Here is a 144,179-nt window from a genome sequence, read left to right as displayed (position 1 = left end):
AGGATACTTCTCTTCTCCAGGAAGCAAGTAAGTGACAGAAATATTGAATTTATTATCCATATAGTTAAGACTTTAATTCTTGCTTAGGTTAATGCATAAACATGCCCATTACTTTTTAGCACTTTTCCCTTATAACATACTGTCCATCCACAATGGATTTACTAAAAAGTAATGGGGCCAATTTTTGGTGGATTTAAAAGCATTCTTACAGCCGTTTTAGGCTTTCATGGCATTATGTTGCAAAGTTTTCTTTACATTAAAATATTGTTTATGTCTTGTGGCTATACAGTATATTGAAACAGATTTGCCTCATTCAAGTGAAAATTAATTTTTTTGTAATCAACATTATGCCACAAGTGCTGTCGATTAAGTTTAACTTGTACTGAAGCCGGTGTATTCCTTTAATAATATTTGTATTTATCAACCTTTCTAAAAGCAATAAGGCACTCAAAGCTGTGCTATATTGTGAATATTAAAAAATAAACCTCAGCTGTTCATAACTAGGCCTATATTCATAATACAGCCAGTGTTGCCAAGTCCAGCTACTTTAACATTGTTGCCGCGGGTTGTTTTTCATGTCCGCTGTTTGAAGCAACCCCAAATAACATGATATTTAGCCCCTAGAATGCGAATTTTACCAGGAGAACCCTGCAAAAAATGCAGATTTTACCCGCAGAAGGCAATTTTTATTAGGGGGACCCCCTCCCCCCCCAAGAAAACCAAACAAACAAACAAAACAAAAAAAAAGCTGTTGGCCTAGTTTTGAATAGCAATTGAGCGGGTTTGGTTGTGAAAACCTGGCAACCCTGAATACAGCACAATCACATTTATATAGCTTAAATATGCGAGTACAGATGAGGACAAGACCACCTTTTTAAATGTGCATTTGTCTTATCTCTGAAGTTCGGCCAAAAATAAAAAGTCATCATTCTCAACAGTCGTTCCAAACATACGTATGACTTTCTTGCTTCTGTGGAACACAAAAAGAGATATTCTGAAATTTAATGAATGACATAAGGGTGACTTTTTATTTTTGACTGAACCGTCTCTTTAACAAAAGCTATGCTATCTGTGAATATGGATCTCATATTGCCACATGAATTGTGTTAGCTGAAATTCCTGCCACCACTTATATTTAATGTTAGACATCCAGCCAGGTTGTTACTTTTAACCAATGAGACGTGGCTTAAAATCTCATAACACCCCCTCTTAAGATTCCCAGACAATTCAATTGGATTTGTACATTTTTCGAATGGTACGATCTAAATGATCAAGTGTTGCTGATCAACAGCACACAGATGTGTGTGTCATCTCTCAGCTCGTCTTCCATTAGTTAGTGAGGCCGGCGATACTTCATTTCATTATCTGTTTAGGCTAGCGGAGGAGCACGCTGATAAACCGGGGGATTGTGAGGGTGATTACTTTATCATTGTGCTGCCTCTATTCATGTGCGAGTCAGCTGGCTGCTCGGATTTCTGCGCTGCCTTGTCTCTCGGACCCTCATGAGTTTCCCTCTCTGTGTTTTAAACAAGGCGAGGACAGAAGAGCGGCCATTCTCTTCACAGGCCTGCATGAATAGCTGGCACTGTTCAGTGCTCTTAAATGGCTCTCCTCAGTGTCAGGTTTAGGGATCTCTCTTCAGTGTGACACTGAGAAGGAGTATTTTCCTTTTGCAGACCTAGAGATTCCAGCTGATAATATGGCATTGTCAGGGCTCATCCCTGCTCTTTGAATAACTCCAGTGTCCTGAAGGAGTCAGATGCAGTGGAGAAGAGAGGAGAGCAGGGCAGAGCGGCCGTCACTTCTTAAGACAGTTAGAGGGAACAGGAAGCCCACATCTGAGTCACTGAGCATTGGAAAAAAAATCACAGATGAAATCTCGCTACGGTCTGAGGTGTTTCTCAAGTAAAGCAAAGAGAATCAAACCTCTGTAGAGTTTCAGAAGAAAACGCCAAAAGGCAGAGATCTGAAATTCTTGCCAAAGATTTGGGATTTGCTATTCTAACTTTCAAGATTCTGCAGAGGTCTGCAAGTGTGTGATTTTTAACCAGACGTTTGTGGTTATTATATTTCAGAGTTATGAATGCGACCAGGAGAATCCTGCAAAAAATGCAGATTTTACCTGCAGAAGGCAATTTTTATTAGGGGGACCCCCTCCCCCCCCAAGAAAACCAAACAAACAAACAAACAAAAAAAAAAGCTGTTGGCCTAGTTTTGAATAGCAATTGAGCGGGTTTGGTTGTGAAAACCTGGCAACCGTGAATACAGCACAATCACATTTATATAGCTTAAATATGCGAGTACAGATGAGGACAAGACCACCTTTTTGAATGTGCATTTGTCTTATCTCTGAAGTTCGGCCAAAAATAAAAAGTCATCATTCTCAACAGTCGTTCCAAACATACGTATGACTTTCTTGCTTCTGTGGAACACAAAAAGAGATATTTTCTCCATATAGTGGACTTCACTGGGGTTCAGCGGGTTGAAATGTCAGTTTCAGTGCAGCTTCAAAGAGCTCTACATGATCCCAGACGAGGAATAAGGGTCTTATCTAGAGAAGCAATTGGTCATTTTCTAAAAAAAAAAAAAAAATACAATTTATATACGTTTTAACCACAAATACTCGTCTTGCACTGCTATGTGATGTGCCACGCATTACGTAATCAAGTTGAAAAGGTCACGTATAACGTAGGCAGATGTACTGATCTAGTGTTTACAAAGTGAACATGCAAAGACTAAACGCACTTTACAAAAAAAAAGTAAAACAACGATATCGAACAATTTTGGAGCTGGAGGAGAAAATGAGATGGAGTTTTTCGCCCTGCTGTGGTACTTCCGCTTACGTCACGCGTGATCTTTCCAACATGAGCTTCACGGAGCAGTGCAAGACAAGCATTTGAGGTTAAAAAGTATACATTTTTTTAATTTTTTTTAGAAAATGACCAATCGTTTCACTAGATAAGACCCTTATTCCTCGTCTGGGATCGTGTAGAGCTCTTTGAAGCTGCACTGAAACTGACATTTGGACCTTCAACCCGTTGAACCCCAGTGAAGTCCACTATATGGAGAAAAATCCTGGAATGTTTTCCTCAAAAACCTTCATTTCTTTTCCACTGAAGAAAGAAAGACATGAACATCTTGGATGACATGGGGGTGAGGAAATTATCAGGAAATTTTAATTCTGAAGTGAACTAATCCTTTAATTACTCACCCTCATGTCATTCCAAACCTGTAAGACTTTCGTTCATCTTCGGAACACAAATGAAGATCTTTTTGATGAAATCTGAGAGATTTTTGTCCCTCCATTGACTGCCTTTGCAACTACCACTTTGACACTTCAAAAAGATCATAACGGGATCGGAAAACTAATCCATATGAATCAAGCTGAGCTTCCAGAAGAGGTTTGTTCTTGTGCATCATTCAGCTTCGGTTGAGCTTCTGTTCATGTTCACTGATCAAGTTTTACATGTGAGTAAACGCCTAAATTAAATCTATTTAAATCTACAGAAATCTCTCAGATTTCATCGGAAAGATCTTCATTTGTGTTCCAAAGATGAACGAAAGTCTTACGAGTTTGGAATCAGTAAATGATGACAGAATTTTCATTTTGGGGTGAACTAACCCCACCAACCTCTTGTTTTGATGTCTATCAGGGGTTTGAAGCTGTAATTTGGCTGGTCAGACCCCTGAAACCCCCCAGTAAATAACACCCTGGTTATAACTTTAGCTGAAGAAGAAATGTTTAATATATTCTGCACTATATTTATATCTCTGATCAAGTAATTGATCACGTGACTCGTGTACAGACGATCAGATGTTCTTGTTTCCACTGAAGCTCAAGATGCTCTTTGGATCATTCTGAAAATTATGCTGGAGAACATGTTCATTAAAATAAAATAAAACTTCCAATTCAGTATCTCACAAATGATCATATTGATAATATAATTTGCAATGAAAAGAAATTGCGTTAATGTAGGAAAAAACATAAAAATAGCAAAACAGAAGCATTTACATTTGTGAAGTGATGATGTGACAGTAACATTTTGAGTTGATGTGATTATTTTGTTGTTGTTGTTTGTTATTAACAATCCTAGAGTACCGCCCTCTTTTTGCTGTGCAAAATATAGATGACAAAAAACAGTGTTGATAAGATGTAATCAATCCAGGCGGGCTGAAGCACTTGCCAAGCTTGTGTTTATCAGGAATTCTTTGCGCTCGTGGCAGATTTCAGTAGCGCTTCAGGCATGGGACGAGGGCAGGAGAAGTGTGAGTGTATGCGTGTGAGCGCTCATAAAATTAGAGAGTCTCATACTCTCTCTCTACCAGTGTTGGGTTACCATAGACCAAACACGTTGCAGTATTTTAGAGTGTCTACTTTCACCACCCTAGTAATGATGGATGTCCCCAGGTCCTGGGGTGCTGCGCATGTGTGTGTGTGTGTGTGTGTGTGTGTGTGTGTGTGTTATAGGAGAGGCCTGACCTCTCTCACACTGAACACAATTGAAAGTGGCACTGTAATGTGAGCAGAAGGGCCTGTGGGTGATCTTGGCCCACTGGCCATATCTGAGTGAGAAAGCCCCCTTTATAACTTTCAGAGACCTTAAAGTTCAACACTCAAATACTAGAGCTGTTTTCATATGTACATGTTTGTTGTAGTAGCATCTATCATTTGAAGATATTTCAAAGGCCTGTTCTGAGACCAGCTGCTTGCTTGATAATAGAATGTGTTTCATTCAACTAAATCAAACTAAAAGTGAAAAAAGACACTTTAAAGCAACGCAGATCACAAAATGAGAAAATTTTAGTGTTTTACAACAAAAGCATGTAGTGAAAAGGTTATAGTCCTCATTTTCTGTGAGGAACAGTCCATTGTATGGGGAAAAAGCAGAAAAAATCTCCAAAATATCTCCTTTTATGTTCCTCCTAAGAAATAAGGTCAAGGGTCAATGTCATGTGGTGCAACTCTCACCCAAAAAATGAAATAATATTTATGAATGAATAATTTATTATATGTGTAATATATGATTACTTGATGTTACACCACATTAAATTTTTAGAGTAATTAAATTTTAGCTTAGGCTGAAAAGTTTTTCAAAACCATATGAAGCCAACAAGTACAAGGATTACATTTCTTAGCACGTATTTTATAACCCGTACACTTTAGCATACTTTTATAAAGTGTACTTAAGTGAGAATATAAGAATATAAGTGCAAACTGAATGTAATGTTTTCAGACATTGTATTTACAATTAAATGAAAATGTATTATAGTTTAAATTCATATTAAATGCAATTAGTTCTGTTCACCATAAAAGTACTTTTTGAACCACTTGAGTTATGTAATTTCAAAATTTCTTCTATTGTCTTTGAAATATGGTGAAAGTGAAATACAGCTATTGTTGAAGCATTTATGGTCAACTAAAATAGTGTATGGTGATCTTGAATTTAGTACATTTAAAATATATTAACTTTAAATGTAATATCGAATTGCACACTACAGTTAAAATTACTATCAAATGCTTTACATGTGCTTTATTCTGTTAGTCAACACATCAAAATAAGTGTACTTTAAAGCATGACAAAAGATGATTAAAACAATATGTACTTCAAACCTTTTAATTTGGCATTACAAAGTGCCCTTTTTGAAAGCCAACTTAAGTGTGTAAAGAAACAGACATGAAAGTTCACCTAAGTGGCGTTTTATTTCAGCAATATTATCTGCAAGTGCAGTTTTTAAAAAAGTACTTTTAAGATTTGAAGTACAAGTGCACATTAAGCACACTTCGTTTTCACAAGTAAAACTACACTGTAAGAAATAAATCCGTAAAATACTGGCAGCTCATTACACAGTACGGTTTACGAACATTTCCGTTAACTCTAAAACACAACGCAATAAATACAGGTAAAACACCTGTAAAAAATAAATACGGAAAATTCCTTCAAATTAATACAGTAGCCTACATTGTGCCCTATTTTTATGGATTTTTTTAGGGTGTAGAACATTTGTCCTTCTTTTTCTTTATCATGGACACTCTTATACGTTATTATCCTCATAACGCTCCGAAGCTTCCTGAAGCAGTGTTTTGAAAATCGGCCATCACTATATAAGTCGATATTTTGGTTTTTTTTGGTGCACCAAAAATATTCTCGTCGCTTTATAATATTAATATTGAACCACTGTACTCACATGAACTGATTTAAATATGTTTTTAGTACCTTTATGGATCTTAAGAGAGGAAATGTCATTGCTGGCTATGGAGGCCTCACTGAGCCATCGGATTTAAACAAAAATATCTCAATTTGTGTTCCGAAGATTAACGAAGGTCTTACGGGTGTGGAACGACATGAGGGTAAGTAAAAAATGACAGAATTTTCATTTTTGGGTGAACTAACCCTTTAAATGAACGGCAAAGCATTTTGTTCATGTACGTCAGTTTGAGAACCACTGCTGGATATCAGCCTACACTTTGGTCGCAGATTTAGTCAGCAAACGAGCAGCGCAATATAGACTGACTGAATGACACTTTAATTTAAGTAGAAAATCTCAAATGAAGATCGCTGAACTGCAGCTTACTTGTCTGTGTTTACAGATCATCCGCGCTTCTTCAGTGTAGAGAGAGCGCGTGTGCGTGGTTGACAGATTGCACAGATTTAGTAAAACGTGTTCTTTTAACAGAAAAACTCAGATTGGGGGTTTAAGTTCTGGAAATCTGGCAACCATAAGCATGAACGCTCGTAAAAACAGTCTGTAATGTTTTGTCTCCTTTATTCAACAAAAACAAAAAGTGATTTCAAAAAAGTGATTTTTTTTCAAGTTTTTAGTCGTTTAGCCACATTTCAGTCGCGTCTTTTTTCGTCAATGATATTGCATGTGTTGATTTAGTCACAGTTATTGTTTAATGACATTGGTGTCGTCTCTCTTTGTCTAGTCTTAGTCATGGAAAAAAAGGTCGTCAACGAACATTTTTCGTCATAGTTTTCGTTAGCGAAATTAACACTGGTGTAAACAGGGCCTAAATGTTAAAAGAATACTCTTCCTTTAACACAAAATGCTGTATGTTACATTGCTTTTAATTTTCACATCACTTTAAACAGAGCACACAAGTTCACAGTCATCGATATATGCTTGAATTGATCCTGAATGATCTATAAAGAGCTCTGTGCATGGTGACAAATGTTTCTTAAATATCTGCCCTTCAGCAATCTCCAAACTCTTTGGCCACTTTGTAAAAGCACATTGCATTAAATTAAATAAAATTAAGTTAATATATATGAAGCTTCACGTATGCAAGAAACCTGTGGGAAAATCATATTTTGCTTGGCATGTTGTGCATTCATTTTAATGGCAGTTTGATTAAATTGGGCCCATTGTCATGCCAGCGGAGAAGAGCAGCTACAGCCCCTTTGTTCTGCGTCCACACTGAGAGGTTTGTCCACGGCTCTTATCAATGAGACTGATTTGATTATGAGCTCATAAGAGCGAGAGCAGTTCTCATGTTTATGGTGTGCTCAGCAACCCACAGCACAATGTCAGCCTGTCTGCGGGTGAATTCATGAAGAGGCTTCATTCTCTGAACTGCAGTCATGCCTGCACAACCTATTTCCTTTATCTGTGATTTAATTGTGTTTGCTGGGGCTCGTGTGTGTATGTCTAGACCTTTGTCCTGCCTACGACGGAACTGAGCCATAGGAAACACACAAGAGCTGCACGATTAATCGTTAGAAGATCACAGTCTCGATTTGAACTTTATTCCTCAATGAAAACGATTCAGTCATGTCCATTAAACCTTTGACAAGTACGATCAGAGTGATTTAGATCAGCGTCTGAGTTGTCAGTTGTCATGTTTAGGTTATAAAGCGGCTTCTCAACCACACAGAATCATTATCGTACAGTAATTCAAATAATCACACAAGTACTGGGATAAATGTTTATAGTTCAGATATAAACACTGACGTAGCGATAAATCACCTTTTGAAAGTAACTTGACACTTCAAATAAAGATTGCATCAGTTACATCTTTGCACCAGTAGGTGGCGACAAGTGACTGTTAAAAACGTATTTGTCATTGAAACATTCAATAGATTAATTCAAAAAAGCTGATTCATCAAATAATGAAACATGTTAAGTCTTTGAGTGACTCATTGAATCCATTCAATCCTATTTTTAAAAAAAATTAAAAAATTAATAGACTGCAGTAGAGCTGCGCGATTCTGGATAAAATGGGAATCACGATTTTTTGGTTTCAAATAGAGATCACGATTCTCCCACGATTCTGAATATACAACCAAACAAAATAACATGTAATCTACTAGAGGTTCTGACAAAATATAAATTGCTGACTCTAATTGCTGAAAAATGTTTGAATGAATTATTTAAAAAATGGTTTTGAATGAATTCAATGACTCATTAATAAATACTTGTTTCATTGCTGGATGAATCAGTGTTTTTGAACGAATCTTTTGAATGAACGATTCAATAACAAATACATTTTTTTGACAGTCAGTTTTCGCCACCTAGTGGAATTAGATGTAATTGATACAACCATTATTTGACGTACCATATCGCTATCGTAGACATTGGTGTTTAAATACTAATCAGAGTGATTTAGATCAGCGTCTGAGTTGTCAGTTGTCATGTTTAGGTTATAAAGCGGCTTCAAAAACAGTCTTTTCAACCACACAGAATCATTATCGTACAGTAATTCAAATAATCACACAAGTACTGGGATAAATGTTTATAGTTCAGATATAAACACTGACGTAGCGATAAATCACCTTTTGAAAGTAACTTGACACTTCAAATAAAGATTGCATCAGTTACATCTTTGCACCAGTAGGTGGCGACAAGTGACTGTTAAAAACGTATTTGTCATTGAAACATTCAATAGATTCATTCAAAAAAGCTGATTCATCAAATAATGAAACATGTTAAGTCTTTGAGTGACTCATTGAATCCATTCAATCCTATTTTTAAAAAAATTAAAAAATTAATAGACTGCAGTAGAGCTGCGCGATTCTGGATAAAATGGGAATCACGATTTTTTGGTTTCAAATAGAGATCACGATTCTCCCACGATTCTGAATATACAACCAAACAAAATAACATGTAATTACCTAGAGGTTCTGACAAAATATAAATTTCTGACTCTAATTGCTGGAAAATGTTTGAATGAATTATTTAAAAAATGGTTTTGAATGAATTCAATGACTCATTAATAAATACTTGTTTCATTGCTGGATGAATCAGTGCTATTGAACAAATCTTTTGAATGAACGATTCAATGACAAATACATTTTTTAACAGTCAGTTGTCGACCACCTAGTGGAATTAGATGTAATTGAAGTTCGTTTCAAAAGGTAGTTTGCTCTATTTTGATCGCTATCGTAGACGTCGATGTTTAAATACTAACTTAAAACTTATATCTCAGTACTTATATCTCAGTACATCTCAGTGATAATGTGAATATTTGTAACACAGAAATAACTAATGTGTGATTCAAAATGGCTCTCTCTAGCTCTGGCAGCACAAACACAGATTTGAACGTTCCAGTATGATTTTGTCAAAGGTTTAATAGACGCGGGAGAATCGTTGTCATTAATAAAGTAGGATCGCGTGGGTGCTTGAATCAAGATCGCAATCTTTTTACGATTAATCTTGCAGCTCTAGACTGCAGCAATTAACATTTTGTCAGAACCTCTAGTAAATTACGTTATTTTGTTTAGTTGTCTATTCAGAATTGTGACCTTTAACAATTTTTTTGTTTAAAGTATTCTCAATTTATCCAGAATTGTGTATCTCTAAAACACTCAAGCAAAGGGGATAGTTGACCTAAAAGAAGATTCCTTCATATATGGAAGACAAATGTAAAAGTTTTGAAGAATGTCCACGCTGTATGTTTCCAGGGGTTGTCAAGATATTAGGGGTGTAACGGTACATGTATTCGGCCCGAACCGTTCTATACGGACGTCACGATTCGGTGCATACAGTCAGACGACAAATATAGTCAGTCACAGGCGATACACGCTCCTACATTCCAGAAGGGGGCGCAAAACTGTTTGCTAACCGCCACAACAGGAAAAAGAGCAGAAGAAGAACAGTGCATAACAAAAAAACAAAAACAAAGTCTGCACACGTCAAATGTGTCTCTTCGCTCATGGACAAAGGAGAATACTTTGAAAGGCTTGCTTTTAAATTATTGAAACTCAACTGCGTGAAACAGAGCAGAACGCAGAAAATGTAGTATAGGAGGGTTGGGCTTAAGCTTTGAATGTTTAAATATAGTTTAAATGGTTAGTTCACCCAAAAATGAAAATTCTGTCATTAATTACTCACCCTCATGCCGTTTTTACACTCGTAAGACCTTCGTTCATCTTCGGAGCACAAATTAAGATATTTTTGATGAAATCCGAGAGGTACTTAACACATTGTTAAAATAATCGACGTGACTGAAGTGGTTCAACCTTAATGTTATGAAGCGACGAGAACACTTCTTGTGCACAAAAACAAAACAAAAATAACGACTTTATTCAACAATCTCTTCTCTTCTGTGTCATTCTCATACGTTGTTTACGTCCAGCGCTTCCAGGGTCTACATCACAACGCCGACTCATTATTGGCCGGCTTCTGCATCAGAATCACATGCATGCCTCGTGCTGATCACGTGATCAGCTTTGGCCAACACTGAGCTGGCATTCGGACGTAAACACGGAAGCCTTCACTGTGCTTACTGCGTCACATAACCTTTTAAGCGGAGAAAATTGTAACAATCCTAATGCACAAGTTTTATTTTTCATTATTCTATTCATTTTATACTTTTATAACACGAAATGCTTTTCAGTTTTGTAGCTGATTGTGACAAAATACCTTTTGTTTTTTATCAGCCCTGCAAAAAAATATGACCTATGCAAGAGTGCGTTCTGTTTACTGCTTAGTGCTTACTACACTATAGGAGGCTGTACTGTACCAACTAGTGGACTGAATGGTGCTAGGTGGAACAAACTGTGATTTGCACTAGGGGTGCAACGGTTCAGATTACTCACGGTTCGGTTTGTATCACGGTTTTAGGCTCACGGCTTCGGTACGGTTCGGTATGTGCTATGTTCAGGGAAAAAATTACTACTGTCAAATAAAAATAAAGAAAATATGAACAAATAATCAGACAGCACAAATAAATACAGTAAAGCAAAGATATAAATAAATAAAGCTTTTCAGGTTTTTCATCCAGTTTTCAGGTACAGAAATTGAATAAAGTAGCTGATAAAATGTAAAACAACATTGCACGTAATCTTCACTGTATAAATAAAATAAAGATCAATCATTATTAATTATTAAGTTACTATTCAGTCATGAGTAATGAGTGATTTCCTTGTCTTTTGTTGTTTGATTAACTTTAAAAACACATTCAGACAGCAGGAATGCAAGGGCTGCTGTCTCTTTAAGACAATACACGGATCAGTACACTGACTTAAGACATATCCTACTATGCTTGCTAGGATACTCGCCAATGTTGACATAATTTTGTGTGAATTTGTCCGTTCAAGCACAAGATTTGAAAGAGACCTCAATATTTGCACACTGTACAGGCGCTTCTGCGTGCGCGCTTCGGATGAGTGCACAAATCTTCTCACAGCGCGTGTGAGTTCTCTTTCTCGACTTGCACTCGAATGTTTAAATTGGCAAGGCTTAAATGAGTTTAGTTTAAACACAGATAGCAATGTGTGCTGTTCATCTCTCACCTGCGCTCATGCGCTATCAACACCCGGGTGATGACGGCGTAAATGACTGGTCAGATAGAGCATGTGGCACTCGCACTGAACAAAGTTTAAGGGAAGCCAGAATGCATATCCATCGACAGAAACATACATTAGCCTAACTCTGTCTGTTAGATTTATTTTCTACAGACCATATTATAGATGCGTATGCGTCGTCAGATATGAGATGAACCGCGGTGCAAGTGCGTGCCGAACCGAGTGTGCAGAACGGTACGGTTCGATTTTTTTCACCCCTAATTTGCACTACTGTCTGTTCAAAATAAGAGAAACCTAGCATTGTGGATTTGTTTCATTGTCTGGTAACACTTTAGTTTAGGGTCCAATTCTCACTATTAACTAGTTGCTTATTACTAGGATATTGGCTGTTTATTAGTACTTATAAAGCACATATTAATGCCTTATTCTGCATGATCATATTCTACATCTCTTAATCCTACCCAATACCTAAACTCAACAACTACCTTACTAACTATTAATAAGAAGTAATTAGGAGTTTATTGAGGGGAAAATCATAGTTAATAGTTAGTTAATAGTGAGAATTGGACCCTAAACTAAAGTGTGACCATTTTTCCTACTGTACTGAAATACGGACCGAACCGTGACTTCTGTGTACCATTACACCCCTAAAAGATACATAAAGACAAGCATATGTTGTTAAATTTGTCATGACGTACCTTGTTCATCAAGTTTAAATAGTCGCCTCACGGGTGAGATTTCATAAGAAGATTACTGACAGCGCCGAGCACTATATATTTGCATTGTTTTGGAAAGGACAGTGTGAACATTTTATGTGTTCTATCAAAGAAAAATATTCATAGTTTAGAACCATTTTTGGTGAACTATTAAACCAGTATCTATTTATTGTATTTGCTACAAATTGTGAGGCTTATATTGTGCTTCATAATCAGTAGAAACATCAGTATCAGTGAAAACAATCCCTGTAGATGGGCAGTATCAAATAACCAGGAAACACAGTCAAACAAAAGCCAAACCAACCTGAACATCTCAATTTTTTAAAGTTCTTTACCTCAGATATTAGGGTTGACATTGTCTGGATCTGTTAATTCATTTTAAAAAAATACACTGTATATGCAATTCATAGCTACGGTGACTTGAATGAATTTTAATTTTGATATTTTTAGGGCATAAAATAATGGCTTAATTTATTAAATAATAATAAAAGATTATAAGAACTATTTAATTTTTTTCTCAAGAATTTCATTTTTTTCTTAATTATATTACAAGGAGTAAATAATCTTTCATTATTATTTCTTAGAGGAAAAATAAGCAGATTTGTTAAAATAATTCCAGCTATTTTGTGTGTAATTAAATAAATAAATAAATACTACTATTGAAACATCTAAAGTCAATAAGATATGTTTTTTAAAGAAGCTCTTATGCTGCATTTATTTGATAAAAAACAATATAAACACTAATATTGTGAAATAATATTAAAATGTAGTTTATTCCTGTGATGTTAAAGTTAACACACACAAATTAAAAAAAAACAGAACACAAAATAAAGTTACCAACATAACTTTCGCCTTGTCTTATACATATAACCTGATAGAGTAGATTAAACTTCTGCTCCACTTATTTTTCTCCTCCACTGAGAGTGGTACTGCCCTGAGGCATGCTGGGAACTGTAGTCCTGTAGTGCATTAGCTCCAGCGGCCCCCTCACAGCATGCAGATGAGTCAAGCCAATTAAACACACGCAGCCTGCCCACTTAAACAACAACGTTCAGCTTTAACAACCAGCAGAACCAATTCCACCCTGCGCCTAATTGTCTTAAGTGGTTCATCGCTGAGAGAGGGAGCTGATTTACTGGCGGGGGGTCGTTGCTTAATAACTCCTCATTTCCTTCATTTTACACAATTAGCATGAGTTATGTGCTCTATAAGGAGGCGACGGAGATGGCCGGACTTTCATGAATGTCAGCACTATGCCGGAGAGCCTCGGCCAAGAATTTGACCCTTGTGTTTAATATATGACTTAGTGACTGCTAATGATAATTGCGAACTACTTGATTATGCGTCAGTTTCCGACGTGCATGTGATTTAACGTACAGTAAAGCAGCTTCTTTGTGCTTAATAAAGGATGTATTGTTACAGATGACTAGCCATCAGTAACCCTCATTAAAGTGGCTAAGATTGTTTGAGAGCGATTGTTATTGTGTTCTGATGGGAAACCTGCAACAGCTGGAATTTCTGAATCACAGCGCAGGCAAAATAAACAGGGAATAATTAAGCATCTTTTAACACGCACCGTTGTTGATGTGAGTAAGCCATGTAAACCTTTGAATATAATGTGCAGAGATCTACCCAAAACAGTTTTGGTGACTTGCAGGTCTGTTGTAGTAGAGTTGCACAGAAAAACAAATGCTGAATATAATACAATGCAACTAACCATGAAGTTATAGCAAAAGGAGCCCTTGTGAAAAAGAAGTGCGCTTAATCGTGTTGAGTGTACACTTGTAGTGTACTTCAAACCTCATTAGAACTGTATTTACAGATAATATTACAAATGAAATAAAAGGCCACTTAAGTGCAAAGAGATTACATTTTCATGACTAAGGTTCTTAAGTGCAGGTACAATTTAGGAAAATGTGTTTTACTTTCAAACATGACATTCTGTTCATACCTAAGTGTATTCTTTATTTCCATAATATACTATTTTTAAAAGTACGATAAAGTGCTTCTTTTTAACAAGGAAGGAAATGTTTCCATTATTAGCATTAAAGGCCTCTCAAACTGCGGTATTTTGGTGAAAATCAATCTGTCACTGTGACTTATAGTAGAAACTTGAAACCTCATCCGTAAAAAATCTAAACTTAGCAAGGGAAATTTATGACACAAATTATATTAAATATATACACCGATCAGGCATAACATTATGAGCACTGACAGGTGAAGTGAATAACACTGATTATCTCTTCATCACGGCACCTGTTAGTGGATATATTAGGCAGCAAGTGAACATTTTGTCCTCAAAGTTGATGTGTTAGAAGCAGGAAAAATGGGCAAGTGTAAGGATTTGAGCGAGTTTGACAAGGGCCAAATTGTGATGGCTAGACGACTGGGTCAGAGCATCTCCAAAACTGCAGCTCTTGTGGGGTGTTCCCGGTCTGCAGTGGTCAGTATCTATCAAAAGTGCTCCAAGGAAGGAACAGTGGTGAACCGGCGACAGGGTCATGGGCGGCCAAGGCTCATTGATGCTCGTGGGGAGCGAAGGCTGACCCGTGTGGTCCGATCCAATAGACGAGCTACTGTAGCTCAAATTGCTCAAGAAGTTAATGCTGGTTCTGATAGAAAGGTGTCAGAATACACAGTGCATCACAGTTTGTTGCGTATGGGGCTGCATAGCCGCAGACCAGTCAGGGTGCCCATGCTGACCCCTGTCCACCGCCGAAAGAGCCAACAGTGGACACGTGAGCATCAGAACTGGACCACGGAGCAATGGAAGAAGGTGGCCTGGTCTGATGAATCACGTTTTCTTTTACATCACGTGGATGGCCGGGTGCGTGTGCGTCGCTTACCTGGGGAACACATGGCACCAGGATGCACTATGGGAAGAAGGCAAGCCGGCGGAGGCAGTGTGATGCTTTGGGCAATGTTCTGCTGGGAAACCTTGGGTCCTGCCGTCCATGTGGATGTTACGTTGACACGTACCACCTACCTAAGCATTGTTGCAGACCATGTACAAACTTTCATGGAAACAATATTCCCTGGTGGCTGTGGCCTCTTTCAGCAGGATAATGTGTCCTGCCACAAAGCAAAAATGGTTCAGGAATGGTTTGAGGAGCACAACAACGAGTTTGAGGTGTTGACTTGGCCTCCAAATTCCCCAGATCTCAATCCAATCGAGCATCTGTGGGATGTGCTGAACAAACAAGTCCGATCCATGGAGGCTCCACCTCGCAACTTAAAGGACTTAAAGGATCTGCTGCTAACATCTTGGTGTCAGATACCACAGCACACCTTCAGGGGTCTAGTGGAGTCCATGCCTCGACGGGTCAGGGCTGTTTTGGCATCAAAAGGGGGGCCAACACAAAATTAGGAAGGTGGTCATAATGTTATGCCTGGTCAGTGTAAAGTCACAATCGTGAGATATAAAGTCAGTTATAAGAAATAAAGATGCAGTTGCACAATATAAAGTCAAATTGTGAGATATGAAGTCATTTTTTAGGGTATAATTTAGGACACGTTTTTACACGACAACGATTTTTTCCTTTGCATTTTTGCATGGAACGTTGTTAAAATGATTCCCATTCACACAGATCTATAAAGACGACTAAAAATGCTGTATTATGATGACAGGCCAGTAGTTGGCGATGTCACTTTGTAAAGAAACACTACGCATATGCGCATGACGTCACCGTTTTCACAAATTCACGTTTTTGTTGTTTACACGGAGACAATAACACTATCGTTTTCAAAAACTTGCACTTTTAGGGTAGGTTTACACAACAACAATGTACTAAAAATGGAAAAGTTTTTTCTTTGTACAGATGACAACGTTATCAAAACTATCCCCGTTCACACGGATCCGCAAAAATGACTAAAAACGCTGTATTACGCATGCTAGACAAGTAGTTGGCGGTGTCACTTTGTAAAGAAAGAATACGCTCCTGCGCACATGCATTCTTTTACAGAGCACTTGCGCCAAATGCGCATATCCACCTTATTTTTATAGTTTAATTTTACACTTTGATATTCTTCTCATTATTTCCCTATAGCGGCTAATGAATCGGAAGTCAAAATAAGGTGGATAGACTAAACATGTAATATGCATGTGCATGCCGTCACCGTTTTCACAGATTAGTGTTTTTGCAGTTTACACTGAGATAACATTATTGTTTTCAAAAACTTGCACTGTGAAACCCTTTTTCAAAAGTTTGCGTTTTCAGGCCACGAAAACGCCACTGTTGTGTAAATGAATGGCCAAAACGCATAAAATGTTTTCCGTTTTTAGTTGAAAACCGTGTCGTGTAAACGGCCTCTCAAACCTGTTTTCAAAAGTTTGCGTTTTCAGGCCACGAAAACGCCACTGTTGTGTAAATGAATGGCCAAAATGTATAAAAAGTTTTCCATTTTTAGCTGAAAACTGTGTTGTGTAAACAGCCCCTTAAACTCACATTCTAGCAAAAGCACTTGAGGACCTGTGCAACTCCAGGAATGAGTGAAGGGGGGGAGGGAATTTCAAGACGGAAAATGGGATGGTAGTGTTGTAGTCAAGACCACCTAAACCAAGACTGAGACAAATGGTCTTGAGACCAAGACTGGGTGGTTGTAGCCTCCAACATTCATTAAAGGGTTAGTTCACCCAAATATGAAAATTCTGTCATTAATTATTCACCCTCATGTCGTTCCACACCTGTAAGACCTTCGTTCATCTTCAGAACACAAATTAAGATATTTTTTGATAAAATCCGATGGTTCAGTGAGGCCTGCATTGCCAGCAATAACACTCCCTTTTTCAATGCCCAGAAAGCTACTAAAGACATATTTAAAACAGTTCATGTGACTACAGTGGTTCAACCTTAATGTTATAAAGCGATAAGAATACTTTTTGTGCACCAAAAATAACAAAATAGTGACTTTATTCAACAATATCTAGTGATGGGCGATTTCAAAACACTTAAAGCTTAACGAATCATTTGTTTCGAATCAGTGGTTCGGAGCACATATCAAACTGCCAGAGTCACGTGAACTATTGAAGTTTCAAAACACTTATGACGTAATGAAGCCTCATTTACTGAAATCATGTGATTTTGGCGCTCTGAACCACTGATTCGAAACAAATGATTCATAAGCTTCGAAGTTTCATGAAGCAGTGTTTTGAAATCGCCCATCACTAGATATTGTGGAATAAAGTCGCTATTTTGTTATTTTTGGCGCACAACTAACCCTTTAAGATTCAATGCGATATAATCAGCTACTATATGACCTTCTGTAGCACTGCTCCTTTTGTGTTCTGTCTTCCGGTTTGTATTTCCACAGCATGAAGGTAAGATCTTACAGATTTATGAATGAACCGCTCATTTTGAAATCTTCCCAGTCATTTGTAATGACATCTGCTTCTAACATTACAATGCTCATGATAACGTTCGTTAACTGTACAATAAGTGAATCCACTTCACCGGCTAATTACTCTTCGACAGTGATGCCACAGAAATATTCAGAGCTACCGCAAAAACGGAAGTTCAAACACAAAATTTTAAAGATGGCTCTTCGGGCTTGTTTGATTTATGTTTGATAAGAATTTTCAGATACAATTTAGCATTTTGGACTGAATAAACGCATATTTTAGTGTGGCGCCAGAGGCAACTGTAAAAAAGATGGAAGTTTATTGTGAAGGCCAGCCCAAACAGCGCTATAGGGAAAACTTTTAACACCTTACAGACTCATACAGAGCCCTATTGTCTTACACTCAGTTACATAATCATTGACATCATCAAGAAGAAACTATAATAGCTGTCTGAACCTTTTCTTGCACACGTTCTCACTCATCCAGTCACTCGTTAATTTGTTCACTCCCTCGTTTACTCAGCGACACATGAACTGTGTGACTCACTCTTTCTCAGAGAAGATGACTATTGCGGCTTTGGCTCTGGCTGAAGAGCAGGTATGAACATGTGAAAAAAGGAAATGCAACACCCTCTAACATAAGCTTTATTACGGCTCCTCTCCAAATCCATAATGACATGTGTGGTAAACGTTGCAAACCAGAGTAAATTATCATAGCAGACATAATTAGAAAGGGTGTGATTGTTTTTTTTTAGCTATTAGTTTGTTTGATTATGTGACAATTAGTTTGAGCTCCTGTACACTCCTGTTCAAACTGATCATGTCATTTCTGTCAGATCGCCTATAGAGTTATTGTTACTGCTGTAAATCATAATAAGCTAATATTGTTTCTCCTTCAATTTGTGTAAAAAGCTTTCAGAATCTATTATTTGTTTCTTTGAGGACACCATGTTTCCACAGTTATACTAGCGGAAATGGTTGATTTTATAATGTACCATTTACAGTATATGTATTTTAACTTTTTTTATTGTAATATATTTTAAAATGTAATTTATTCCTGTGATCAAAGCTGAATTTTCAGCATCATTACTCCAGTCTTCAGTGTCACATGATCCTTCAGAAATCATTCTAATATGATCATTTGATGCTCAAGAAACATTTCTGATTATTATCAACGTTGGAAACGGTTGCATAATGTTTTTGTGGAAACCGTGATTCTTTGATGAATAGAAAGGTGAATGGAACAGCATTTATTTGAAATCTTTTGTAACATTATAAAAAGTCTTGGTGATCAATTTAATGCATCCTTACTTGTCTAATTCAATCCCACACTGAGCAATGGCCAGCTTTAGCTCTTTATTTCAGTCCTGTTAGGTTCCAGCCTGATCCATTTTCTTTCAAGTTAATAAAATATAATCAATTAATAAAATTAATATAATTAAATTACATACTATAACTGAATTCTAATATAATGAATGTCTTGTATATTTGTCTATAAAAATGCATACGTCATTCACACACAGAAACAGGAGCACAGTCAACTCTTGACTTTTATTAAAGGTGTGGTATTAATGTTGCTGTTTGAGCATAAACAACGTGCAAAGTTACGATGCTCAAAGTTCAATGCAAAGGGAGATATTTTCTTTTACAGAATTCTCTGTTTAAGGACTACAACAAATGGCTGGTAGGGACTACAATGACTACATCACTGACCCTAAAATTTAATAAACCTCGCCCCCGAGAACACTCAACAAAGGGGGTGAGGCCATATTGGGCTGCTTTAGAGAAGAGGAAGAGTTGTTGTAGTAGAGTGTTGTTGACATGCCGTCATTTTACGCCGGACTGCTTCACAAACGAGGGTCAATTCAACACTGGATTTGAACAAAAGATTAACATGACGGCATATGCTAGTCGATGAGTTGAATCAACTCCACAGCAACTACATAAATTTATCCACTAACCATTCAGAAACGTCCAGTTTCATTCTAAAAGTTGTAACTTCTTCCTGAGTCTCTCCATCAGTGTCGACTCCGGTTTGAACAATGTAAGGCTGAACACCGTTACTGACAATCCTAATTATGTCTGCGTGAGATTCTCCAGCTTTGTTGTTGTTGAGCAACCGAAGTGCGAGCTGTTAAAGCTCCGCCCTCTTCTGGAAAGGGGGTGGGAGCAGCAGCTCATTTGCATTTAAAGGGACACACACACAAACTGCATGTTTTTGATCACACCCAAATAGGGGCAAATTTGACAAGCTATAATAAATGATCTGTGGGGTATTTTGAGCTGAAACTTGGGGACACCAGAGACGTATATTACATCTCTTATCTTATCTTGTAAAAGGGGCATTATAGGTCCCATTTAATACATTAAGTTCGCTACTGAATCACTACATTGTTACTCAGCAAGAAGGTTGTAACGTCACTGTTTTTGAAGTAATTAAACTCACAGCTTCATTGCTAGCCTATTAGAGAGACACATCTCTCTCATTTAATTCTCTCATTCTCTAATTCATTCAAATAAATGTAAGTAAACTTACTGCAGAATTATCAACATTCTGTCCGCTGATTTAACTAACGAGTGGTAACTAATGAAAAAAACTATAATTTTAACCCTTACATACAGCGGCCAGGTTCGTCACTTGCTGGGCTCCCCTTGAAATATTTTCATGCTATTTGCAGCGCGTTTCTGTATTTGGTTGCATTGTGAGCATTTGCAGCACAATTGTTGTCAAACTGATGATGTTTTTTTAATTTGCTGGTGTTTTTTCTATTTTTGCATGTGTTTTCTTCAGTTGCAGCGTGTTGAGCTCCCACAGCCACCGTACTTCCAGTCAGATTTAGCGCTGGAAACGTCAATGACAGATTTAACTTGCCAATGCTGGCAAATGACCATGGTAAAACGGGAAAATCCACAGCTAGCTGTGCATTAAACAATTTGAATGCTTTGCGTCCGGTGGTTTAAAAATGTTTAATGCACAGGTACCCGTGGATTATCCCGTTTTACCATGGTCATTTGCCAGCACTGGCAAGTTCAAACTGTCATTGATGTTTGCATGTGCTTATATGTGCTTTAGTATGTTAGTCAACACATCAAAATAAGTGTACGACAAAAGATTTGTTATTAAAACAATGATTTAAAATGTAGCAGGAAAACTTTTAATTTGACATTATTACAGTGCACTTTTAAAAGAAACATAGTCATGATAGTGGACTCTATTTTTTTTTAAAAATTGACTTATAAGTGCACACTCAATACAATTAAGCACACTTCTTTTTCACAAGGGTTCTTAATGCTGTTACTTATTTCTGACAAACACTAGCATTAGCATTTCTGCCGCTCAGCTCTTTGAGTGACAGGTCATCCAGAGAGCTTGTACAGTCCATGAGCTTCCTCAAGAAACAAAAGAGGGAAATCCTCCTCCGCACACAAACATTGATGCAACCACACACACACACGTTTGTTTCACTATATTAGTGAGGACATTGCATAGACTTCCATTGATTTTATATCAGGTTAATGATATTTTCTATGGCCTAACTAACCTGGCCTCTACCCCTAAAAACCTACCATCATAGAAACATGTACAAAACACTAATCTCTTTCTCTTACACACACACATACACACACTCACACACACAGGCCGAAGCATAAAACAAAACAGACTCATTCATTACAGTAACACAATTACACATGATCAAACAGTTGCAGTGTGGTCACCTTCATATTTGGAGAAGACGAACAGATTATGAGTGTGACGTTGAATGAACCGAACCTCTCTAATGTAATGAACTCAACCGGCCCGGCGCTCTGAACGAGCCCTCAAACTGTACTTCAGTGAAAGGCAGCGTTTATGTGGCACTCTGTATTCTGAAAGGGTTCTGCACTGTTCCTTTCATCAGAGGGAAGAGGGGCTCTGTACAAAAACAAGCTTTATGTGTGGATAAAAGACATGACTGCCCTTTTGACTGTGCCCTTGAAATCCAGAACGGATGGAGAGAGACTTTTTGTGCTTTATTAGATATAGTCAACAAAAGAGAAAGATAGAGAGAGAGAAAGATTTTACTCATTAAATCAACCACCAACAAAAGAGCAGAATTATAAGGCAACAAGAAAGCCAAATTCCTTTCCTTAAAGTCACAATGCATTATTGTAATAAATAGGGTGAATTGGCTCTGAGATGACTGGGAAAAAGTGTCCCATCAACCTGAATTTACTCTCTCTCTCTCTCTCTCTCTCTATACCTTAAAGGTTATGTTGCATGAGAATCAACCAGAGATCTGTGTGCATAATATGCAAATATTTTACACATTGCATACTATGCAACTGCATTCCATTGCACTGCTTTTCTGTTGTTTTTTAATGTAAACGTTCTAGATGGACATGTCATCACTTGCATAACACAGCAATTTTAAAAACATGACACTCAAGTTAAAAGAAGTTAAAGGGGACCTATTATGCCCCTTTTCACAAGATGTAATATAAGTCTCTGGTGTCTCCAGAATGTGTCTGTGAAGTTTCAGCTCAAAATACCCCACAGATCATTTATTATAGCTTGTCAAATTTGCCCCTATTTAGGTGTGAGCAAAAACACGCTGTTTTTGCGTGTGTCCCTTTAAATGCAAATGAGCTGCTGCTCCTTTTCCAGAAGAGGGCGGAGCTTTAACAGCTCACGCTTCGGTTGCTCAACAACAACAAAGCTGGAGAATCTCACGCAGCCAAAATGAGGATTGTCAGTAACGGTGTTACAGAGCCATACACACCAGGCTAATGTTTATGATTGCTATCAAATGCTGTGAAAGGTCTAATATTTTTACGTTCCTTTTTTAGCAATCGAGCTTGCCAGAGTCAACGTTATCCAAGCTAACGAGACTCTAAATAGTGTTCTGTGCTCGTCTGTGCAGCCAGTGACAGAACAGTTAGCATGCTCTGCTTGTGCTTTTGCCATGGCCTTAGAACTGGTACAGCGCTGTCGCTTTCTAAAACAAAATGGCGGCGGCATGGGTGGAAACGTGCAGATTAAGGGGTGGGAAAAATTATAATAAGATCCCCTTCCTATGTCACAAGGGGAGCGAAATCTGAGCAGCTCGTTTTTTCTGGGTTGTCCTTTTTCACACTTTCTGGGTTGGTAGATGCACTGGGGACCCGATTATAGCACTTAAACATGGAAAAAGTCTAAATTTTCAGGATATGTCCCCTTTAAACTTTAAACTTTGCCCTGCCGTTTGTATTTTTTAACGTAAAAGCGTGTTCTTTGTGAATGGCCCATTCGCTTAGCTAATAGGGTTTAGCCATTATATATTAGCCGTTTTGTATCAAACATAATATATGCTACTGCTTTGCTGTTTTGCAACGTTTTTTTATTAGCCATTATGTATTAGCTGTTTTTATCAGCCATAATGTTAGCCATTAAATATTAGCCATTTTGTATTAACTGTTCTGTAGCTGTTTTTTATTAGCCATTATATATTAGCCCTTTGTATTAGACATTATATGTTATTTGTTTTGTATTAGCTGCTTTGTAGCAGTTTGTTATTATCCATCTTAGCCATTTATATTAACTGTTTTGCGGTACAACGGTCACGTGGCACAAGTTGGAAGATGTGAGCGCTTTTTACAAGTCGGAAAGATGTAACTATGTTAATTTCGACTTGGCGTATATATTCGCCGTTTCGTATTAGCCCTTATATATTAGCTACTTTGTTTTAGCTGTTCTATAGCTGTTTTTTATTAGCCATTATGTTTTAGCCACTATATTTTTTAGCTGTTTTGTACTAGCCATTATATATCAGTTGTTTTGTAGCTTGATATTAGCTGTTTTGTTTGTGAATGTGTATTTTGATGTGTGTGTGTGTGTGTGTGTGTGTGTGTGTAAGAGAGAGGTCTTCTCTTCTCATCCTGTCTCACAGTAAACAGTTGCTTTCCCATGAGCACCCTCATGTTCCTGTTGTTGGCCAGGTTTGCGCACACTGGGAAACATCCCGGTCCCTATTGTCCTAAAGGCCAAAGGTCAGAGAGTTTTTCTAAAGCGTTCAATGAGTGAGGTGAGAGGTGGATGCAAGTCATGATAAAGAGGCCTGTCCAGCCCCTCATGGAAAAAAAAACACATTAAATGTATTCTTTTTCCCTCACTCCAGTCTTTCCCTCTTTTCTTTCTCCTTCATTGATTATCAGATTCTGCTCTTTCAAGAGGATGCTAGGGTGGGGTCCTGGAGGAGGACAAAAACATGGGGTGCTCTGACACAATAGCACAACTCACCAATTCACCATAAACTTCCTGACTGGCCACAGTCATTCCTGAGTTTGTATTGAATGTTTTCCCTATCCTCGCATTCTGGTTGGATGTCTTTATTATAAAACATAGGATGGACATCAGCTTTCCCACTGGGGAACATGAAGAGTAGTTTGACCTGTACTTTAGGAGTATCAGAAGTTCAACTAAAACATCTCCACCCCTCACTGATGTTCTGTCAGAGGACACCACCAACAATTAAGCACTTTATTTGAATATATGCATATGAATTTGTAAATAATGCCCCAAAATGAATCCAGTCTCTTTCATGTAAATGAGCTTTGTCTTAACCAGCCGCGATTATGACAAGCAATGAGTGACAGCACATTTTGTTGGTTGATTGCATTTATATCAACAAACTTTCATGGCAATTCAAAACTATTTTATGTTTTGGCAAATTCGTACAATCTTATTTATTCGTTTCCGTACGATCTACTTGCGTCCAACTGAGGGTTAGGTTTACAGGTGACCTTCATGCTTACTTTTTTAAAGATGTTAAAAATTGTATGTTTTTTGTCAACTGTCAATCTGTTAAATCTGTCAACTCAGACGGCCCAAAATCTGCAGACTGGCGCAGACTTTCGGCAACTCGTAAGACATTAACGTTGTTCTGAATGCGAGCTTGCCGTTTTAAATGAACTGAGTGATTGTAGAAATCCGGTGTGGTGAGAAATCGAGTCCCCCTGAGGAATCGCGTCTCCTTTAGGACCCCGAGTGATCCTATTGGTTCAATGGATTTTTAATGTGTAGTATTTTTAGCCCCTGATTATAATTCCTGCAAAATCACGTTATGATTTATATTGTTTAAAATGCATTATAATGACCATTAATGTCTTTTAAATTACATGTTTCATAACTGAAGCTATAGGTTGTGAAATCAAGTATTTCTCATTCTTACTGGGTTTTTTTAGTTAGCTTATGTATTAGCATAGCATACATCTACTCGATTAGCCTGCTAGCTTAGCTGATATTATATTAGATTTGTTTTTTGCTTCCAATATCTGTTTCCAGTTTGTTTTAATATGCAATACATAGGCATTCATTTTATATTTCAAGCATGTTGTTTGTGCACTTGATGTAATAAACATCATACAATAGTGAAATAGGTTATAATTAGTCAAGACATCACAATAACAACTTTTAATCAGGCATTACCACATGGGTCCTAAAGGAGACCCGATTCCTGGGGGGGGACTCGATTTCTCATGACACCGGCAAACATTATGTTTGAATATTTATTTGGTTTAATTTTCATTTTCATGTCTACCAGGCTTTTTGGGAAGTTACTACACAATGTAATCCTATAGAAAAATAATAGAAACTAATATAGACGAAACGAGGAAATGTGGCAAACTAACAGATATATGAATCAAACTTAAGGAATGGGATTCTTCTTTCCTGGCCTCAGTGTTGAAGGCAATGTGGTTTCTCTATTGGCCTTTTAAAAGCGTCTTCCATCATAGTCATGAACAGACCAGATCATCATTTATTACCGTTGCCATGAATGTTGTCAATGTTGAAATTTACTGCTGGAGTGTGTTCATCAATCTGTCTTAAGCTTAAACACACACACACACACACACACAGCTGGTTATGATAAAACGCATACACCAGAACAAATGCTATGAAACGGGACTATATGACAAATTGCTCTATGTGAACTTTACTAATTTTAAAGTAAATAAATATTTGAATTATTAAATAGAATGATTCACATAGTATGTACAGTGGCACTGATTGACAGGCAAATAATTCTCCAGCATGGCTGTAAACGGGAGACTGCTGGGACCTTTTGCTCTAGTTCTGACACTAGTCAAAGCCATTGTGTGTGTGTGTGTGTGTGTGTGTGTGTGTGTGTGTGGGCCTCTCTGCTACTGTAGAGTGTTAGTAGATGCCTGTGGAGTTTCACAGAGCTGCACAATGCAGTGCCACATTTACTACAGAGAGAGAGAGAGAGACAGGTAGAGAGACAACCGCAACTCAACATGTGTCTAACCCTCGGCACTGGGAGCATTTTAAGAGCTATGTTTATTCCCTGTTATTGCAAAACACTTTTTCTTGCAGTCTGTACCTGTTTTCGTTCTTTCTGTTGCTCAGAGGTTGATCTTTCATTGCTTTGGAGAGTTTTAGGCCAAGGTTATTATAGTTAACTGAAACTAAAGCCATAAAAAAACATTAAAGTAAAACTACAGTAAATAAAATTAAAGAGTTAGTTCACCCAAAAATGAAATTTCTGTCATTTAGTACTCACCCTCAAGTCGTCCCAAACCTGTAAGACCTTCGTTCATCTTCAGAACACAAATTAAGGTATTTTTGATGAAATCCGAGAGTTTTTTTTTATCCCATTGAAAGAAATGTAATTTCCGTCATTCAAGGCCCAGAAAGGCATTAAAGACATGGTTAAAATAGTCGGATGTCGGATACTGAAGTGGTTCAACCTTAATGTTATGAAGCGAAAAGAATACTTTTTGTGTGCAAAAACAAAACAAAAATAACGACTTTATTCAACAATTTGAACTGTTGTCATGCACAGTTGACGCTGTGAACGCATTGCAGAGCTTCCGTGTTTACATCCAAACGCCGGCTCATTATTAGTCGGCTCCTGTGTCAGCACCACACACACGTGTCCTGCTGCTCACGTGACCAGCGTCGGCCAAAACTGAGCCGGCGTTCTGACATAAACACGGAAGCTCTGCACTGTGTTCAGTACGTCAACTGCGTATGACAACAGTTCAAATGGTTGAATAAAGTCTTTTTTTTTTTTTTTTTTTTTGCACACAAAAAGTATTCTCGTCGCTTCATAAAATTGAGGTTGAACCACTGCAGTCACGTTGACTGTTTTAACAATGTCTTTAGTACCTTTCTGGACCTTGAATGTGGTAATTCCATTGCTTTCAATGGGATAAAAAAACCTCTCGGATTTCATCAAAAATATCTTAATTTGTGTTCTGAAGATGAACGAAGGTCTTACGGGTGTGGAACGTCATGAGGGTGAGTAATTAATGACAGAAACTTCATTTTTGTGTGAACTAACCCTTTAAACTTATTTTATTTCAGCTACTTGCCAAGGCAACATTTCTCATTTTCATTTAGTTTAATTTGATGTACTAAAATAACTAAAACTAAAACTGAAATACAAATTAATAAAAACTATATAGACTTTTTAAAATAAAATCACAAAAACACACAACAAAATTACTAAAACCAACATTAAAAGGGAAAATATACAAATAAAAAAGTCAAAAATATGAATAAAAACAATTATAGTATTTGAATGACACTAAAAAAACACTATTTTAGGTCAAACTATCAACTTTGACTCAGAGCTTTATTATTATCTGCTTGGTCAGCAGATAATTTGGTCTTTGAAAGAATTTGATTAGAAATGTTAGTATATTGTAAACAACAAAAAAAATCATGTCCAAGTGCATGAATGACATCATCAGAAGCTTTACGCCAAGTTTGGATACCAATGTTGTCCTCTGGAAATCTTAAAAATACTCATTTTTTTCTCATAAACAATCTTACAAAATGAATCACAAAATAACATAATTAGATGCCTTTAGCACCATAAGTAGAATCATCTCACATCTGTATGGTGAACTGTTTAGTATTTTAATTGGACTTTATTTATGTTCGTGACCGTGAACAGACATACATGGTTTAGTTAGTGGAGCATATTCAGTTGACTCAAACTGTTTGTGTTCCCAGTTGGTGTAGGTTATCGATTGCTAGAAAAGTTATTTTTGACAATAATCTGAGATTTCACTTACTATTTTAGTTCATTTGTGGAGCGGGCAGTTCAGTTTTGCAATGCATTTTCTAGGTCGAATGCGTAAAATGCGAGAATTATCTTTTGCTCACGATTTTGTGAAGATGTTTTTCAGAAGATAAGAGCTGAGACAGCCTGGGATTTGAAGACACTTCTCAAGGCCAATGGAGATACTTTAAAGAGATAAACATCTTTTCACTGCTCATTTTGATGCACACTTTAAAGACTAGGAAGAGGTACATTCGGCACATTGCATCTATGGCAAATAGTCCAAATTGGCAAAACTTGAAATACATGTTTGTCATCATAAAGTGAAGATATGTAGAAGTGTGAATGAGCTTTGAGTGCTGATGACATCATTTTTATTTTTGGTTTAGGTAAGTCTCGGTTTGCAGTTTAGGTGGATTTTAAAGTTTACGAAGGTACAAAGCATTCAATCCCAGAAGAAAACTCTCAAGCAGCTGAACCTTCAGAATCAGCATGAACCAAACCAAACCTCCTATAGACATGTTGGAGTTTCATGATCCCTGAGGACGGTGAGCTCAGCGCCTCGCTCTGTCTGCTCGCTTCAATATGGACATTCTCAAAGCCTCATTTATCTTTTTTATGGCAGAGGGCTGTTTGATTTCCAGATGGGCCATTTTTTAACAGGGGAGATTGGAAGCTTCCTGTAAGGCGGACCCTTGGACTGGATGTTCGACGGCTGACGCAACACACGCCCTGATTTGTTAAGTTGTATTTCATAGGGTGGGAGTCTTTTCATTTTCATTACTTGAAGTAAAATAAAATATTAAAAAACGTAAACGTATTTTATTTCAGCTAGTTACGCAACATTTCACATTCAAACAATTCGCTAATGTTGCTGTTGCCTATAACTCGACCAGTGGTGTTCTGAAATGAGGAGGCAAAGTCCTCACCTTATTTTTTTTTATTTTTTTTATAAACCAAATGTAAATTCATGTCCCAGTTGCCTCCTCTAAAACATAAGAATGCACCATAGACTGTAAAAAAATATGGACGACGCACTTCCACTCTCTTCCATTATAGAAAAGTGAAGCCACTGTAGTGACAAAATTCCCGAAATCGGACCCCAAGCGATCATATTGGTTCAGATTGCTTTAAATAGGTACTCTCTTTAGCGCCTGATTACAATTCCTAAAAATCATGTTACGACAAATGCTGTTTGAGCTGCGTTATAATGTCCATTTATGCCTGTATTAGTTAGCTTATGTACTAGAATAGCATACAGATACCCGATTAGCCTGATAGCTTAGTTTATACATGCGTTTGCACTTACCCTACATGTATTCATAATCATCCTTAATGTAATTATGTATTAAATTAAGTGTTAAATGTCTGAATATTTCAGTTATAAATAAAGAAAATAATGATGTTCAATTATTCACTTAATAGCCTATTATTATTTATTAATTAACAGTTAATTAAGTGTAAGAAATTGCATTCAGTTGGTTTTATTATGCACTAATTTGTTTTCTTATGCATTATATAGTAAGCTATGCGTATTTTAAATTAATATCCTTAGTATATACTTAGGATAATCATTAACTGACAGTTTGTGGAGTCCTGATTTCGAGGGGGGGGGGACTCGATTTGTCATGACTCCGCCAGTGTCCCAATATGGCGGTGACATCTTGTGCTGATTTAGGACCTGAGTCTGCGTAGTAGTGAACTCGGGACCCAATTTTGCACAGTAGTGAGCATGAAGTGGAGTCGCGCGCTATCAAAGTCCCGCCCACACTCCTGCAGAATCGGCTAGTACGGTTTACTGCAGAACAACTTATTATATCGTTGTTAAATAAACAGTTCTGGAAATGTAGAAATTAAAGTTAAAGCTCCAATCTCCTCCTGAAAATCCCGAAAAAGTCTGTTGGTGCCTCAGTGACTACTTCGCTCAGAGAAGCTGTCAATATCAGCTGTCAATCATGACGTCACACCCCCATTTTTATAGCATCAAATAGCTAACTAAAACCAAACTTATTTAAAAAAAAACAACAACACTTGAACTTACATCAGTGTGATTAAAAACTACATAAAATTACAGAAACCATCTCTAAAAAAAAAATGATTTGAAGTATAATTTAATTGTTTAGTTTGTCTCACATCCCATTGAATTACATGGAGAGAGCGGGGTTTATGACCTATACTGGGACCAACCATCTGGGGGCGATCGAGTCTGAGGACATAAACAGCTCCAGTTAGAACGTCACAGGTTGCCATCTCTTAATTACGGTAGTTATGGCATGAGCGCAACATAAGCTCGTTGTTTTTATTCAGTAGGAACTGTAAAAGTTGGCTGCTGTTTGTTTGTGGTGCTCCGTGACTGATGTCTGTCTACATAAACGCTGCATAGCATGAAACGTGCGTGAACAGGGTGCGCAAGGGTATGTAAAACCATATGCTGACAGGCAGGTAGGACACCGTATTATTTCATTCAGACCGAATATAAAGATTAGTTTAACATTTTATAGTCCTATGCCTTCCACAGATGATATATATTTGTGAAAATACATTTAGATCGTTTAACATAGTGATTGCTATCAAGATATGAGGAGACTTTCAACCAGTACAACAAAAAATGTTTCTGTAGAGAATCTCCTATTGCACCTTTAATGTTGTCACATTTTCCTGGTTAAATATTAAAATGCATCAAAAAAGGCTATATATTGCATTATAATTGTATTAAACTAAACTTGATTTAAACTTAAATTGTGGTAACTTGCAATTGTTACTTTAAAAAGATATTTTCACCTCATCTAACGCATAAAAATTAGTTTTGTTGGTACAAATGAATATATTTAAGTGGATTCAGTGATGTTAAATAATATTTTTGACTTGAATAAAACCAGTTAATTTAGATGTTACAATTTTTAGGTTAGAGGTTTTTTTTAGTGTACACCATAAATCTTTTAACATTGTTGTTTCATTCTTTTTTTTTTTGTTTTTGACTCTAACAGTTTTTCCCAACAAAATAAACAAATAAATATTTATATTAACAAATATTTTTTTCAGTGCTGCGCTCATTCGCCATCATGGAAATGCCAACAAATGCCGGTTCTCACTATATCTGGTGTTGGTTAGTCTTCCCCAGTGCTGGACTTTTCTGTTCCACTGCTCATTTTCAAGAAGGAGGCAGGAGTTAATGCAGAATAAACCCATGCAGTACAAATACAAGTCACCTTCATCATCAGACCATCACAAATCACAAACACAGACCTTATAGGAGACGCGTGCATGAGGTGATTTGTATTGTGAGGCCACAGAGACATGAAATGCGATGTGTTTTGTAGTGTGTGTGCTGGTTTCATATGGCTGAATGTGACACGGGCGCTGCAGCACAATGAGAGCCACTAAAGTTTCGGCTCCAAAATCACGCCGGAGGCTTAACTTATCACCTAATCTTGCACCGCTGGCATCAGATGGTAATTACGCTGCGTGTTTGTGTGGGTTCGAGGACAGCTGGAAGTGGTTTGGTGTGCGGCACAGAGTTTGTTTTCAGATCAGCGCTGAGGAAAAAGATCTGGCTGTTATGCAAGTATTGGTTTTACTCGTTTCTGACAGTGATGGATATTTCATAAGTCACCAAGACAGAACGTGTCTGTTTGTGTGAGTCTTTAGCTCAGCTTACACTCAATTATCACTCCATTAAGTCGTCTGAGCGCCGACTCCAAAATCACGGCGTCTTCAGAGTCGAATCACAGTCATCCGAGTTTATGGGAGGCACGTGTGCGTTTAAAAGACCTTCCTGCGACGTCTGTTGTGCTCCTCTAAAAAATACAAATTGTGGTGAGGGGTCAATTCCTCCAGCACCCCGTCTCCGTCACCTCTCCTTCGCTGCGGATGGAGTGGGTGATTTTCTCCTGGTTTTATGAGCACATAAATCTGACTGGTGCCAAAGAACAGAAAAACAGTGGATTAAAATTCCCCTTTCGCCATGTTCAGGCGTCCAGCTGCACTAGGCTGTTTGTTTAACACAGCTGCATGGAGAGACAGACAGAAAGAGAGATAAAGACAGACACGTTTGCCAACCAAAATGCCTTGTTTTCATTGGCAGGTACTCAGGTTTTCTCAGAATTATGATTGCGCTGCAGCGCACTACAATGCAGACTGACTAAACCTCCAAAATAAAGATGAAGCGCTGATGGAAAAATCCTTCCAAAGGCACCTGATGGAACACAGAAATCACACTGTTAGGTGCAAAAAGTTCAAGAATACTCTCATTAGAATCAAATATTTGGAAATGTTAATGTTTTGATTCGTTTTTTCTCTGTTAAAGGGGCTTTATGTAAGAATCTTAAGTCTATTAATCCAGCACTTTTCATATATCACAAATATGCAGTGTTTTCAACCACATAAAGTTTATTTTAGGTTTCAGACATTTAAATAAACATAAGTACTAACAAAACAATACATTTAGAGTTTGTAAAATACACACTGATGTCTATAGAAGCGGCGATAACAATCCTTTACATTATAATTACGCAACACGTTTTATTCATATTAGACACACATTGTGTAAGTAACTTTAAAGTTTACTCTGTTCTTCTCCCAGTTCACCGGCTCACTTACTTTCATGTATTTCGGGAGAAGTGGATGAATTTGCATGTTGTAAATCCAACAGATCCGATTCTCTGTGCTGTGGCACAAACTAACATGGCATATAACTGAACTAATGTGATCGTTATAAAGGTGTGTAAACAGCAAAACACATCCACTTGCACATATTTGACAATCGGAATATCAGACAGTTCATGCTATAGTTAACAAAATTGTGAGTATTTTGAATAAAAAAGGCAAAATGAATAAAAGCAGATCACCAGTCATAGAGTGGCTGTGGTGTGTCACGTGACAAGCAATGACACATCACCATGAAAACAATAAAGTGATACGTTCTAAATAACGGTCGACAATTTTTTTGCCAATATATGAACAGCTTAACTTAAACTTAAAAAAACAACATCTTCCCTGTCTTCCTAGGTTGTCTATGAAAGCCTGTAGGCTGATATTTATTTAAAGGACGTTTTTGCGGGAAAAATCATCACTATGATCTGATGCTTTCCTAACTGCTGTTTTCTCACTGCTGTCATTTTTGTTGTTTATTTTGTTACTGAGAGGAAAGCGCAGAAGCACATATTCACATATTCATCTAACCATCGCTCTCAGCAGCGTGGCTGGCGTCGGGATGTTCGCTAACAGCATCACTGCAAAGATATTTCCAACTTCCTCTTTACTTACTTTTAAAGGTGACCTATTATGCCCCTTTTGACAAGACGTAATATAATTGACTATATGCACGGAGCGTTCTTTAGAACTTCCGCATTAATATAAGCCAGCTCGAAAACTTCCGGTGAGATGTCATTTGCTGGTGTGTTGAGCATCAGTAGTGTAATACTTAGTTTATAATCAGAATATAGTCACTTAAATAGTCAGGCATAGCATTAATTAAGACGACATAAAAAATAAATAAATAAAGACGTACCTCAGTGTTCCTCCTCGGCTAAATTCAATTCGACCATCAGTTTTCACACTTTTATGTGAAAAAAAAGTTCCAAAAATTAAATAGTTATTGTGCACTTTAGTTAGATTAATTGAATAAAATGTGTGTTTTTACAAGTGTGCTGAAATCATGATCTTGCGCTGCAATGACTGAGAGCTGCTGTAATTATGAAGGGAAAGCCGGTGCTCGCTTTCTGTCATGAATCACAAGAAAATATATTGTTTTTATTAAGATTTTTTGAGTATTTCATACTTCACATTGACAAAATGTATTTTTAAACCTAGTTATTTTATAATGTTTAATATTTAGTCAAAAACGAAGTAAAAAATGATTAGAGGAAATGGCTGATATATGCGCAAATAAATGCTACTTTGCCGCCACCTGCTGGTTAAAGTGGTAATTATTGTCTTTTTTTATTTTTAAATACGTGTTTTCTATCAAATGTTGAATTTCCTACATTTTGAAACGTTCAGTTTTACGATGGGGACAATCTCAGAAGGATGAACAAGTAATGTTTGTGGTCATCACATTAAAAATAACATTTGAAGTGCTGAAGGGAAAAAATGCGTGTGCGTGTCTAATTACAGACACAGCGTTTTTTAAACGGTCCCAATAGCTTCGTCTTTATTGCAATCAATAAAACGGGTTTATTAGCAAATTAGGTAAATGTGATAAGTGCATTAAAATATGAATATGAACATTAAAAAGTCAACCATTGATGGTTTTGTGTTGATGTACAGCGAGTACAGAATGAACAACTAACAGTTCACCGGAAATGTGATTGAGTCGACAACCAGGAAGTAACCGTGCATATAGCCCATTCTCTGGTGTCCCCAGAATGTGTCTGTGAAGTTTCAACTCAAAATACCCCACAGATCATTTATTATAGGTTGTCAAATTTGCCCCGATTTGCATACCTGCAAACTAGTCACTTTTCAGCGAAATTCGCCGTTTTGAATCAAAATATATCATTTTTGTGAATCGTGTAGATCCAAAGAGTTTTTTTTTTTCTGGGGGTGGGGGGTGTCAGGGTGAGTTTTCAGGCACAATAAATCGAAAATGGGCTACTTTCCCATAGACTGGATTAGTTGAGAGATATTTTTCTTTGATGAAATTTGCCATGTACTGTACCTGATAGGCCCCAAATTAATCAATAGTGAATTGAAGGTGATCCAATTGAAATCAAATCGCAAGCTTCTGAATCAAAATCGAATTCAATTGTGAAATTTGTGTCAATGCCCAGCCCTAGGTCAATAAATGTTCTTTTTTATTTTTTATTTTTTACTTGAAGCAAATGTTGTTTTTTCCATTTATTTTCTTGTGGGAGTGCACCAGAATGCTTAGTTTACATGTTAAAATCACGAAAATTTTCTCTTGGGGGAGGATGCCCCCAGACCCCCCCTACTACTATTTACTTTGTAAACATGTCACCTTTTTCACCACTTTGGAGTTTGCAGGTATGGATTTGGGTGTGACCAAAATCAAGCCGTTTTTGTGGGTGTGTTGCTTTAAATGCAAATGAGCTCGTGCTCCCCGCCCCAAAGCTCGCTGGTCATTCCCATACACTGAGGCATACATAATACAGAAGCTAACAGCAAATATAACTCGCAAAATGGGTCATTAAACTGTTCTTGATGCAGCATATAACATAGGTATGGCATGTATTTTGTGGATGTTTGCTAAAATTCGATTCTGAATGATTTTGATAGCGTGCTGCACGGCTAACGTGGCTAAAGCTACACACTGTTGGAGAGACTCAATCAGAATGAAGATGCGTTTATGAATTACACAGACTACATGCGTTTTTGGTTTAAAAATGAAAATAATGACATGGCTCTGGTCTCCGTGAATACAGTAAGAAACAATGGTGACTTTAGCCACATTTAACAGTACATTAGCAAAGTACTAACTAAACACATTCAGGAAGACAATTTGCAAACATCACAAAATAGATATATATATAAAATTGGATGAGTTAGTATCGATCCATCTTTGAGAATCAATTTCTGTGCAAATCCTGTGTTTTACTGACGATTGTGTGAAGATTCTAGTGTTAATGACACATACTGCTATATGAATTTATCTGGACACATTCCCTTGGACACCACTGCGTCCTTAGTGGCTCAGATGCCAGGAGTTTATGGAGACTCGTATGTTTGCTATTATAACCGTTAACAGATCAGTGATAATGTTTACATAGCTGAGACATATCTCAGCTCAGGGACGGTCGTTCTCGAGTGCTGCTGTCCTGCAGAGTTTTGCTGTGACACAACACACCTTGCTTCACGTAGCTTCAGTAATCTTGAAGACATTCAAGTGTGTTTGATCAGGGTTGTAGCTAAACTGTGCAGGACAGCTGCTACCGCTGCACACCAGGACCAGCGTTACTCATCGCTTGCAAAAACAATGGCGGCGCCGTGGGTGGAAACATACAGATTCAGGGGGTGGTAATATTATAATAAGATCCCCTTCCTACTTCACAAGGGGAGCGAAATCAGAACGGCTCGATTTTTCACATGCTTGTAGAAAAAGGCTTACCAAAACAAAGTTACTGGGTTGTCCTTTTTCACATTTTCTATGCTGGTAGATGCACCAGAGACCCAATTAAAGCACTTAAACGCAGGAAAAGTCAGATTTCATAGTATGACCCCTTTAAGTGAAGAGAAGTTCAGTCTCTTGTACGTTACGTGTGTAAAAACGAGCAGTAAGTTGCTGGATGCAGTTCATTTAACGGCCACCGGTGTCGCTAATAACAAGGGTTTCTCAATTCTACATATTGCCCCTTTAAATGGCAAAATTTCTGTTTTGCTGCCCTGCATGACGCTGTGTGCATATTTGCATACCATCCTTTATAAATAATATAGAAGATAATAATTAGACCCAAAATAGTATTCCAAAGGTGCCAGGATGACATCTGTGCATGTTCTTTTGGTTAATATTGCCTGTAATCCTCTGTACATCAGAATATGATTTTTTTCTGATGACATAAACACGATGTAAAAATGATTTTAACGGTAAAAGACTGTAAAAATGCTATGATGAAAAACAGTTAATTGGTTAACAGAAAGTTTCCATACTATATAAGGGAATAACTGTAACATCTAATTTTACGTACATTTAATGTAATTTTACAGTAAAATACCTTTAAATTTACAGTTTTTGGAAGTGAAAAAGAATAAGTGATTGTATAATTTACAGTGAAAAACCGTAAACTGACATTCCCACAATTCCCTGCGTGACACTTCACATTTGATGTATTTTCATTGAAATAACTATATTTCTTCTTAGTTTTTTCCTAATCAGTTATGCAAATTACACTGTAAAAAAATCCTCGTAAAATTTACAGTAAAAAAAAACGGCAGCTGTGGTTGCCAGAACTTTACCGTAAAAATACGGTAGCAACATTTTAGGTTTTACGGGACAGCACTATTTTACAGTTCAAAACCGTATAATTTAAAGGTTTATATTGTAGTAATTACGGTTAATAACTGTTTATTTTACATAATAATGAAATATAACTTTTGATACTTGGGTATGGTAATGTTTACATATAAACGCATTCTCCAACTAAAGTGTCTGTGGTGTTCAGATGCAATATATGGTGCTGTGCACTTTTTAAAAAAAATTTTTTAATTTGTATTTTTGGCTTGTTTTGTATTACAAATTATTTTATTTTATTTTTAAAAAGAATTTTAATTAAATCTTAAATTTACAAGTATATTTTATATTATAAATCTTATAATTAGGCCTATATTTCATTTATACTTTACATTTTCGATATATATATATATATATATATATATATATATATTTTTTTTTTTTTTTTTTTTTTTTTCTGATGAAATATGACTCAGATATGTCTTTGTGAAATTCACTTGAAATGTAAAAAAAAAAAAAAAAAAAATCCAGTTATTTCTTTCAACTCTTGAAGTGGAGGTTTGGTGAAACCTACTTGGCAGTTAAAGTGTAATTCACACCCATGTCTACCACTCCTACTTCACCTTTACTAAACACACAGACACACACACACACACACACCGCCCTCATGAACGCTAACTGACCGATGCCACAGTGATAGACGAGCATGCTGGGCCTGTTCATCTGCATTCTTGCATGCAGATTTTTAGCTGCAGTATCTTGCTTTTATAGGTTTGGCTCAGGGATCGTCAGACAGAGCAGCTCGTCTTCAGGTGCCTGATTTTGTGTTAATTTGTCTCACTTTTATTTATGGTTGGGTGTTGGGTTTCACCAAACAGATTCTTCATAGAGAGCATCTCCAGTGTTGCAATAACAACCAGTCGTACAAGATTTAAAAAGGCTAACATTAGGGCAGCATCCCAGTTTACATGATTATACTATGCAAGTTAAGATAGTAACATACACATTAATAAAAGTTAAAGGGTTAGTTCACCCAAAAATGAAAATTTTTCCGTTCCACACCCGTAAGACCTGTGTTTATCTTCGGAAAACAAATTAAGATATTTTTGTTGAAATCCGATGGCTCAGTGAGGCCTCCATAGCCAGCAATGACATTTCCTCTCTCAAGATCCATTAATGTACTAAAAACATATTTAAATCAGTTCATGTGAGTACAGTGGTTCAATATTAATATTATAAAGCGACGAGAATGTTTTTGGTGCACCAAAAAAAAACAAAATAACGACTTATATAGTGATGGCCGATTTCAAAACACTGCTTCAGGAAGCTTCGGAGCATAAATGAATCAGCGTGTCGAATCATCGATTCGGATCGCGTGTCAAACCGCCAAACTGCTGAAATCACGTGACTTTGGCGCACCGAACCGCTGATCCGACACAAAAGATTTATTACGATCCGAAGCTTCCTGAAGCAGTGTTTGAAATCGGCCATCACTATATAAGTCGTTATTTTGTTTTTTTGGCGCACCAAAAATATTCTCGTCGCTTTATAATATTAATATTGAACCACTGTACTCACATGAACTGATTTAAATATGTTTTTAGTACATTAATGGATCTTGAGAGAGGAAATGTCATTGCTCCCTATGTAGGCCTCACGGAGCCATCGGATTTAAACAAAAATATCTTAATTTGTGTTCTGAAGATCAACGAAGGTCTTACGGGTGTGGAACGGCATGAGGGTGAGTAATTAATGACAGAATTTTTTATTTTTGGGTGAACTAACCCTTTAAGTTAAACTGCAAAACATAATTTCTATTTTTTTTAAATGTCAGTATTTATTATTTAGATATTTTTAAATAATAATAATAATATGATAGTAAATTATTATTTATTATCATTTACTGTATTATTATTATTTAACAATTTATATATATATATTTTATATTTTTATAATTTGTTGTTATAAATATAACATTTGTTATATCATTATAAATCATGTATAATTATATTATTACATGTATTATATAATCAATATTTATTAAATATCTAAACATCCAAACAAGATAAATTTAGTTTATTAATTATTATTTTTAAATCTCAGAATTTATTATTATATTTATTATTAAATTATATAATCAGCATCTGTTTTAGTTGTTTATTAAATATCTAAACATTCTTTAAACAAAATAAATTTATTTGTAAATATTTTTCTAAGCCTCAGAATTTATTATATTAATTATAATTTATTATTATATATTCAGAATTTATTTTAGTTATTTAACTATCTAATCATTATTTAAACAAAATAAATTTACTTGCAAATGTTTTTCTAAACCTCAGAATTTATTATATTATATTATCAGTATTTATTTATTAAACATTCTTTAAATAATATAAATTAATTTGAGAGGCAGAACTGAATAGATATTCCCAGCATTACTGATTGATATAGTTCATATAGGAAAAGATATTAAGTGAAGTCTTATAATGCTATCAAATGTGCTATTATAAAACTTACATATAATATTATTCATTTTAATTGTCCACAAATAGACATCCTTTTCTTTAAACTAGACTAATTTCTTTGTTGTGATTTTGGGAGGTGAAATATGACCCCGACATGTTCTTGAAAGGTTTTGTAAGATTCACCCATGAGGAAAACAAGTGACATGTTTCTTGCACAAAGCGTTTTATTCTGCCGTGTCAAAAATAGCCGTACTGATATAATCAGAACAGTGCCCAGCGAGAATGTTTGTTTCCTGTTCTGTCCCCATTAGTGTTTTCCAGAACGATGACTCGGAGAACACAGAAAGCCGGAGAGCAACAGGTTAGTGCTGTTTTTCCCAGCTCTAAACAGAAAGTGCTCCACAGGCCTCAATCTACCCAATGCCTGAAAATGGTTGTGTTGTAATCGTGTAATTTTATGGTCTTGACTTTTAACACAGCAACACATAAAAATGATGGTTTCCAGACACGCTGCTTTATAGGGCAGGTCTGCGTGCATGTTGGGAATGATATGCTGCGAAACCTGAGCCAGAGAGAGAGAGAGAGACGGCATGGGAACAGGCATCGGGGTTGTGGTGGTAGCTCAGCGTTTCCCAAGGCCAGTGGTAGGAAACAGAATAACTGGATCTCCCTGACCTCCTCAACTGCCCCCCTGACATCCCCTCAACTGCCCCCTGGGGGGTTCCTGTCTCAATGTTTAAAACAGACCGTCCAAACGCATCCTGGAAAGGCTAAACCCAGTGTCGGAGCAAGCAGAAGAATAGAGGGCTGAAGGGAAGTTAAGCCGGGTCTAATCTGAGGACCACACAGATGAGGAGCAGAGTTCATTGTGTCTGAAGAGGCCAGCTGGGAGGTGGACGCTCTTCAGTCCCATGGCTGACCTAAAGGGCAGGTGCGAGACCCTGAAGTGCTACACATATACCTTCATTTGCCCCTTACACAAACTATTTCGCAAGAACCATTCACAAAAGGTACAATGGCCCTTTCCAGGAATGAGGATGCATGGGTTTTTATCAGTCTGCTGGAAAACCAGGCTGCGACAAACTCACAGCTCTGCAATTCACTGCAGTCAATTTATATAGTCTCTTTAAACAATCAGTCCCTCCAGGATTTTGCGATTCTGCGATCGCATAATTTAACGCAAAATCAAGCAAACTCTGCATTATTTGTGGCAGCTTGCATTTTAAATTAACCTGAGAGGGGTAAAGCAATATTAGATAATAAAAATCCATAATCCAGACAAATTAATTGTTCAATTGTCACTTTGCAGTGAATTCCACTGTGAGCAGGGATGGACCGACCATACGGAGCAACGGGAGATGGTTATAAGTGTTTGAAAATGTACGATATGAAGCCTATTTGAGGAAATTTTCAGGTAATTGTACTCTTACTGTCACCAATATTAAAGGGATAGTTCACCCTAAAATGAAAATTAAGTCATCATTTACTCAACCTGGTGTTGTTCTAATGCCATATTCTTTATTTTTCAGACCACAAAAGGAGAATTTTTTTTTTTTTTTAAATGTCCTGCTCGTGCTTATCCATATAATATAACCGACTATATGGAATACAGGACTTCATCATATAATATAATAATATAATTCATCATATAATATAATATAATATAACATATAACCGACTGCGTTCATGAGACTCTATTAGCACCACAGTTCACTCCGTCATACCTAGAAAAACACACAAGTTGTGAGAAATCAAGATTAATAAATACGCTACGTGAAATACAATCCATCTTCTCTGAGGTGAATATATCTGTTGCCGGTTCAGAGATATTTAACTCAGTGAAGAAAGTACACAGATATTTCTTTGGGATTTCTAGGCGATGTAATTCGTGTTGTTTTTGTTAATCATGACATCATGATAGGTTTTTACATTTAGATGTATGCATTTGGTTGATGCTTTTATTCAAAGCGTATTACTTTGCATGCAAGGTACACATTTACATTTTTATGACTGGAAAACAACACAAAAAAAATACAGCAATTATTGCTGCACTTTTTTAGAAAAGCCAAAAAAAGTATTTTAGAGTGTAAGATACAATTATACTGGGTTAAAAACAACCCAAGTTGGATTGAAAATGGACAAACCCTGCAATTGGGTTGTTTTAACCCAGCGGTTGGGTTAAATGTTTGCCCAACCTGCTGGGTAGTTTTATTTAACTCAACTATTGATTAAAAATGACTGTATTGCCTGCTTAAAATGAAGCCAAAGTATGTTGGAAATGAACATTAATAAGTTTAATGAATAATAATTAAACAATAAACATGTATTAAATTGCTTATAAATGTTCACCTTTTGATTATTATTGTTGCCTCTAGTAATTATGTGTGTGATTTTTATTTTTTTTTATTTTTTTTTTTAATTTCCAACATATTTTGTGTTCATTTTAAGCCAGCCATATAGTCATTTTTAAACAATAGTTGAGTTAAATAAAACTGCCCAGCATGTTGGACAAACATTTAACCCAACTAATGGGTTAAAACAACCCAATTGCAGGGTTTGTCCATTTTTAACCCAACTTGGGTTGTTTTTAACCCAGCATTTTTTAGAGTGTAGTTTTAAACAAGAAAAAACTGTCAATTTCTTTTTCAATTATAATTAAAACTTCAGTTTCTACTATAAAGCAGCTCTCCAGCATGTTTTTACTCTCATCTGGCCTCGACAGAAATTAACCAGAGAAGATTTCCACGTCAAAGAAGGCGGGGCCTCAGAGCCACACCCACCTATTACATCATCACCTTGGACTAGGGTGACCAACTGGCTATTGCTCTGTTGCATTTTTTGGGACAATCCTTAAGAAGTGACTAGTTTATTTTCCTTTATTAGACTATGCAAAAATTAGATGCATTTTATCGGATTCAGTGCATCAGCATATTGAACGTTTTTGTTGGATCTGGCAGGTTCGATCAGGATGTGCTTATGCAGTATGTGTCTAGATGAAGTCCTGTATTTAATGAGTTTTTGATGAGGTCCACACTGGTTCCTGTGCTCCTTCCAGTCATCATCAGTGGAAAAATCCCTCTCTATGAATACGTTGGTTGGTTATTTTCCCCGCCCTAGCTAGAACATGATAGCTGAGCAAATAGATTTTTATATATAATACAGACATAATTGAAATGTGGGACACTGCCTACATCTTGCAGAATGCGGGACAAATGGTAGTTTAATGATGTTTACCAACCAGAGCGAACTTTTCCATTAAGTTTGTTTTTGGCAAGCTCCAAACGAACTTAGTTTTAGCCTGATTTTGTTTGAAATTATGTCACACCAATTCAGTATGTCAGTGAAACGGATTACTGTCAAAGTAAAATTTTTAGGGCGGGGACTTTGTTCAATGCATTGATTACTGATTGGATGTTGAGATGTGGGCGTAGCACTCAAAAGTGGAGCAGATGAACGTGAGATTTTATGGGCGGAGCTTAAGCTCAGTGATTGGTGATGTCCTGCATATGTCACCAGAGAGAAGTCCGGAAGATCCAGTCATGACATTTTAAAAAAATGAAACAGATGCATGACTGAATTGTTCACAATAAAATCTTTAACATGCATTTTACAAAATAAATAGGGTGAATTTTCATTTTTAAGGATTATGCAAACTGAATGAGCTCATTTTGGCTTTGACGTTGATGAAAGAATCTGTTACAAGTCAACTAACAAACATCTTGTTACCATTTCAGGGTTATCAGAGTATCTCACCGGGAGGAAGATCAGATGATCTAATCACCCATATTCTGGATCTATCTGCATAGCCATTAAAGTCGGAGACAAAGGGTGAATTCATAAGTGCGGCGATGGGAAATAAGAGAGAGTGGCAGAGCAGAGGAATGAGAGATAGAGAGAGAAGTATAGAGTTACTTCCAGCTGTCCTCCGTCATCCATGCTTTCACTCGAACGTATGGCCACTAGTTAATGCCAAACATCCTGTGTATGTCAGACCCATGAGGTTCTGCACAGGACTCAAATAAGGTCGACGACCTCTTGCACAAGCGGCCGGTCCATCATCCTATGGCAAGTTTCAGATAGAATGAGCTCAGCTGAGAAAACACAGATGTAGCTGACGCTGTAATAGACAAGAATATTTACATCAGCTCTGTCTGTGGTGACAGGAACTATGTGCCAACTCAAGACATAAGACAAACTCAAAGGCATATTAAAAGTCCCTCCTGCAAATTATAATTTGTTTTAAATTAAATTAAATTTTGCATAGAACACAAAGAGATAATTTTTGAAGAATGTTCACGCTGCTCTTTTCCACTTTTACAATGAAAGGATACAATGACCAAGAGTTGTCAAAAACACTAAAAGCACCATAACATTCAGTCTTGGTGTGTCAAAACATATTGCACCAGGTTTGACGTCAGTGATACTAGCTATATTATTTTTATGTGCATTTTAGGATATCGCATAAAAAAACGCTGGATGGAAATGGCAATATGCACATAAATTCTAAAAATACCCATAAAAAGCTTATGCGCTCAATTGAGATGGATTTTTTTTTTTTTTTCCCAATAAGAAGACATGCATAAACTATGATGGAAACACATTTACTGAATAAATCCCTCAAAACCTCATGTGACAACCTCAGTAGAGGCTGTGATTGGATAGCTGGACTAACCAGCGAACCAATGGCATTGCAGCATCTCAAATGTTGTTTTGGTGGTTCTGAAATGCCTGAGTCAAAGTCTGTCATCAGATTGATTTGGTTTAATTCCCTCTCATGATTGCATTCCCACACACCAGCATCCGAATGCAAGAGAACATGACGGCGTTTATTGCATTTCATCTGCCGCTATGAGATGCAGGTGGAGGAAAAAAAGAGCGACAGTTTCTTTCCCGATTACAGCAACTTCCATTTTTATTACAGATATTTTGCGTCAGTTTCCCAAGAAGTGACAATTTTGTTCTCTGGAACGTATGGGATGGAAATGCTGCTTTATTCACAAATGTTTTATGCGATATTCAAATTCCATAAGTTAAATTCACAACTTTGGATGGAGACACACTATATTGCCAAAAGTTTTGGGACACCTGCCTTTACGTGCACATGAACTTTAATGACATCCCTTTCTTAATCCGTAGGGTTTAATATGGAGTTGACCCACCCTTTGCAGCTATAACAGCCTCAACTCTTCTGGGAAGGCTTTCCACAAGGTTTAGGAGTGTGTTTATGGTAATTTTTGACCATTCTTCTAGAAGCGCATTTGTGAGGTCAGGCAGTGATGTTGGCGAGAAGGCTTGGCTCACAGTCTCCGCTCTAATTCATCCCAAAGGTGTTCTATCGGGTTGAGGTCAGGACTCTGTGCAGGACAGTCAAGTTCCTCCACACCAAACTCGCTCATCCATGTCTTTATGGACCTTGCTTTGTGCACTGGTGCGCAGTCATGTTGAAACAGGAAGGGGCCATCCCCAAACTGTTCCCACAAAGTTTGGAGCATGAAATTGTCCAAAATGTCTTGGTATGCTGAAGCATTAAGAGTTCCTTTCACTGGAACTAAGGGGCCAAGCCCAACCTCTGAAAAACAACCCCACACCATAATCCCCCCTCCACCAAACTTTACACTTGGCAAGTACCGTTCTCCTGGCAACCGCCAAACCCAGACTCGTCCATCGGATTGCCAGACAGAGAAGCGTGATTCGTCACTCCAGAGAACACGTCTCCACTGCTCTAGAGTCCAGTGGCGGCGTGCTTTACACCACTGCATCCGACGCAGCTGCTCGGCCATGAAAACCCATTCCATGAAGCTCTCTACACACTGTTCTTGAGCTAATCTGAAGGCCACACAAGATTTGGAGGTCTGTAGCTATTGACTCTGCAGAAAGTTGGCGACTTCTGTGCACTGTGCGCCTCAGCATGCGCTGATCCCGCTCTGTGATTTTACGTGGCCTACCACTTCGTGGCTGAGTTGCTGTTGCTCCCAATTGCGTCCACTTTGTTAAGATACCACTAACAGTTGACCGTGGAATATTTAGTAGTAAGGAAATTTCACAAATGGACTTATTGCACAGGTGGCAACCTATCACGGTACCACACTTGAATTCACTGAGCTCCTGAGAGCGACCCATTTTTCACAAATGTTTGTAGAATCAGTCTGCATGCCTAGGTGCTTGATTTTATACACCTGTGGCCATGGAAGTGATTAGAACACCTGAATTCAATGATTTGGAGGGGTGTCCCAATACTTTTGACAATATAGTGTAGCTATTGTTCCTATGTGTCTTATAACGCACCAAATTTTAATATGCAAAAGCATGAAAACAAGAGCAAAGTGCAAAAATTCAGCGAACAATACTAAGTATCGTATTGGCTTCAGAAGACTTTTGACACAAGTCGTATGAACAACTTTTTGGAGCTTTACAGCCCCAAGTCACCATCCATTTTCATTGTTTGGAACACAGCAAAATTGCTTCTTTCCACAGAAGCCATAAAGGATTTGGAACGACATGACGGTGAGTAAATGACAGAATTTTCATTTCCTGGTGAACTATCCCATTAAGGTTCTTTATTTTGTTTTCAAGGAATCTTAAGTGTATTCTATTTATTTAATATGTATTTATGTCGTATTTCAAAGAGCACAATCTACTCTGGCTTACTAGGAAGAAGATATTAATAGATGAACTGGGCAAAAGAACGTATGGCAAGGTGCAAGTCTACAATGTTATGAGGGAAAACAAGCTGCGGGAGCGCATTAGCAAAACTGCAGGTACGGCAGCCAAACCTCTTTGCGTCCATTTGGAGAACAGAAGAATGTTTTCAAGTGTCCTTGCATTCGCACACAGCCTGCATTTGGCAAGCTTTGAAGCCCCAGAATATAATGTATCTTAAAAGCAGCCCATGGCCTTTGAGGAGCACAGGCTGGTGTTTCAATCAAACAGACCCTGAAAGACTGCTGACAAACATACATTACTTTATTTTCCTTTTTCTTCTTCTTCCTGTCTTTCTTTCTCTACATGGCTTCAGTACATTTGGCCCAAAGTTGTTCTTCTTTTCTTTTGTGGTTGTAGGATGTTTTTTTCAGTCAAATGAAAAGCTTCAAGATAACTTCAGAAACATCTCTTTTCGCCATCAAACTGCTTTTTGTTATTTTTTTAACACTTTTACATGTCAACAGCATGTTGGACCAAAGCATCTCACTTCCATGAGACACGTCAGCCACTAACAGAATACAGCTTCTCATATCTTAAAACACTCAACACAAGAATAAAACTAGTCAAAGCTGAGGATAAAACTTGTCTTTTTATCTTCTTTAATCAGTTTTCTCTTATACCCTTTAGATTGTAAGAGCTGTCATCTAATATGACACTCGTAACGTTAAAAACCCCACAGGTCTGGCTTGCCGAGAGTGAAACGGATGTGAAGTTGTTTAATAAAACACATGATTGCAGTTCAGTTTGCCTCTCAGGATGGCTGTCAGCCTGTGGAAGAGACAGGAAGGAAAAGCCTTCATGAGCTCAGATGAAAGAGATACTGATGTACAGGTGCACAGCGAGGAAATGTTTTATTGGCTGATTTGGGTTTTGGGCTTCATTTAATGTTTAAACAAAGTGTGATGGTATTGGCACTGAATTAGCTACCAAAACTATAACTGACTAACATAAATATTTATTTAATTTCATTTTTTTTAATATTCATTTCTAGGTTTCACCAGTACCCCTGCTGTTTTATATATAAAGGCTAAAGTAAAATCTGGTTTATTTGGTAACTGTAAGATAATTTCCCATATACGGTAAAAAACTGTAAATGGTTTAACATTACATTGGACCAAAATATACATTATATGTAATTTTACTGTAAAATAATGTCAGATGCATGACACATCACATCCGATTGTATTTTATATAGGTTGTTTGTTATCAATAATGTTCATTAATGTGTTGTGTGTTACATTTTATGTTATTTAGTTAATGTTTATTGCATTATTTTAGTGCCATGTGTGTTTTTATGACCCTGTGCAGTGTACACAAGTATTGGCTATGTTTATGGATAGGCCACTTACAATTAACTCTGATTCATCATGTGGCTTTCTATTGTACTACTTGTATTATCATGTTGGAACTTTTTAAGGTACAAAGCAGATTTTGGTAGTTCAATTAGCAAACTAAACTGAATGCTAACTGCAAACACAAAGAAAGGAAAATGTTTAATTTGACTAATTATAGCTTCAGTAACATAATGTGATATGTGATATGCAATTTAAAAGACACAATTTTCATTGTTAAAGCAAAATGCACTGTATCATTTCTAATCAGGGGTAAAAGAGGCCAGTTAGTTAGAGCTTTCCAGGTAAACCTCACTCTGTTGGCCTCAAGAGGCACACTAATGTTCTTGTTAGCGCGCACACCTCCCATGCAGGTTGATGTTGGTTTAGAGCTCATTTGGAGCTGTGCAAATTGGACCAGTTGCATTGGTGCCGTGACCCAGATGAGAGTGAGATTTAGGGGGATGAGTGTAATGGAGGCCAGCTAGCATCTAACATTAGGGGCTATATTCTTTAGCCTCATTGTTAGGGTGCTTGCCCTCCATGTCAGTTGATGCTGGTTCAAATCCCGCTCAGAGTGGTGCAAGTAGGACCAGTTACATTGGTGCCGTGACCCGGATAAAAGTAAGGTTTGGGGGTTGAGTGTAATGGAGGCCAGCCAAGAATTAACACTACAGACTGCATTCTTTAAAGTCCTTGTTAGGGTGCTTGCCTTCCATGTCGGTTGATGCTGGTTTGAATCCGTCTCGGAACGGTGCAAGTAGGACTACTTACATTGGTGCCATGACTCAGATGGGAGTGAGTTTTAGGTGGGTGAGTGTAACGGAGGCCAGCTAGAGGCTGTGGTCTTTAATGTTGTTATTAACACGCACACCTGTTGATGCTGGTTCGAATCCCTTTTGGAGCCAGATGAGAGTGAAGTTAGGGGGGTGAGTGTAACAGAGGCCAGCTAGCAACCAACACTAGAGGCTGCAGTCTTTAGCGTCCTTGTTAAAGCACCTGCCTTCCATGCTGGTTGACGCTGGTTTGAATCCCGTTTGGAGTGGTGAGAGTAGGGCTAGTTACATTGGTGCAGTGACCTGGATGAGAGTGAGGTTTAGGGGGTGAATGTAACGGAGACCAGCTAACATCTAATGTTAGGGGTTACAGTCCTTGTTAGGGTGTATGCCTCCCACATCGGTTGATGCTGGTTCGAATCCCACTTGGAGTGGCATGAGAAGGACCAGTTATATTGGTGCCATGACCCGGATGGGAGTGAGGTTTAGGGGGGTGAGTGTAACGGAGGCCAGTTAGAGGCTGTGGTCTTTAACGTCCTTACTAACATGCACATCTCCCATGCCAGTTGACGCTGGTTCAAATCCCGCTCGGAGCAATGCAAATAGGACCAGTTACAATGGTGCCATGACCCAGATTAGAGTGAAGTTTAGAGGGTTGAGTGTAATGGTGGCCAGCCAGCAAATAACACTAGAGGCTGCAGTCTTTAACGTCCTTGTTAGGATGCTTGCCTCCCACGTCGGGTGATGCTAGTTCGAATCCAGGACCAGTCACACAGGCACTAAATACAGTAAACCCATAAAAATGTCTCAGCTAATGAAATAGCTTAAGGGGTCCAAAGGGGGATATGACCTTAGTTTAAGTTCAAATTTAGCTTGCAACATCATGTCATCTCTATACTGTGCTTTTAAGGTCCAAAACAAACATGCTAAAAACAGTGTCCAGTAAGATGCAGTTTTGGCTCTTGTTCTGTATTGATATGCGCATACATACACATAAGCGTGAGATAACAGAGCAGAGATATTAACGTGGGTGCTGTGGAGGTTGCTGAGACAGTAAGCAGAGGGGCAGGGACAGGAACCCCTCATTAGCACTGAATTAAACAGAGCTTTGATGGGGAGACCTACATCAGTTCAGTCTGGCAACACATGAAAGAGCAGCCGTGAGAGACAGGGACCTGCACTCGTTGTCACTCTCTCCAGCGCACACTTGCGCACATTTCATCCCTGACACACACACACACATACACTGAAAAACACATCACTGCCACATACAAACAAAAGCAGTGTTTAGTAATCTGTGCACACTATATGCAAATGTCCTTTATGCAGAGAATCCCCAGATGACCTAATAAATTTACCAAACATTTCTGTGCAGAATACCCCAAAATTCAGTGTACTCGATTTAACCTTCCATTTTCAGTGTGACCGTAGAGCATGCAGGAAGTCATAATGATTAATATTTATTACTTGACTTTGTATTTGATCTGACTGATCAAGAGAACACATTTTTGCACAAATCTGGAAAAACATACAAAATCACCCCTACTGTTTCCCCAAAAAAATGGACGCTTTCTTAGGTCATGTGACAAATGTAGTGAGGTCATGTGATAACAAATACTGTGTTACAGTTTGAATTGTGGAAATTTCTTTGTGGAAAAACAGCTACCATTTCTCTTATATTAAAGGGTTAGTTCACCCAAAAAGTAAATTCTGTCATTAATTACTCACCCTCATGCCGTTTTATACCCGTAAGACCTTCGTTGATCTTCGGAATACAAATTGAGATATTTTTGATGAAATCCGATGGCTCCGTGAGGCCTACATAGGGAGCAATGACATTTCCTCTCTCAAGATCCATAAAGGTACTAAAAACATATTTAAATCAGTTCATGTGAGTACAGTGGTTCAATATTAATATAAAGCGACGAGAATATTTTTGGTGCGCCAAAAAAAAAAAAAAAACGACTTATTTAGTGATGGCCGATTTTAAAACACTGCTTCAGGAAGATTCGGAGCGTTATGAATCAGCGTGTCGAAATCGGCCATCACTAAATCGTTATTTTGGTTTTTTTTGGCGCACCAAAAATATTCTCGTCGCTTTATATTAATATTGAACCACTGTACTCACATGAACTGATTTAAATATGTTTTTAGTGCCTTTATGGATCTTGAGAGAGGAAATGTCATTGCTCCCTATGTAGGCCTCACGGAGCCATCGGATTTCATCAAAAATATCTCATATATATTCTCTTGTATGAATTTGTACAAGTTTTGTATGGAAATGTATGATTTTTAGAAAAAGGGTAAGCATGAGGGTCCACCATTAACCCCACCCCTAAACCAAACCTTCACTGGGAGGGGAAAGAAAATTGTAAGAAAATGTACGAAGGAGATTTCATACAATTTCACCAGCAATTCGCCAAAACGTAAAATAGTTGCAAATTGTCCTTGTTTTATGTAGTGTAAGCATACTGTGTGCTATTCTGTAAATGGTAATATATAGCATTTCTTTCTGAACATAACCCCAGTCTATGTCACCAGAAGGATAATGTACATGTACATGATTTGCACAAAGAAACTTCCAAGCAGATCAATGGCCAGCTGAAGGAACTGAGTAAATAAATTTTGTGTCAGCTTTCGGCGTCTCCTCTGGTCTCTTACACCCACACAACAAAAGAGAATAAGGACATAAATATTCAAGCACAGACACAAATGTTTGACTAATTTTTTACAAGCATGCTGTCCCATTGTACATTGCACACAGCTCCAACATCAAACCAAATTATTATAATGGTAGTTAACTATAAACTTATTCAGAGTCCACATTTAGTGACTTGATGAGTTTAGATTTATGTCATGAAACAAAAAGGTAGTTGTGGGCCATAGAGAAGGGCTTGTCCCTTTTGTTTAAATGGCCAGTAGCCAATAGCTTCTTACAGCCACGACCCATGATTTGTTAGATGCCGGAAAGTGATATTAGGGACGGGGCATTTTCATTCTAGAGACCATTTGACTGGAATAAAATCCATGTGCCGTGAGTCATAAATATTTTTGTGTTTTTTATGAAAGAAAGGACTGTAAATTTTAAATGTATATCTGCTAAAACACACTGTTGGCATTCTACATTACACTAATTCATTTAGCAAACACTTTTATCCAAAGCTATTTAAAAATGAGTAATCTGTCACAGAACAATGTTTGTAGTATACAATGCCAGAAAACTACATTAGGAAACAAGCTAGAGCAAGTGAAATACAGAAAAGAGAATTTTTTTGTTGCATATAGATTCTAACAAACATGAACAAAAAGTGACAGCTCAAATTTTGATTTCATGGGGTCTTTAGCTCACTTGCTCAGCCATGTTTTCTTCAAATTGTTCTTCTGCCACAGGAATAATAATTCACTGAAAGTAGAAACACAGGTCATGCTAATGTCTGCTATAGCGCCTCTAGTGGCAATGTGGAGAATGGAATGCATGCTTGCTTTGCACTGTGAGTTTCACATTTCAGAGTGCAGTGATGCACAAAACAAGCTTGTACAGGAAGAAACATCTATGTTCTTGTACTTGTGTAGGAGACCACAGTATATGCAGATGCTTGTATTTTGTCATCTTAAAGTCGGCATGAAACAGAAGTTGCGATAGTCTTTTTTTTCCCCCTTTTTATGATGTAGTGAAACGACTTCTCGAACAAGAAAAAATGTAGGGCGGGATTTGATTTTGTCCATGTGGTTTGCTATTGGTGGATCTCATGTGAGTGACAGGTTGCCCCATCCTCGTCATCAGAGAAGAGATGTCGCTGCAGGAGGGAGAAGTTATTTTAATTAAAGGGGTGGTTGATTATGATTTCACTTTTTTAACTTTAGTTAGTGTGTAATGTTGCTGTTTGAGCATTAACAACATCTGCAAAGTTACGACGCTCAAAGTTCAATGCAAAGGGAGATATTTTCTTTCGCTTTTTAAGGACTACAACAAATGGCTGGTAGGGACTACAATGAGCTTCTTCCCAGGTTGGTGACATCACAAACCCCAAAATTTACATAAACCCCGCCCCCAAGAACACACAACAAAGGTGGTGAGGCCATGTTGGGCTGCTTTAGAGAAGAGGAAGAGTTGTTGTAGTAGAGTGTTGGTGCCATGCTGTCATTTTACGCCGGACTGCTTCACAAACGAGGGTCAATTCAACACTGGTAGGGCTGTGAATCTTTGGGTATACAGCAAATCGATTCGATTCACGATTCATGGGTGTTCGATTCGATTCAAGAACGATTTTTGCAAATTCAGAACGATTTGATTCGAGATGATTCACATTAAAATTTGATGCGATTTGATTAATTCGATTTGATTCTCCATTTTAATATGCATTCATAGGGTTATTGAAATGAATTACACAGTGACCTTCAGGCGGTTTGAGTGGGTACAAAAAACAAAAAAAACTTTTGTCCATTATTAATGTTAATTCATGTTAGTTCTTAATGATGCTACAAAACTTTATTTTAATAGCCTATAAAAATTGCCATTTTAGGCCTAGTTCATGTTGACTATAGTGGAGGATAGTGTTAATGGCTACACAACCTTATTAAAGTGTTCCAGGTACATTAAACATACTAATGCTTACATGGAGAGACTACTTTAGAATATCATGCACTTTTCCAACTAATCCTAAACTAACTTTTCCTCACGGAATAGTTATAAAGCCCTCTTTGTTCTCTTTATACTGATAATTTTCCTTATGATGATTCTGAAAGAAAACGCGCTGGTTGTTTACCGTTGCTATAGTAACGAACGCGACTTTAATGCGCATCTGATTGATAGATAAACCGCGCACTCTTATTTCAGTGTTGTTAATGTTGTAGTTACTTCAGCAGTTTCCGTCGTGCATTCAGTTTAACAACATTAAGTTCATAATTTCATTTATCATTCATTGGAACTGTGCATATGCATTTAGACACTTACATTATGGCCACGTACACACTGCAGCTAAATTCGGTTGTCAGTTCACCTTTTAGTGCTTAATCGTGTTCTGTTCACACACAGTTCAGTAAAATACGGGAGTGACAACCGCATTCTACAACCGAATTAACTCCCGAAAAATACAGGTAGTGACAACCGCATTTACAGAAATTCCACGCAGTGTGTACAGAACCGAACTGAACAACTAGTTAATGACGATTAATGTTCATCGGAGATGCGTCTCTCTTCTGTTTGCGCGGTGAATCACAGGGAAAGCACGATCCCTGACTCATTCGAGTTGCCAGATCTTGCTAGAAAAATCAGCGAACAAGAATAAGCCCATAATAAACCGAAATAAATCCAAATGCTTTACGCTGAAAATAACACAGAAATATCACGATTCATGTCTGCACACTTTAATAACTCCATAAACCTGTTAGCTTTATGAGACTAGCTTAAACAACAAGCCCGAAAACGATTATAATGAATATCATGGCAACACACAAAGAGCGCTCTGTGTGAAACAGGCTGTACAAGCATAAACAAAACACGACGCCTCCGTCGACTGTGTTAGTGTGTTTAGTTAAATTGCTGAAAATAACGAGTGTTTTGTCACTGTAATATTACTTTGGTCACAATAATGGATACCAAACACGAGAGACGCCAGAACGTCGCTATGGTTTCCAAGCTGTCAATCATCGCATTTTCGAGAGTGAGTCATGTTCCGTACACACATGTAACGATCATTTAGGGGATTCACTCCCGCATTTAAATGCGGTTGTCACTCCTGAAACTTACAGTGTGTACGTGGCCTAATTGTTTGGTCCGTCCATACAATAAATGCGCATCCTTAAATAAGTAGGGTTTTAACTAGAGATGCACTGATACTAAATTAAATAAACAGTAAATAAGCTCCTCTCTAGTGTTTTTTTTTTATTATATGTAGATAGCTAAGGAACTGTGAACATTGGAAAACATTCCTGAGGTAAATGAGACATGATGTGACATATTGTTCACAAGCTGTTTTATTGACGTCTTTCCGCGGTTGAAGCACAAATAAAGTGATTACATGATAAATTCTGGCAAGTTGTACAATATATTTCAACATACCTTTGATGTTCATTCATGTTTTTCGAGATATAGGCCTAACTTGTATTGAAGAGGAAGAAAAGACTCGCGCTCCGAGCTGCCGCCTGAACTGAGGCCTGAACTGAAACTTTAATTCTTATCAGAAGTAATAAAGCACAAATCTTTTTGCGATTATTGGATGGGAGGTGCTACAAATAATTTGATGTAGGAAAAAAAAACGCAGACCTGGCAACCTGGCTTGAAATTCAACACAAGTGATTTTCTTCACACACAGTAAGTATGAGTTGCAGTCTGAACACGTCTTTCCGCACCCTTTTGATTGACAGGATATAATCGGCCCTGACCATCTGCAGTTTTTAAACAATCAGCCGATGGCCGATAGTGATAATAATAGCTTTTAGCGGCCGATACCGATTGTTAGCCGATACATCGGTGCACCTCTAGTTTTAACATTACTTCAACTGCTCAGGTAATGTCAATGGTACGACCCATTTCCGTAAAATCGGAGTATTTTATCTTATAGAAAATAACGGTGACGTTTCCACACAATAAAAGCGTTTTATTGCAACAATAGTGACCATGCAATGACCTGGCAGCTTTATCAATGGCTTGAGCAGTGTGACTCAGGACTATTGCTGTTATAATCGAGAGCTGTCATCTGCTCATGTGAACAACAGTGGTCGTCCTGAGGAGAGCTCAATCGTGGGCTGCTCAAAAATGTGCCAATGAGATCTACGGACGGAGCGCGAGCGCAATCCAGTGAAAGGCGGTAAAGAGTGCAGCACATGTCTGTGAAGGAGAGCTGTGAGGGCGCGAATGACGGCGCACAACGTCTCCATCAATTCGCGCATGGAATAATTTAATGTTTATATATTTTAAAGCACTGAATCGCTATAGAATCGCGATTAATCCGGTTCTTAACATTTTACATCGATTATTGACCGAAATTAACGATTCACGATTCAAAAAACATGTTTCAAGATGGATGCATATGCATAGTCAGCATTTGTAAATGATGCATTGAGAAAACGAGTGAATCATTACACCCCTAAACACTGGATTTGCACAAAAGATTCACATGACGGCACATGCTAGTGGATGAGTTGAATCAACTCCACAGCAACTACATAAATTTATCCACTAACCGTTCAGAAACGTCCAGTTTCATTCTAAAAGTTGTAACTTTTTCCTGAGTCTCTCCATCAGTGTCGACTCCGGTTTGAACAATGTAAAGCTGAACACCGTTACTGACAATCCTCATTTTGGCTGCGTGAGATTCTCCAGCTTTGTTGTTGTTGAGCAACTGAAGTGCGAGCTGTTAAAGCTCGTCCCTCTTCTGGAAAGGGGGCCGGGAGCAGCAGCTCATTTGCATTTAAAGGGACACACACTAAAATGTATGTGTTCTTGCTCACACCCAAATAGAGGCAAATTTGACAAGCTATAATGAATGATCTGTGGGGTATTTTGAGCTGAAACTTCACAGACACATTCTGGAGACTCCAGAGACTTATATTACATCTTGTGAAAGGGGCATTATAGGTCCACTTTAAAAATTACGAGGCACATAAATTAAAACAAAAATCATAATGATGTGCACCGATAAATCATTTATAATAAATACTGCAATATTCCACAAAAAAATAAGAATTGTCTATTTTAATTTCATGGCGACTTCAAGAATACAACATTTAGCATGTAGCTGCAGTACAGCTTCGCATTGTTTGCTTTATTCACACTGCAGGACCAATTAGATTTTTTTTGTAAATAAGGTTTTTGGATTTCATTGTATTCTCCTTTAGGAAAAACTAAAAAATGCAACAGATTTAAGTCAGACAGACAAAAAATTCATATTGTATTTTTGCTGCCTCTCTGAACAAGGCTGTACTGACATTAAGGCAATGTTTGAATATAGCCTAGTGTATTCTTGTTAGGGGTAAAACCCAGCAGTTCACACAGCAGTGGGTACGTGGTATCCACCTTAACACACTACTGTCACTTCTCACCATCGCATTATTTATTCTCTATGAGCACGTCTCTGGAAATGACGCAGGTGTGTATTCTTGCCAGTGTGTGTGTAAAAGAGACAAACCAGACATTCATAATTTAAGAGCAATGTCTGTTGAGTGAGTGACTACCTGAGGGGAAATGAAACATTGGATTTGTTGAATAAAATATAAGTTGCAGGAGCCCTCGTGTGGGTTGTGTGTGTGTGCAGGTAATGATGTCAGTAGGGACCGAATATGTAATGATCATGCAAATATACATGGTTATTTAAACATACACACATAAAGTACAAGCCCAAATAGCTACATTTTCACATGCAGACGATTTGATTTCAGACCTATATTAAAGGCTGGTTTTGCTGAGTGTGGTTTAATGTAAATGATATTGTCTAGTTGTATGATCAACAACGGTTGGAGGGAGTGCCAAAAACGCAAGGATGATCGATTACGCGTGCAGAATACGAGAGCATGCAGGTTTGACGTTTTGAATACAATAAAAGGTATTATATTTTCAGCAGTAAATGTAGCACTGTGAACAGATATTGGAAACTGTCCCTACAGGCTAGTTTTCACATGCCTGCAACTTAAGCTGGAGCTGACTTGTATTGTTCAGGCAAACGATCCACCTTGGGCAGAGAGGTGTGAGTGTACGCACCTGCCAGATTGCATCAAGACTCTCACACACATGCACAAATGTATGTATACACATAATAAGAAAATCACACACACACATACACGCGCGCGGGTGGCGAATGGTGTCCTAATGAGGCCCTGCGAGGCCCTGCTGGTCTGTCAGTCAGACTGCTCCATGCTGACACATGGCTGACAACAGCATTGAGCTACTTCTGTCTCTTCCGCTCGGTTTAATTCAGCAAAACTACTGACAGGTTTATAGAGACACTCAAATTAATTCAATTAATAATGCGCTCTGTCACTCCCTCCTGAGGAGGACAATAATAAACTGTGATTTGTGAAGGAAGAATGCATGACATGCGAGAGGAAACATGCCTGAGAGGAACAAACACTGCGGGTACTTCTTTACAGAATATTTACAGCAGCGGTTCTCACCCGCCGCTGATACTATCAATGCAAAACTAAGATAATATGCTAATGGGGTAATGTAACTAAACACATGATTGGTCGTAAAATAAACAGGGAGGGGAAAATGTCTTTTGTTGTGGATGTATAAGGCTTGAAAATACAAAATGTGCAAAATCTTAAATAACTCTAGTTTATGTATGTGCAAAGATCTTATAAATGTATACTCTTTGTAGCAAGTTTTAAACTAATTTGTTGGCTTTGACACATTTCTATACCATTTCAACAAATAAATATAAAGTTAATGACTCTAAAGATTTCATATTTTCTTAACACTTTGAATATGTTTGTGTATCTTATCATTATTTTAAAATTTTGTTTTACATGTAATTATCAAGGTAAACTTATTTTTAAGAATTCATAAATATCATTACTTTTTTTGTCAGGGGAGTCGCACCACATTTTACAACCTGAAATTTTATCTGACACTTATTGACATTGACACAGTTGTTATTGATTCATCACAATTTTTCTGACAAAAGTCTTTACATTAATAGATTAACAGATTTTTTTCCCCCCTAAGAAACAATAAACAAACATTTTGCCAAACTACTTAAGGTTTTCTTTTTCTTCGTTATCTTTATGCCCCCCAAAAATGACTAAATTATTTGTAATTCAGAAAGAATAAACATGTAAATCATAGATATTGTGTATGAAAGTCATTATACACTACACTGTAATAAATGATATGATCAGTAAGTCATTGCAACTTATGTTCTTACAGTTTAAAATAATTTAAGTTATATGAGATTCAACTTGATTTTTAAAAGGTTAGTTCACACAAAAAAATGAAATTTCTGTCATTTATTACTCAGCCTCATGTCGTTCCACACCCGTAAGACCTTCGTTCATCTTCAGAACACAAATTAAGATATTTTTGATGAAATCCAAGAGGTTTTTATCCTTCATTGAAAGCAATGAAATGACCACATTCAAGGTCCAGAAAGGTACTAAAGACATCATTAAAACAGTCGAACGTGACTGCAGTGGTTCAACCTTAATGTTATGAAGCGACGAGAATACTTTTTGTGCGCAAAAAACAAAACAAAAATAATGACTTTATTTAACAAATTCGTCTCTCCACTGTCAGTCTGCTATGCTATTTACGTCCAGAACTCCCAGGTTTTACGTCAGAACGCTGACTCATTATTGGCCGGCTTCTGCGTCAGTATCACACGCATGTGTCGTGCTGATCACGTGATCAGCTTTGGCCAATAGTGAGCCAGCATTTAGAGGTAAACACGGAAGCGCTGGATGTAAACAGCATAGCAGAATTACAGTGGAGAGACGAATTTGTTGAATAAAGATTATTTTTGTTTTGTTTTTGCGCACAAAAAGTATTCTTGTCGCTTCATAACATTAAGGTTGAACCACTGCAGTCACGTCAACTATTTTAATGATGTCTTTACTACTTTTCTGGACCTTGAATGTGGTAATTTCGTTGCTTTCTATGGAGGATAAAAAACTCTCAGATTTCATCAAAAATATCTTAATTTGAATGAAGGTCTTACAGGTGTGGAACGACATGAGGGTGAGTAATTAATGACAGAAATTTCATTTTTGGGTGAACTAACCGTTTCAGTCAGTTGAATATAATTTAATATAATTCAAATTCACTTTTATATAGTTTTTGAACATGTGTATCCACAGTGTGCTACACAACCACGCTATTGTGGTAAAAATCCATCCACTCCATTTGTTATTTAACCATAAATCTGAAACAGTCGCTGCGTCTGAAATCGCGTACTGTCTGAGTAGGCACTACATTTGAATTTACTTTGCGACCGTTAAAAAAATAACGTTCTATGTAGTGTGAATGTAATCCAGATGTACTACATCCGCCATGATGTATCATGTAACTTACCAGTGTCAGTTGTGTCGCTTCACTGCCATTCATAAATCCTCTCCTGTGGCCTCATGGGATAGTAAAGTGTCCATCAGATGCGCACTTCAGAATCTCGCTGGAAGTAGTAGCTCATCCGGGTACTTTTTTTTCCTAATACTTTGTATTCAGACATACTACTCTTTTGGTGTACTGTTTTTCGCATACTATATAGTAGGGAAGTGTCTCAAAATGAGCTATTCAGGAATGTACTCCAATGTGACGTCACTTTGCACAGACCCCGCCCACGACTGGCGACAGACTCTGCCCTATTAGCTCTGCTCCTCCCCTGAGTGAGCTGTTCACACTCCGGTATGTTTATCTCCAAAGCTTTTTACAGCAGCATTCAAGTCAGAAATGTATTCTTATTAAAGCTACTAAAGTTATTCAGTCAAGAGCAGTGAGTGATTTTCTGTTTTTCTTTTGTTGTTTGATTCATAATAACAGCAAATACAGCAGTAGGTACTGTATATTACGCCACTGTCACTTTAATGCACAGATCTAATATACACATGCGATTTCTTTCCCTGCTGTTTACATTCACAGACATAACCGACTGTGTTTATGTGAACTTTGTGAGTTTTCGACATAACTTTGTGTGTATTTGACAGTTTAAGCGCAATAAGAGGCGAAAAATGAATTAGTTTAATACTCACATATTAAACAGCCAGCTTTCTGTGCGTGTGCTTCAAGTGTGTGCGCTCAGAAAATCATATATCAGAAGTTTAGACTGATACGGCTTTAAAACACATGCAGATAATAAACTTTCCTTATGACGAAAAACTGTACTGTCACGTGAGCGTGACCGCGATAGAGATGATAATCAAATCCAAACAGATGTTTTGTTAGTTTTTGGCAGAGTATCCGAGGCACCAGCTGTACAGGCTCCACCCTCTTCTGGAAAGCGGGGCGGGGAGCAGCAGCTCATTTGCATTTAAAGACACATGCACAGAAACAGCATGTTTTATTTCACTCAAAAATGGACATTTTCAAAATGATATAATAAATGATCTGTGGGGTATTTTGAGCTGAAACTTCACAGACACATGCTGGGGACACCAGAGACTTATATTACATCTTGTGAAAGGGGCATTATAGGTCCCCTTTAAGTTGAAATTACTTGTACAACCAAGTTGTATACTTAAAAATTTAAGGCAGCAACTGAACTTAAGGTTTACATTGAAATAGGTGGAATTTTCTTCAGAAGTTTGGGGTCTCTTCTGCTCACCAAAGCTGCATTTATTTGATCAAAAATACAGTAAAAAGTAAAATTGTGAAATATTATTGTAATATAAAATAAGTGTTTTCTATAAATATATTCCTGGGATGGTATATTATTATTATCAATATTGAAAACAGTCATTAATATTTTTGCTGAAACATATTTTTTCAGGAATCTTTGATGAATAGAAAGTTCAAAAGAACAGCATTTATTTGAAACAGAATCATTTGTAACATTATAAATGTCTTTACTGTCACTTTTGATCAAGTTAATGCATCCTTGATGAATAAAAGTATTAATTTCTTTTTCAAAAGAGAAAAGTAACCCTAAACTTTTGAACAGTAGCTTATGAATTGCGTTTTAATGTTCATATTTTGTTTTGATAGATCTGGACCAAAAAAAAAAAAAAAAAAAAGCATCATGCCATTGATCTGGGTACTTGAAAAGACTTGAATTTTGCTTTGTTAAATCTACTAACTAGCAGAAAAACAAAACCGCCTCGTGTGGAATCAAACAACATGAATCATTCAGAGGCCTCCTTTCATTCTCTCAGTCTAATCAGTGAACCTGGTGGGCCAAAGCGTCGTCTTCCAGCAGCGGCTGAGTTAAGCAGTCCCGTGATGAGCAGCGGACACACAGAATACTCTGGATTTGCTAAAGAAGCACTACGCTCCAAAAACTAATGACCCGTACGGAGTAATCACCTCAACAAACACCTCATCAGCAGAGAGAGAGACATAAACCTGAAGCAGAGATTTGCAAGGTACAGTGACATAAACACTGGAAGGCACAAATACAACAAGAACACAATAAAACACACAACCACTGACACGTGTTTGTGCTCTTGCACTCAGACGCACCCTCCAGTGCTCATTTACAGCAGTTAGTCCAAACGAAGTGGCGTCGTTGCATTCTTTGAGAAGGCGGATTCTTATATGCCAGCTTATTCTCCGTTTTTAGCCTCTCGAAACCACACGGGAGAGTTCCCATCATGATTCTTAAGCAGATTTACTTTCATAAAAAGCAGCTCAGAGGAGGAGCCTGTAACTGAGAATGTGCTTAACTTCACACACGATTGTGACATATCATCTTTGTTTTTGTATTACGGATCTGAATGTACAATGAGTCACAATAGGTGTGCTTGCATAAGAGTAAGTTCTTTAATTACCTAAATTAACTTTCATTATCGCCTCTTTCTATTTTGATACGCTTATGGCCAGCAGATCCCACAAAACCGAACAAAACTTGTGCTCCTTAAACGTGTAAAAAAAAGCTCACACCATATTAACAAATATGCACATTTTAATGAAATATACAAAAGATATACGGAAAAAGAAGCTAATTCATTTGTCTTTAATCTCTTTATGTATAATTATATTACTTTGAAAAGTGTCCTCTGAGCACTTTAACTTATTTTTGTAATCTTTGTAAGGACTGATCTTAAAATATCAACCCTGTTACTGTGATTTTATGTGGTAAAACTGATAATTGAAAAGTGGATATTTGTAAAATTAATATGAACCAACATTAAATAATCTAAGAGGCATGTTGTATTTTCAATAACTTTTATCACGAGACTTAAAATATTAAAACTATCAACCTTGTTGCCATAATATATAGTAGACAACTATAGTAATTATCAGTTTCATTCTCTTTGTAATAACATTGTAATGTTAAAGGGGTCTTTGATTATGATTTCACTTTTTTAACTTTAGTTAGTGTTGCTGTTTGAGCATAAACAACATCTGCAAAGTTACGACACTCAAAATTTACATAAACCCCGCCTTGTAACTTCTTCCCGAGTCTCTCCATCAGTGTCGACTCCGGTTTGAACAATGTAAGGCTGAACACCGTTACTGACAATCCTCATTTTGGCTGTGTGAGATTCTCCAGCTTTGTTGTTGTTGAGCAACCGAAGTGCAAGCTGTTGAAGCTCCGCCCTCTTCTGGAAAGGGGGCCGGGAGCAGCAGCTCATTTGCATTTAAAGGGACACACACTAAAATGGTGTGTTTTTGCTCACACCCAAATAGGAGCAAATTTGACAAGCTATAATAAATGATCTGTGGGGTATTTTGAGCTGAAACTTCACAGACACATTCTGGAGACTCAGAGACTTATATTACATCTTGTGAAAGGGGCATTATAGGTCCCCTTTAAAATTTAACTTTGAACCATGTTGCCTTTATGAATATAGTTATATCCCAGCATATTATGTTGGGAGATGAGGACAGTTGCAATAACGGTGAGGTGCCAAAATGCAAATTATTAAAAATAAAACTTTTAATTTTACTGAAAATTCATTCATTCATTCATTGTTCATTTAATTTTCTTTTCAAATTTACCTAAAAAAAATCACCCTGAAAAAATGTCAAAGAATGAACTTAGTGTAACTGTGTGTGTGTGTGTGTGACTGGCCCTCGGGCTCTCTCTCAGTGGGAGGTTTGGTGATCACTCTGTTCTGAGAGAGGATTTTATCACCGATGAGGGTAAAGCCTTCACTAACAGACCTACTTATCCCTACAACAAGCCCTACCTTACTATTCCACACTCTCACATGTACACACTGCCCCACACAGCAGTAACCAGCAATTATGAGAACACCATGTCATTAGAGACTTACACAGACTCCTATTATCACACCCTCACAGACAGGGAGCATTAAAGTGAACTATGAATAAGAAACGCAATTCTAAAGAAAAACAAACAAATAAAACCATAAATAGTGCTGCATACGGACCTGTCTGTGGAGCTTTTTTTTATCAATCAAATCAGCATGACTTTACAGGTCACTAAAATGTGTTTAAATATGTTAAACTGAGCTGAGAGTATGACACTCATATTGGTAGCTGAAAGCATAATCAACAAAGTATTTAAAATTAGGCACACCTGCAAGAGATGTTTAGGATCTTGTAAATGATAAGCGTTCCTGTTCTGTGGAAATATGTGGATCTTTCTGGAGAATTCTGCGGGTGCAGATTCTGCGATTCCACTTTTGACTGTTGAAGCTCCGTTAAGTATTTGGATGGGGGTGAACGTTGGTGTCTGGCTCCTTCATTACTGGTTATGCCCTAGTTGTTCTTTTGTGATCTGTGGTGATGGGGGCGACCAGTGACACATGAACTGACAGTCTGGGAAAGCTTGACATCATTGATTTTTACTCACATATCAGTGGACCATGACATGTGAACAAAAACCTCACTTTTATTGTAACAGGGCCTATAATCTAAAAAAACATCCCTCTTTCAATGTAAGTAGAATTTTTTTCTTAGTAAAGTAATAATACTCCTCAAAAAGCCGCATGAGTCGGAACTGATAGACTTTTTTGGCAGAGCTCTGACATGTAGCGACCCATTCGGGTCAAGTCTCAACTTGTGGTCCGTTCCCAATTCCGTCCCGTTCTCTTTCCCACTTTGCTTCCTGTCAATCCTCTGTATACTTTCTTGTCCTAATAAAGGCAAAAATGGCAATATATATATATATATATATATATATATAAATACAAGCTGCATGATTTGAGGCATCACTCATGTCAGTAGCAGAAATGGTGCAAACTTTTAATACTTTTTGTTAAATCCCTTACCTTAAACTTTGACGATTTTCAACCCGCTTTGTATTGTTACAGTGTCGGTAGTAGCCTATATGTAAATGAACAATGTTTACTTGTTCTCTGTGTTACCTGGACCGAGAAATTTGTCAGACTTTTGACAGCTCCAGCAAAAGTGCTATACAAGTTGACACCATTATGACAAAGTTTGCTAAGAAGTATTTCTTACTAAAGCAAGGTGGTATTTGATTCTGGTAAGCGTATTCATAGCACAATGGGAGTGGTCTTGGATGGCAACATGCCCAGTGCATTATGGGTGTTGAAGTTTTCCTACCTATTTGGCAAAAGGGAAACAACAGCCTTTTTTGGTTTTCTCTAGTGAGATAGCACTGATTTAAAAAAAATTGCCGCCTTTCTACTTTCTAGGCAGACAAGTTTTATTGAAAGCCCATTTTGTCAGTGGTGAATTACACCTTTAAGTATGAGCAATAATGATACAGTACTAACTAAGTACATGTATGCAATTTTAACTGTAACATATCACTGCTAAAACCACCAAGCCATATTATAGGTTTCACTCTATAACATAACTCCAGAGACAACTTAAGTAGTATATTAACATAAATATCATTATAACAGTTCAAATAGGTTTTTGAATGCCAGCATTTTGTTGTTTTCTCTGGCATCACAAGTTGAAAAAAAAAGTTCAAATAAATATGTAAGGAATAATTGACTACGGGCAGTTGAATTCGTGAAATTAATACACACCCGAGGTGGTAATGCGGCCACGACGCGAAGCGGAGAAACCCAGCGGTTGGGTTAAATGTTTGTCCAACCTTCTGGGCAGTTTTATTTAACCCAACTATTGTTTAAAAATTACTATATGGCTGGCTTAAAATGAACCCAAAATAGGTTGGAAATTAGAAATCAGACACATAATTACTAGAGGCGACAATAATAATCAAAAGGTGAACATTTATAAGCAATTTAATAAATGTTTATTGTTTAATTATTATTCATTAAACGTATTAATAAATGTTAATTTCCAACATGCTTTGGGTTCATTTTAAGCAAGCAATACAGTAACTTTTAAACAATAACCGAGTTAAATAACTACCCAGCAGGTTGGGCAATATTTAACCAACCACTGGGTTAAAACAACCCATTCCCTGGGTTTTCCATTTAACCCAACTTGAATTATTTTTAACCCAGCATTTTTTTTAGAGTGTACAATGGACACTTTACTATCCCATGAGGCCACGGGAGAGGATTTGTGAATGGCAGTGAAGCGACGCAACTGAAGCTGGTAAGCCACATGATAATGACAACATGGCGGCTGTAGTAGCTACATCCGGATTACATTCATACATACTCATACTATATAGAACATACTTTTTTTTAGCAGTTGTGAAGTAATTACTTATTCAAAATACGTACCTACTCAAGAGAGTATGCGATTTCGGACGCAGCCAACTTTTCGAATAAGAAAACATGGCGGGACTTTATTTTGTCCATAAGGGAATTGATTGGATGGTTTGCTATTGGTCGATCTCATGTGAGTGACAGGTTGTCCTGTCCTCGCGTCAGAAAACATCTTCAGAGATATGTCGATGCAAGAGGGAAAGTTATTTTGTTTAAAGATTACGAGGTTACACGAATTTAATATATATATATATATATATATATATATATATATATATATATATATATATATATATATATGTGCACGGTTAAATCATTTATAATAACAATATTCCGCAAAAAAAACATGGAGTTTTGATTTCATAGCGACTTAGAGGCATTAGCCTCAGAGCGGGTTTCTCTCAGGATAGCGGGAAATGGAAAACGGGGAGTGGAGTTGGAGTGGAGCGATTTCAGAACGCTTTGAGTGGAGAGAGGGAATCTCTGCGGATCCGGTCCAGTCATATACGCTGTTCCACTCTGCTTGGTGAGTCAACGTCGCTTTAGCTTCATTTGGAAGTTTTAGCTCATGAAGAAGAAATATACAAACTTGACAATTTTGTCAGAAATGTAAGCTACTTATATAAATAACTTGTTTACTGAGCTATTTACAAAAACAATCCTGCTGTTATTGAATACGGCCATGCTGAAATTCTGAAGAACAGCGCTTATGCTCTTATAATATTGCTTAAATAACACAATCCCAAGCCCTGGTGTCATTGAACTATTTCAAGAATCAAGTCCTGAACAAACTGTTCCTTTAAACTTCTCTGAGTGTGTGTGTGTGTGCTGAATGGAGTGTCGTTTTTCAGCGCTTAACTCCTCCTCTGCATTCTGCTCGTCCAGCGCGCGCGCGCACACACACACACACACACTCACGCGCTGCTGCTTGCGCATTCCCCATCAGCAGCTCAACGTACAGGGAGCCTCTTCACGTCCAACACCGTTTTCAGTGTCCGTGCTTTAGTTGATCAAACATGACGGTTGTGATTCGAAACGTGGAAGAAACGAGCAGCTGATCTGAGGAGGAATCTGTGTTTTACGTGACTAAAACACGTCTTTGGGATAGAGACTACGGAGGCGCCGCGACCGTTGCAACTTTTGTTGCAATCAGCACGCGCGTTTACTGACGGTTGCGTTTTTTAAAGAAAAAGTCGCTTAACTTTTTGCACTCGATTTGTTCGGTCATTGTGGAATGTAGAATCGGGTGAAAACACGCCTGTTTCGAGTTCTTTTATTCGTGTTTGGTAAGTTTGTCAGGACGACAAGCAGCAGAGGACACGGCGCTTCACTGGAGTTTGCAGAGTTTGTTGCAGGGATACCGATGAAACTGTCGAGCTTTGTGTGATCACAAGTAATCATGGACAAATTGGATTTAAATTCATGTGTCAAGGATTATTTCTGAAATATCTCGTGTGTTTTTTTCCCTGCACTGAGTGGACTGCACCGTTCTCGTCAACACAAACTCTAGATTTTGTTACCGTTGCAAGACGCTCGTAAACATGCCACAGCTTAACGGAGGTGGAGGGGATGAGTTGGGGGCGAACGATGAAATGATCTCATTCAAAGATGAGGGCGAACAAGAGGACAAAATCTCCGAAAACGTGTCTGCCGAAAGAGATCTGGACGATGTGAAGTCCTCTCTAGTGAACGAGTCGGAAAATAACAGCAGTTCATCCGATTCTGAGGTAAGTCAGACACAACCGCATGTTGACAGACACATGGATGTGGTTGTTGCCGACGGAAAAATAACTTTCTGCTTTGTTATTCTCCGTTCCTCGTCTTTCCTTCAGCAAACCGAGAGGCGACCTCAACCAAGACCTGATCATGAAAGTTATGAGAAAGCCCGAGAGTATTTCGCTGAAGGTAAGGAAGAGCTGGTGCTATGGCATTCCGATTTAACAATTATTCTTTGAAAAGTAGTTTCGGTTACTAGTACTTAATCTTAAATGACTTGGAAGTAATCTAACTGTAAATAAATTTCACACAGTACTTTTTGTCCCAAACAGTAACTATTCAGATAGTTTAGTATCTTATTTCAGTATTTCTATTACCTATTTTTAGTGTGCATAACAATTCCTAGCAAAAGTATAAATAGGTTTTCTAATCTTTTTTTTTTTTTTTGTAAAAATGTAATTTAAACTTTAAGGTAGCCATTTAAACTAATCAACATATATTATAAGTAAAAAACAACCAAAAGTAGTGAGAAAATAGGGATAGAAATTAGATACTAATACATATCTTTATGACACCAAGTGCAAATCTAGTTATTAGTCATAAAAAATAAGTGCTACTGTCTAAAGAACAATTGCTTGTAGAGCTGGACTAGATAGCAGAAACCATTACAATACATACTAGTTGGAAGTGAATAGGTGACATCTAAGTGAATAGGTGATATCTGAACCGCAGTACACAGAATTTAACGTTAAAAATGTGAAGTTTGTTACCAGTAACAATGGAATAGTTACTTGTCACTAATGAATACTAGTGTTAAATGAATAGTTACTAGTGATATTAAAAAATATACAAGATGAGTTACAAAAATGAGTACTAGTAGAATTATCAATAATAGGAATAAATGTTAAAACAGCTTGCCATACTTGTTCTCTACTTAAATAGTATAGTAACTATTCAGATAGTTTAGTATCTTATTTCGGTATTTACTTTTTTTAGTGTGCATACCAATTCCTCTATTTAAAATTTCTAATCTATAATAGATTAGTTTTATAATAATTTTAATAATTTTAAGACAGCCATTTAAACTAATCATTATACATTACAATAAAGAAACAACTAAAACTAGTGAGAGAACAAGTGTTAGTTAAAAATGACGATAGAAATGAGATAATAATACCTATCTTTATGATACCAAGTGTAAATCTGGAATAGCTGCTGTTATTTGGATAGTTACTAGTAGTAAAAAATAAGTACTGTCTAATGAATAATTGCTTGTAGAGCTGTACTAGGTAGCAGAAATCATTACAATACATACTATTTGGAAGTGAATAGGTGACATCTGAACCACAATCTAGTGGTAAAAATGTGAAGTTTGTTACCAGTAACAATGAAATGGTTACTTGTCACTAATGAGTACTAGTGTTAAATGAATAGTTACTAATGATATTTAAAAAGATGCTATATTAGTTACAAAAATAAGTACTAGTAGCATTATCAATAATGAGAATAAATGTTAAAACAGCTTGCCATACTTTACTTAAATTTTTGTTCACACATGGATGCCTAATCATTCCTCTCTCCACTGTCAAGCTTTGAGAAGACAGCAAGATGGAGGATTTTTTAAGAGCCCCCATTATCCAGGCTACCCATTTCTAATGATCCCAGATCTTACCAATCCTTACTTGTCCAACGGCGCCCTGTCTCCAAGCGCAAGAACGGTGAGTGCCATTAAACACGCTGTCTGTCTCAGTGCATCTCTGGAGTTCTTTGAGAGTTTATAATGGCCCTCGTATGGATAGAAACCAACATGCTTCCTTATAAAGGATCCCTTTTTGAAAATCTATACAGGGTCATCCACTATTTTGAATATTGTAAGGTTGTCTCCTTCACTGTCTACACTTATTTTCCTACCATTTTCCACAGCCACCTAGTTGAAAGCATAAAAAATGGAAATTGAGTTTTAGCCCTTTCAATGACTGTATTTTTGTAATTTCATGTTATTTAAGGAATATGCATGTGGAAGTGGATTGCGGGGACTTGATGTCACTTTAGCGTTAGTTCATGTGTGAGTCTATTAAACTGTTTAATTGGTTTTAATTGTGTACTCTAGCTGTTTGACTTGCATTTGACAGATTTGTATTAATTTATTTGTGGTCCAAGGGATCATGCCACCGTTGACTTGATCAGATTTGCAAAATTTTGCGTCTAAAGTGTTTTATGGTGTTTGGGCGCTAAGGATTCCTCATGTTTGTCTCTGAAATGGTTGGCTAATTGATCTAATACGCAGTGAATCTAATTTAGTGCTGTCTGCCACTGGGCTGTAATTAAGCATTTTCGGGCTGCTTGTTTAGCTTTCTTTAAAATAAGATTAGTCTGGCCGAGAGAAGAGGTCTGTCACACTGAAATTCTATCTGGGTGTTCGTTCTTCTTCGCCGAGGGCTGCAGAGTTTGCCTATAGATGTGTTTTGAGTTTTGTGTCCGTGTCTGGGAAAGGTTGACTGCCCTTTTAGCCCCAGCGTTGGGTCTTTTCAACCCAATTTGCAAAGAACTCAGCAGGCATTCATGTATGGCTTTGCTGTGGTGTTATGCGTCAGCGCTCTGCAGAAAAAGAGAATGAACGGTTGGGTCTTTGCACAGAAAAAAGGAGAACGCCTCAACCGGGAGTGTTTTTTGGCTAAACCGTAAGCCATCTCCCCAAATCAACACGTTTTACAGCCATTGTTTATTCCAAAGCTCAAATCCTCCTGCTTTACTCTGAATCGCAGTGTGATTTGATTGGACCCGGCCAAGCGTTTGTGCGAAAAGTTGCGATTTCCCCCCGCCTCCTCCCTCCAGACACTCGCGCAAGTTTTACTTGGCCTCTCCGTTTCTTTTCACTCGTCCGTACGAGCTCTCCCTCCTTCCCAATCCCTTCCATTCAGTTCCTGAGGCGTTAGTCTTACATTGTCATTCTGAGTGAATGCTGATGGCTTCATTGGGATCTCCATAGGCCCTCATTAGCCTAATGGCTGCTCCTTACAGACTAGATGCATAGTAGTAGTGGTACCCAGATCTCTTTTGTTCCTCAGCCTATGGAGTGTTGTTGTGGGAAGAGCCTATTGCTTAAATTATCCTGAAGGAACATGGTTCATCCCACCCTCAAGGCTGTACCTGCAACTCGCAAACTTTTGCAAGAGTTCCGTTATGATTCATATACCATGGCCAAGTATTTGCAGAACCATTCCCATCATGCTTGACTCAAATGTTGGTGAATTAAGCCAATGTCAGGCACATCTCGCAAACACAGAAGCCCTCTGTTACCACTAATATAATATGCATTAAAGAGCCAGAGGCTAATATGAGCTTCCTAGCAAACATTCAGATGATGTCATTCAGGATAAGGATTATAACTTAACTCGTTTAGCTGATTGGAGACGGTCAAAAGATTTTGTTCCCACAGAAAATGACCCCATAACCGCATGCATCCAGATGTACAAATATCTAATCTTTCCCTCATCCTGTTTTGAAAAAGAGGCATCTAACTCTTATTATTCCTCGCAGTATTCGCATCGCGCAAGTTCATAACCTCCAGAACCCGAGCAGATTGGTGCTCGTATTTTATCTGAAAGTTCCTGAAAGTTCATCCCGGAGTAAGAGATATCTCCGGCTCTCGTCCTTAAGCCTATCAGATCTAGCCCAGTGCGGACCAAGTAAAATGGGAGGTCATTGAGGCAGATGGGCTTAGCCTGTCAGTCGGCACCTCTAGAGCGAGCTGCGCGTCAGACAATGAGTAGTTGGCATACTTCAGATATTTACACACTAATCTTAAGCTCTCGCTCAGACAGTCTCAGCCACAGCTGTCAAAATCACATAAGGAAGTTTCCAAACAAAGCTGAAGAACTTGAAGGAGCCCGTCAGAATCGGAGTGATCTTCTGTGGTTACGCTCCAACTTTTAAACAAATGCACAAATGTAGAGTGTGTTTGCCAGGAAAAGCATAAGACTGTGCTATTTCCCCTTTTTCATTCAGAATTTGAGTAATTTGACAATGTCATCCAGGTATTCAATGGGTTCAGCTTTTTTACAGACGGCTGAATGTTTTGTAAAGTGGAGAATTTGAAGAACTGAACTGAATATATAAAAGGCTTCAGAGAATGTTCTTTGTCAGGATGAAAGCCATTAAACATTTACCACGGGATGAAAGATTGAGTCTGTTTATAAAAAAAAAAAAAAAAAGAAAAAAAAAGGTTTTTCTCCAATAGCTTTTTTTCTACTAAAATTATTTTGGTCTCTTGCCTTTATATGATGCACTACATGCATAGTATTTGTAACAGTGCAAATGCAATAGAATTGGTCTCAGGTTCTGTGAGGTTTGTTTATATTTATACTTTCCTAACCAAACAACTGTGTGGTTACTATTATAAAGTGCAGAAATCATGTTAAAGGTATCTGAGACTCAAGGCAGGCCTCGAAATGCCAAAGTGAAGCCTAAAGCAGTCGCAAATAGAGTAAACTTGTCACTTCTAAACTAATATGTACATTTCTTGTGCTGTTGCTCTGATATCCCTGAGGTGGAATTGAAAAGCTCCTCTGAATTCATAGACTTCATGGAATATTTATAGTTTTCCTCTGCTGTGTATAAAAAAGGGGAAATGTGAAAAAATTGCAAAAGGGAATGTGGAGGTTTGAATACCTGTGGCTTTAATTAAAGGTTTAGTTGATCCAAAAATGAAATTTCTGTGATTAATTACTCACCATCATGTTATTTCAAACCAGTAAGACCTTTGTTCATCTTTAGAACAAGAATTAAGATATTTTTTTATGAAATCTGAGAGATTTCCATCCCTCTATTGACAGTCCACACAACTACCACTTTGACACTTCAAAAAGTTCATAAAGAGATCATAAAACTAATCTATATGAATTGAGCGGTTTAGTCCAAATTTTCTAAAGAGACATGATCGCTTTATATAATGAACAGATTTAATTTAGGCTTTTATTACTAAATTAAATTTGTAATAAGCTGCTCAGTTTATATGGATTAGTTTTACGATCGCTTTATGAACTTTTTGAAGCGTCAAAGTGGTAGTTGCGTAGACTGTCAATGGAGGGACAAAATATCTTCATTTTTGTTTTGTGGATGAGCGAAAGGTTTGGTTACAGGTTTGGAACAACATGAGGGTAAGTAAATTATGACAGAATTTTCATTTTTGTGTGAACTATACCTTTATGGAATACAAACAAAACCATTCTTTAATCCTTTCATTTTTCGGCGTACAGAAACATGTAAAATGTCGTCCCCCATTGTGATTAATAAGGTCATTGTTGTTGAGTGACAGTTGCATTACATTTATTGTATGATGTGTTTTGCGATAGGAACTGTCCAACTAGTCATTTAGATGGTTTGCCTAGCTGTAGTCTATTTATTACGAAATATTAAGAAGTTATTAAAAATTTTCATATCTTTAATTTTTTTTACAAATATTTATTTTTCATTCATAGTGTGCTCCCCCCATCTGTTTATGAATGCAAGAATGTTTCTTATGTAAACACGGCAACACTCTAACTGGCCGATTATTTTTTTATTTTTATTTTATTTTTATTTTTTTTTATAAATTTGTTATTTTGCTCATCCCTCCTTTGGGGCATTTAAATATCAGTCTGAAATCTGTTGCATCCATTGGTGAAAAGTGAGTGTGTGTTCAGACTCGCACTTTAATTCAGATAAACAACCTTGAATACAGTTGTGAATGCTGAAGTCCTTCACCACATTAATGAAATAAATTGGTAAAAAGGGAAAAAATTGCCACCCCCACCAAAACCTGAACTTTTCTTTGTTTTGTGTGGCCTGACAGTCAGATCTGCACAAGATTAGCCAAAGTTGTATATTTCACATTCCTATTCAGCTAGCCGTGAGGACAGCCATCCAGATAACTTTTAAGATAAGCATTGTGTAAGAGGCGCTGAAACCGAGTTTGGAGAAAAAGAGCTGAAAAGAAGACAGAAATAAGTGGAAGATGGAAAGAAACAGAGGTATGAAGTGACAGAAGGGAAAGATGTGGGGAAATGCAGGCGTGCAGATTTCCCATAATTGATTTAGGGCCTGCTCGGAGCTGACATTCCTCAATAATCCAGTGGGACTGTTTTTAAGGATCGAGTGTGTCGGCCAACCAGCTCTACTCTTCTCAATGCTTGTCACTGAGATGAATGCTCAAGCTTGGCCTGAAGAATCGTCTGCTAGGGGCTCGTGTTGGAAATTGAGAGAACTCAAGAGTATATTTACAGTGCATTTGTTGCAAAATACAGTGAAGCCACATTGTAAATATTAAAGGGGACCTATAATGCCCCTTTTAAAAGATGTAGCTAATATAAGTCTCTGGTGTCCCCAGAATGTGTCTGTGAAGTTTCAGCTCAAAATACCCCACAGATAATTTATTATAGCTTGTCAAATTTGGTCCTATTTGGGTGTGAGCAAAAACACGCCATTTTTGTGTGTCCCTTTAAATGCAAATGAGCTGCTGCTCCCGGCCCCCTTTCCAGAAGAGGGCGGAGCTTTAACAGCTCGCACTTCAGTCGCTCAACAACAACAAAGCTGGAGAATCTCACGCAACCAAAATGAGGATTGTCAGTAACGGTGTTCAGCCTTACATTGTTCAAACCGGAGTCGACACTGATGGAGAGACTCAGGAAGAAGTTACAACTTTTAGAATGAAACTGGACGTTTCTGAACGGTTAGTGGATAAATTTATGTAGTTGCTGTGGAGTTGATTCAACTCATGGACTAGCATGTGCCGTCATGTTAATCTTTTGTGCAAATCCAGTGTTGAATTGACCCTCGTTTGTGAAGCAGTCCGGCGTAAAATGACGGCATGACAACAACACTCTACTACAACAACTCTTCCTCTTCTCTAAAGCAGCCCAACATGGCCCTTTGTTGCGTGTTCCCGGGGGCGAGGTTTATGTAAATGTTGAAGAATACTCATTGTAGTCCCTACCAGCCGTTTGTTGTAGTCCTTAAACAATTCTTTAAAAGAAAATATCTCCCTTTGCATTGAACTTTGAGCGTCTTAACTTTGCAGATGTTGTTTATGCTCAAACAGCAACATTACACACTAACTAAAGTTTAAAAAAAAGTGAAATCATAATCAACCACCCCTTTCATTTTAAATGCACTTTCATTTGGTGTGGCATTAGATTTTAAAACCCTTCCTTGTTTTGTGAATTGCAGGTATATAGAACATATTGAACTTTGGTGCTCACTTGGGCGAAATGAGTTCAAATCCAGCTTGCAACATGTATAAAAAAAAAAAAACTGTCAGTATAGACTGTCAAAGATAATCTCATAACAGTCATTGTCCTGTATTACAACCTGTTCCCTTTTCATGCCTCTTTTCATTTAGATGACAGGTTTTGACATGTAGCGTAATAATGTGTTGTAAACGCACTGAATGCATTCAGTCAATCCTAAATGTTTTTGAAGGGCCTGTGGCTGTTTCTAACATTGTATTTTAATGCACATTTACATGCTGAAATGATTTTCTGGTCAAGTCTTCACTCTCCTGGAAAAGCCATTGAAGCACATGGTCGTAATCGGTTTTCAGGCTCCTTTTTCATTCAATTTCGGTCTCTACCTCCCAGTGCAGAAGCTTTCAGTGCAATCCCGTGTTATTTTAACGCAGTCAGGTTTTGGGCCCTCGCGTCTGCAGAACAAGGAACCGAGCGACTCGCCAAACCTTGTAACTGCGGCTTTTGTGTTGCGCCACCCACACCGGCAAACAAACACACCTCAGTGGAAACAGTTTTTAAACTGTTTAGTCTTGTCTATTGGGGAAGAATAGCACAGGGCAAACTTGCGCACACACACAAACGCACACTTTTGTAATGCCTGAGCGTATCATCATAGCTCATGCCACATGTCTTTTACGGCATTCCAGGCCTCCGCTGGGCATTTTTCCACATTCAGGTGTTCTAACTCTGCCAGCAGCTCTTAGCACTTAAAATCTTCGAGACACAGTTGAGTCAATAGTGCTTGTGTGTGTGTGTGTGTGTGTGTGTGTGTGTGTGTTTTTTTTTTTTTTTTAATAAATATCCTGTCCTTGTGTGAGTAAACTGTTAGTGTGTTAGTGGGCCCTACCTGTTTGGTTCTAAAAAGGAAAAAGGCAAGTTGTCGTCATTTACGCACCCTCATGTCGCCAATTTTCTTTTTTCCTCCAACACAAAAAGCAGAATGTTCTCTTTGCTCTTCTCTATACAATGAAAGTGAATGGAGATGGTTATTTTCAAACTCCAAAAATGACAGAAAAACACCAACAGTAATCAATAGCAGGGCTCAATGCTAAGGATTTTTTCTACTGCCCGGACGGGCCAGTGGTTCACTTTTTTACTTGCCCTGCCAAAATTTTCACTTGCCCCACAACAAAAAAATTAATAAAGTAAAAGAAAAGAAAATGGGCCTATAAAAAAGCCTAATTATTGTTTTTGTTGTTTTTGATACATGTAACCTTAATAAATAGGATTATGACACCAAAAGCTACTAGATTAACTCACTTAAATTTTAAATATTGTTAGACAAATAAACAGTAAGTAATAAAATAGTAACAAATAATCAAATTATGAGTAATAGCAAAAATAAATACAACAGAACAAACTGAATGAAATAAATGGTGCTTTTCAAGTTTTTCATATAGGTTTAAACAGGAGATTTTCAGGTACGGAAATTGTAATCTAATGTATAACTAAAGATTAAACTTTATTAAAGTTAATCAGTCAAGAGCAGTTACAGATGCATAAATAATGTTTTGAAATGTTGAAAATATAAAACGTTAAATACTGTTATTTGAAATTATTTAAAAAAAGAAAAGACACTTTAAACGTGAAATAAAACCCGCCAGTAGGTGGCAGCAATTCCCTGTTAATGAGCGAGTCATTGAGATTCAACCGATTCATTCAAACGGCTGATTCATTCAGGAAGTGTTGCTCAGAGACGCAAAACAATGCTGTGTGGACTTTGGAACTATTTTCATTGGCGAAATAGAGCGAAACAGGCGATTTGGTGTCTAAAATGCAAGTCACTTGATATTAAGTTCTTGTTCATTAAACTGTACGCTGAATAAAATCAATATCACATTTGTAATCGTGCTGATATTTGTAGAAAAACGGCACTCTTTGTTTAATATTAGTTAACTATGTGAAATTATATAAATATGAAAGATATACAGGGTCATTTTTGCCCCTTATCTTGAATTCTGATGCATTCTAAATGCATTTTAATAGACTAAATCACGCAGTGAATGCTTACACTCTAAATATGCACACGCACTAGTCTAACCTACTAGACTACGTCACGTAGTAGTGCATGCGTGCACTCAATGGGTGTGTTTTTGTAAAGTGAGGGACATACTTGATAATTTCAGATCGTTAAATTAACAATTACGATATCATAGATGATATATATCAAACACCCTACAGCACTGGCCTGATCGGGCAAGTGACAGTTCCATCTACTGTCCCAAACATCGTTCACACTGGCCCTGGGCCATCAGGCAGTCCTTATTGTCGAGCCCTGAATAGGCTTGGAATATGGCTCGTGTGTCATATAGACTATTTTATGATACTTTTATGCTGCTTTTGTCATTTTTGGAGCCCCTGGACACTTTCACTGCATGGAAAAGAGCAGCGTAAACGTTCTTCTAAATGTCTTTTATTCTATATTTTATTCTTTTAAATGTTTTTATTCCATGAAATAAAGCTTACACTGGTTTGGACTGATATGAGGGTGAGTAAATGATGACCGAATCGTCACTTCTTGCTGAACTGTCCCTTCATGTCTTCAGTGTTGAGTGTAACTAACTTCAACAGACTAACTGCCATGATTATACACTAGCCGTGTGTGTTTGCTCACCAGATCTGTTGATGGCGACCTAAAAGGTAGTTGCCAAATGTTCTCTTAGTTGATGCTATCACAACTGTGTAAACAGTCTTGACTGACTTCTACGTGGTTTTTCACCCCTAAAAACAAGCAAATGTCATTGGCTAACATGTGACCTTTAAGAACATGCATTAGATTGATGCTCGTTTATATCCTGAATAATTTTGTACTCTGCATTTAATACAGTCCTATGCCCTTTTACAAAGTCTTGATTTTGTTTTTGGGCTCTAGTAGAATAAGTTCAAATGCTCTGTGGGGTTGTTGGGCATTTTGAAGCCAAAAATATGTATCCATCCATAATAAAAGTAATCCATACGACTCCAGTGGGTTAATAAAGGCCTTCTGAAGTGAAGCAATGGGATTTTATAAGAAAAATATCCATATTTAAAGCTTTATTAACTAACTTCCGGCAGAAGGCTGTATGCATCGATTTGCAGCTTAAAAGTAACCTCTGACCTGACGTATGACGTATTGACGAACGCGGAGGTGCAGAGGATAGAGCAAAACAAATCACCGGTCACGAATTAGAATTCTAAAACGAGAATTTTTAAAGAGAAATGTCAGAGGGTTTCGATATAAGGGAAGAGGAGCTTGAGTTTGTTGCACAGCCCTATTTGTTTGAACCGCAAGAGGCGTATAAGCTTACACTGCTCCTACATCTTGCGTCAAACATTGCGTCAGGGGTTACTCATTTGGCGCAGGTCGACTTATGTACTATGCATACGATCATCATTTTAAATATGGATATTTTTCTCACAAAAACCCATCATGTCGCTTCAAAAGGCCTTTTATTAAGCCCCTGGAGCTGTATGGGTTACTTTTATTATGGATGGATGCACTTTTTTTTTTTTTTTTTTTTTTTTTGCTTTAAAATGTGGCCCCCATTCACAACCATTATAAACCTTGGAGGACTAAGGATATTTTAAAATGTATCTTCGATTGGGCTTATCTGAAAGAAGATAGTCATATATGCTTAGGGTGGCTTGAGGATGAGGACATCATGGGATCATTTTCATTTTTGTGTGAACTATCCCTTTAAACACTAAAGAAAGATGAACATGTAAAAAAAAAAAAAGTCCTTTTTTTGATTGTCGTATATATCATGTTTTGGAAAATGGTAGCTGGTTTTTAGTCGGTCATTAGTTGGCAAGTAAATGACAGAATTTTCGTGTTTTGGTTGAACTATGTCTTGATTTCACGAATAATGAGGCACAATGTACAAGTTGTATTTCTGTCTTTCACAGCTCCATTTTCGACCATATTCTGCATAATGGTGTGTGTGTGTGTGTGTGTGTGTGTTTTACCTTAGCACTGGAACGCTGACTTCCTTTGAAAAGACATTTGAACACCACAGAGCAGCAAACTGCTGGTGAAGAAACTTTTTCAGGATTTTCCTCAGTGACCTCTCACATTTTGTTAGATGGCTGGGGAGTCAGGAGGATGTTGAAGGTTCTTGTCAAACATCTCTATAAACCCATCAACCATTGAACTCGCGTCCTAGAAAAACTATGAGTGCACTGCGCAAGCTCTATACTCATTGAATTGTGTGAAACACTGCCAGGCTTGGCCTTCCCTCCTCCTTCCTTTCTCTTAGGAGAGCGGGAGTTGGCGTCAACCCCTTCTGCCACCCATAGCTTGCCCATCATCCCTCCCTCTGTTCCGTCCCTGCCATTACATATTCTGTTTATAGCCTTCACTGGCTTTTCAAGAGCAAGGCCCTTCAGGAGAGATTCGACCCCCCGTGAGGACTGGCAAACCAACCAGCCCTCCTTACGCACACACACTCGCTGCGTTCAGTGACATCAATGAAAAGGCCTTTGAAGCTGCTTGGGATGAGCATGTGTATAAATGTATTTTTTTCATCAATTTATTAATCTGAGGCAGGCGCTTCGGAGTCAGCCAGGTTCAGACAGAAGCGCGCCCACTTTAATTCCGCACTGGGATGTTTTTGACAAGACAAGTTGTTTATCCCATCTTTAAAGTTTCTCTTGGACTCTCAGCGGACTGTGTTACTGATTCCCACTTATATGTATGTATGAGGAAATAGTGTAGAGATACAGTAGCTTGAGTTTTTTTTTTTTTTTTTTTTTTTTTCAGCCGTTCGTGAAAAGTCCGTAAACAAAATCTGTAGCATTCTTACCCGGGGTAGATATTTGTCATGTTAGGTGTCCAGATGACGAAAGTGGTGTGTTGAATCTTAAGGTGTGGTCACATTTACCATTGTTCAGTGAATTTTTGCAGGTGAAATCCAGTTATATCAATAGGAATTGACGTGATTGGGAATTTCTTGTGAATATGAAAGATTTCCCCATGCGTATTTCAAATCGGGTTCAAGCTGGTCATGTTGGATTCGCTGTGTTGACCAACAGATAACAGCTTGGTCTGAATTTTGAGCTGATTCTTTTTGGAGATGTAAACTTGAAATTGGGAGTTATAAAGTAATAATTGTGAGATATAAACTCAATTCTTCTTTTTTTTTTCTCTCAGAATTGTTAGGTTTAAACTCGCAATTGGGAGTTATAAAGTCAGAATTTTAAGCTGACTTTTTTCCTCAGAGTTGTAAGTTTCTATCTCACAATTCTGAGGAAAAAAGCCTAGATATAATCTCACGATTGCGAGAGAAATATAATTGAGATAAAAACAATCACAATTACATTTAATTTTTTTTGGCGAAAGCTTCCATATCTATTAGTGTTGTAAAAAAATTATATTTCGATATGAATCGATACTGAAATACCTGAAACAGATCAAACTCTCTCTTCTCTCCGACGGTGAATTGACACACACCCGCCTCCTCTCACTCACTACTCTCACTCGCTCCGGTTAAATAGTGCTTGTTGCGTATAATTTTAGTCATTCTGTCGTTTCATGTTCACAACAAAAGCATGGGCACCACTGATCTATAAAAGTGGTGCTCACATAAAGCCGCCTCTCAAACAGCATATGAGTACCAAATTTACTTCTTTTTCGTGGCTTTATGGTCAAATACATACAAAATTATGTCAAAATGCCTGTCTTGCTGAGTATTCAGGTAAACAGTCAGTTTTGGAATGTAAATAGTTGAGAGAAAACGCATGTTGTGTAACAGTGTATTGGATCCATGCATTAGCTCTTAAAGTGACAGCAGCCTAATAAACCTGCTGTTTGATGTTAATCAAAGAACAAAAGACAAAAAGAAAATCTCTTACTGCCTCAACTTTTGTAACTTTAATTTTAAGCGTTAATCTATTTCATTTTTACAATAGACTATCCAGTGTTATTTTATATTTGATTAGCCTACTTTAACTTCTGTAGTAGCCTATTTCTTACCTGAATACTACTGTTAGACCCACCTAAAAAACTTTATTTTTTTATTTATTCTATTGTATTTATTTGTGCTATCATTTGCTATTTGCTAAAGCTATTGCAACCAAATTATCCAAAAATTATGGGATAATAAATTATCTGTATGGCGGTATATATGGACGTTTTCCCCGTGGTATCAAAAATGATATCGAATAACGATATTTTTCAAGGTAGCGTATTATAAGTTGTGATCTGTGCTTCATACATTGATACACTATAGATAATCCACAATGGACCTTTTTTTGCCTGTGAAATTTCGCCAGAATTTTGCGAATGTGACTGCAGTTTAACTATTCACTCAACTCCAGTGTTAGTTTTGCTCAGTTTAGGGGAGCTGGCTAAAATCAACATTAGCTCAGCAAATACACCCACTAACCGCTATGATCTAACATTAAAAAATACTGCTAAAAACAGGACGAGCGCAAAAGGATGCAGAGGGGCCTTCATTACTGTGGGAGTTGATTTGTTAGTTCAGTGTCTATATTTGTTAGCTGGTGGTGTAGTGGGTGTTTTCAAACAGTTTACTTCTTGTGATGGTATGCTCTCATGGCCCTGTCTCACTGATGGAATATTCCAGATGTGTTTCTGCAACGGTCTTGTATGAGAGTGATGCTTTTATTGAGTGTGATTTGAAGAGCGACACGGGTGAATTTTTAGACCTGACTTCGTTCAGGGGTGATGTCATATTAAATGAGATGAACAGAAACCTATGGGGGACTAATAGTATCACTTAAAATAAAATTAATAAATCGACTATCATTGTATTCAAAAATAAAAATGTAAATCAGTTAAAATTGACAATATAAACAGACATATTAAAACCTAAAGATGTTTTAGATGTCTTGAGCCCCCGCCCCTTTGATTGCTAAAGTGAAAGTGCCCTTTGCGGTGACATCGCGGTGCCCCCTCGTTCCCATTTCTCCCCCCGGGACGTGATTTCTACCGAGGGAGAACAATCTCCCCCCAAAATCCCCCAAAAATTCATTTTTGGGTGAATAAGGGCCTTTAATTTGTTATAACTAAATTTTTTTTTTTTTTTTTTTTTTTCAAACAAAAATGATTTTTTTCTTCAGCAAATTAATTAGTGTTATTTTAGAATTATTTTTCTACTATTATAGTATTTATTAATATTTTGAATGACCTTTTATTAGTTATTATTTTTTTTTTAAATTTCCATTTAGTTTTAATTTTAGTAATTTTTCAGTAGTTTTTAGTAGTTTTTCATCTAATATTTGTATCTTATTTCAGCTTTATTTCAATTAAAAAGTTTTTTTTTTTTTTTAAGTAGTTTTAGTTGACAATAACAACACGTTCAATCATGCCATCCACACCCATGGAGAATGCATATACCTCAGTACACAGCCTAAGCACTAGTGCTATACAATGTGGAAAATGCTTGGGAAAACAATGCAATGCACTTTATGTTGGTCCAGCAAGATATCGCAGCTGCTCGCAGGTCAAAAATAAAGCCGACCATGGTGAAATATAGGCTTGTTTTTCTGTGCATGCTTGTCGTATGTCAAACTAATACAATCTTGTCACGTGCCCTTTAAGTATACAAATATGCATGCATGCACTTATCATATGTCCCACTAATACCCACTTGCCCCCTAGGCCGTGCGGTATCAGTGTTAGACCGGGCTAAAGCCCCCGACCGGCGGGCCAAGGTTAACCCCCTGTGGCCTGGCAGGGTGTGGGGGTCATCCGTCTCTCTCCAGGGTGATAAGGGCTCTTTGGCTGATTGATAGCAGGGCTCCGCACACCCTCCACCCCCTCGACTACAGCGGGCCCCCTCCGGATCATGTGTGGCCCCTCACGTGGAGACCAGGGTTTTATTTCACATTAAGAGCCATCAGTGCTCTTAAAACCAGAACACTAAGTGCTGGAGTGTACGCTAATAAAATCTGATTGTGCAGAAAGAGAGCGAGGGAAGGGGGGTGCGAGCGGGGGCAACTCCCAACCAGACCTTCATCAGTCTGGTATTCCGAGCAGATGGTTTCAGTTAAAGCTTAGCGGAGAGAGTTGGAAAGAGGAGGCAGAGCGGGGCTGACATGCTGCACAGTTGGTGGGTGGAAGGAGGGAAAAGTGATAGTGATGATAAGGAAATAAGTAAAAGGGAAGGGGGTGGAGGAGAGGAAAAAGTGGAGGTGTGGACGGAAGGATTAAGCTTAGTTTCACAGTTGTATGGAAAAAAAAAAAAAGATGTTTTTAAATGGAAAATTTGGTATGATAGTACATGGAAGTTGTGTTTGACATTTTTATATTGTCCTGTATTCCTTTTAGCAGGGATTGAACTGATCTATGTAATTGCTCAGGTTAAGTTATGGTAATATGCTGCATAATTTAATTTAACCCACACTACAAAGTTTCCAAACACCTTGCATTCCACTAATCAGAGAAGCTGCTGTTACCTTACATATGAGAACTATGCCAAAACACCTCAATAGCGACCTACCACTCCCATGATGCATTGCGAATAACGTAGTCGAATGATGTTTCCAGCAACTTCTAGACTACTGTTCTAGAATGTTCTTGAAGTTTTTTATGCTCACAAAAACTGTTTATTTGAACTGAAAATACAGTAAAACAGTAATATTGTGAAATATTATTACAGTTTAAAATACATATATTTCTATTTTAATTTCAAAAGTAATTTATTCCTGTGATCAAAGCTGAATTTTCAGCATCATTACTCCAGTCTTCAGTGTCACATGATCACATTTCTTATTATTATCAATGTTGAAAACTATGGAAGCTTGTTTCCGCCACTAAATAAAAAAGCTAACTGCGACTTTTTATCTCATAATTCTGACTTTTTTCACACTATTGTGCGTTTGTCTGACTTTTTCTCAGAATTGTGTTTGTCTTGCAATTCTGACTTTATAACTCGCTACTTCACAATTCTGAGAAATTTTTTTTTGGCCTTTTTTTCTCTGACAGTTGGACATTGACATGCAATTGTTAGTTTATATCATACAATTCTGACTTTATATCAAACAATTCTGACTTTATATCACTCAATTCTGAGAAAAAAGTGAGAATTGTGAGAGAAAGTCGCAGTTACCTATTTTATTTTTTATTTCATGGTGAAAACACGCTTCCATAAACTGTTGTGCTGCTTTGTATTTTTGTGGATATTTTTTTTTTAGGTAGTTCATTCCCTCATAAACAATGTTAACTATACAGCCTTCTATTTTTCTTTCTCAGATTAAATTTTTTTTTCAAAATACTTATTTTAAAATTTGTTTGTTTCAAGCCATTGCTTCCTTTCAGCTCAAATACTGTCATGATGGAGCAACCGTTTAAGAAAATAATGCATAAACACTGGTTTAAAGGTACAGGCATCTAAAGGTAACTGAGGTTTGTTGCCGCCACAGTGACGCAAGAGCACACATTATGTACAACAGGACTGTCCATTTGAAATGCATTGGTGTCTATGTTGTTTAAAGGCCCACTGAAATTGCCTTGAAATGCACAGCATTATTCAATGTGTTGAAGTAATTTCAACTGAAACAGGAAGATAGGGCAGGATGTATCAAACAGCCCCTCCCCTTTTTTTTAAAATAACCAATAGCGTTTCGTTTATATCACAGCTCGGCCAGAGCCAGTGAGCTCGGTAACGCCTCAGTTTCCTTCTAATCTCTAACAGTTTCTCCTCCTAATCTCCTTTATATCGCTTTAAAATACAGCATTCTGTGCAGAATTCAAATTGGTCCGATACATTTTGTGGTCTGCGCGGTTCGCGTGACACTAACGGGTTATATTTGCCTATATTACTATTTTATAAACATATTTTATAAAGCATATTATATATTACACTGTCTGAATCGTTCCCTATTGCCTATATAGTGCACTATGTGCCATTCATCATGTAGAAACTAGTAATTGTGTGAACAAGTGACTGATTTCAGCCACAGATTCATCGTCTATTTATAATGTAGGGGGGCGGGGCTTCCGATTCTAGAGAGCATTTGATTGGACAGAAAATCTGATGAGAATCTGAAGTGCAGAGTGATGTCATCAAAATCATTGATCCATGTTAGTGGAAATGAGAGAATGTAAGTTTTGAATGCTTATCTCCTAAATATGAATGTTGTCACTGTTTTGGAGCACACTAACTTATAAAAATCTTTGATTTCATGGGGACTTTAAAGTATGTTTCTGGCCTAACATTCCCCAGACCTCTACTTTCACTCTATCAGCGTTGTCTCAGTGCCCAGCAAGAGCAGGTCGTCGTATGAATACACGTAGCCCTCTGGCCCCTGGACACAGTCACGTCCAGATGAGGATCTCTGATCACTATCATATTTGTTTTAAGGGCCTTCCTCGGCCCACAGGTCAGACGGAGGCCATGAAAACACTCGAGAGCCGTGGCACTGATATTCTCCAGCAAAGACAGCTGAAGCACAGCAGTGCCGGCATACTAATGATAAGACGACACCTCCAACGTTACATGTAGAAGAAAGAATGAAGCTATTCTTTCCCTCTCGCTTTATTTGTTTTGTCTTGCTCTCGGTATCGTCACAGGATATGCCTCTGTGCTCATGTAGCACCTCCTGAATATCCTGCTCTGTTTTTCCTGCTTCGTCCAGACTCCCTCCCCTCCTCTCTGTGCAACTCCAGATGTAAACGATTAGCTCGTTTAACAAGGCGGCTCCAGGCAAGACGCTTTGCAACAACAACAGTCCCAAACAGTCGACGGACTTTCTGTGCAGCTTTACAAAGTATCAAATCATGCTAGTCACCATTTCCATTGGATCTGTGAGATCACGGGGAAGTCTGTAAAGCACCCTATGTCACATGGAATGACATCACGGGACTGTTGATTTGATCAAGATTAAGTGTGACTTGGGTGAAATGCATTCGGTTAACTGGAATAACATCACAATCAAACTGCCATCACCTCTGGACTTATTCTTTGAACAAATATCAGGGTGCTTTTACACTTGGTTCGATTGCTTGGTCTGCACCAGATTTTGATGACTCCCCACTGCCCCTGCTGGATTGTGTTCATACTGTATTTACTTTGGGTCACATGCCCCCATCAAAAAGTATCCCCATAGTTTAATGTTGGATATAAATTGTCTTTATCAGACACCTCTTTATTGCATGTGAAGCTTGTGTACTAGAGGAAAAGTATCCTGTAAATATTTTGACCTGAGGAAACCCCTGCAAATGATTCGTGTTTGAACTGTCCGAATGAAGTCAGTTCAAAATGAATCAAACCAAATCAGTCAAACTGAGCAAATTTCAGACTTTTTTGCAAACTGGTTTTACCTATTAGATCAAAGGAGTCATTTATTCGCAAATCTGCCGTTGCAGTTTACGATTATAAAGAGTTGATAGAAAACGCGCAACGTGATTGAAATGTTGATTATGGATAATGATTATATAAGATCATCTCCATTCAAAAAGTAATATCAGTAATATTCCCCAGTAAAAAAAAGGTTGGCGGCCATCTTGCTAGGCAAACGAACGAAATTCCTATATACTTGAATGAGACTTCAAATCCGAGAACAATGGTATAATAAATTTATCTTATTTAGCTCAAAACATGCTAAACAAACTCATGAAAAGTTGAGTGCATCTTTTAAATTATGTTGTAGCTTTCGTATTGATCATTACGATTTCTCTCAATCGTTTTTCTACAAGTGGTCCGTTTTTTTCCTGTCATACTTCCTAAGAAACAAAGATTGGTTTAGCACGTGTGCTCAGACCCTGGGATTCCCCACACACGTGATGCTCCATTGTTAATTTCTAAGATGGAATTAGCCTGCATTTGAGTTTCGAAGATCATTTTAGCGGAGCAGGAGTGAGGCGGCCGTGGTGTGTTGTCCACACAGCACTTAAAAAGGAATGTGTGTTACGTTGGAGTGTAGAGAGGAAAGGACAGTGTCTGAGTGTGTGTGTGTGTATGTGTGTGTGTGTGTGTGTGTGTGTTGGCAAGTGCAGCACTGGTAGTGAATGAGCTCTTTGAGTGTTTTAGACTGGCATGTTTGACAGGACAAAGAAACCAGAGCAGCAGCGCAGAGTCTTACAGCTCAGGCCTACACACACACACACACACACACACACACACACACACACACACACACACACACACAATACACCTTACTCTCGTTTAAACTTTACTGCTAGTACTGTCTTTTTCTCATCATGCACACATCATGCACAATTATGTAGCAATTATATGCCTCAATCTTGGATGTAATATCATACAAACATGAAGTTTGAGTAAATATAAATTTGAAAAATGATATATAATTCATATTTTTTTGACATTGGACCTGTTTTTTGTGTCTATTAAAGTCAAATTGAAATCAAAATTTATCCTGTTTACTTTAATAGACATGACTGGTCTTATTGATTTAGCATGATTCATCTGTGTGTGTTATTCCAAAGAAAAAATGAAACAACTTTACAAACATCTCTAAAATGACTTTTTCGGATGATGTCTCCAATCCCTGATAGATTTTTTTTTTTTTTTTTTTTTTTTTTTTTTTTATAACTGCTTCAGTCCAGCCATCTGGTAACATTTATAGTATGTAACTTTTCACATTTTAGATTGAATCAAGTCCTGATGGATATAATCAAATACCTTCCTAAACTCACTGAACATCCTGCCTCACTCAAGTCATATGAAAGATTTAAAATAGACTGAAAATAGTTTCATGTTGATGTAAAGTTTAAAGTTATTGTTGAAAACAGTTGTGCTGATTACTGTTTTTGTGGATACCTTGATAGTTTAAAAAAAAAAAAAAAAATTAAAGCTACAAGTTAAAAAAAACATTTATTTGAAACTGAAAACTTTTGTTACATTATACCGTCATTTTTGATCAAATTAATTCCTCCTTGCTGAATAAAAGTATTAATTTCTTTAAAAAAAAAAAAACCTTACTGACTCCAAACTTTTGAACGGTAGTGTAATAGTCTGTATAATAGTGATTTATCTGCCAATTAGCCAATAAATAAGCCAATATTTGGCCACTGTCTGTTTTCAAATATTGTTTATTTAATGTTTATTTAATTTCAGTCATTTTGCATGTATGTGTTTGAATGTATCAAACAGTGGCAGTTTGAGATGTTAGGGGTCATTTACATGGCACCATTTTCAACTAAAACCCAAAAAACTTTTTATACGTTTTGGCCAAGTGTCCACATGAGTCCTGAAAAGTGAAGCCAAAGCATCTCGATCGCCCCCAGGTGGCTGGAAGCAGTACAGGTCATAAACCCCGCCCTCTCCATGTAATGAAAGGGGACGTGAGACAAACTAAACAGTCAAATTACATGTCAAATATTTCTTTTCCAAAGATGGTTTCTGTCATTTTAGCCAGTTTTTATCATGCTGATGTAAGTTCAAGTGTTCGTTATTTAAATAAGTTTGTTTTTAGTTAGTTATCTGATGTGGGTTTTGACATCATGATTAACATCTGAGATTGACAGCTTCTCTGAGCGAAGTACCAGCTGACTTTTTTCTGGATCTTCGGGAGGAGGTTTGAGCTTTAACTGTGACTCTTTGTAAACTACACTAAAGTGAATTTGTGAAAACGGTGACGTCATGCGCATGCGTATTACGTGTTCAGTCTATAGGCCTGTGTGAGTACTTGACAACCAAAACAGCACTGGCAAACTACAGGACTGTGTTTGTGCCGCTCAAGATACTGATTTTATTATCGCTTCTTCAAAGCGTAGATTCACTGCAGCACTACTACGACCAGCGGAGACACATTATTTACATACGCCAATTTCTAATATCACTAATTCTGACATCGCCATCTACTGGCCAGGCAGCATGATGCAGCGTTTTTAGTCATTTTTTGGATTCGTGTGAACAGGGATTGTTTTTAACAACATTAGCTATGTTTCCATCCAAAGTTGTGAATTTAACTTGTGTGCAAATTTGGAATATCGCATAAAAAATTTGCGAAGAAAGCACTGTTTCCATCCAGTGAGTCGAAGAGAACATGAGGCGCTTCTGGGAGGGAATTAAACCGAACCACTTTAACGACAGACTTTGCTCAGGCATTACAGAATGACCAAAACAGCATTTCAGATGCTGTGCAATGAGATCGGTCCACTGGTTGGTCCAGTTATGCCGTCCCATCGCAAAGTCACATGTCTTTTTTGATGCGCATCAAGGAATTTATTCGGTGAAAGAGTTTCCATCGTAGTTTATATGCATGTTTTTGTATTTTGTAATTTATGCACATCTTGGCGTTTACATCAAGTGATTTTTATGCGATATCCCAAAATGCCTTTAAAAATAGGTGGATGGAAACATAGCTACTGTCGTCTGTACGTGAAACTTTTCAGAAGTACATTGTTGTTGTGTAAAAGTACCCTTAGTTTATAAGATTATAGCGCACATGCTCATGGAGTTGAGTCAGTGGGAACACACTTGTGTTTTATAGTTTTTTCCCTTCCAGTTCCCTGCTGTGTTATTACTTATATTAGCTTAAGCTCAGTAAAAACCCTAAACAGGAACAGCACTGTTTTAATAACAACTCATTCCTCTCTCTCTCTCCCCTCTTTCTCCGTTCCTGTCTGTTTTTCTCCACTTTCTTTAGCGGTTAATCTCTTGACATGTTTCGGTTAATGCAGAATTGTTGCCAAACAAATGTGATTAAATGGCACAGAGACTTTGACCCAGAATTAGTCTCACTGAGTGAGAACTCACTGCTGGGGCCGCAGGGGAATGTAGCACCTCATAGGGCTCCAGCCTGCTGCTCCGGTGCCAACGGCCTACACACACACACACACACACACACACACACACACACACACACACACACACACACACTAAAAACCTGGTACTCCGCTTTAGCTGTCAGTCACTACTTTGTTTGCCCTTTAGGTTAACGGTGAAAGGTCAAGGTTCAGGGTCAGAAGCTGAGTGGGTTTCTCGAGACGTGTGTCTGAATCTATCTGTCTTTTTAAGATGGAACATCCACATAAATGTTTTTTTTTTTTTTTTTTTTTTTTCCTCCCACAAAGCCTTTTCCTGAGCACAAAGCATGATGGGTAGAGACTCACAATGAATCGAGTAATCTTTGTAAACTTTTCTTTCATGTATCGGTTCACTCCAGTTCAGCGTTCCTCATTCACGGTTTTCTAAAAGAAAAAGGTTCTTGTTTTACAATAACAGGTCCTTGACCATGAAGATGAATCTCAGTAGTTTCTATATAGGCTTGTATGTCGCCGATTCTTCTCAAGTGAAGTTGTTGAAATGAATATTCAGAAATTGTATGCGCCTTCGTCTTGTTGAAATCTTGTGTTTTTAAGTGGTAGCTTTACTTTGATTTGAATACATCCTTCTGTAACCGGCACCTGAAGTCCAGATCTTTGTGAAGTATTGTTGTCATTCATCAAATTGATATCTTCGGTCTAAATGAGGTTTGGCTCTTTGAAGAAGTTCATGTCAGAATGTCTATGTAATTGGTTAGTAGGGTTAAATAGAGTGAAGTGTATTCATGTAAAGTTTGAAACGTGAGCCTCACGCAGCCTTGAATGCAAAACACAGTCTGAGGTAGAAGTAGAAGAGCTAAAGGTGAAAGCCAGAACTAAAGACATCAGCCCATAGCTGTTATATTTATGTTTCTGATGCTTTCTTTCAAGATGATGGTCAAATTCTTCTGTTTTAATATTGTTCCTGTTCTTTCACTGATTTAATAAGATTTTTGAAGGAGTCATCTACACATACCAAAACAATTTTGGGGTGTTTTACAGTGTTTTTTTTTTTTTTTTTGCTGCTACAAGTGAGTATGTTGTAGAAATATAGGGCACATAGTGTCATGAAGCTCATGTGGAGCCTGAAACTCAGTTCTTCGCAGTTTTTCCTACACTCTTTCCTCAAAAGATCTAAGAGATTCAATCCCGCAAATTGAAGAAATTGCGGCAGAAATATGGCGGTCAATTTACAATAAGGTCTCATTTGTTAACACTAGTAAATGTTGAAATTTTTAATTAATAAATGCTTAAAGTATTTTTCATTGTTAGTTAATGGTAACTAATGTACTTAAGTAATGTAAACAAATGAATCCTTATTGTAAATTGTTACCCTAAACATTATGAAATATATTAAATATGCCTATTGTCATAATAAAAAACAATATAATTATAATGAATATATTACTACTACTATTACTACTTATAATAATAATAATAATAATAATAATAATAATAATAAGTCTTACAGTGTTTAATACTAATATAAATATTATTTATTATTACGGTTTATTGTAGTAGTAATTATAATAATTATAATAATAATAATAATAATAATAATAATAATAATAATAATAATTATTATAATTACTACTACAATAAACCGTAATAATAAATAATATTTATATTAGTATTAAACACTGTAAGACACTGTAAGACTTATTATTATTATTATTATTATTATTATTATTATAAAACAATATAAATCTACTATTACGAATAATAATAATAATAATAAACAAATATTTAAAAAAAAATAAAATACTATTATTATTATTTTTAGTAGTAGTAAATTTATTTTATTTATTATTATTATTATTATAAAAACAATATAAATCTACTACCACTATGAATAATGATAATAATAATGATAATCATGTAAAATATTAATAAAATAAAATACAATTAATATTATCATTTGGAGTAGTAGTAAATTGTTACACATACATAATTATAAAACTATCAATCTACTACCACTATTACTACTAATAATAATAAACATAACGTAAATTATTTTTTAAACAAAATACAATTTTTATTATTTTTTGTTGTAGTGTTGTAGTAGTAATAATTTACATTTATATACATTATTATTATTATTATTATTATTATTGTTGTTGTTGTTGTTGTGAACACCACCCCAACAGAGTAACTTTCTTCAGGCATCAGAGCATTGAGGAAAAACTTCATGAGACGTCTGTTTCAATTTGACTTTATGCCTTTTCTTCTTTTAGCCTTGATATCGAAGCAACAGCAAAACAAGATATTAAATGTTTCTCATATTGCAGTTCAAATCACAATTACAGTATTTATCCAATATTGACCAAATCTTGCAGGTTTACATTATAAATTCTGGTGTTTTTTGTCTTGTGTGGCTTCTGTTTCTTCTCAGTTCCTCTACTATGAGCGCATTGTGTTCCATTCTTTTGTCTCACTGTGTGTTTCATGCCCTCTTTCTCTTAGTCAGACTCTCTGGATGGGTTTGGTGTAAATACCTGCGAGCTGGTGCAATCGTAGTTTGGCTGTTGTTGTCACTGTAATAGGGTGTTGAGGAAATTTAGGAATCAAAACTTCTAGACATTTTAATTCCTTCTCCATTGTTCACACCTCATTTTAATAGTGTGACACATTCTTGCTTTTCTATACAAAAGCAAATTCCACCTTTACATGACTTCACCCTGGTAGTTTAAGTCCTAAAATATGGTTATTTCCAATACGTTATGAACACATGAGCAGTTATTTGGCGATGGGAGCTTTTACGAGACCTTCAGGACGCCAGTGCGTTGACGTAAATGTATTTATTAGCCATTTACAGTTTATGGCATGGATGTGTTTCATTCTTTGACTACTTGCAAAGTTTTTTTGTGATTCAGTGTCTGTTTATTTTGACTCCGATGATGGAAAAATAAGGCCAAAATAGCATTTGTGTTCCAAACGTTCTCACTATTCAAACCCACCTTGCGACACAATGAATTTCCACTTACGCTAGGCTTCTAATCCCATTCAAAGTCTTCAGTCGTGAATAAAAACAATGGATTTTGTTAGTTTAACTTGTCCAGCTAATTTCTCAAACGTGTCACGCACACAGTCGGCTCCATTAGCGACCGCTGCATTCTCTGAAAACCCGATTCCGGTTGTGTTTGGTTTCCCCTCCATTATCCCTGTCTTAGGGTGAGTTTTTGAACCGTGTAGAGGTGAGAGGGCTCCTGACCCCTCGGACCCTCGACCTGGTCCACGGCCATGCTACGTAAACCCTCTGTGGACTTCATCAGAACCTCACACAGTCACTGGGGCTGGATGCTGTTTGCTTTTCTCATTGTGTTGCGAGCTTTCCTGTTTGTTCTGCTCTAAAACAACACCGATGATGGAGCGTGTTTTGAAGAAGGCCTACTGGTGTTGACAGCCAAAAATTTTGCCCTGGGCGTTATGAATAAAGATTATCTTATTCATGAATGAAGAGATCAGCGGGTAACAAAAGGAGTAGTTCATCCCAAAACTGGAAATTCTGTCATCATTTACTCACTCTAACGTTGGTTTTTCTTTCTTCAGTGGAAGAAAAACACGTTTTGAGGAACATTTGTGCTACTTTCATACAATAACACTGGATAAGGACCAAGAACTGTCAAAGTGTAAAAAGGAAAAGAAAAAAAAAACAAAAACACATAAAAGTAGTCTAAACAACTCAAAAGTTGTATTAGTAGTCTTCTGAAGCTATATGATAGCCTTTTGTGAGGAACAGATTAAATCTTAACTCTGGAAAGCCTAAAATATGAAATAAAAGTCAGAAAAATCAGTTTGAACTCGTTGAAGACAAAATATAAAACATGTTGCATGTTTTTAGTAGAGTATCATATTTGATGCATCAGGCTTTTATGGCTCATACAGTATGATATGGTGAGAATATGGAGCTCAGACTTGAGGAAAAAAACACCTCAATTTTATTCAAACTGAGCAAAAATGTGCAATTTGGTGCAAATATTTGTATGGCCAAAAAGTGTGATGTTAATCAGTGAGATCTTTAAAACGGTATAGCTAGGATTGGGGATCGAAAATTGATTCCAATTCTGGAATCGGATACTTGTTATAAAATTAAAATTTTAATGTGGTTTTAAACCATTCAAGCACAAGACGCAAAAGAGAACTCAGTGCAGCACACCGTCTCTCATATGTGTCCCTGGACCACAAAACCAGTCATAAGGGTCAATTGAGATTTATTAAAAGCTGAATAAAGAAGCTTTCCATTGATGTATGGTTTGTTAGGATAGGACAATATTTGGCCGAGATACATCTAAATATTGAGAAAATCGCCTTTAAATTTGACCATATGAAGCCCTTAGCAATGCATATCCACTCACAAAAATACATTTTTGATATATTTACGGTAGGAAATTTACAAAATATTTTCAGGAACATGATCTTTACTTAATATCCTAATGATTTTTGGCATAAAAGAAATATTGATAATTTTGACCCATGCAATGTATTGTTGGATATTGCTACAAATATACCCGTGCAACTTATGACTGGTTTTGTGGTCGGGTCACTTATAGTGTGCAAATACTGAATTGAGTTCTCTTTTGCATCATCTTGCGCTTGAATGGACCAATACATATAAAATTATGTCAAAATATCCTCATAAACACAGACAGTTATGTCTTAAGTGAACATAAACACTAACAGTTGAAAAAGAAAGCAGTATCAGTATATTGGATCAGTGCATTCGGTCTTAAAGTGACAGCAGCCTAATAAACCTGCTGCAGAAGAAAATCACTCACTGATCTGGACTTGAATAACTTTTGTAACCTTAAGGATTGATCTATATTTTATAAAAAAAAAAAAAAAAAAAAAAGAAAACTACGCGGTGTTATTTTACACTTGATTTTAGTTTCTGGACTTTGTTGGGTTGTATTTATTTGTGCTATTGCTAATTTGCTTATTTGTTCTTACTGTATTACTGACTGTATACTTTAATTATATTAGTCTAGTTTAATAGTTGCTTGTTCTTTAGGCTGCTGACTTTTGTTTATGGTATTCAGCTATAACAGTGTTTTGGGAAAAGACGTTGAATAAATGTTTATCTAAATATTTTTTATATTGGAATCGAAACTGGGAATCGATAAGAATCTGAATCGATAAGCAATTGGAATTGGAATAGCTCAAATTCAAATGATACCCAACCCTAAGTACAGCTGACTACTTTCATGTAATGCATATAAATATCAGTCGTCACTCTATATCTGCCAATAATATGTCTTAGTAAGATTATATTTAAATGTTTAGTTTTATGATCAAAGCTCTGTATTCTTAAAACATAATGCAGCACAATACAATGATGATTGAGAGATGAACAAATAAATCTTCCTCAAACACCTGATGATCATATTTGAAACTCAAATTTTGCCATTTTTCTAAAAAATTATGTATGGATAATGAAGTAAACCTAAGTTGCTTCAGTCCAGTAAGTGTTTGTCATTTCACAGCAAAAAGACACATGAACCATGAGCTGAAGGTGAATGTTTTTACAATTATACTAAAAGGTATTTTATCAGACGACAGAAGGCATTTAGTAGATTGTGTGCAACAGGTTTTTCAGCAATGTTTTGATTGTTGATAATTTAGAGGCCTTAGAAATGATCAAATATGATACATTGCGCTTTATAAGGTTAAATAATTTACTGAAAACATTGCTTGACAGTCGTGGTCCCCATTCACTTTCATTAAATGGGAAAAGAGCAGCTTGGACATTCAGCTAAACGTCTCTTTTTGTGTTCAATGGAAGACAGACATATGGGTTTTAAAAAAAAAAACTATTGTCATGTTTGTGCACATAGTTTGTCTCTCTGTCATAACTTTATGTGCGTGCCTACAAGTACACATGTTTTTGTGGCGCTTGAGTCCGTGAGGGAGCTTCCCTGCTGTGTGTATGCATGTTTCTTGGATGTGTAGAGGCTGTGTTGGGTTGTAAAGCTCAGTCTGAGCACACAGGAGGTCTGGACCTGTTTCTATATGCCTCTGCTGCTGAGCCAAACATACATCCAGCCCTCTATAGACAGCTGTGTGTGTGTGTGCTTCTGTCAGAGGGGCTTAAGAACGAACACAATCAGTGCTCTGTTTTCATAAGGCTTGTGGTATGTGTGAGCAGAAACAAATGTGTTTAATTTAGCCCTGTCTGTTCCTTCCACCATCTCTGTCTCTCTCTCTCTTTCTTTAAAATGATGTGTCATAGCAGTGAAAAGGCCAGTTTAAATGGTAGCAGTGTGTGTTCAGCCTCTCGTAGCACAAGCCCTTATTGACGAGCTGCACGATCAGATTTACACTTGAGCAAATATTTATTTTCTCTTTTTTCGGCCTTAGAAAGCTTTTTTAAAAAGTGAAGGTTTAAAAGTGAAATTTGTGCATTTTGCAATCTTAAGTCTGTGTAAGCTTAATAAACTTGTATAATTTGTGGTACCGACTGAGCAGGCATGTAGAATGAACCCCATTGCCTCGTACGGTCACATCTGGACAGAATTTGTCAGGCTGTAAATTAAGTTACAGCTTTTATAGAAGAATTGTACTCTATTCTAGTATTCAAATATGTGTAGTCAATGCATGCCAAGTGTGTTGACTTGTTTTATGTTCTTAATGTTCATTTTTTGCATTTTTGTGATGGATCTGTTTACCCAGATCTGTTGTTATTCACATAACTAGCTATAAATGTTAAGTTTAACTAAAAAAGTTAACTGAGCAAACATGCTCAGAACCATTATAACAAAGAAACTGTATTTGCCTATGGCCAACTTTCTTTTATTAAACTTAAAATATAACTTTCACAAAAAAGTAAGCAGCAAAAATTAAACAATGCGTGTGTGCCATGAATTAAAATCTTACAGGCTCTGAGTAAATATTTAATTTTTAATTTAATAAAAAGTAACAACAAATAATGTAGAATTATGATCATCTGCCTATAATTTATCATCTTAAATTAGGGATGCACGATATTGGATTTTTGCCGATATCTAATGTGCCAAAATTTTTCAACTCATTTTGGCCCATACCGATATTTTTCAACTCATTTTGGCCGATACAGATATTTTTCAACTCAATTTGGGCCATACCAATATTTTTCAACTCATTTTGGCCGATACAGATATTTTTCAACTCATTTTGGCCGATACAGATATTTTTCAACTCATTTTAGTCGATACCGATATTTTTCAACTCATTTTGGACAATACCGATATTTTTCAACTCATTTTGACTGATGGCCCATACCGATATACATAGTTTTTTCCCCTTTGTTTGGAAACTACACTATACATGGAAAAATTTCACTTTTATAATCACCATAATAACGCATAATCAACACATTATCTTATCAGCAAGGCATATCGTCATAATTTTTTCATTTTAGATGGATAATTACATGTTTTTTTCTTTCTTTCTTTTTTTTTTTTCTTTATCGGCCGATTTCCGATGTCGGGCTGTAATAATATTGTGCATCCCTAGCTTAAATATTTCAGCCTAATTTACTTATCAGACTGATACTGATTTAAATCTGATTTGATGATGCCGATATATTGTTCATATGCACCAAGAAAGCTATTCATACTTGTGCACTGTTATGAATTGCATTCTGACACACATTGGAATGTAAATTGAGCTATAAGTGTTTGTATTCACATACAGTATGGGTCAGAAGTTAGGAAACATTTCTATTTTTAATGTTTTTTTGAAAGAAGTCTCTTATGCTCTTCAAGCCTGCAATTTACTTTGATCAAAAATACAGAAAGTATTATTGTGAGAAATTATTGCAATTTAATTTTTCTATTTTAATATACTTTAAAATATATTTTATTCCTGTGATCAAAGCTGAATTTTCAGCATCATTACTCCAGTCTTCAGTGTCACATGATCCTTCAGAAATCATTCTGATATGATGATTTATTATCTATGTTGGAAACAGTTGCTGCTTAATATTTTTAATAACCTGTGATTCTTTTTTTCAGGATTCTTTGATGAATAAAAAGTTAAAAAAGAACAGCATTTATTTAAAATATAAATCTTTTATAACACTATACACTACCGTTCAAAAGTTTGGAGTCAGTCATTTTTTTTCCCTTCTTTTTTTGAGAGAAATTAAGTTTTATTCAGCAAGGATGTGTTAAATTGATAAAAAGTTATAGTAAAGATTTATATTGTTAAAAAAGATTTGTATTTTGAACAAATGCTGTTCTTTTTATTCATCAATGAATCCTGAAAAAAGTGTCATTTTTCTAATATTGACAATAACTGAGGATCAAATCAGCATATTAGAATGATTTCTGAAGGATCATGTGACACTGAAGACTGGAGTAATGATGCTGAAAATTCAGCTTTGATCACAGAAAAAGTATATTAAAATAGCCATTATTTTAAATTGTAGTAATATTTCACATTAGTTATTTCTGTATATTTGATCAAATAAATGCAGCCTTGATGAGCAACGAGACTTCTTTCAAAAACATTAAAAATAATAATGTTTCCAAACTTTTGACTGGTACTGTACATGTTTCAGCCCTTAGAAGTAGACTCCCCAAGAGCTATCAATATAGTTTAATGGTCTTTATCCATCAGCATTAAGGGTTAAAAATGTTGCCCTTCTTGTGAGCTTAGCATTTGTAGAAGAATCTGTAACGAGATATGCCAGGTACTGAAAAATCTCAGAACACGCTAGTAATTGACTTAAACAATATGGCCGCCTGCCCTCAGTGCTGACAGAATGCCAGCTCTCGCCAGATGCCCCGATTATTTTCTTGTGCTTCTGATTATGCGTAAGGTTTCGATTGACCTTGCGTTGTGTTCTTGAATACAATAGCTCAATTATTCCATAGCGCTCGACTCCATCAGCTCTGTCTGTCATTCTACGAGTGTGGTGTGAATAAAAGCCCTTCTATAGTCAATGAAATGGTATTATTCAAACTATGCTGTTTTCCTTTTTAAAAAATAAAGTCTTAACAGTGTCTTCTGATTCACTCTAGAGGAAGTCATAGATGACGATCAAATCACGGCTAAATTTCCTCTTTGATACAACCAATAATGCAACTTTTTATCTCACAATTCTGACTTTTTTTCTCTCGCAATTGCGAGTTTTTTATCACGTATTTCTGACTTCATCTGAAAATTCTGACTTCACAACTCACAATTGACTTTTTTTCCTCAATTGAGTTTATATCTCGCAATACTGACTGTATAACATGCAGTTGCGAGTTATAAAGTCAGAATTGTGAGATATAAATGTGCAATTCTGAGAAAAAAAAAAGTCCGTCTTTTTTCCCTCAAAATTGGGCATTATAACATGCATTTGTGAATTTATATCTCACAATTCTGAGAAAAAAAGTCAGAATTGTGAAATAAAAAGTCGCAATTACCTTTTTTAGTTTTATTTCATGGCCGGAAACAACCTTCCATAGCTACTTAGTTTCTTTGTAATTATTTGTGAAATTCATTAGCAAATTCTGAGTGAAAATGGTTTCAAAGCCATTTCAGCATGACATTTTTTGCATGTTCACTAAATGGTTTACTAAAAACTTCATTTTGTTGAGGATCTTAAGAGAAGATACTGTAAGTACGCTCTTATTTCCATGCTAAAGTGTACAGATGAATGAATGCTTTTTAAAAAGATGTTCTCAATGATCGTTGTGTTGCTTCGTAGCTATAATAAACATGAGTGGTCTTCGATAGAGTGGGAAATGGGCTCTCCATGCGGTCCTGGCCCCTTTTGATGGACTGTTGGTTACCTTAAAAGCCCGATCCATCCATCAGTCCTGGTCAGACCTTGGAATCTCTCAATTGTTCGGTTAAACCTTTGCCCCATCTCTATGCTTCCCTTGCTCTCATAGAAGCTCACACACATCTCCATGCATCCTTCCTTACTAATAGTTCTTTTGTGCACAAGAGTGTTAAGAGGCCCGTGAGCTCGGCCGTAATAGGGCTGTGTTGCCATGGAAATGTGTGCACTGTGGCAGGTTGACCTTTGACTTGGTTTTTAGTGTTTTCAGGCAATGAATGGAAGTGCAAGGAGGGCGCGCAGGTCACAATAGACGCCCGACAAGAGCAGCAGAGCCCTGTCAAAGCCACTTAACTTCACTCGGGCCAAAGACTCAGGGATACTTCAAACATGGCAGCCATTACCCTAGCACTAGATACATACTTCAGATATCGGACTGTTGATGGTGACCTCAAGCCAAACACTTGGAGTCTATAGTTGTAATTTGCCTCCCTTTAGCATTCTGCGTGGATTTTATTCATTCATGCATAAAAGGACATTTTAACGAGGAAGGAAATTGTCAAAAAAGTGGCGTATAGTGCTCGTGATGCAGTTTAAATCCGCCATTTCCCATTTATGTCCCTTATTCCTGTCATGTCTCCACAAGTGGCAAAATGGGAAATTAGATGAAGTGCTCCACCATCTTACTGGCAAAAAGGTGTGCATTCAACCAGATTTTCACTTAGAAACAGATGCATGCAGATGTATTCAAAATACTATCTTGCAGTGTCTCATTTAGTTTGGTGTTTGGTACATGGTCAAAACCTATTGAGCTGCCAAACTAGATTGAGTTGTGTAGGTTCCCAAAGTTGTAAAGGCACCTACAAAATGCAGAAATGCTGTCAAGGAAGGCAGCTCATAGATTTTGACAAGCCAGTGACTCTTTTCTCCTGACTGTGAACTTGCAAAGGGACTCTGGAATTTGTTTCATGAAGTATGGGGAGTTTGCAACTAATATGAAAACCGTCTGTCTTAATGATTATATATAATCTGAAGTAGGGGTGGGCGATCTGACAATTTTATATCATGATCGATCTTGAAGACGTCCACGATCTGCTTTTCATGCGAATCATAGAGGTTGTGATCTTTTATGTCCTCGTAATTGTTAAATTAATTACGTGTCATTATATTAGATCCATGCGTTCGGCCTTAAAGCCTAATGCAAATACCTGCTGCCGTCATTAATGTTAAACAAAAGACAAAGACAAAATCACTCCCTACTCTTGACTGAATAACTTTAATAGTTTTAATAAGGATCAACGTTTATTTAGTTCATACAGTGAAGGCTATGCAGTGTTTTAAAGTTTAACTCTGGGTTTAATGACTGTTTTGACAACTGATTGTTTAATGCAATACTGTGTTTTAAACTGTACAAATAGATAAGGCTTGTTCCAGTCTGGATATTTTTGATAGTACATCTCAAAATTGGGAAGATCACAATTCAGATCATGGATCGTGATTGTTTGTTAGTAGATTTTGATATGAAATTTTGGGAAGGTCGCCCACCCCTAATCTGAAGTAATATTAAATATAATAATCATGTTTATATTAAAGTATGAAGTTTCTGGTGCTGAGTCCAAGGACAGTGATAATTCAAAAACAGTAAACTGATGCAGTCAGTAATTGGGTAATTCTCAAATTGATGATGCAAACATATTCAGGCCCTATGAAGTCCATTTTATTTTTTTCTGGATTCCGTTTTAATTGTTTAATTACATTTTAATAAACAAAAATGTGTAATCCGTAGAATGCATTAAAACTTCAACAACTGAATGATTTATTAAACTTTTATAAATAATAGTGCCCTGTGAAATTTTAAAAAAAATCAGAAATTCTGTTGTCCGTTTTAATTTTTCTGTTTTTATTATTTAATACAGATTTATTATCAAAAATGGTGGTAACTTAATTTACTTAATTTTTAAAAATGTAATCAAATAAAATAAAAAAAAAAAAATAAAAAAAGTTTGATATTCCTTAAATACTGTTTAAATACTTTTTTTAATATTATTATTATTATTATTATTATTATTACTATTACTTCAAGCAATAGTAATATATTTCTGTCAATTTCCTCAAGTTAAACCAAACATTTTTGATCGGTTGTTGAAGATCTTTGAGTTTCTGTATGTATCTGATGATAGTTTTATGGGTCAACTTTAGAGTCCAATTCCCACTATTAACTACAACTTATTAATAGTTAGTAAGGTAGTTAAGTTAAGGTATAGTGTAGGATTATGGGATGTAGAATATGATCATGCTGAATAAGGCATTAATTTGTGCATTATAAGTACTAATAAAGAGCTAATATCCTAGTAATATGAATGCTATTAAGCAACTTGTTAATGAGAATTGGACCCAAAACTAAAGTGTTACCGTTTTATGAAATGAAATAGTGAAATGCTGGTGAAGTGAGTCTAAGAGCAGCTCTGGAGATGAAGTTCATGAGCTCATATAGTGAGACGGCAGACGCTGAAAACAAGCGTCACATGTGCACACGTACTACTTCGACAGCAATCTGTTTGCACTTTAATATTCACAGACACTAGTCCATATCATGATTTATCACAGTTTTGACCCAGAAAGTGCAAAAAAAACAAGCCTGTGGAGACAAGGACAAGAAGTTGGAATCAATTTTGGGTTCGGACAATCATTCGGACTGAGTAGGAAAATGGCCTCAGACGTTGTTATGGTGTGGAAAGCACAAATAAATAGCCTCATTGAAATGTTTCGTCTAGCCACGCTGGTAAACAACTCCAATGGCCAAAACAAACATACCTGCATGCTGAGCGGACTCACTAATGTGGCAGAGTTTACCTATGGGATTGTGTTACTGTCCAGGGAAATCGCTCTGGGATGTGGATCTATCGGCATCTGGACCAGTGAAGATAGACCGGTGATTTTATTATCAACCCTACACCTATCGTGCCAGCGAGCACGTGTTTTCTCATCTGTGAATGCCAGACTCTTTTACCCAAATCGCTATCATTGCGCAAGTTTAATCTCTGAAGTTTGGTTGCATTCCACAAGATCTGACAAAGCTTTGTGTGCTGATCTAGTGCTGCATCAGTTCAGCCCAGTTTCACTGATAGTTAATCTCTGCTTCCAATTAGCATGATTGTATGTTGTTTGCTTAAGAATGATTTATATAATCGTTTAATTACCCACAACGCACTTAAACAAAGGAGCCCGGTTTGAAGCAGGCGGCTGTTCTCGCCTCTTTTGTGTGAGGTGTGTGGTCAGGTTGGACTAACAGTAGGTGTAAATGACTAGTATTAGGCTAATGGCATGTTCTGACAATAGGCTGTCATGTGGGGCAGGACGGTGTGTGTGTGTGTGTGTGTGTGTGTGTGTGTGTGTGTGTGTGTGTGTTAGATAGAGAGATAGTGTGTCTGCTCAGATAGAGAGATGTGATTAACACTTTAACACACCGGCCACAGGGAGGCCCATTTGGGTTCATCAGGGGGTCCTGAATAAGTACAGGCCACACGCTGGGTGATTGGCATGATCCACCGGTGCTGAGCGCATGTGTGCAAAAGATCACTTTCTGTGCAGAATAAAAGAATGCTATTAAATTATTTTATTTTGTGCTATGATAATAGAATTATACCATAAAACTGGTTACTTAGAATAACTGGTTCTCTAGAATATTTGATTTTGATAGACATCTGTTTACAAAGTTTGGGGTTGGCAAGGTTTTTAAGATGTTTTTGACAGAAGTGCTCACCAAGGCTGCATTTATTTGATCAAAAATACAATAAAAACAGTAATATTGTGAAATATTATTACAATTTAAAGTAACTGTTTTCTATGTGAATATATTGTAAAATGTAATTTATTCCTGTGATCAAAGCTGAATTTTCAGCATCATTACTCCAGTCTCCAGTGTCACATGATCCTTCAGAAATCATTCTAATATGATGATTTAATACTCAAGAAACATTTAAGATTATTATCAATGTTGAAAACAGTTGTGCTGGTTTCTGTGGAAACCGTGATAAAACATTTTTAGTAGTCTTTGGTAAATATATAGTTCAAAAGAACAGCATTTACACTAAAAAAATAATGTGTTGGCTTAACAAAAAATATTAAAACAACAGTTTGCATCAATTTCTTTGAGTTATGACAACTTTGAGTGAATTTACGTTCAACCAATAAGCTACATTGAGTTAGAGGAACTTAATTTGTAGCATAAACACATATTAAGTTGATTTACTCAAAATTGTCACTCCAACTACCTGAGTTGTAGCCCTGGAACCAATTAATCTATTTCAGTTCAAATCATCTATCATAGCACACGCTAGCATAACTTATTTAACATGAACAAGTTAGATATTACTCATCACTGGCATTAGCGCAGTCATTAGAGTCAACACCAGTCTCGGCTAGTATTCTTGTACTAGCTTGGTTATGTCTCAAAGAGAACAAGAGAAGGATGTGTATCATTATTTTGGATCTGTGCTTTCAGTCTTAAAGTGACAGCAGCCTATAAATACTTGCTATTGTCTATGTGTTATTAATGTTAATCAAACTACAAAATCACATCTTTAACAAAGATTAAATTTATACAGTGAACATTTGAATTATTACATTTCTGTACCTGAAATGAATACTACAGTAAGAGCTTACTTTATTTGTAACTTTGTTAGGCTATATTGTATTTATCTATGCTTGTAATTTGTGTTTGTTCGTATTTTTTACTGACTGTTCACTTGCCTTTAATATTGTTTTAACTTAATTAGTTAGGCTAGTAGTTTTTGCTGTGTTATCAGAGTACTTAAAGTGGGTTTTAAGTATTGAAGAGCAAAGTTACCCCCACCCCCAAAATATTTTTTTTTTCTTGCTGATCTGAAAAATGATCCGATCCGTGACTCAAAAACCATATGATCCGAACTGTGAGTTTTGTGATCCGTTGAACCACTACTAATTTCTGAAGTTATCAAAACAATTTCATTCAGTTACTACAACCTAATTTTTATAAAAAATGCCATTTTAACACAGAAATTTGAGTTTACATTAAACCTGATATTAAGTTGATGTAATAATCAACATTATGTCAACAGAACTCAACAAAATGTTTGCAACTTAAAAGTTTTAATTAAAACAATAAATTTTAAACTTGAAACCATGCATTTATTTAACTTGTGGTAACAGGTAACCTGAATTACTTTTTAGAGTGTATTTGAAATGGAAACCTTTGTAACGTTATAAATATCTTTACTTTAGATCTATTTCATGCATCCTTGCTGAATAAAAAATATAAATTCCTTTAAAAAAAAAAAATTAATGGTTTGACATCATCAAAATTGTATGTAAATGCTGTTTACTTTTTAAAATGAGCTCATTTTTGTTGGTTGAGTTTAGATACAGTGTACAACAAAACACTGTATAGCCAGCTAAATATTTTCTCTCTCTGTTAAATCTTTATTTTTGCTCTTATGTACTCTTAATGACTTTTTCAGGTCATTTTTATGTAAAGCACTTTGCATTACCATTGTGTGTGAAACTGTGCTATTTATGTGCCCTCCCTATCACTTACTTAGCCACTATTGTCATAAATTATAATATTTAATGTAATAATTTATTTGAAGTATGTGCATTAAGAAGCTAAAGTTATTAAAGGGTGATGGTAAAACTTAAAACAGATTTCATCATCACCCAGGCTTTTAGACTTAACTTTTTAGACTAAAAACTTTCTGAAGCGAGCGGCACAGATCTCGAGCGAGCAATTGAAAGCATGTCAGCTCCTCATTACCTCAACAGCGGAGCTGTAAGTTTGTCAGGCCGATTCTATTTGGGTGCTGTTGGCAGCCGCCGCGCTTTCCCTCAGTAACAAATGTCCCTCACATCTGCCTCACAGCATCCCTGGCAGCGCTGCCTCGTCTCCTCCGAGCTGACAAAGCCTCCTGGCCCCCCGTTCGTGTCTCTCTCTGTGAAAGGAGCCGAACAATTGGACTCTGGCGCTGGCACCTAGCGGGCCCAAGAGCATATGCCATATTCTCTCTGTTCACCAAACCAAAGGGCCCGGTGCTTGGCTTTTCTCTGGAAAATTCTCCGCCACCTTTTGTCGCATCTGTGTTCTGCCTCTCATTAGGAGAGCGTTCGACTGATGTTCGCTCTGAGCGTTGGAGGCCGAGGCAGAGAGCTGGAAGACAATTAGAGAGGAGAGAGAAATGGATCAGATAGCTGGAGGATGACGGCCTGTGAGAGGCCTAGTTTTGAAGTTAAGAGACTCTATGTAGGATGAGGAAACGGGGACCCACTGCATGGAGTCTGTGTGGCTTGGCAAGAAACTTTTAGGCACAATGTTTGGTCTCTAATGTGAGAGTGGAAAATGTTCCAGCATCCAAATGCATCGGAATGTTTGATTCAGTTTAGAAACTAAATGCGACGTCAGCAAAAGCATTTTAAATTTGTAATAATGATGGTCCCTTATGAAAATTAACCATGGTTTTATCATAGTAAAACAATGTTTTTTTGTTTTTTTTTTATGTTTTTTACTTTACATATTTTTACATAAGGATTATTCTATTCAATTTGATGGAATTGTACTATTAATTTAAATGCATAAATCTAAAAAAATGTCACTTTTTGAGTGCACCTTGTAAAATAGTTTGTGTAACTGTGTATAAATGTACCTTGCTGCTGATTTTAAAGCCAGAGCTGTCCATTTTATAACATTTTAGCTGTGTAATAGAATCATTGCCTGTTGTATGAATGATTTCTCCTCAAGGTCGTGTGCATTTGATAACATGTTAAGATCATGTTCATGTCATCTCAATGCAGTGGTTGACAGAAGTTTGCAGTGCTCCTCCTTCGCTCTCCTCTTCTGAATCACTGTTTCTCATGCCAGGTCTGTCTTGTTTTAATCTCAACTCAAGGACACCTGCACCACATTAGCACAGTGCCTGAAGTGTACTGTAAAAGATAATTGGCAAATTGAGTTTATGTGTGTGTTTCCAGTCCCATGTCATTGTAAACACTTACTACAGGATTGCAGCGCAGAAACGCTCCACTTTCTCGTTCCGCCCAGAGCACTTTTCCGATTGTAAGCACCCTCGTCTTTAGGAGCTGAATTCTGCTGACCAGCACGAGAGGGCTTTTTTTCTCTCGCTCGGAGCCAACTTGAGGACAGTTTTAGTGGGCCAGGGTCTGACCACAGTGTTTGGATAGAGCTCAAGTGCTAAATGGACAGGATGCCAGCGTGCAACAGCGACAGGAATTGTGTTGGGCTGAGGTGTTAAAAATGGCTGAAAAGCCCAAAAAAGTAGAAAAGTATTCATTTTAGCTGAAGATGGGCGTGAACTTGTGATGTTGGACACATTCCTAGTACTCTTGGAATCATCAAAGTCAACTGTAACCATCACACTCTTAGAAGAAAAGGTTCTAAATGGAACCTTCAAGGGTTCCGTCAGGCGCTTCATATAGAGAACCTTTAACATCCTTGATAAATGTCCCTGTTCTATTGTACATGATTCATGCTTCTTATATATTTAAGTATTTGTTAGAAAAAAAGTTTTGTCATTCTCGTTACTGTTGTAATCTTTAATCCAAATATAACGTTCTGCACCTCGGAAACAATGTCTTCTTTCATTTCTCTGTTTTATAATTTAATGAAATTCTATTCGACTAAATTGTGCCCTACATAATTTCCTGCTGAGTATTTATTTCAAATGAAAATGGTACAATTATGGAAATCTAATCATTTAAAAATGACCAAATTTTAATTTAAAAAATTACTTATTCAAATGTGTAATGTAAAATATGTCACTATTATGGAAATCTTACATTTTAAAAATTACTAAATTTTTCATGTTAAAAAAAGTGTTTATTTAACATATTTTAAAAAGTGACCTATCATGGAAATCTTACATTTTAAAAATTACCAAATAACATTTAAAAATATATATATATTTTTTACAATTACATCTTTGAAAGTCACTATTGTGAAAGTTTTAAAAATTACCAAAATTTACTATTTATTTATTTAACATATTTGAAAATGCCACCAATCATGAAAATCTCACATTTTAAAAAATTACCAAATAACATTAAGATTTTCTTCTTTATTTATTTACCATTACATATTTTAAAGTCACTATTATGGAAATCTTTTTAAAAATCATAATTTTAAAAATGAATGAATTTGACACACAAAAAACATGTGTATTTATTTATTTATTTAACATATTTTAAAAGTGACCTATCATGGAAATCTTACATTTTAAAAAATTACCAAATAATATTTAAAAATTTTTTTACTGTTACATATTTGAAAAAGTCACTTATGAAAATCTGAAATTTTATAATTTTTTTTATTTATTATTATTAAAATTACCAAAATTTACAAGTTAAATATGTATTTAAATATAAATTTATTATTTATTTATTTTAATTTATTTACTGTTACATATTTAAAAATGCCACCTATCATGAAAATTTTAAAAATGACCAAATAACATTTATTTATTTACCATTTCATATTTGAAAAAGGCACTATAATGGAAATCTTAAATTTTTTAAAATGACCACATTTTACATATTTTCACATTTATGATTTACTTCAGTGAGCTCTTTGTTTCTGCCTTAAATTAATACATTGTTCAAATTAATAGATTGTTAGCTAACTGCGTGATTTTATATATGTACATTTCTGAAATGACATAACTTGCACAGTCACCTCTGATAACAGATCACTCTTGTAATGTTGACATGCATTTTCTATAAAGCTGCTTTGAAACAATATGAATTGTGAAAAGCACTATACAAATGTGAATTGAATTTATTTATTTGACTGATCGAATAAAAATGTCACTATGGAAATCTCAATTTCTCTCAATTCTTTTGTTTTCTTTCACTAAACCATGTGTTTTTAGGCTTACGACTGTAGCATTTTATGTTGAATCAATGTAAAATCTAGTTTAAAGCACTGGTAATGATCGGAGACAGATCTTGGGACCTTTACTGGAACGAGGCATCTTTACTGGAAGCCGCTGTAATGTTAACAATACTTTTTATGACTTAATATGTAGATCTGTGAGTGTTTATATCTTGGCCTGGAGTCCTGTGTGGGATAATACATGACCAACTAAAGAGAGTAATAATGGCGGCCTTCTGTTTCTCTTTAGCGGTTGTGTGGCCAGTATTCCTTCCCTAACATCAGCTTTAGGGATGTGTGTGTGTGGCAGGGGATAGTAGGGCAGATGACTGATGTCGACCCCAAGAATTTCCTCTCTTGTGGATGGGAATGAGGGGCCCGATCTGCCCCCCCCCGACTCACCCAGCTGTCAGGAAACAATACCCTTGGCCTGTTCAGACAAAACTCATTCCTGAAAGTGTTTTTCTTTCTCTGTCGCTCCCGCTCCCTCCCCTCTTCCTTTTGTGCTATAATGTCTTTTCCATTTTTAACCATAGCCGTGTAAACTTCCTTCCTATGATCGCTCTGTTTGAAAGCAAGGTCAAAGATGTAAAAGTGGACCGGACCCCACATTAATTCATTAGCGGCACGGATGAGGCTTCACATTTTCCGGCTGGATTTGCGGTCATGAGCGACATCCAAGACCAGTTTATTGAATCCAATTATCATATTTACATCATATTAACATGGTGTGGCGTGTTTATTTGTGCTTAGAGTTTGTCTTGACTAAGTCAGATGCTGTTTGCACAAACAGTTTGGATAATTAGCCAATAAACATTAAGAAGAAACACAATTGGTTTGATTTTGAGAGGCCATCATCCAGTCAGTGTGCAGCAAGCTGTTCCTGATAACTCCAGTCTGTTTTTTTTTTTTTTTTTTTTTTTTTTTTTTGCATATAACCATGCATAATGCAATAAATGTAATTTTTTTTTTTTTTTTTTTTTTGTCTTAACAGCTTTGACTGCAATTAGGGATGCACCGATATGAAAATTTTAGCTGATACCGATAACCGATAATTCTTTATATTTGAAAGCCGATAACCAATATATTGGCCAATAAATCTGAATCCAAATTTTTAAGAGTCTGATTACAAAAACAAAAGTCTCGCCATTTAAAAGCCATGTCCCAAGCACATTATTATAATGTTCTCATTATTTTATGTAGCTTATATGACAGATTTGCGCTGCACATGTTGCACTTAACTGTATTTTTCCTTTTTGAAGTGATTTTAATCATATTTCAAGGAATTCAAAACCATTATGGTGATCAGTGTGCATCTGAAGTGTCTCAGCTGAAGGAAATAATCCATTATTTATCGGCTTTAATATATCTGCCTAATTTTCTTATCAGGCCGATACCGATGACATTAAAAATGAACATATATCGGCCGATACCGATATGGTGGCCGATATATCATGCATCCCTAACTGCAGTAGGACATTTTGTCATAAAATTGCTAAAAATGTAAATAAAACTGTCATAAAATAGTTAAACGAGCATTTTATTAAGGTTGAATGATACATCACACCTTTTTGGTTATTTATATTAAACAAATATCAATATGCATCTTTCATATTTTTAAAATTAAATTAAATTGTAGCCTTAAAAACTATTAATGTATTATTTATTTATTTATTAGACAAAATGGTTTAGAATTTTAATATTAGCCATTTATCAGTCATGGGCTGTAACCTGAAAATAATTTTTACGTTATTGTTGGCACTGCTCCTCTGGCTATATTAATTTCTAAAGTAAAAACAAATCTTCAGTAGTGTACACTTTAAAAAATTATTTTTTCAAAGATTATTGGAGTATGTTTTACAAGAGAATACTATTTCAGTCTTCAGTCTATGTCATTTCCCTGTAATTGTTTGTGAAATTTACTGTGAAAGTTGTTTCAAAGTAAATCCTACATACTTTTTTGTTCCAGTGTACCTTTAGGAGCGGGAACACGCGTTGAAGTAAACAGGATCAGTTTTGATGCGCTTTAATGCACTCTGCTCAAACACTATGAGAATATTAGCTCCGACTAAATGTGTTTTAATGAATTTTAAATTCTTGAGCAGCCTAAAGAAATCTGTGCACATGAAAATCTGCTGTATCCGGCAGTTAAAAACTGATATACAAACCAGATGTCTGAACTGAACTCCACTGAGACTTCAGCTATGACCATAAGACCAAATGGAGCAAAACAAGAAGATCTGAACACAACCTCTGCATTCATTATAAGCTGCATTGTGCATTAGTGACCATCAGCGCACCTGTGGAATAGACACGGGCTGCATGAAGAGAGTGGGATGGTGTTTGCTCTGTTCCTGATAGTTGAAGTGATACAGGGAGAGGTCAGAAGTGCAGGGCTATTCACTTGAGCATTATAGATGTGGCTGTGTTTTTACCACGGTCCAGTTTTCCCACCTCTCTCCATGGGATTTCGTCTCAGCTGTCCCCTACACGACACACACACACACACTCCCTCGATAGACGCCCACAGCTGGGCTCTTGGAGGAACACATTCTCCGACAAACACAGATTTCACACTCTCACTCTCTCTGTTACACTCACACACACACACGTACAAGATACAGACACAGGTGTCTGCCAGAAGAATTGCTCTCCGCTGACCGTTCGACTTATTTATGACCCTCTGAGAGGCAGATCTCATGCTGGAAGATTCTGTTAAGTCTCTTTTCAATTTGACATTTGTTTCACTCATTCAATCACAGTTAGTCATCAGAAAAAACCTGTCTAGACACACGCAAACACACACTGCTCTGTTTTAAAAGGTGCTTTTGCAAACAGGTCTTACAAAACGTGTTGGTTAACTTTGCCACCCTCTGAGGTGAAGTTTCTGCACCTGTTTTGTACCAGAACTTTTCCATTGAGCTTTAAAGTCAAAATTGACCTTTTTCATGGAATATGTAGCATTTATAACAAATTATTTATCCATGCACATCATTCTTTTTTTTTAATTTATGTTGTAATCTTTAATCAAAATAACTTCAGTTACACTTTATTTCAATAGTCCACTTTAGACATTATACTAACTATAAGTAACTTTGCAACTACATGTCACAATACTCTCATTAGAGTATTAGTAGACTGATAGGTTAGGTGTTAGTAGAATAAGTTGACATGTAAAGTTCATGCAAAGTTACTTATAGTTAGTAGAATGTCTTTTGGGGGACCATCAAAAAAGTGTTGGCAGATATTAAGCAGAGTTAGTTGACGTACTTTGAGAGTTAGTTGTAGTTGACATGTACTATGAGAATTAATTGACATGTAGTTGACATGTCCTCTGGAGAGTTAGTTGACATACTCTGAGAGTTGACATGTAGTTGACATGTAGTTTGAGACTTAGTTGACGTGTAGTTGACATGTCCTCTGGAGTTAGTTGATATGTCCTCTTGAGAGTTAGTTGACATGTAGTTGACGTACTCTGACACTTAGTTGACATGTAGTTATGTACTCTGATAATTAGTTGACGTAGTTGATATGTACTTGTAGTTGGCATGTACTTTGAGAGTTTGTTGACATGTCCTCTTTAGTTAGTTGACATGTAGTCGACATGTACTTTGAGAGTTAGTTGATATGTAGTTGATATGTACTTTGAGAGTTAGTTGATTTGTAGTTATGTACTCTGAGAGTTAGTTGACATGTAGTTGGCATGTACTTTGAGAATTAGTTGACATGTAGTTGCAAAGTTCCTTATAGATAGTAGAATGTCTAAAAATGGACTAGCGAAATAGTGTAACCATAACTTCCCTCCCTCTTGCAGAAACATTTCTTCTCTGATGTATTTACTGGCGTGAGGGCGGGGCAACCTGTCACTCACATGAGATCCACCAATAGCAAACCACAACCATCCAATCAATTCCCCACAGACAAAATCAAGCCCCGCCCTACATTTGTTCTTGTTCCAGAAGCCGTTTAACTCATATGTCACAATAGGAAAGAAAAGACTTGCGTTTCATGCTGACTTTAAAAGGAAGATGTGAATTAAAACATAGTATTAGTGTCTAATCTATGTTTTTTCATTGTTTTTCACAGTATTTGCAGATGAAATGGCCTATTCTGGATGTTCCAGGCACGGCAGCACTCAAAGACTCACGGTCACCTACTCCAGGACACTTAGTGAGTATCTCACAAGTACACACACACACACACACACACACACACACACACACGCACACACGCACACGTATACAGTGGCCACAGAAAGTATTCAGACAATGTCATTGTATCAGATAGAAAAATCGAAAACTAACAGGCAATTATTGTATGAACAGATGGCACGAATGCACTTTTCAAGCATTTCACAAAAATTAGGTTGGTTTTGAATACTGCAACCATGGATATACTGTCTGAAATTAAGACACTCAATTCAAAACTTTCTGGTTGTCAAACCTTAAGGTTAAGTTCACCCCAAAAATGAAAATTTGTCATTTAATTCACCTTCATGTCCATAGGACTTTCATTCATCTCTGAAACACAAATGTTTTTAATATTCTGTCATCATTTTGTACATCTAATGAAAGTCCACACAACTTTAAAGCTTGAAAAAGTTCATAAAGACGTGTGTGAAGTAATCCATATGAATCAGGCGTTTTATTCTAAAAGAGACACGATCACTTTATATGATGCACAGATTTAATTTAGGATTTTACTCATATTAGATGTGCTCTCTGTATGTGCATTCTTCAGTTTTTTTATAACTAAATTTAATTGTGTCTTTTCAGAATAAAACACTCAATACATATGGATTACTTTTACAATGTCTTTATGTACTTTTTCAAGCTTTAAAGTTTTGGTTGCGTGGACTTTCAATGGAGGGGGAAAAGTAATTATAAAAAATATCTCCAATTGTGTTCTGAAGATAAATAAAAGTCTTGTGGTTTTGGGACGACATGAAGATAAGTAAATAATGACAATTTTAATTTTTGGTTGAACTATGCCATTAAAGTCAGCATGAATCAAAACTGATCCTATTGATGATGCTTATTTATTTTCTTACTGGTCTTATAGTGAATTAATCATCCGTGCATTTAAAAAAAAAAAAAATTGACCTCATAATCTTTAATCAAAAAGTCTTTCTCAAAATCAAACTTGATCTTCCTGTGATGAGCCACACTTCTCTTTGTTGACGTATACAAGGTTGCGCTGCAATTAGGCCAGTCGCATGCAGATGTACCAAATCTATGAGATGTTTTTAATGGGTGTTGTCAGCTAATCTTTATTGACTACCTGAGCTTATATTGATTTGTGTAATTGATGCAGTTGGCCATGCAAAGCGATTGATAGTGCTGTTGTTTGGCGTGCACTAAGAACAGCTTTTCTGAAGAGGACGAATTAAAAAGCCCACGTCTTCCTACCTACAATGTGTGTGAAAACAAAATGAATTCATTTTCCACATGGTCACTTAAAGTCAAGTTTTAAATCAAGTCTTAAAATCAATTTTGGTTGCCTGCAGGTACATTACAAGTAATGAAAGCTATATTTCCAAAATGATTCTGGCTCAAACCAGAATGTGTGGTACATCTTTGCCACTCCTTAGTGTGCAGTGATCGCTGTTGGATAAGAACAAGCTTCCCTGTTGGCCAGATCTGTGTGAATCCAGTCAGGCTGGTTGGAGGTCAGAGGGTTTGCATGATGGTAGTTTGTGTCCTCAGCTGACGTGTGTGGTTTGATTCACCTCTGGTAAGCTGATAAATGATGATAAAGGTGATAAATTTAACCAGAGCGTTACATTCTTGCTGTGGTGGAGCATACGTGTATGTGTCAGGATGAAACATGCAAACACACAACATGAGGAACCTCAGATGGCGAATCAGACTGACCCGTACTAAACCGGTTTATGTAGAGTGGGCGGAAGAGTGACGTTTTTCAAATGTGACATTTTGGGGCCACCATACATTAAAAATATCTGAATCAAAGTCTCTATTTTCTTTCTTCTCAAAGATATTTTCAACAATTTGATTATTCCTCTATCTGATAATAAATCAGTTTAAATTGCATGACTAAAAGTAATGAAACTGATTAAAGCGTTACCCAATTACCAGTTATTTCCAGCCTTTAAAGAATGGTTCAGCTACTTAGCAGCTATTAGTGGTTTTTAATGACTGATTTGTTGCTCTTACTTAGTCTGAAATCCCCTCTGACAGAGAGACATAATAAATTGTGACATAATAAATACAGAAGGATGACTGACAATGTCATCATTGACTCTTGGCAGCCAGAGGGCATTCAGTGTGTGTGTTTGTTTCAGTCTCCGCTACCCGGTTCAGACTCGCTTTGCCACAATAACCCCTGAACTTTCTCTAACCTCTGAAGCACCATGGGATTGTCCTTAAAAACACAGCATGCCTTGTTTCACCACCCAGCTGGGCCATTAGGCCTTTATTGTATTTACTTAATATAACGTTATAAAATGCATGCACCCGCATTAGGGGATCAGCAGAAAACGCGACGTGTAGATGGGTAATGGCAATCAAATTAGCTGTGTATGAGAACGCAGTCTTCCTTCCTGTGGCGTTCCTCCACCCTGACGCCCCTCTGGCCTTTTTTACGGCGGACAGCTGGAGCGAAGGGATTTGCTTAACCTTGCCGTTGGCTGGAGGATTGTTTGAGCACAACATCTGATGTTGAACGTCAGACTGCGATGAGGGAAATTTGCGTCAAGGTGAGAAGAGGGTGAGCTCAGGTGTGTCTTTATGGTTTTTATTTATAGAGGAGAATGGCGCCATGAATACGACCTGCTCCTGTGAGCGAAAACTATCACCAAACATCAAGTGTCCATTGCGAACCTGAAAAATATCACATGTATGATACTAAAGATGAAGCTCAGTGTTATTGTGATGGATGTGTATCCATTCTGTTGATCAGAGGTTGACTTTTTATCATTATTTAAATTGTTAGCTTATTCAGCCAAGAAAAATAGATGTAATATCTCACAGTTGCGACTATTTCTCATTGTTACTTTATATACCACATATCCAAATTTTAAGTGAAATTAAAGAAAATTAAGTGGCAGATATGAGAAATTATGCAAAAGTTGCACTTACAGGAAACTCACAATTGTAAAAATGTCTTATTGTATCTAACTCACATTTTCTTGTAAATGCCACTTTTTATCTCACTTGTGACTATTTCTGTAAATTGTAACTTTATATGTTACATATGCAAATTTCAAGTGCAATCAAAGGAAATTAAGTTTCAGATATGAGAGATTACGCAAAAGTTGCAATTACAGGAAACTCGCAATTGTAAGAATGTCTCGCATTTACTTGTAATAGCAACTTTATATCTAAAAGTTGCAACTATTTCTCAAAATTGTTACTTTTATATATCACATAAGTAAATTACAAGTGCAATTATAAGAAATTAAGTTGCAGTTATGAGAAATTACATGAAAGTTGTGATTACAGGAAACTGCAATTGTTAGAATTTCTTGTAATTGTGACTAACTCGCATTTTCTTGTAATAACTTTATATCTCTCAGTTGCGACTATTTCTCATAATTGTTACTTTACATATCACGTATACAAATTTCAAGTGCAATTAAAGAAAATTAAGTGGCAGATGTGAGAAATTATGCAAAAGTTGCAATTACAGGAAACTCGCAATTGTAAATGTCTCGCATTTACTTGTAATAGCAACTTTATATCTAAAAGTTGCAACTATTTATCAAAAATTGTTACTTTTATATATCACATAAGCAAATTACAAGTGTAATTATAGGAAATTAAGTAGCAGATATGAGGGAAATTATGTGAAAGTTGATTACAGGAAACTCAATTGTAAGAATTTCTTGTAATTGTGAATAACTTGCATTTTCTTGTAATAACTTTATCTCAGTTGCGACTTTCTCATAATTGTTACTTTATATTTCACATATGCAAATTACAAGTGCAATTATAAGACTAATTTGCAGTTATGAGATTATGTGAAAGTTGTAATTACAGGAAACTTTTGCAATTGTAAGAATTTCTTGTAATTGTGACACTCACATTTTCTTGTAATAGCAACTTTTTATCTGTTGTATTTTTTTTTATAATTGTGACTTTATATCTTGTGATTTTAAACTCTTACAATTACCCGTTTTTATTTTGATCTGAGAAAGAAACGAGTGTTGACATGTTTTGTGGTGCTCAAACAGGCAACATAGGTTTGAGTCTAGCTTGCATCATTTCCTGTTCCTGTTCACACTTCCACCCTTTCAAAAAATTTGTGTTTGACCTCCAAATCCTGAAGATTTTACAAAACAAAAGAGTTGGATTAAACAAACAGGACAATCCGCTGTTAGTATTCATCCTTATATTTTTCCCCCAATCCCACATCCTCCCACAAACACACTCACATATCAAGCTTTGTCAGATTGAGCCCATAAGGTCAGTATGCTAATGTGTTATTCTGTTCACTCCTGAACGTTCAATAATTCAGGAGACAGGTTTGCTTGGTATTCTGCTGCACCACTTTTAGTGTGTGTGTGTCTGTGTGAATACAACAGGGCCCTCACTGTTTAGTGTGTGTCAGCATGTGATAAGCTAGGCCAGTTGATTAAGTTAGCATAGCGACGAGGCCTCAGATGGGAAAGCTTTGTGGCTTGAGGATTGGGATCCATATTGTACACAACCAACCACCGATTGCGTGGGAGTTTTTCAGTACAACACAGTGGAGAATTGTGGCTCTTGAAGTAAGAAACAGTTGTACATTTCCATGATCCTGTGTCTCACTCATTTTTTTTTTTTTTTTTTTTTTTCTCTCCGAGTCCCATGCAGAAAAAAGATGCTGAGATTGTCAGCGACATGTAAAAATATACATGCAGTCTTTTACACAAGTCAAGTCACCTTCATTTTAAATTCTGATTCGAATTCTGTTGTAAAGCAGCTCTAAAAAGACAATAGTGTCATTATTCAGCTGAAGTCAGTTCAATAACTGTGTAAAGTTCATTGATTATGAAACAAGTTCATTTCGGCTATAAGCAGCTCTGCAGAAGACAAAAGTGCTGTTATTCAGCTCGAGTCAGTGTTGATTCGATTCAGTTCAGCTAACGTTCAAATAGGGTGGATTTAAAGGTCATTCTGAGGGTCTCGTCCCATGGCCTAGTGGTCTGACTTTAAGCTGTGATGCTCATACAGGCAAAGCAGGTTCGAATCTGCCTTCTTTCGTCATCAAAAATGACTAAAAACAACAATTCCAAAATCTACTGACAGCCAGAAAGCTTCTGTTAGGGTTAGGTAATAGTATTTATAACTAGCTGCATATAAAAACAATAGAAGCCTATGCAATGTCCCCATTTAGATGGCTAAGTGTGTGTGCTTGCCTCTAAATGCTGATGTCATGTTCTGCCCACTCTTACATCCGTTTCCTGCCTCGGTGACAAACAAGCCTCAGCTATCCCAGCATGCCATGCATTCTCCTTTTTTCCTTTTCTTTTTCTTTCCTCCTTTTTGAAAGGACTCCACAAAGACTCAGAACCTCCCACTGGAAAGGAGAGAACAGCACACACACACACACACACACACACACACACACACACGGGACTCAGGAGATTTTTTAGTTTGTTGGTAACTCTTGTACCCAGGGGCTGTTTGCCTAGTAATTTATCTCAGATGTGAAGGATTCAGAATCATGTTTGGCTGAGCAAAATCCTCCTACCCTCTTGAACACAGCCTCCACAGCCAACAGCAGGCCGGTCTCCTTTGCCCGTCCCAGCAGAGCCGTGCCCTCTTGGCCAGACCGTCACGGGTTCAGTCTGCACAAACCCTCCGCCAGCTCCAGACCGACACCATTTAGCTTTCCTTTAGCTCTGGTTTTTATACGTACTCTCTCACACAAGTGTCCTGTAGATAGTGAATACCAAAATGCCCTCAACTTGGCAGTCTGGGAATAGTTGACAGCTTGTTAGTGAATTTTAAAAGCTGTTGAGTCTTTCAGCACCACAGATCGCCCGTCCCCGCTGTAGTCTGCCCCCTATTGACAGGATTTTGATTAGGACTTCAGAATGCAAGATATTAGGCTTAGATGGCATAAAATTAAGACACATTCCTGTAGGTCTTATAGTTAATCAATCAACTTATTTCAAAAGAAAAAGCTTGTTTTCATCCGAATAACTTTCTGTGCCTCTTAAACAACTTCTTTTTTAGCTCTTATTTTACACCCTCTCTCCCCCAAACACCTGTCATACAGAGACCGATTTATTTTCCATCCAATTAAGTCCTGATGGATCAAATCAAGCTCTACCCTAATTTTCTTTTATTGAATTTGCATTCTTAAGCATGTTGTTGTTATTATTGTTATTATTATTATTATTATTATTATTATTATGAAGTCAAATGCATTTGCGAATATGACTTTTTAAGGTGTAGTATGTCATTTCTGATCTGATACAATATCAAATATCGGACAATAATGGATAATTGTGCACACATTTAAATTAACTTAGTTATTTAGTGAACTAGAGTGATTCTCAGCCATTTTGACTCCAAAGCTTCCACTGTTTTTTTTTTTTTTTTTTGCCCTATTGTTCATGATTTACTGTACAAGGATTTTTAAAAAATGTTTTAATTGCAATTTCTACCCAATAAAATAATTCAAAGCTTTGCATAACTAGAAAAATGTATATTAATTATAAAAAATGGCCATGGAGTTCAGATTTGATCAATTTACATGACTTCCAGGTCTAGAAATCAAACTTTTAAAATAAGGCTACCTCATGTTTTAAGGATTTTATGGGTTGTGGAAACACAGTTGTCAAGTGGGAGAATTAAAAGTAGGTTTCTTGAATTTTGTTGTTGTTGTTGTTGTAGCTTATTTTAATGAATGTTTTGTCTTATTTTAAATAATTTTAAGTCCTTTTGAAGTCCCCTGGATGAGAACCACTGCATTAAAGTGTTAAAGTTAGTCTGTAACACTGTTAAATGTAATATTTGAATATCCATATGTTTAAACCAATGATGCCTAAATTGTCTAGTATTTATAACATTGATTTTTAGGGCTTGAGCACCAATTGCTCTGTATATTATGTTTTATTTATAGCTTTCTTGGTTATCTCTGCATATTACACTTGTAACATCAAATAATAAAACATTGTACTTTTACACTGTCTGCATAACACCAAACCAAGCTATCACACCAGTTTGACAATATTCAACATTATCTTTGCCTGCACGTTGGCATGGAGATAAAGGTTGTGAAGTGACTGCAAAAATAAATGAGTGAGGTGGTCTATAGTGTCTTTCCTCACCTTTTTAAAGCAGTTCTGCTCACACCCAAACTCCAAAATCAGTTCGCTGTGGTTTCAGCAATGTTTTCAGGATGATGAAATATTGATGCAGTCATTCCCCAGTCCTACAGATGTGCTGCCCGAACCACAACATCTCTCGCTCACTTTTACTAACAAACAGTCAAATGTGAACTAGTTTGTGCAACTTCATTCGTTTGTGGAGATTTGGGTTTCATCAGCCTAAATGAGTGTTATAATTACGTGCCATGCATGTATATCATGATCTACTGGTGTATGTGTTGTCTTGGAGTTGTCAGTGCATTGAGTGACTGTTATATGAGAGGTTGTCAGGTACATTTTGTGTACACAGGGCTTTGGTGTGGCATTGGGTGTGAGGCTATCTGGCACAGCGCTCTCCCAGCATTCCTTGGTGCATGGCCAGATTGCTTCATGCTTGTCATTAGGGCTGTACAATATATCAAAATAGAGCAATTTGTGATATGCATATCGCAATGGCTTGTGATAACTGAATGATTTTAATACTTAAAGTTATATGAAGTCAGTTTTAGGTTGATGCAGATAGAGAATAGACTAGACACATGACTGTTACATCCGTGTGATATGCATAATGTTAAAAAAATGTTAAGCGCAATAAGCCGCGTAAGAGAACTCAATGTGGTACTTGCACGCACCTCTAGGACAGTGTGCGATCACAAATTCAGTTCTCTTTCGTAGCTTATATTGCCGAATACACACAAACTTGTGTCAAAATGCCTGTCTTGGTGAGTATTCATGTAAACATGTCTTAAGTGGACGTAAACAGCTGAGAAAGAAAACTCAAGTGTATCAGTATGTTGGATCCGTGCATTCGGTCTTAAAGTGACAGCAGCCTAATAAACCTGCTGCAGTCTGTCATTAATGTTAATCAAACAACAAAAGAGAAAATCACTCACTGCTTTTGACTGAATAACTTTTATAGCTTTAATAAGAATCGGTGTTTATTTATTTCATGCCATGCAGAATAAGCAGTTTTATTTTTAGTATTTTTTTTTTGTACATTATTGTATCACATATTACATTATTTAACAAATTAAAGCGTATCACACTTTTCTTCAATATCGTGCAGTCCTTGTCACACACACATACAGATATATATCCTCATATATCCTCTCATAGAAAAGCAACCGCTGGCCTCTTTTTACCTTTTTTACTTTGTGGTTTTACATCTGACACACATTCTGCTAAATGCACAACAAATTCAATTAAAACAATGGCAAGTATTTCTCACTTAAGTGTCATTGCTTCAGATTGTCAATTACTGAAGACAAGCAAACTGTCGGTAGTCAAATAAAGGGCAAAGAAACTGATTACAAGCTATAAAACAAATTGCCTAAAAACAAAAGAACAAAGATGCTAATTGAACTGCTTTATGGGTATCTAACAGCATCAAGTGTTCGAGTCATACATGCAAATGTGAAATGTAGTGCAAAAGTTGGGCTCTTGGAAGTAAAAATCCCATTCATTTTCTCTACAGGGAAATTGATTTTGAACAATAACTTACAAACTGTTAAAGACAGACATACTGTGAGCTCCGAGGATGTTAATCAATGGTATATGATTTTATTAAAGCCATCAGCTCGCATGATTTCAACTTATTTTTTAAATAATTGAACGGTGAAACTCCTGATGGAAAACTACGTTACCCATGCTTCTGCAGAGAAATCTCGACCAATCAGAGAATCATGATGCTTTCAACAGCTCTTTCCCTATGCTCTCAAACTACTTAAATGAATGTAATGCATATCAACTTCTTTAATTCATTGTATTTCTTTCCTTGTTTTGTTTTTTCATTCGATTGTCATTCGCACTGCTTCATGGGATTGTAGTTCTTTTACCTTTAAAGTACCTTTACCTTTTTAAGTACCTATTTTCAAATACATTTTTGCTTCAAAACAAAGTGTCTAAGTGTGTAATGTTGTGATTCACCTCGTAGTTGGTTGTTTAGGTTCATGGCTTGTAACTCTTAAAGTATTTATTTTTTTTTATTTTTTTTTTAAAATCCCTATACAAGAGGAATACTTCTGGAACAAATACCACAGGAAAAAGTGGGCAGACTAATGCACTCTGTAGAATTACTGACTTGGTCTTAAATTATTAAATTATTTGCCGTAGTTAGTACCGATTGGATGCTGTTCAACTCACTAACCCTACATACGAGTAATAGTGATGCTTATGCTTACAGACATCACTGAAAAAAAGTGTTGATTTTGATTTCTAAATCGTCTTGATCTGACCCTCTCTCACTTTCTCTTTCAGTCTAATAAGGTCCCGGTGGTCCAGCATGCTCACATGCACCCCCTGACCCCCCTCATCACCTACAGCAATGAACACTTTTCTCCAGGAACTCCTCCAGCCCACCTCTCACCAGAGATACTGGACCCAAAGACAGGTATTACACACTCTACTTGCACGTTTTAACTTGTTTTTGTCTTCCATCATGTGAATTACTGACTGTGTACCTCTGGTCCAGGTATTCCTCGGACCCCTCACCCCTCAGAGCTCTCGCCCTACTACCCACTGTCCCCTGGGGCCATGGGGCAGATCCCGCACCCATTGGGGTGGCTTGTCCCACAGTGAGTATCCCAAAGTCTTATTAGTTACTACCCACACACCCTGATTCAAGTCAAATCACCTTTACTTTCTATAGCGCTTTATACAACAGATTGTTTCAAAGCTTCACAGTGATAAACAGGATCAATGAATCAATGATCCAAACTTCATAAAATATTAGATAAATTCTGCTGTAAAGACAGTAGTGTCATTATTCAGCTGAAGTCGGTTCAATGTTGATTCAGTTCAGTTCAATAACTGTGTAAAGTTCATCAGTTATGAAATAAGTTCAATTCAGCTCTAAGCAGAAGACAAAAGTGTCATGATTCAGTTCAGTTCAAAAACAATGTTGATATTGCTAAATTTTTAAGTTTAACTGTAAAGCTACTCTAAAAAACAACAGTGTTATTATTCAGCTCCAGTCAGTTCAGTTGATTCGGTTCAGTTGATTCAGTTGAGTTCAATAACTGTAAAGTTCATCAATTATGAAACAAGTTCAATTCAGCTCTATGCAGCTCTACAGATGACAATAGTGTCATTATTCAATTCAATATTGATTCAGTTCAATAAAAATGTTGATGTTGCAAAATTTGTCAGTTATTCCTCTATAAAGCAGCTCTTAAAGATAATAGTGTCATTATTCAGCTCAGGTCAGTTTAGTTGATTCGGTTCAGTAGATTCAGTTCAGTAGATTCAGTCGAGTTCAATAAAAGTAAAGTTCAATTCAGCTCTATGCAGCTCTATAGAGGACAATAGTGTCATTATTCAGCTCAAGTTGATTCAGTTCAGTAGATTCAGTCAAGTTCAATAACTGTAAAGTTCATAAATTATAAAACAAGTTCAATTCAGCTCCATGCAGCTCTATAGAGGACAACAGTGTCGTTATTCAGCTCAAGTCAAGTTGATTTGGTTCAGTTGATTCAGTTGAGTATAATAACTGTAAAGTTCATCAATTATGAAACAAGTTTATTTCAGCTCTATGCAGCTCTACAGAGGACAATAGTGTCATTATTCAGTTCAGTTCAATAAGAGTGCTGATGCTGCAAAATTTGTAAATTATTCAGCTATAAAGCAGCTCTAAAAGACAATGGTGTCATTATTTAGCTCAAGTCAGTTCAGTGTTGATTCAGTTCAGTGCCTGTAAGGTTCATCAATTATGAAATGAGTTAACTGCAGCTCTACAGAAGACAATAGTTTTGGTGTTTAGCTCAATGCTGATTGTCGATGTTGCAAAATTCTTCAATTATGAACCAAAATAAATTCAGCTGTAAAGCAGCTCTATGGAAGACAGTATTCATATTGTCTGATTCATCCTGATTCGCTCTGATTCACCCTCTCTTTCTGTCTCTGTTCATCTCAGGCAGGGTCAACACATGTACCCCATCACCGCTGGTGGTTTCCGTCACCCTTACCCAACTCTTGCCATGAACGCATCCATGTCCAGGTGAGTGTGTGTTTCCAGATTCATCTTCCTATACCATGTCATTCGTCACACAACACTTTTATTTCCGGTCTGTTTGGAGTTCATTCACAATCGCTCAAGATGAAATGGATCTGAATTGATGGAGAAGTGCTTTTCATTTAGTAGAAGCACTGGATTAAATAAAAGTAATCTGTACTGAGCTGCTCTTGTTGTGTGTGTGTGTGTGTGTGAGGAATATGTTGAATTATTCATACAGAGTTCATAGTGATCAATAGCCCGTCTTCTTCCAGACCTTTACAACCGTTGTCAGTACAAGTGAAAGCCCAGCCGTGCTTGTTTCTCCACTGGCGTTTGTGGGCTACAGAAGGACTACACTTTCTGTAGCTACTTTGAGAAGTGCCCCATTCATAGTGTTTGATTAAATATGTCCTTCATTTGATCCTAAATGGAAAAGATTTAACTTTACAGTAAAGATAGCCATATGATTTAAAGGTACAGTCAAGAAGTTTTGGTAATATTTTGCAAGAAATAAAGCTCTATTATTGAGCGATTATGTGAAGCTCACACAAAAGTCACTTTGAAAACAAGTAGCTTTCTGTTTCTGCAAAATTTCAGATTTGGCTGAACAAAGGTAATGTGAATGCACCTTAAAGCAGATATCTGAAAGTCATACTTTCAGTCAAAATTCTCCTTTTGAGGTTCGAAGAGGAGGGCGGAGAAAACATTGGTCACTTTTTCCGGTTCTGGATGAAGACAGTTCTTTATTGTGTTCACCTCAGTAGAAGCTCTCAGCGCTGGAATCAGAACCGTGTCCCATTCAGCTGGTTGTAGGAAGTGGTTTCCTTGGAATTTGGAAAGTGGCGTATGTGTTTGGTAAGGGGGAATGGTCTCGAGTGTGGCACACTTTTTGTTACCACAGTAACCCGGCACTTTACCTGTAACAGGAGCGGATAAAGGAGCTTTCAGCTGGTGCTTTATTTGGACCTTATATAGCATTTGAACAGAAATAAGAGTGTTTTAGTCTAGGCACAGCATTAAGACCCGAGTCTTTGAGTATGTTGTTCTGGAATGTTTAAAGGCCCTGATAGACTTCAAGTGAAATCCTGGAACGAACTGGTGTGATGTCATTGCAAACAAAACCATGTGGTAACACTTTACAATAAAGTTCATTAGTTAAACATTAGGTAATGTCTTAAGTAACATGAACTAACCATGAGCAATACATTTGTTACTGTATTTACTAATCTTCGCTAATGTTAGTTAATGAAAATACAGTTGTTCATTGTTTGTTCATGTTAGTTCACAGTGCATTAACTAATGTTAACAAGATTTTAATAATGTATTAGTAATAACATTAACAAAGATTAATAAATGCTGTAAAAGTGCAGTTGATTATTAGTTCATGTTAACTAATGAAACTTGTAAAGTGTTGCCAACGAAGTTCGTTTGGAGTTCACTTCTGGAGTTGTTCGAAATAGCTTTCTGGAAAAGTTTGCTCTGGCTGATAAACACCTTCGAACTCCCATTGGTCTGTGTGGCTCTGAGGCCCCACCTTCTTTGACATGGAAATCTTCTCCACTTAATAGAAAATAGAGTTGTAATCGGGACATAAAAACGAAAGAAAAACAATTCAGTCGCTGATTTGGCAGAATCAGTATTTTAACGTTTCTGTTCTTGTGTTCCTTCTGTAACATTACCGTTCCAAAAGTGTTTTGATTAGAAAAAAATACCAGTTGATAATGTTATTTTTGCCTATACTTTATGCTAGAGCTTGAATTGAACTTTATGCAAAGAGCTTGTGAATAAACCTCGTAACTCGAGTGGATCCTCAAACTGTCGGCAAACCTCATACAGAAGCTCCACCGCCTCATTTGGCTCTGCAGTGATCATCACTCGAGTGCTGCACACATTTTGGAGACTGTCTTTGCTCAGTGCAAGGGTAAATAAAAAACTGGTTCTTTTTCTTTATTCAAAACACGATGTGTGGAAAAGGTAATGTTTTATGTATTTGAGGAGCGGAGAAGCGTGTCTTAGTCTGGTATTTGCTGTCTAGTCATAGCCAATACAGCCCGTGCGTAACACTGTGTCCTAATCAGATGTGACGCGGCACCGCAACATGCGATAAAAGGTATCTTTTCCATGTTAATCTGAGTTTTTGTCCTAACCAGCCGCGATGGCGACGCGATGATTCTATTTTAGAAACGGTTTCTAACATTGCTGCTGGAAAAACAACACAGAGTATGATAATGATAATCTCATATACTGTTTATGTGCTTTATTTAATGTTAAAAGCGTCTAATGTGAGTTTGAATATCATTTTGTGTGTCTTTTATAGCCGCACTGAAAGCAGCAATTCATCTCAGATCTTCAAAATAAATGAAAGGAAACAAGAACGTTCAAACTGTCAACTCAATGTGAACAGACAAGTGTATTCTATGACAAAGATTGGTTCAGTAACTCAGTGAGTTCATTGCGAGTGCCGGGAGCTTGCTGAGAGAGCCCGCCCACATGCTCTTCTGATTGGCTGTGGTTTTTGATTGACTAGTCGCGTCTGGTGTGGACGGACAAATTGCTTGTCGCTGGAATCTTATCGCATCGCATCTGGTTAGGACACGGTGTAACACTTTCTTTTATAACACAAGCTTTTGGCCAAATATATTAAACGAGCGTCCACATACAATAACCTTATAACCTGTAAGTTGATAACTTAATGCAACGCACTTACTGCCTCAGATGCGGCCGTTAATGATAGACAAAACATGAATCTCCGACATTTGCTGGTGAAAAACCTCCTAACTCCATTTGAGCTTGATTTTGGAAAATATAACGACACATGCCAAGTGTCTGACCATACATAAAGCCACAATACTAACTTTGACAAGGTGTTAATCATTAAAAAAAATACATTTTTAAAAAAAAAAAAAATAGTAGCAGTTCACTAACCTGCAGTTATCGCTGGTTTCAAAACACCACGCTGGATATAACCTGCCATGGTGACACATCCTCGGATAAACTCCTGCGATGCTTTCTGAACTGTGGTTTTCTCACAACTGTCTTTTTTATTGTATTTATTTTGTTATTGAGAGGAAAGCACAGCACATATTTACATTTTAATTCTCTCAGCAGCGTGGACAGTGTCTGGATGTTCGCTAACAGTATATCGCTGGTCACAAAGTCCAAAATGTTTTAAGATAGGAGATGTGCTTTCCTTGGTTTCAGAAGGCAATAATGGTAATTTACCTCTCTTTCTTTACAGTTTGGTGTCCAGTCGCTTTTCTCCTCACATCGTTCCTCATCATCCTCATGGTCTTCATCAGACAGGCATCCCTCACCCAGCCATCGTCTCTCCGGCTATCAAACAAGAACCCAACGGAGAACTCAGCCCAGCGGCTCACACGTAAGCACAAGCACAGGCAGCCTATTAATGCTCCATTCAACTAAATAGCATTAGCTTCACACTCTCACCTCCAAATATCATTTGGGAGAAAATAAGTTTATCGCTGTTTTGTCTACCAACTCTCCACACTCCTCCACATCCGTCGTTCTCACTGTCACTCCCTCACATCCAGTACAAAGACTGACGCACCTGTGGTGTATGTTTGCAGGAAGTCTCCAGGCCCGACTAAGAAGGAGGATGAGAAGAAACCTCACATAAAGAAGCCTCTAAACGCCTTCATGCTCTATATGAAGGAGATGAGGGCCAAAGTGGTGGCAGAGTGCACGCTAAAAGAAAGTGCCGCCATCAACCAGATCCTCGGCCGCAGGGTGAGTGATGCTGTTGTGTCATTACATTAATATCCATTTTGAGTGAACCAATCACAAGTGGTCAGCACCAAGTGCTGATATTAAATGGGGTCCAAAATTGTGTATGATGTAGTCGATACGCAGAAAAATATTAAGCATCACAACTGTACTCAGCATTGATATTGATTTAAGAAAATCAGCATATTGAATGATTTCTGAAGGATCATGTGACACTGAAGACTGAAAATTCAGCTTTGATCACAGGAATAAATCAAGCCGTTTCTGAAATTACGGTTTGAAAGAAAGAAATCAAATCTATGATGTTTTCCTGCAGTAATAAGTAAAATTAAATGCAATACCCACAATCCTGTGCTGAAATTCAGGCCCTGTTAAAAGAGCGATATTTGCCGTCTGTATCCTGATACAATATTACCATGCAAAATATCACAATACTATGCTGTCTGGATTTTTTTCCCGACCTTCACGTGAGACTTCTGTTAAAAACATCTCCTGGACCTCCTACAGTAGTGTTTAAGTGACTATTTTTACACACATGTTGCATGTAAACACAAGACACGGATGTGTGGTCAGACTGGTGTGTGTGTTGAGTAAGCAGTGTCTGTATGTACAGTATATATGTGTGTGTGTTTGCCCCTTGGCTGACTGTGGTGTTTGTGTTTGCAGTGGCACTCACTATCACGAGAGGAACAGGCCAAATACTACGAGTTGGCCAGGAAAGAGAGGCAGCTGCACTCTCAACTCTACCCTGGCTGGTCAGCCCGAGATAACTACGTGAGTCAGACACTTCAGGATCCGCCGCACACACACACACAGCCTTACACTCACATTTGACACTTTCTGTGAATACGGTACACTTTGGTGTCCCGTGACTTCTTTTAATAAAACACAAATTTTGAAAATCTGTTGAATGGATTTTTAATAATTACAAAAAATTAAATAATCCTTAGTTTTTGTTCTCCCAAAAAATAACATTTGGACCTTTTACACAACATATTCTCATTCCATTTTTACACACAATTTGTGTTTATGGTAACATTTTACAACAAGTTCCCATCTGTTAATGCATTCATTAACATTAATTAACAATAAGCAATACATTTGTTAAAGTTTTTATGGTAAGTTTAAGATGATGTATTTACACGTATGATTTATGTCTTTCCCATAGTAATAACAGTTAATTATGCATAATTGCAATTAACTAACCCTAAACTAAACCCTATCCCTAACCGTAACTCCATAGAAAGTACATGTAGTTAATTAATATTAATCTGTACTTGAGTAATTACAATGTAACTACGTCACCTTAACATAGTGTAATCGTTTTTATTGATATATTAACGTTCGTTAATAAAAATACAACTGTTCATTGTTAGTTCATGATGATGTAATTAACTAATGTTTGCAAATTAACCTTATTGTAACCTTATTTTTTTGTAGTTAACATGAACTAACACTGAAAAACACTTCTAAAGAATTTATCAGTCTTAGTTAATATTAATTTAAACATTTACTAATACATTATAAAAAAAATCAATATTTAATGGATCTGAAGTAAGAATGAACAGTACTTTTATTAACTAGGTTAAAAGATTAATAAATATGGTAACAAATGTATTGGTTATTGTTAAAGTGCATTAACTAAAGGGAACATAGGAGCGTTTCTTGCTAAAATAAATTAAATAAAACACACAAATCAGTGTTTTAAACTAGAGATGCACCGGTACTAAATTTCTCCACCGATACGATAGCCGATTATTCAGAGTGATGTCTGCCGATACCGATAGTTTGGGGGTTCTGCCTTTTTTATACCTTCTTTTACATTAATGATAATTTCATTATAATTAATAATTAATAATTAATGATTATATTTTGAAAGAAATGCAAATAAAAACTTTATTCTCTCCATTTCATGAACTTGTTTCAGATTAATTGGTATCAGTTATGAACAAACACATTACTCAAATTAATATTAACACATTTACTAAATTCTGAATATTAAATTAATATTTCTTAACTTTCTGAATGTTAATTCTTATAATTACTATTAATATTGAACATCAAACTGGTTTCTTAGCATTTTCTTTACACAAATCACTAATTTTTCTGCCCTCTTTTGATTGACAGGATATATCGGCCCTGATTATCGGCTGTTTTTAAACTATCGTCGATAATGTGAAAATGAGCTTTTATCGTCCGATACCGATTATTTACCGATATATCGGTGCATCTCTACTTTAAACCATATCAAGAAAAAATCGCAATGAATAGAAAATAAAACAGCGTAAATAACTAAAGCTTAGTTTAACCTCCTGAAATTTACTAAGACAATTATTAAAATCAAAATTAATATTATTTAATGGATCTGAACAGTTGTACTGTTATTAACTAATTAAAAATATTAATAAATACTGTAACAAATGTATTAGTCATTGTTAAAGTTATTTAATGCATTAACTAAGGGGAACTTATTATAAAGCGGTTATAATACTTGCTAAATAAATAAAATAAAATCACACAAATCAGTGTTTTAAACCATATCAAGCAAAAATTGCAATAAATAGAAAATAAAACAGCGTAAATAACTAAAACTTAGTTTAACCTCCTGAAATTAAAAGCACTTTATTTTACAGAGTCCTTATTACATGTAGTAATAACTATAAATTATGCAATCATTACATGAAACTAACCCTAAACCAAACCCTAACCCTGTAGTAAGTACATGTTGTTAATTGATAAAGATATAATAGTCACACCTCCTTTCACTGATCATTTGTGTGTGAATTTCAGGCCCTATTTTGCACCCAATTCACAGAAAGTGGACTATTATGATTATAAAATTGCTCTGCATTTTAAACCTACGTTTGTCCTCGCAGTATTTTGACTTCCTTCTGTATTTCTGACTCTGTATCTCTGTTTCCATCTCTCTCTCTCTCTCTCTCTCTCTGTATATATCCTCTCCAGGGCAAGCGGAAGAAGAGGAAGAGAGATAATAAGACAGACTCAACAGCAGAGGGTGAGGACAGACACACACACACACACACACACACTTTTCTCTCTCGCCTTGTGCGTTTCTAACCCCGCTCTCTCCTCCTTGCTGACATGCAGCTTATGAGGTGCAGTGCTAGCGCAGGCAGGTACAGTACGTCTGCAGGCTCAGGGGCCGTTCACACAGGACATCCTCTGTTGAGCAGCCATTGCACTACAAATCGACTTCTTTCTGTGTTTTCATCATCATGCACCATTAGCGGTGTCAGTACAGTGAATCAGTGTCAGCTCTGAAACGTTCAGATGAATGTGTGGGTGAGGTATAAGCGCACTGAGTGTTTATTATGAGGGTTTATGATGCTCTGTTGCGCTCAAGGCTGTGTCCTGTGTGAACGCCTCCTCAGAAGGCCGGTGTCAGCGTTGTGATTTCATCCACAGTTTGAGTACCGTGACGTCAACAAATCGACACATGATGCCATTTCCATTTTGTGTTCAGTATTGTATGGGTGAATCTCATGAAAACTGTCAAGAAGAACAGGTCAAGTTCATATTTCAGCCTAAAATCAGAAGAAATAAATTATATTTTGCAAAAAGACGATGAAGCAACATGACAATTAAGTACATTTCCCACTGAATTCTCATTAATACAATGCAAGAAAAATCTTTTAATATTTATATATTATTATTTAAATGAAATATTTAATTAAATTTGTTGACTATATATAAAATTACTATTACATTAAGAATTTAATGTGAACCATTAAAGGCACAATGTGTAAGATTTTTGGATTGAAATATCTGAAAACCACTAGAACAGTGTTATATATTTTGTTGACTTGTGTACTTACATTATTTCAGATGTTTCCAAGAATGTTTAAATCCAGAGAAATCCGCTATTTTAAATGGTGTAATGTCTCGTGTCACCTGTCAATGATGTCATATTTGCATTTTCCTCGATTTCCTGTTTTACTTCCGGAAAAACATGGAAACACCAAAGACGCTTTAATATATTATGTTTTATTAGACAGGTGAGCAACTGTTTGCATACCTCTATCGACAGAAAACTAATCATTGTTATAGCTCAACACATTATTGTTTGAATCCCTTGTTTTCTTGATTTACCGCGAGTACCATGTTTGTACCTCAGAGACAACACTATTCTGTCAAGTGACTAACAGCATAATCATAAAGAGCTTTATCAGACAATCCACATTTTGGCTGCATGAGATTCTCCAGCTTTGTTGTTGTTGAGCAACCAAAGCGTGAGCTGTTAAAGCTCCGCCCTCTTCTGGAAAGGGGGCCGGGAGCAGCAGCTCATTTGCATTTAAAGGGACACACAAAAACGGCGTGTTTTTGCTCACACCCAAATGGGGCAAATTTGACCAGCTATAATAAATGATCTGTGGGGTATTTTGAGCTGAAACTTCACAGACACATTCTGGGGACACCAGAGACTTATATTACATCTTGTGAAAGGGGCATAATAGGTCCACTTTAATACATGAGCTCATCCATGAACAGTCCATCGGATTGCTTTCCATCGGCTGTGGAGGTGAACACGACAACTCCCATGATTCCACGCTCATTCATGGCACCATCAAGCTACGCATTAGTTAATGTTTTGAATAAGCGAGCTCTATTGGCGAAACTTGCATACTGTGCCTTTAAGAATAATGGAAATTATGGAAAAAAAAAAAAAAAAAAAACGTAAGTCCTGTATTCATGTCTTTAATACGGTTCCGTTCACACACAGTTCGGTTATTTACGGGAGTGACAACCGCATTCTATAACCGAACTCACACCTGTAAATTTTCAGGACTCAAAACCGCATTCTCCTAAAACTCCCACTGTGTGAACAGAACCAGACTGGACTACTAGTTGTCCTTCGCATCATACAGTGCAAGAGAGCCGCTCTGTGCTGCACAAACGCGTGTCTACTGTGTGTTGCAGGTTTTCATGTGTTGTTTCAGTAACTTACAGCGATGGAGATATAAGCTCCGTGTCATCTGAACGTTTTAGATCCAGTCACCTTTCTCCACCAGAGCTGCTCCAGTCAGTTTTGTGTTGTACACACGACTCAAATACTCCACCCAAATATAAACGCTGCTGTCGGTCAATGAAGATTTGTCAGATGAACTCACGGTTCGACTGGTCTCTTGTCGTGTCAAAAGCACTTTGCATGTTCATACAGATAGTTTTCGGGACGCTGCTGTGTGAATGGGACATTAAAACTCAAACCTAGTAAATGCAGCTGTCAATCCCAAAAACTGACAGTAGCTTTGTTTCCATCACCCTGTTTTTATGCGCATTTTGAAGTATTGCATCAGAAATGAGTGATGGAAAAAAACAGATTTTGGAAAAAAATCCCTTAAAGGATTAGTTCACTTTCAAATGAAAATTAGCCCAAGCTTTACTCACCCTCAAGCCATCCTAGGTGTATATGACTTTCTTCTTTCTGATGAACACAATCGGAGAAATATTAATAAATATCCTGACGCAAACGAGCTTTATAATGGCAATGAACGGGATCAACGAGTATGAGCTGAAGAAAGTGTCTCCATCCACATCCATCCATCATAAACATACTCCACACGGCTCCGGGGGGTTAATAAAGGCCTTCTGAAGTGAAGCAATGCGTTTGTGTAAAAAAAAAAAAAATCCATATTTAACAAGTTATGAAGTAAAAAATCTAGCTTCCACCAAACCGCCTGCCGTATTCAACTTAGGAAGAAAGTGTAATGCCTCTCGCAGTTCAAAAAGCTTACGCTACGTCCTACGCCTTCCCTATTCAACTTACGGAAAAAGCTTAACTGATGCGACATTGAATACGGATGGCGGTCTGGCGGAAGCTAGATATTTTACTTCATAACTTGTTAAATATGGATATTTTTTTTTTACACAAACCTTTATTAACCCCCCGGAGCCGTGTGGAGTACGTTTATCATGGATGGATGTGGATGGAGACACTTTCTTCAGCTCATACTCGTTGGTCCCGCTCACTGCCATTATAAAGCTCGGATGCATCAGGATATTTATTAATATTTCTCCGATTGTGTTCATCAGAAAGAAGAAAGTCATATACACCTAGGATGGCTTGAGGGTGAGTAAAGCTTGGGCTAATTTTCATTTGAAAGTGAACTAATCTTTTAATCCGAAAAAGTTTATGCTCGCTTGAGGTAGTTTTTGACTTGTGCGAAAAAGAGTTCATGTGAAAAATAGGAGGAAACGCATTTGCTGAATAAATTCTGACGTAGCGAACATTAAACCCACGTGACTAATCGGCTGTTTCCTCTGATGGTGTTTTATTTACTGTACTATTATTTACCAATACCGCCGTCATCCGCTCAAACAACTTGATGGAAACGCACCTAATTCACATTTGTTTTGTTTTATTATTCTTTCCGCAAACTTCGAAAAGATTTGCTTCACGTTTGGATGGAAGCCCAGCTAGTGTGAATGTAGCCAGAGTTTACCAAACTTGAACTTTGCAACGCGGCAAAATACGAATCATCTTTGCGTGAACTTTGCATTTCCAGTCTTTGGCATTCACATGCATACGAATGGAGCGAAAAGTATCATGTGACCTCGCCTTAAAATGTCCAGAAGCATTGCAGTAATGAGAATTTGGTGGGAGAAACTGATTAATTTGTCCCAAAAATGTCTCTAAATATAATATTTGTGATTGAGTGTATCATAACTTCACTGTTTCGATTTTCTCCCTGTAAATGTGGTGCAAAAATGTGTTATAAATTCTCGCCACTGATGTTGTGATTTCCGTCCTCTTTCAGATTTCTCGTCACGGAACAAGAAGCCGTGCGTGCAGTACCTCCCTCAGGAGAAAATGATTGACAGCCCAGGCTCCTCCCACGGCAGCATGCTGGACTCTCCAGCCACGCCCTCTGCGGCCCTGGCCTCGCCCGCTGCTCCGGCCCCCACTCACTCCGAGCAGGCCCAGCCGCTGTCGCTCACCACCAAACCCGATCGCCACCATCAGCCTCACTTCCCTCTTCTGTCCAAACCCCCTTCCTCATGCTCTTCATCATCATCATCATCCTCCTCCCAGCCCAGCATCTCTCTCCCGACCAGCTCCTCAGGCAGTCAGTCAACTCCGCCTCTTCTCTCTCGGCCACTCCCCTTCTCCTCCTTGCATGCCTCCCTCCTCTCTCCGCCCTCCCCGTTCCATCAGGCTGCTCTTCACTCCCATCATGCTTTGTTCCAGTCTCAGCCACTCTCGTTGGTAACCAAATCAGCTGACTGACTCTTCTAAAGCAATTCTTTCTTAATGTCTTTTAAATAATGCTGTATATTGCTTTTTACCTTTCGGAGAAATAGATGTCAGGTTAACTTTTTTGATAAGTGAAAAGGAAATAAATATTATTGGTCAATATTTGATCATCTGCTTTTCTGTGTCTGTATAAAACAATGTATTTTTTGTAATGTCTACTTTGGAACTGGTTTCTTATTTGATGCATTTATTCAGTAATCTTGTATAAAGAATACATGTATTAAAAACTACTTTTAAAAGACGAGAAGGAACAAAAAAATTTAAGCTTGCCTGTAATTAATGGTAGATTTTTGGAGTTTAATTCATAGTTCTGGCAATTTATTAGACCTCTTTGCAATGACCCCCTCTACCCCAGTTTTGAAGTGTGTGAACTTGATAAATAAAACTTGTAAATTGTTTCTAAAAATGGATGTTGCTGTCTTCTTGGGGTCAAGCTTATTAATTCAGTGGTTGTCATCATTTTTTTTTTTTTTTTCCTTACGTGGGTTTTTTTTTTTTTTTTGTCAATAAATATTAAATAAAAAAAAGAAAATGATTGAAATGTAGCCTAAATTTGGCTGTCACTTAGTAGAAACTAGTTAGTTCCCATGCAGTCAACATTACATTGTTTAAAATTTTGTTTTATTTTCCTGTCTTCTCACTATAATAAGGAACGTAAAAAAAAATTGTAATGGGGAAAAATCATGCCGTAACAGGGATGACCTCAAAATGTGACACTGCTGAATATAAAGTAATTAAAATATAACTTTTTATTCACTATTAATTGAATATGTTAAAATGATTACATTGTATGATTTAAATTGTTGAATGTATAAAGGTCAAAGATGAAAAAGGGTTTTCGAGCATCAAAACAATCAGTGTAATACAGCTTTGAATTGTTGTTGTTTTACAATACATCACAATGGATCCTGTTTAATTTGTTTGTTTTTTTCTGAGCAAAAATTAAATATCATACATTTTTAGCATGATTTACAGAAGACACCCACTAAAATGTCATTCAGTGTAACAATCTTGTCAGGGATATTTACAACAAAAAATCTATTTATGCCATATTAAATTACCCAAATACTAATACTATTACATTTTTAAACTTTGCCACTATCTTAGGTTTTGCCCATTTGTCAGCAAGAATGTTTTCCTTATTTAAAATGCAATAAAATTTAGTATGCTCACTTATTCTTTTATTTATTTAATTCGTACAGGTCAGAATAAGTATGTTACATAAATATAAGTGTTACACTGAATGACAATGGAACATTATTTCACCCACATTTTGACATTTTATTCTCCCAAAACTTACTTGAAACCTTAAAAGTAGACATTTCATTTGCATTTAATGTGCTTTCTATGTATATAAAATCACTTTTGTAAATTTCTATTGACGCAAACATCTAAATGTCTTTGACCCATAGACAAAAGAAGGGCAAGACCTTCCAAATACACCATAATAAACCAAAATACTTTTCATTTTATTAAATAAATAATAGTTTATCTGATATTTTACAACTAAAAATATTAGATTAGTTCCTCTAATGATTTTTTAAAGTCACAGAACCTTATTATGGGAAGAACCTTATTATGTTACCTCAAAATGTTGTGATTTTGTAATCCTCTGAAAACAACATCTAGAGGCCAGAGTGAAGGCTTAATAAGCTGCTGGAGAAACCCTGCTGATATAAGAGGAATTCGAGTTAAATCTTTAATAGGTGGAATTTAGGCAAACCGCACTGGAAAATAAACAGATGAGCCAGAGCAACAAAAATTTCTGCCAAAAATAAACACGGTTTAAAAAAAATAATAGACATCTGTTCCTTCCTGGAATGCGAAGTCCCAAAACAACGACAAAAAAGCAGGTCAACCCCTGCCTTCTCGTTTTCTCGCGCTTTCTCGCATTGCGTCTTTATTTGTGGTTTGGCTGGAGCTGCTGCTGGCGCTGTAATTAAGTGCGCGGTAATAGGATGGAGCTCCAGGGAGCTCATTAGTCTTTTCAATTAGTGAAAAATACACAAGGTAGAGTCCTCTGCTTTTTAGGGACTTTAGAAGCGGCCAGAGATGCCAAGAACGCTCCCCTTCACTTCCCCCTCAGCTGGGGAACGGGCGGAGGTGACACCCTTGACAGACCTCATATATTCCTGAGGGGAGCCGCGGCGGCAGCGACACGTGAGCGCCGTGACGGGTGTCGAACCCCTCAAAACACTGCCGTGAGACCCTAGGTGTGTTCCGATCGACAGGGTCCCTACGCAGGATATCCATTGAAGTGCACTTCGCTGATAATAATCGCTCATTTGGAGCGCCCTGCAACGAGCAGATTATGATATTGTTACATGTCTGTTTGATTTTCATTGGTTCCCTTGTTCCTTTGTTCAGTTTCCCGCCACTCCTTAGTTGTCATGGTCACCTTAATTATGATTCATTCATTACCAGCTGTGTTTGTTCAATTAGTTTCGTTTGTGTTTCCTATTTAAGTTGTACGTTTTTTCAGTTGTTGTCCGATCTCCATTAGGCAATGTTGTTGTTGTTTTTTTTCCCCTTGCCTGAGTTTTTGAGTTCACTATTAAACCGTTTATTGGATCGCAGCTTCTGCCTTCTTCTTCCTGCATACACACCATAACAGATATAACATAATTATTGTAATTTACTTTGCTCTTAAATTTAAATTACATATAATATACATATACAAAACAAATTATGTAGGGCTATCTAACGGTTAGTTCCTGTCCTTGATTCTGATTGGTCAATAGCTGTGTTTTATTCACGATAAAACACGGCTATGACCGCTTCACCCTACGGTTCTGTGTATCACTACACAACACCCTTAGCAACCACTCTTAGCAACGTAAACTGTATGTTCTCAGCTAATATTGTTCATTGAAGCTTACTGTATTATGTAGAAGAGTATTGTGAGAAAGAGATTGAGTGAGCGAGTTTATTACCTGCATTCAGATTTAGCATTTTCCTTCAGGTTCATAATAAAACATCTGTTTAAATGTCCACTGCGATATCTTGTCCTTTTAACAGTTAAGGGGTTTTCCCGTGACTGACAGCGCTAGTCAAAGCATTTGTCAGTTGCGTCTTGTTCCGTGTTCACGACAATTCAGTCTTTTCAATGTAAAAGTCTTCGCTACTGACTGACACACTCATAAAGACAGTGTTTGCCGCCATCTAATGGCGTAATAATGTAACTTCTGTTGCTGTTCGTGGTCAGGGACTATTTTTTCCGGTGGAAGGAAGGCTTTTAGTGAAAGTTTACTTCATGAAAGTTGCATTAATACATATTTTTGGCTTTAATATTTGTATTGTGTGGTAACCGTTTTATAAAAGCAATAAGGCACTCGAGGCTGTGCTGTATCGTGAATAAGTCACGTCCGCCTCACGTCGTGCCTAACCACACCCCTTCAGCTGTGACTTATTCACAATACAGCACAGCCTCTCATACCTTATTGCTTACTCAAAACTTAAGCTGTGTCCGAAACCACTCACTTGTTCACTCATTCACTAATCCCTATATAGTCTATGGCATTTGAGTGCACTATATCTGCATGTAGTGAACGAAATGAAGTGAGTGAATTCGGACGCTGACGTATACACTGTGCGTCGGACAGCTGGAGCTGTCGCAGAAACGTCTCGACACGCGATAAAACTATTTTATCCTACATGTTACTTAGGCTACATTATAAAATAATGTTAATAACAATAACAATCATAATGACTTTATTTTGTAATCATACACGCCTCCGTGCCAGCTTTGTAGTTTAATCGATTGTATAATTGGTTTGTCACGCTTAATATGTGTTCATAATCATTACATACTATAAAATACTGCAAACAAAAAATGAACACATTAACAAGTGTACATTATTTAATGTATTTATTCTTTTTAATAAAGTTTTTTTGTTAGAAACGCTCACGCTCACAGATGAAGTGGTCGTTGCGTGCCCTCAGGCGACCGTTATGATTTTAATACGCTACCTACAAATGATTAACAATTTTTTTTTAAATCATCCACTAAATTATCATCTCTTAAAGTTTAATGAGTTAACAACAATGCCACAAATTATTAAAACACCTTGCTGTTAGTAAAACACATTAAATTGATTTAATGCCTAGATAATATATTTTAATAATAAAAATAATAGCCTATATTTTTACCTTATTAATATCATTTCATTTTTAAAATTCATCTATATAATAATGTCTCCCTATATTTTAGTTGGTTTTATTCAAGTAATGATTAAATTAAAAAAGATAATATATATATATATATATATAGAAATGAAATTAATGTTAAAGCAGAAATAAGAAAGCTGTAAAGTAATCTCTGGATTACACTCACTCGCATTTCCGCTCTTTCACACGCGCTCTCAGTCCTCTCTGCATTGAATTTTGGGAAATAGTGCTTCAGAGAGAATTGTGAGTATAAAGTAGTGAACGAATGTAGGGCATGAAGTCATTCACTCAGGATTCGGACACCACTACAAAATGGCCGACACCCGATATAGTGGACTATATAGTGCATAGGGAGCGGTTTCGGACACAGCTTTAGATGTTTATTATATAGCCTACTTGTATATTTAATTGACAGATTTGAAGCTGTCATGCAATATAAAAATACATTTTGATTTGATTAAAGGGTTAGTTCACCCCAAAATGAAATTTCTGTCATTTATTACTCACCCTCATGTCGTTCCACACCCGTAAGACCTTCGTTCAACTTCAGAACACAAATTAAGATATTTTTATGAAATCTGAGAGCTTTCTGTCCCTCCATTGACAGCAACGCAACTACCACTTTCAAGCCCCAGATAGGTAGTAAAGACATCATTAAAGTAATCCATGTGACTCCAGTGGTTTAACCTCAATTTAATAAAGCCACGCAAAACATAATTTATCACTTTATTTATGAAATATTAATCTGTGTTCATCAGAGCACCATGATGCATGCGTGTTTGCATGCTGACTGCATTTAAACCTTCAAGTCTAAAGAATCCTGCTCATAAAATGTGCATTTCAACAAACGCGACGCCTCAGAATGGAAGCTTGTTTCTGCCATGGAATAAAGAAACAGAAAAGGTAATTGACTCGATTCACAATTCTGAATCTCACAATTCGGACTTTTTTTCCCTCACAATTGCACGTTTATATCTCGCAATTCCATGTTAGACACTTGTAATTCTGAGTTTACATCTCGCAATTTTAACTTGTTTCTCATAATTCTGAGTTTGCATCTCACAATTCTGATTTTTTTTTTTTTATGGAATAAAAAATAAAAAAAGTAATTGCAACAGTAATTGCAACTTTTTATCTCAGAATTCTGACTTTTTTCTTGCAATTGCGAGTTTGACTTCTCAAATTGTGTTTATAAATCTTATAAATTTATATCTCGCAACTCTGAGTTTATATCTTAAAAAACGCAAGTTATTGACTTATTGCAAGTTTGTATCTGGCAAAGAATTGAGTTTACTTCCCGCAATCTTAACTTTTTTCTCATAATTCTGAGTTTACTTCTTACAATTCTAACTTTTCCCTGAATTCTAAATTTCCATCTTTCAATTCTGTTTTGTTCTTTTTTTCTTTTTTTTTACGGAATAAAAAATAAAAACGTAATTGCAACTTTTTATTTTATATAATTCTGACTTTGTTTCTCACAATTGTGTTTATATCTCAGTTTGGACTTAGAATCGTGAGTTTATAACCTACAGATCCAAGTTAACATCTTGCAATTCTTTTCGTCTCAGAATCATGAGTTCTAAGTTTATATCTCACAATTCTTTTTTTATGACTTTTTTTCTCAGAATTGTGAAGGGAAAAAAAAGCTCAGAATTGTTTTAGTTTTTGTATTCTGTGGTGAAAACAAGCTTCCATATCTCAGCATCAGTCTCAAACGGGACAAAATTAGCCCCGCTGATGCTCATTTGTGCACAACCACCGCACTAAAATACTGAGCCGCCTATCACGAGCGTGTGTACACTGGAATAATATTAATGTGCCATAACAAGACTCAGGCCAGCTCAGAGAGGAAGCTAAACGACGCGCTTCACACCGCCAGCAACAGCCAATCAAGTCAAGTATGAGGAAATCCAACGCATCATTATCACTAATTGCTTAATGATGTCTTACAGTGTGTGTTGGTTCCCATATGACTCAACTATGAGCGGTTTAACAGCACACTGTTGCTCTGGCCTCTCTGTCAGATGACACACCGCGTGCGCGTGTGTGCGTGTGTGCATGCAGACAGACAGGTTGACACACGTTGAGTGCTCATTTCCCTCTCTGCCCTCAGGTGAGGTACAGACCTGTCAGTCACACGCACACACATGCACACAAAAGCCTATATTTTATTTTGCTCTGCAGTCATTAGAGAAGCGAGAAATATGGCTTGCATCATCTCGGGCCCTGCAATGCTCTCTGGGGCCCCGTGTCTCTGTGTACCCTTAGCTCTAGACCCATCAACCAAATTAAAGGTAATGAGTTGTCAGACAACAGAGAAAGCCTGGCTCCTTAAGGCTAGGACTCTGATGCGCTGGCCTATTCTCCATACGCCCACCGTCACACACACACACACACACACTACGCGACCCACACGAGCCGGGCTGAGTGACTTTAATATGACTGGCCTGTTAGAGAGATTGGCTGCAGAAAGATATCTGTGATTATTCTCCCAAGCTTGTTTTCTCCAAGTCAATTCTTGGAAAAGTGCTTGTTAACTCGGCTGGAGTTGCAGGCGCAGCACAATTTTGTGTTTACCTGATGAGTTCAGACATTATTTAATTGTGTTGCACTTCATTGCATTGGCAGCCATTTTATTATAAAATATCTGCTATGTTGAATACGGCTTGGTAGTATTTTAAGCAGTAATGGTATTTTTTTCTTATATATTTTATAGTAATTTGTGGTTTTATTATTTAAATGTAATATTTCATATATTATTGTCATTGTAAATAGCATATATGTAAATATAAGATAATATTTCTTTATTTAATTTTAAATTTCTATTAAAGTTATATATGATTATAATTAAATCTATGGGTCATTGACGAATAAGGTTTTTAAAAGTGTAAAAAAAAAACATAATGGAGAAATAATTAATTTTGAAGTTTTATTAAGTGTTAACAATGAGATTATGTGGTTTTTATAATCAGTTAACACTGCTTTTCTCATTTTTTACAAGATGGGCAAAATTTGTCACCAAAAAAGTCATTCGGTTTCACCAAAATTTCGGTTTTACCGAATGACGCTTTTGGTTATACCAAATGACGATATTTTCAAACAATGCTAACAGGCTGATATCTAGCTAGCTAGCAAAAGGACAATTAAACATTTTATATTTAGTACAAGTTTTTAAAATATTACAACATTTTCCATGTTTTATAGCGGTTGTACCGAATGACCTGATGTTTCGGGACATGCGTATGAGCAAGTGAAAACATGAATTTTTCAAATAGTTACGAGAGAGTTAGTTACTTTGCTTCATGACCATGTGGTCCTTTGCAGGTGTCTGAATGATGTCACATCCTGTCACATGATACTGACCGCATGACTTGATCCAAAATGGTCCCTTTATATTGGTTACTCCGAATGACATCAATGAAATTCATTTTTCTGGACATTCTTTCTCATAAAGCAACGACTTCTACACATAATTTTAATACCATTTTGCACTATGTTGATATATGATGTTATAAAATTAATATATAAAAAAATATATACATTTATTACATTTTAAGATATTTTTATCACAAATGAAATGGCTGTGTTGGCCTTTGGACGGTTAAACCGAATGACCTTTTGACACTTCAGAATCTTTAAAATACCTTTATATGAAGCAAAATATAATTAAAACCTTTTGGATTCAATAAAAGAGATCTAGTTGTGTTACCTTACATACTTTGGATGTCATATCTTTGTTTTTTATTATTATTAAGGCCTTTGGACAAAAAAAAAAAAAAAAAAGACCCGTCACGTCATTAACCTAAATATGTATTTAATTATGAAATAAAAAATATCTTTAATTCTAAATATTTAGGAATTTTGACTTTTTTCTCTGAATTCTGTTTATTTCTCACAATTTTGACTTTATTTCTCATAATTCTGATTTTACATCTCGCAATTTTGATTTTTTTTTATTACATATTTATAAAATTATGTTTAAATGATATATAATTATAATTAGATATATATAATTTTAATTAGGAAATAAAATATTTTACTTCTAAATATTTGAAAATGTAATCCCAAATTTTATTTATTCAAAATAAAAAAATTATATTATAATATAAATAGATTTATACAATAATATATATATATATATATATATATATATAGGCAAGAGGCCACAGGTAATCAGAGCTGTGCTGATATTCAATACTAAATATGATAATACTAATATAGATTATAATATGTTCATAAAAATAATTTAATAACGAGAACTTACCATTCAAATGTTTCGGTAAGATTTTTAAAATGTTTTTGAAAGAAGTCTCTTCTGCTCGCCAAGGCTGCATTTATTTGTAATATTGTGAAATATTATTACAATGTCAAATAACTGTTTTCTGTGTGAATATATGTTAAAATGTAATTTATTCCTGTGATCAAAGCTGAATTTTCAGCATCATTACTCCAGTCTTCAGTGTCACATGATCCTTCAGAAATCATTCTAATATGATGATTTGATGCTCAAGAAACATTTATGATTATTATCAATGTTAAAAACAGTACTGACCTTAAACTTTTGCACATTAGAGTACCTTGCAAACACAACATGGCTTTCTTGTTTGATTTTTGCTGTAATATAAGTGCTGTTATATGAAATAACACTCTTAAATGCCATATAATAATTCAAATATTTTCATTTATTTAACCCTTCTATTGCCAATGTTTTTTGGTAAAGATTACACTATTTTTGTTGTTGTTTATTACAAAAATGACACATTGTCTAACATTAATCTGTTCTCACTGGGATCTCTTTCATTTGGAGGATTGCGACTTTAATAATCAGATGCAGCAGGAGACCTTCTCCTTTAAATGTGTGCATTGAACAAAGTGTGATGAACTCTCTCTCTCTCATAAGAGACATCTGTCTGCTCCTCACAAGGTCAGAATTAATACATGTTAATTCAGCTCATTAGAGCGCACTGGCCCCTGGCCAAGCTTCTGCCGTGGGCTCGGCTTTGATCCTGAATTCATGCCAGGTTCGGCCTTTGATGTGTCTGAATCACTTGACATTGTGTTTACATTCCTCTACTCCGACAATCAATATTAAGACAAAAGAACACATAAATCAGCTTGAGGAGGTCTGGAGTGCAATGCCAAATTAATAGACCGTCGGCCTGATTGTCAGTCTCTAAAAGAGGAGGAACAGCGGCGTTTCCATTTTCTGATTAACTGAACGGTCGATTCATATGTGGTTGATGCAGACGTAAGAATCTGCGCTAGAGTCATTGACTTGCGATTGATGAAACTTGCTGTATTGTGTCATGACAGGAACTGAAGGCTGAATAAGACTTCAGGTTCAGTGTGAGGGGGAGTTTGTAGCCTTTCATGGCTTCATCAATAATTTTCTATGAAGTGAGGCTGAAAACTTGACTCTATTTCAGGACTGAATGCTGGATCTTGTCAATTCATATAGAAACGGTTCACAGCAATGTCGGGTTCATAAGCAGTTTATATCTTCGAAATATTATTTAAGGAGTAAATGCATGCACACTTGTTGGCTGCATTTCCTTTATTAACTACTTAAACTCACTCATTTAAAAAATAATAATAGTAATACAAATAATAGCATAGATTACATTGCATGCATTTAAACAGAACCCTAAAATATCAAAAGTGTTTAAGCTCATGATTCAGTTAAGAGTTTAAACATTTGACTGGTAGTGTATTTGAAATATACACTCTAAAAAATGCTGGGTTAAAAATAACCCAAGTTGGGTTGAAAATAGACAAACCCAGCGATTGGGTTGTTTTAACTCAGCAGTTGTGTTAAATGTTTGCTCAACCTGCTGGGTAGTTTTATTTAACTCAACTATTGATTAAGAATTACTGTATTGCTTGCTTAAAATGAACCCAAAATATGTTGGAAATTAAATGTATTAATGTTTGAACATGTATTAATAAGTTTAATGAATAATAATTAAACAATAAACATTTGTTAAATTGCTTATTAATAAATGTTCACCTTTTGATTATTATTGTTGCCTGTAATAATTATGTCTGATTTTTAATTTCCAATCCATTTTGGGTTCATTTTCAGCCAGCCA

General features: G+C 36.7%; 1 protein-coding gene across 1 annotated transcript; it reads left to right on the top strand.

Annotated features, from left to right (window-relative positions):
- The first annotated feature begins 66,112 nt into the window (after nucleotides 1-66,112).
- Nucleotides 66,113-134,329, top strand: tcf7l1b (transcription factor 7 like 1b). Its single transcript, XM_051902292.1, has 12 exons — nucleotides 66,113-66,969; nucleotides 67,075-67,147; nucleotides 68,549-68,676; nucleotides 111,682-111,765; nucleotides 121,172-121,304; nucleotides 121,386-121,488; nucleotides 122,826-122,909; nucleotides 126,145-126,285; nucleotides 126,494-126,653; nucleotides 127,317-127,424; nucleotides 129,615-129,666; nucleotides 133,427-134,329. Exons 1-12 carry the CDS (start codon nucleotides 66,784-66,786, stop codon nucleotides 133,894-133,896), a joined length of 1,722 nt encoding a protein of 573 aa, XP_051758252.1. The 5' UTR covers nucleotides 66,113-66,783; the 3' UTR covers nucleotides 133,897-134,329.
- Nucleotides 134,330-144,179: the final 9,850 nt, after the last annotated feature.

This window comes from Ctenopharyngodon idella, chromosome 8, assembly GCF_019924925.1.
Source record: "Ctenopharyngodon idella isolate HZGC_01 chromosome 8, HZGC01, whole genome shotgun sequence".
In the NCBI taxonomy this organism is placed as follows: domain Eukaryota; kingdom Metazoa; phylum Chordata; class Actinopteri; order Cypriniformes; family Xenocyprididae; genus Ctenopharyngodon; species Ctenopharyngodon idella.
This window is presented reverse-complemented; position numbering and strand designations above follow the sequence as displayed.

What these genes read in the sequence shown, in the direction of transcription:
- tcf7l1b (XM_051902292.1), top strand. Translation starts at nt 66,784, where the DNA reads ATGCCACAGCTTAACGGAGGTGGAGGGGATGAGTTGGGGGCGAACGAT. An exon ending in TTGGGGTGGCTTGTCCCACA is followed by an intron (nt 121,489 to 122,825) that starts GTGAGTATCCCA and finishes TGTTCATCTCAG; the next exon opens with GCAGGGTCAACACATGTACC. An exon ending in GGTCAGCCCGAGATAACTAC is followed by an intron (nt 127,425 to 129,614) that starts GTGAGTCAGACA and finishes TATCCTCTCCAG; the next exon opens with GGCAAGCGGAAGAAGAGGAA.